This window comes from Platalea leucorodia (assembly GCF_965183815.1).
Source record: "Platalea leucorodia genome assembly, chromosome: 13".
Taxonomy (NCBI): domain Eukaryota; kingdom Metazoa; phylum Chordata; class Aves; order Pelecaniformes; family Threskiornithidae; genus Platalea; species Platalea leucorodia.
The window spans coordinates 15105969-15230161 of NC_138835.1; the positions used below are offsets into that span (position 1 = coordinate 15105969).

Below are 124193 nucleotides of genomic sequence, written 5' to 3' on the forward strand. Positions count from 1 at the left end.
CATCACCCCGGTCCTTCAGGTCGGTGCCAGAGGAGAAGTCCACGCTGTGTCCTTGGAGATGGTGCACATCGCAGAGGATCTTCCCATCACGCTGATGTGTGAACAGCAACAGGGACTGGCACAGGTAACGAATCCCCCTGTACTCCCACTCCACACCAAAACATGGGCTCAGAAACCTGCAGCCTTCGCTAAGTAACTGCTGTCACCCCCATCAGCTCCCCACAACGAAATCTGGGGATCATCCTCCCCTCTTTGCCCTTCTTGCAGCCCCATCCCAAAGGCTGGCCGCTTCCAGACTCATCACTCCTAAGTGCTCAGTGGGCAGGCGCTCGCTGCTGCTGGCCGGGATTGCAAAAAGCATTTAGCAGATATAAGGCAGAAAAATAGTGCCAGACAAGGGGCGATTAGAAATCATTTAGACTAGGCAAAACCAGGCCATCCTAAATTTGCAAGGCAGCTTGACACATGGAAGAAGTGTTTGTGAGCGGAGCTGAAATGAATTATTTGAAGATGCTGCAGTATCTCTACGTAAAACTTCCGAGCTGTGGCTAAGTGATACCACTCAGGGGCAGGAGGGGGTGTCTGGAGGGGGTGTCCGGCTGGGAGCTCGGCCCTGGGCTGTCTTACAGCTCAGGTTTCTCCTTCAGATCAGCAAATCTTTGCACGGGGAGAGGTGAAGGCACAGGCCCAGAGGAGGATGTGGCACAGTGCATCGCCCTGGCCAGAGCCGCTGCTTTGTGCTCCCCTGGCTGCAAGCACACCGCGGGCTCACACCGAAAATGTGGATCATAATGGGGAGATGCAGAGGGAGGTGGTTAAAGGAAATGAGTAAAACCCTCCCAGATCTGGTCCTTGACATGGTACAAAATGGTGGGGGAGGGCCCGGCTTGCTACCCTCCTCCCTGAATTTGTACCTCTCTGGGGTAGGATTTGGCCAGTGGTGGCTGATGCACTTTGTGATGGGGCATGGTGGAAGCAGAATGGAGAGATGAGACCCACCCAGGCATGGGAGGTTCTTCTCTGCCCTGATCAGCCTTTCCTACCCCCTTCTGATCTACCCATCATGTTTCCCAAGGAGATTTACTCTGAGGGTTTTGTGTCACCATCTTGCCCTACAGAAAGCTGGTCCCAAGGACAAAAACCCCAGGGAGAACAAAGCTCCTGCCTGCGGCTCTCCTTAGCCCCGCTGGGCCAGGCACTGCCCAGGCTGGCGGGGGAGCCCCAGCCCCGTTTGCTCAGGCCTGGGTGCTCCATACCGTGCAGATCTGCTCTGGGAAGGAGGCTGAGCCTGGCAACATGGGCTGGGGAGCAGAGCAGCGGTGGTCTATGTCCATGCCAGATGGAGAGCTACCTGCTGGCAGCACAGCTTTGCAAGGTGAAATGTGCTGCGAAACCAAGGAGAAGGTAGGCGGCTGCTGTTGGGATGCAGCTCCCAGGCAAAGATGTTGGTCAGTGATGAACCGACTTTCCGAGGTCACGTAGTCATGGACTTCGTGCTGCATCTGCATCATTCCCTCCTCTGCCATAGACGGTTCAGCACCTCCGTCACCAGCAGGCAATGGGAGGACGCACTTGGGTGACGTTGCCTGGTGATGCTGGTGTTCAGGGGACTGGAAGCGTGCCTTGGCCTCCCTGGCAGCTGGTGGCATCAGCTTCTAAGGGAGCAGGAACGGGATGGAACAGCAGGAGATCTCCACTTGGTCTTCCCCCATAGCGGGGTGTGTTTTCAAACGCTATTGAAATGCTCCAGATGTCATCATGACTTTTAAGTCAACAGGAGACAGGCAGCACCTCACTGCCCACGTGGAGTTAAGGTTCAGCAAAACATACTGGGAGACTGGTGACAGATGAGGGGAGCAACAGGAAAGGCACTGCCTTAACCGGAGAGGCTTTCTCGCATGTCCAAGCTGCCACATAATGCTCCGCACCGGCGTGCCGGCGGCCGGCAGCCTGCCTGGGGATGCGCTGCCTGTGCTGGGTTTCTGCAGGGACGTGCGCAGGCAGACGAGGGGTTGCGGTTGATGCTTTAACTCGCCTCCAAGCGTGGAAGGGCAGCGGGCAGCTCGAATTCACCCAGCTCAGCATCTGCAGCATGGATTCTACTTGCAGTCTTGCAAAAGCCTTATAAATTTTTTAGAGCAGCCCAAAGTGCCTGCTGAGTCAGCCAATCAGCTCTGGTGGATTAAGGAAACTTACTTTAAATTATTAACAGCGCAGAGCCAGACACGAGGCCCGTGGAGTGGAGGTGGGAAAGCAGAAGTTACTCATTCCTCCTTCTCCGATGGGTGCCACGAGAGCAGCCAGCACCGGGCTGGGGCTGGGCAGAGGTGTCCATTCACACCTTGGAGGGTGGTCCTGTTCGTGGGGTCTTCCCTTCCCCATCAGGAAACCCCAACGAGGCATCAGTGCGATGCTGTGCATGGGGCATGCTTGCACCTTGGAGATGACGTCCCTTTTGGAAACTGGATGCTGGTCCACATCCAGCCCCCCCGCACCTCCCTCTCCTTCCTTCTTTTTCCAGATCCATTGGTTTCTCGATCACCCCCTTGAAGAGCTTTGAAGAGCTTTCTCAGTCACCCTCTTGGAGTTCAAGAGCAAGCCAGCCCTGATGCTCTTTCAACTTTCCTGCAACCTCTAGCAATTTTCCCCCCAACGAGCTTTAAATTTCAGGTAATATAATCACATTTGCAAACTCTGGTCTCCAAAGAAACAACAATAAGCACTTTGCAGCTCCCGAGGCTGTACCCTTCGCTTTGCTATGGACGCGCTGCCTGCCAGGGCCAGGCTTTGCAGAGCTGGGACGTGGGGCTGGATTTCCTCTCCTTGGCAGCTGCTCCAGAAGGACTTTGTCCCTCTTTCCACGAGATGGCATCGCTGAGACTGCTACGGAGGGGAAGCCTCCACCGTGGCACCCGCAGGGAGGACAGTGATGAAAAATGTCTCCAAAAACCAGAAAGTTGCTAGGGAAAAATGCCTCTGAGTTCTCAGTTGTGAGGTCCCAGCACACCCAGCCATGGCGGGGAGGAATCAGAGGGTAAGTCAGTGTTTTAAAACTGTTTTCACCAGCACAGCCCTATATGTCACCTGCCATGGGCCACGCAACACCCACCTGCTTTCTCATGGTGTTGATGGCTCTCGAATCAACTTGAGTTTGCTGCAAGGTTTGCTGAAAGCCATCTGTGGCCCAGTTCGGGGTGATGTTGGGTTGCTTATAATTTTGGTAGAACCCCAAAATGCGTCACCAACCCCAAACAGAGCATCATCCCCAGTGTGCCTGCAAGCCCTGCGGGGTCAGGCAATGATTTGCACATGGTGGGTCATTGATCTAGTCCCAAAACCCAGATCCATAATGAGTCTTCAAACCCAAGGTTTGGATGGAGGCAGGTCATGGCTTCATTTGATTTTGATTTGAGATCCCCAGAAATTCAGCATACTTGATTTTCTTTTTTGAACCTCATGCTTTGAAGTGGGTCTAAATTAGAATATTTCTGTTAATTCTGTCTCTCCACAGAGCCTGAGCCAAACCTCCCAAAACAGGGGATGCTGCAGCTGCAGACATCTCACTTCAGGGCCTGCCTCTTCTGTCTGATCCTGCAGATTACCTGGGTACCAACCACACTGAAATGAGGCTGAAAACTGGAACCTGCTTCAAGCTGTGAGCAGGTTTGAGTTAAATCCTCTGGGGGTTATATTTTTCCTTTTCTGCAGCTACACTGTTAATTACTGCACCACTTGTGCATTGCTCCCAGAGCATCTTTCACAGCTCCCCTGGCATATTTCTATGGAAACGTAGCTGTGGGTTTGTTAAACTTGGTTTTGCTTTTAAAATAGCTATAGAGGACCAGGCTCAGACTTTGCATCTGCTCTTCTCTGTCCCTCACCTGACCCCAAGGTTGTCCCCACTCCTGCTGTGCCAGGGACTGGCTTCCACTGGGGACCAGAGAGCTGGAGGTTCCTGCACAGCAAGGGAGGGATGTTCCCACAGGAGTTCCTGTTCCTGCTGCTTTTAAGGATGGAGGAAAAACATGCACATGATGATGTTCTCCTTCCCTGCTTGGAAATACCCAGGGAGGGGCACAAGTCTGCCGTTCTGGCTCAAGGACAACATGCCTCGGGAGCTGGGAAATGCAGGAGGAGCTGGAAGATGAGCTTAAAATATCAGTGGGAAAACAGCCTTCTCCCGCAGTCGTGCTGTGCCTGGAGGGATCCCTAGATCCCCTTCCAATTTGTGGCATGCCAAGGACACGGCGCTTCATAGACCCCAAATTCTGCAAAGACCTTGGGCATCAAATCGATTTCTATGGAGGAAGCTGGTGGCTGCTGGGGATGTGAAGAGGGACGAGGAGCCTCAGTGGCTCAGTTTTGGGGAAGGTGGCTCAGTGACCTGGTGCATGTCTGTCTGCTGTCAGACCGGTGCATGGGATGGGGACGGTGCTGGGGGAGCAGGCGGCAGTGGCTTCATGCAGCGCGCTCTGTAATTCAGCTTGGTGTCAGCTCCTTGAGGCTCTGCCTGGGGGCACTTAGTGCTGCAGAGCCTCAGATGTTAATTAGGATCACTAAGGGCTCCTGCAACACAAACAGTAATGATGCTTGTGCCTCTGGAGCTCTCCTGGGAAGGACCTCGCATGATGCCATCCTTCACAGAGCCCATGCGTGGCGTCCGCTCCTGGCACTGCGGCTCCTCCTAAAAGCCGAGCCATGAGCACAGACAACCTCAGAATGCCGCAGCACGCTGCCAACCCCACCTTCAGCAAGGAAATGTCCCTTGGAAATGTCCCCAGAAGCACCCTCACACCTCCTCCCTCCACCGCCCTGTCCCGCCGTACCACCTCCCACTGCTCCCCGTGCTCGGTGCTCCCACCCTTTCCCCCTCAAAGCACCCGGCTGTTGCATTTTGGTCAGTCCTAAACACTCGGCAAACACAATCCTTTGGATTGAGACAGTTGACACTGGGTGGAGTGGGGAGAGGTGCAGACCTTGCCCCAGGCTGCAAGTTTGCAATGGCAGTCAAGACACCATCCTGGGTGAAGACCATGAGTTTTGGGGCTTCTTGGGAGTCCTGAGTCCCATCTGGGCTCCAGCACATGGCTTCAGTCGGGGAGAAATGTTCCTGTCATGTTGTTTGGAAAGGGCTGGAGGATCTGCCATGTGGGAGGCAAAGAAGTGTGTAGAGGGAAGGCAGCCTCGGCCACTTCTCCCAAAATGATGGGGTATTATAAAGAATAAAAGTGATGCTGCCAGCCTTTCAAGGAGGCATGGGGCATGGTATTTTCTCTCTTTAAATGGCATAACTTTAGGGGGCTAACTTAAACTTATTTTGCATGGAAAAAAATTAGAATAAAGGCACTGATAATTGATATTAGAAGGTTGAGCAGGTTAAGAACAATATCAAAACCTAGGTTGCTGTAAGAGCAGCCCCTGCTTTAGGCTGGGGGAATCAGACCAGACACCTGTACCGGTTGATGGGCGAGAGCTGGGGAAGGGCCGGGCACTGGGTGACACCCTGAATATGGGTGCCAAGCTCTCCTCCTCCCTCCACATTTCCAACCCAGCCCTGCCTGTGCCCGTCCCCAGCATCTGCTCTAAGTGGGACTCCAGGAAACCCATCAAACCCAGCCCCTCTCAATGACAGACGCACACACAGAGCTCCACACCTTTTGGGTTGGTTGGTTTGTTTTGTTTTTTTGGTTTTTTTGTTTGTTTTTTTTTTTTTTTCCACTGTGGATGTTGTACCAGTTTTATTGGTAAAATTAACATGAAGCCTCACAAACGCTGGAACATGCTTTTCCTTTTAAAGAATTTCCACTGGACCTTAATGGTGAGCATCCAGTCGTTGACATATAAACTCTTACAAGCTGATGTGCACACATGCGCCCGGGGGAGACGGTGGCAGCGTCCTGGTGTCAGGGATGGTTTCTGCGCAATGCACTGGGAGCCCACAATTCATTTGCCAGCCTTCTGGGCCTTCTGGGCAGACTTGGTGACTTTACCAGCCCCACCGCTTTTCTTCTCCACGTTCTTGATGACGCCCACGGCCACGGTCTGCCGCATGTCACGGACAGCGAAGCGGCCTGTGGGGTGGAGAGAGGGGGGACGTGAGTGAAACGCGGCCGCCTTGCCCTCCCTAAGGCTGAGGTCTTCTGGGTGGGTGACGGCAGATCTCCACCCACCACTCGTGGTGCCATGCGTTACCCCTGTCCTGGGAGCAGGCTCCTGCAGGAACGAGCCCTGAGCCACTAACGCTTGCTCTGACCACCAAGCTAGCCTGATGCTCCTCTCTGTTTAAATGGCTATTTATTAAACTTAAATCACATCTGCCCTCTGCAAGCTCCCAGCATTGCTAGAGCTTCCAGAGGTGCAACATCATCCAAGGAAAGCACAGCACTTCCCTGCATTAAAAGGTGTCTTCTGCTGAGCAAACTTCCCTGTTTCTTCTCCTGACCAGTTGTGTTTTAGAGCAGAGATGGGGAAACTGAAAAACATTTCTGCATTCAGAACTATCAGGGTTTAGGAACTTTGAAGGAAAGGCCCTGTTGCTCCCAGACAGAAAAAACAGCCCTGCCTTTGGAAACCCAGCTCAGCAGAAAGCCCATCCCACCCCATCGGCCCTAACAAAGTTCACGCATCAGATTTTTCACCCGCAGCACGTGGGGGAGCAACAAAACATGCTCAGCTCCCTCCCCAGTCTAACTGGTGGGGGCTACTGGGAGAGGCTCAGCATGCCTGGTGTGAGCTCTACAATCATAGAGGCTTCATGCTCCTCCACAGGAGACCTCAAAAGAGCCATTCCCTTACCAAGGGGTGGGTACTGGGAGAAGCTCTCCACACACATCGGCTTGCCAGGGATCATCTCGACGATGGCCGCATCACCCGATTTCAGGGACTTGGGGTTGTCCTCTAGCTTCTTGCCAGAGCGCCGGTCAATCTTCTCCTTCAGCTCAGCGAACTTGCAGGCGATGTGTGCAGTGTGGCAGTCGATGACGGGTGAGTAGCCGGCACTGATCTGGCCGGGGTGGTTCAGGATGATCACCTGGGGGACAGAGCGGTGTCAGGGCAAGGCTGAGAGCCGGTGGATGGTGACAAACCATGCGTGGTGGCACCACCAGCTCTGCTGACCTGAGATGTGAACTGCGCTGCCTCCTGCGGTGGGTCCGACTTGCTGTCCCCGCAGACGTTCCCGCGGCGGATGTCCTTGACGGAGACATTCTTCACGTTGAAGCCAACGTTGTCCCCTGGCAGAGCCTCGCTCAGGGCCTCGTGGTGCATCTCCACGGACTTCACCTCAGTGGTGATGTTCACGGGTGCAAAGGTGACCACCATGCCGGGCCGCAGGATGCCGGTCTCTACCCGGCCCACAGGGACTGTGCCAATCCCTGCGGAGACAAGGACAGAGCAGAACAAAATGTAACCTGCTTGGCATATCCCTGGGCCAGAGCCTGGCTGCAGCAAAAGCAAGATATCTCCAGTGGTTTTCACTAAAGACCAGGTTTACTTCTTCCAAAACAAAAAAACCCAGATTTTAGTGCAAGATCAACATTAGGGTCTTCAAAAATACCACAAGTCTGTCCTTACTACCCAATGTTTTGTAAAAACGGAGTAACACCAGAATCAGAAGGCCCTGAGCAACCCACATGCCCTGGAAACTCTTCCTTTGCAGCAGCTGTGGCACCTTCTGCATGCAACAACACGCTCCATATCCCTGATGGCCACACCACTAGCATGGGATGAAGCCCAGCTGTGCCAGGGAATGAGGGTGGCTAATTAAATGAAGGAGACATTTTACACCCTGTGTCATCAGGAGACTTTGGGAAAAGTCACCTTTGGAGCCAGGTTAAGAATCATTAAAAGAAACGAGCTTGAAAAGAGGTTGGGGAGGTTGGCTGGACCCATCCGCTCCTCCATGTCCACCCTGCTGCCTCCACCTCCCCCCGTCCCACCGTGTCTCGGCTCTCTAAGGACCTGACTAATGGTAAAACCATATCTCTTGCCCCCAGCTGAGCTAGGGGAGGACACAGACCTGCTCACCACCTTTCATCTCCTTGCAAACAAAAGACTGCTTTAAAAAGCCTGCTAAAACCCGTGTTCAATCCCTGCCTGGTTTCTGCAGTGCCCACATCCTTGGAAAAGTGTGGAAAAGGTCTGGAAACGGCTGTGCCTGCCTGATCCGACAGCCGGGGAGTCAGGGCTGCCCACTGCTGCCAGCAGGTCAGAGAGCTCATGGGGTATTTATAGCTCAGAAAAGTGTCCCCATCACCGCTCCAGAGGGAAAGGGAGATGTGAGCTGACTGACGCACTCCCTACATGGCTGGCGCCGTGGTCCAGCTCGGCAGACGGAGGTGCCAGTGATGGACACCAGCATTTGGGAAGCACGGGCAGAGCGCGGCCAAGCCACCGTGCACCAGGCTCACCAGTGGCCCTCCCTGCTGGCCTTGTCCCTCATCCAGGCCCCAGCACGTTTTTGCTGCCTCCATCTTGCCCTGCCAGCCGTGACCTCTGGGACACCCAAATTTGCAGCCGTTTTGGCAGCCTGTATTCCCTGAGGATTGCTCACAAACCTGCTGCTCCGCTCCGGTGCCTGGGCACCTTTGGGCATGTCACCCTCCAACCTCAGACAGCTCACTCGTAAATGGGGTCTTTGCCCTGGAGCTAACACCCTTCTCCCTAACCTTATCTCAAGTTTAAGTCCAATCCTTCTAGTTTCCCAATACATGGAAATATCATTCCCAAATTCCCATGGAACGAAGACTCCAGCTAAAGCAGAGGGAAGAGGGACTGTGGCAAGGCTTTTGCTCACCTCCAATCTTGTAGACGTCCTGGAGGGGCAGGCGCAGGGGTTTATCTGTGGGGCGGGTCGGGGGCAGGATGGTGTCCAGGGCCTCCAAGAGGGACACCCCGCTGGCGTTGCCTTCCTTGCGCTCCACCTTCCAGCCTTTGAACCAAGGCATCTGGAAACAGAGCAGCAACAACATGCACTGAGTGTGCCCATCCTCAGCATCCAGAGGTGATCCCAGAGAGATGTCCCACCAGGAAAACCTTCACGGAGTCAGTTCAATCATGTCCTGGCTTTACCTGGGGACTGGGGAGCTCTTCTCACTCCACCAGCCCTGCAGGCTTATCTGCACCCCCTTGCTCAATCTCCCTCTCTCCTGGAAACATGCAAAACATCCATTAACAGGACAAAAAGGATGGAAGTGCTTAAATCCAGCAAACTCACAGTCCCCATTCCCAACACCAACCTGGGGATGTTGCCTTTCCATGCCAGCTGCCTGGATCCTGCCCTCCAGCAACGATGGCACGGGGACCACAGGGTCCCCAGCCAAGACCCAGCTACCAAGTGCCCAGCCTTCACTCCTGGGAACTGAATTTCTTCCAGGCGAGCCCCAGACAGACCCTCCTCTCCGCTCGCTCCTGCTATTACCCCCCCAGCGTTTGGTTTTTAAACCCTGGCTTGGGAGGATGCTGGAAACCTGGTGCTTACACTACGGCTGCCGAGAGGCAGGATCATTTTTCACAGATGCTCTCTGCTCCTGCCCTAAATTGGACCCTTGAAGCTAAAATTGGCCAGAAGAGAGGCAGAGAGGTAGGGAAATATGCTCAGCAGAGACCATGGTTTGATGCAGGGAACCATAGTGCTTTCTTGGGGTGATGCTGCACATCTGGAAGCTGTAGCAATGCCTGGAGCTTGCTAGCAACAAAAATTCAGTCCTGGGTCTGAAACAACCTCGACAGAACAGAGATCAGAGCCTGCAAGGCCATTCCCCCTTCCTCTGCACAGAGAGGTTTAGACAATGTTTTCTCACTCAGGTGGGAAATGCTGCCTGTGTGCCCCAGCTCCATCGCATACGTTACGGATGTGGCTTTTCCCTTAGGCACCAACATCAGTGGCACAGTGCATTGGGTATGGGGCTGGGGCTAGGGGTGAAACGGGACCCCCCAAAGTGCCCCCGGTTTCACAGCCATCCCTGGAGGACATGGCTATGCCAAGGCTGGTTTCCCATCCTGCAGTCTGCACCGTTTTCGGGAAGGAGCGATGGGAAGAGCTGGGTCCAGCTGGGGAATTCAGCCTCCATCGAACGTGTTCAGGTCAGCCTCCCTCAAGGGTCACGTTTGACACCAACAGCCCTCCTTGGTGACACCGGCAGGAGGAGCCTGGGGACACTTTTGCAGAGGGATCCTTCCCAGGGCACTGCAGCTATTGCCATGCAGCCGGCCCCAGTAACCAGGCTAACAGCTCAGCGAAAGGATAAATCCATCCAGCCGGTGACGGAGCCGCATGTGATGCGCAGGATGACTCAGACCTTCCCCCCAGCCTGCTGTCGCACAGCCCGAAACGCCGGGCAGGCGCCCATGCGAGCAGCTGCCCCGGCAGCCGCCTGCCCACGGGCTCTGCTCCGGAGGGTGACGGCCACCCGCGTGCCCGCGGCTCCCGTCCCTCTGCCCCTGCACGGCTTGGGGACATGGAGAAATGGCAGCCTCTGCCCTGTGACCCCTGGCTGTCAGAGCCGTCCTTTTTCCTTTCAATGCTTTACCCAGAAAACTTCGGACATCCCAAGAATCAGATAAAGACACACTTTGACACCTTCTGGGACCAAATTCACTCGGAGAAACCTCAGCATGGCCCCAGGGTGAGATGCATCTGCAAAACCTGGTTTGTGCTGCCTCCTAGAGCCACCCAAGCAAAACCTCTCTTATATTCCCCAAATCTGCTTCCCAAAGAGCAATTCCTATTCTACCACTCCTATGGCAAAAGCAGGATTCTGACCAAACCCCGCAGCCAGACAGGCTAAACTGCAGGCTCAAGCCCCCATAAATAACAGCTGAGCTCCAACTTTTTTGCACCCCAAGTGCATTTTATGGAACAGTCACCTTTCTCTGATTTTACACACCCTGCACTCCCCAACAGTGAGGCTGCAGCCACCAGTCACCACGTTCCCTTGCACCCCAGATTGGGTGTGTTTGGGCTGCAGCATCCCACAGGGTGAAAGTCTCCCAAACCACATCAAATGGCCCCGTTCTGTCGGCTGCAGCAAGAGAAAGCTGGCTTCACATAAAACCCCATTTGCCAAAAGCTCTCAAATGTCAAACTTTGATGCAAGTGCAGTCCTGCCGTCGTTTTTTGCAGTTGGCCGGGGGCTGCTGTGCAACAGGGACATGGGCTGGAGTCTTCCACGCAGAGCTGGCTCCAGCCTGACGTACCACCGCATCTCCCCTCGCCCGGAGGTGACAGGAGCTGCAGGGACATCACGGCTCTAATCCCCACTTTCTGATAAGTCCCCTGACAGACAGACAAGACACTTGACTGCCTTGTGCTTTAGTGAAACCCCTCCAGAAATTGTGAGTGAAAAAAATCCGAGCTTTTTCGGGTGAGGAATGAGAGGAGAGAGATCTACACTGGCTTCCTGCTCAAGCTTTCCTAGATGGGGTGCAATATGGGAAAGACGAGTCTGTCCCAAGCCGGTGTCCTGGCAAAGGCAGGATGGGGACCTCCTGGGGACCACAGCATGGGGAGGACCCTGCACCCTTTCTAGCAAAGCTCATGCTGGTCCAGCCCTCTTGCCAGGCTTTCCTCCCAGTTCCCCAGCTCGGGCAGCTCCTGGGAACCCACCCTGGAGCCAGCTGCCTCCTTACAGCAAAGGGGCGAGTTATTTTGGCCCCTGCCTTCTCTTGGGCAGCGCATCACGTTCAGAACATGCTCTGAGACCCGTCTGGCGGAAGGGGTCATCAAGGCCCGTCCTGCTCCGTGCCTCCCCTCTGCAGCCTATTAATAGGAGAATTGTTCAGGATCATCTTCCCAGCCCAGCAGCTGCTGACATTTGGGGCCTGTCTGATTTGAGGCACCCAGGAACTATGCAGCTGGGTTTGGCATGGCCACGGCTGACCTTTAGCCCAGCTCTGCTCCACAGGGGACAGGAATCTCCCAAGCACCCCCAAAATTCCTTCCTTCCAAGCCAGCCCCAAGTGAGCTGCCTTTCCCGTGCAAGGCTGTGAGCTGCGTTCCATGATGGCGTGAGCTTGCATTGCAGCACTCCTCTCGCTGAGGCTTGCAATCCTTGACCTCCCTCAATTGCTGCTGTACTCGTACGTTGCCTCCCTCGTCATAGAGCCCTGACCCATAATCCACAGGCGAAGTCCTAAAGCCCCCGGAAGCATCAAATTTCCCATTGGTTTCAGAAGGGATGGCTGGGGGTTTCTGGTCTGAGCAACTTGCTCAAGGTCACCCAGAAGCCAGCAGGAGACCTTCCTCTGGCCAGAACTCTCCAGCTGATAATTTCTTTAGAAGTCTAAAGCTGGGGTAGCTTTTTCTCCAAAAAAACCCAGTGTCAGAGTAACAACTGCTACTGGCAGCCTGCCAGCCAAGAAGCCCCCATCCTTCTTCAAGCTCTTCTTTCTCCCTTGCTGTCATATGAAATAATGGCAAGGGCCCACCCAGAACACCCTGCCTTTGCGTCCCCACTATCCCCATCACTGATGCACAGAAGGAGAGATCTTGTAAAAATCAACTGGAGAAAGACCAATCCCAAATGGATGCTCTAGGAAACCATGGTTTCTAGGAAACCTGGTACCTTTCCAAGTAAGCAAAAGCCACCCTAAGAAGTCAGATCCCAGCACTGGAACTGGAGGTGTGGCTGTCACAGTGGCATACGGCACCGATGGGAGACAGCACCCGATACCCAACATGTGGGAGCCCAGCTGCGTGGCGGGAGCCGTTACAAGCCTGCGACCAGATCGTGTTATTTCCCTCAGAAAACAATGCCCTAAAAACACACGACATTCCTGCTGAGAGTGACAATTGCTGCGGATGGCTCTAATGTCACCATGGATCTGACGATGCAAAACCTTCAAATCACATCCCAGGAGCAAAGCTATCATCTCTTGAAGATGCTCATGTTTAGCCGCTGGGGTGTCTGGCCGTGGTACAGCAACGAGCATGCCCATGAACAGTGCACCCATTCATCCCGGCTCGGCGCAATCAGAGCTACGTGACAAACACATCTATGCTGGCAACGCGAGCCATTACGCACAACGGGTGCACGAAACATGCCTGTGGTTTTCAGAGCACGGAGCTCAGCTTCAGACCGGATCAGGATAGTCAGGATGGGGGGAAAAGTCTAACACAAGGCACACACTTACATTGGGAGAGGGCTCCAACATGTTGTCTCCATGCCAGCCCGAGATGGGCACAAAGGGAACTGTGGCCGGGTTGTAGCCGATCTTCTTGATGTAGGCGCTGACCTCCTTGACGATCTCATCGTAGCGTTTCTCACTGTATGGGGGCTCTGTGGAATCCATCTTGTTGATGCCCACGATGAGCTGCTTCACCCCCAGGGTGTAAGCCAGCAGGGCATGCTCACGAGTCTGCCCATTCTTGGAGATACCGGCTTCAAATTCACCGACGCCGGCAGCAACGATCAGGACGGCGCAGTCAGCCTGGGAGGAGAGAGCTAATGAATTGCTTCTGTCCCCAGAGGGCACTGCTCCTGGTGACACCCCTGAGAGCTCTGAGTAAGTCCCAGATGAACGCTACTCATGGTTTGGACAGACTCCCTGCCAGTTGCTACCCATAACCCTGCTGATCTACCTTAAAACTAACCTAACTGTTAGACTTGCCAACTGTGCATGGTTTTGCAACATGGGTTGGAAACCAGGGTGGGTCCTTCCAGGTTGCATGACTCTAACCAGGACCATTCTGATCATCCAGGGATGCACAGCCAAGGCGTTATCTAAACCCCCCTACTGAAGTCTTGCAAATAATCTCCCTGGGTGATGGATGAGACTACAGCCACGCAAACCCTGTTCCCTGGCTTACTTTTGTACCCAGAGCCCACCGCAGAAGCTGCCTGGGTTTGACGGAAAGCCATGCTCGGCCCAACTGGCATCACAATGGGAATCTCACCAGGCATGCAGCGAGGCTCATCCAGCACTTGTCAACCACAGTGAGATGCAGGAATGTCCTGCAGTGTGATGAGGGCAAACCGCCCTACCGTGGAAGGGTAGACCATGGAGTTTGGCAATGTGATGGGACAAGGACAGCAGTTTCGAGAAAAAGGAAGGAGAAAAGACCCATGAAGTCTCCTTTAGCCAATGAAACCTAAGCGATTGTTGGAAGTTTCTTGTATACCTGAGTTGGCTGAGTCTAAAATAATGTGGGAGCCACCCTCACACAAAAGCCTGTAGGTCACAACATCCCACCTCCCAGAGAGGCCGTATTCATCCCCACCTCCTCCAAGTATGGGAAACGGGGTGGAGAAACCACCCCTCTGTGCCCAAGGCGGCCCTTTCTCCCAGATGTCCAGGGAGGTGCAGGACCGTGGTGAGCTGGGTCCCCTGGTGCTACCCAGCCTCTTGCATGGACCCTGCTCAATGCCAGTTGATGTCTGCTGTCTCAGCTACCCACCTCCAAAAGGACTCCAACAGCACCTGCATGACCCTGGGCTTATCAGCAAGCCTCAGCCTCCCACCTTTGGCAGCCTCCCACCCCCTGGCCACCATTTCTCACCTGGGAGGTCCCGGTGATCATGTTCTTGATGAAGTCCCTGTGGCCGGGTGCGTCAATGATGGTGATGTAGTACTTGGTGGTCTCAAACTTCCACAGCGAGATGTCAATGGTGATGCCACGCTCGCGCTCGGCCTTCAGCTTGTCCAGCACCCAGGCGTATTTGAAGGACCCCTTCCCCATCTGGCCAAGACAAAGGCAAGAACCAGTGAGAAACCCAACCCCACAGCACTGGTGCCAGCAACCCACCCTCCAGAGCACAGCCCAAGCTCACATAGGCAGAGGGTCGTGTTGCAAACATTAAAGGCAAAATTCCCTAAACCCAATGGCAATGATCTCTTTACTAATAAATATAGGTGCAAGCAGATATTGCTCTCAACGCATTCCTCAACAGGATGCAGAGAGGCTGGAAGATGAGCTGTGAAGTGAATTTGTGAGTGGATGGGGAGAAGCTGGAGCCAGTGACTCATGAGGTCTCCTCCAAGAAATGCCATGGTCCTGTGCTGCTGCTGGGAAATCTTGGTGCTACAGAATTACAGCAATGGTGGAAAGCTTCTTATTGTTGCATTTTAATCTATTAACCAAAGGAAGGGCATTGCTGTATGAGCGAGCCCATAACTGACAGGAGTGTAGGAGGGGAATGGGTTAAAAGAAAATGAAATGCAAGATGGTTGCTATGAGCAGAATAGAAACATGATTGATTTTTGCCAGAGAGTGTGCGAATTCACACGAAAAGCTACTGTGAGCTGCAGCCAGACCAACTGTTGTTGCCAAATGGCCAAAATCTCAGCCAACATTGTAATGCATAAAATCATGCTAGGTGCGATTAGCTGCGGCAAGTCTCTCTGCCCTGTGATAAAGCACATTCCTTGGTAAAACCACGATGGCACTTCTGAACCATTTTCTCCTTTGGGTTGATGTGCTTTGACATCACGCCATCAGGGAAAGCCGGACTTTCCCCCCAGCACGGAGGCGGTGCTCCCAGTCTGAGCTGGGATCCTGCCAATGGGGAGATGGGGCAGGACAAGACCACCCCTTGCTGACCACACTGTGTGCCGGGGCAGGCTGGGGAGCCCGGCCGAAGCAAAGGGTTAATGGGCATCGATCATCAGCTCTTGGCCTCAGATGCAAGGTTTTGTTTAAGATGGAAGATGGAATTTAGGTAATTTATGGATGATTTAATGGGCTCTGACCACTGTTCAAGGACAGAGCTGTGATACTCCACTCCCATCCATCCATCCCGGTGTTCTCTGCAACTGCGGTTTCTTCTGGAGTATCAATGCGTAAAATTCATTATGGCCAATTATAAATCACTGGTCCAGAGGGAAGCGCTTCCTGATCGCAGGCAGCGAACGCTTCAGTGATGGTCCTCGCCAAGAAGGCTAACGCAGCATCACGTCTGAACCTGCCCTGCCCGCGCCGTGCCCGGGGCTGGTCTGCCCCGGGCTCCCGCACTCCAGCCCCAGGCAGCACAAGGAATTAACGGTGCCGGCCCATTTATGTAACAGCTGAGTGCTGCGATGACTTTGCAGCTTGCTCTGAAGGATTACGGGCAAAATCCTAAAGCCAGGGGCAAGCCTCCCCCTCCTCGGAGGGGACACCGGGTGGAAAGGGTGATGCTGCATCCCCGCCGGGCAGCTGGGAGCTCTCACACCTGCAGGAAGGGCAGGCAGGGGGGTGGAAAAATCCAGAATCAAATCTCTGCTCCTAAGCATCCTCCTGGTATCAGGCTTAGTGAGGGGACAGAGCAGGAGCTCGGAGGTTAACCCTTTGCAGCATGCACATGGAACCCCTCTCTTGCCAGGGGAAAAGGGAGGGGGTTGTTCGAGTGCGCTCATTTACTGCTGTCAACGGCAGCGATACACCCAGGAACAGCGCATTTTGTGCAATGCATTAATAACGGGTAGCTCTCGGGCAGGAGCTCAATCAGCACATCCCACAGCCTTTCACCCATCGGCAGCCTATTCCTTCACTTCTGGATGGGGAAACTGAGGCACGGAGCAGACCCCTGGCTCTCCATTGGGGCAGGGTGGGAACCAGCACCTTCTTGCAGGCACCTGCAACCACGCACACAAGCAGCCGGTCATCTCGTGCGAAACCCCCCCAGAACTTGGCATCGTATGTAACTTGAAGACAAATGAGAGCCTTTATTTAGTGAACAGTTTCCCTCCTTTCACGGGGTATATCCAGTTACCCCGAGCTGTTGTTGAAAGAAAAAAAAAACCAAACAAACAAAAACCCAAAAAAACAGGGTATTATCTAGCTTTGCACAATACCTTCCCTGTTCAGTGCCAGAACCAGCCTGATTTTCCTTGATCGAACCCCAGCAGAGGGACAGTTTTCTATTTGGAGACCACAAATAATGATTTATTTTTTTTTTAAATAGAACAACTTTTCTTTCGGAGATACTGTTACCTTTGCCCCTGAGTCAAAAAAGAAAAAAAATAATCCTTTCTCTTTTCTCTTAAAAAAAAAAATAAAATCAGACCCTAGGTTTTTTGTTGGCTTTTTGGGTGCACGCAGGCCTCCATTTCCTGCGAATGCCACCTAATGGAAGAAAACCCTTCCCCAGCCCTGCATCAGAAAATGGAGTCTGTAAGCTCAGTCAATAGGCTATTAATAGCAGCTTCCAGTCCCCGCGTATTCTGGCAAGTCAGTGAAAGTGTCTGTTCAATTAAAATAGCCGCAATCACATCTACAATAACCTAATCACGCTGTATCCGATCTGTAGGTAAAGGGAGGAAATACATAGAGGGATATCAGCGATCATTTTAAACCAGGGGGGAGAGATGATTTGGTATGAAGGGCTGGGGAAAAGGGCTGAGAGTGAGGCAGGAAAATGGGTGGTTTGCTCGGATGCTATCGGCAAATTCAAATGATTAAGACAGACAGACAGCAAAACATCTAATCAAGAGTGGCAGCTCTGTAAACTTTGTGCTTTTTTTTCTCTTTTTCATTGAAATGTGGGACCTTATCCAGAAAAAAAAAAAAAAAAAAATCGCAGGATATCTGCATTAAAGATTCCTGGAATGATGACGACAAGCCATCTTCTGAGAGGCCAGATCTGCCCTATCAATAACACAGCCAGGCTTTTCCTGGCTCACCCACCTCTCTAGAATTTACCATCATTAATTTCTGAGAGCTTCCAATTCACATTTTTCTCCCCAAGACTATTTCTTCCTCTTTAATCTCTGTGTTTGCCACATTATAGGTATTGGGTGGTGCTTTACTGTGTGACAGCCTGCTAAATGCATACGCTATTATAATGGTGACATTTATAGCAATATAAGAGCTAAACAAAAGGATTTAACTTCAATGCTCATACTTCACGCCAGCTTTTCTATATTAAAGACTACCAACCAAGCTACACATCAGGCCATACGCTTGAGAAAAATGAGAATGGGGTTTTTAACAAACTGGATCAAACGAGTGGTCCAGCTGATGCTGCACCTTGTCCCCAGCGGGCACTGGAAGCAGATGCTTCAGAGTGAAATTCAGCGAGTCCTGCACTAGGCAGTGAGAGATTATCAGGTTTTCCTCCTCATGCACAATATTTAGAAGGAATTTCATGCCCTGAAGCACCACGGCTTGTGGTTCTTCCAGAATCCTGGCGATCACCGCCGGTTCCCTAACCCGTCTTGCAGACCTCACCGTGCCCCTGCCCTCATTAGCAGCCTGCGGCAGGGAGTCCCCCAGCTCCCGAGAAGAGGGTGGCGAGCGCCCAGATGGCCTATTTTCCCAAGGCCAGAGAAGTCGGGAAGACCCAAGGGTGCAGAGGGAAAAAAATAGATGGGAACAAAGGGAGAAAGAGAAGGTACGAGAAGGGCAGCACCAGGAAAAGGGGAATATTGCCCGTGGGACACTTGTGGGGCATCAGTGTGGAACATCCCTGCGGGTGGGAGTGTGGGGTGGGGGGCACGCTGAGGGACGGGCTCCTCACCTCGGCAGCCTCCTTCTCAAATTTCTCAATGGTCCTTTTGTCAATGCCCCCGCATTTGTAGATGAGGTGCCCGGTGGTGGTGGATTTCCCAGAGTCCACATGCCCAATGACGACAATGTTGATATGCGTCTTCTCCTTCCCCATGGTGGTGGGCTACGCGGGGCTGGCCGGGGCGGGCGGCGGCGGGGAGGGCTGTGGGAACGCAGCTGCGTTTTTGGGGAGGCTGCAGGGGAAGAGGCAGGCGTGTCAAAGGACTCCCCGTGACAGCACCCTCCCAGCCCATCGGGGATGGCTCCGCTCTCCTCCCCTCGCCCCACCTTCCCGCTGGACCACGCGTCCCAGCCCAGCCGGGGGTGCCCGGCCTCGTCTGGCAGGTCTGCCCGCGCTGGGACGGAGCCAGCCCGCCCCCGGAGGCGGCCAGCTGGGCTATTTCTGGCCGCCACGTACAGCCTCCAAGTCTCAGCAAGATACCATGTTTTTCGGCGCCTTGCCCTCCACCGCGCTCCTGGAGACCCCCAGTTCCCAGGGCTACGTCATCAGTGCCTCGAAGGTGCCCTTCCTCCCTAGAAAACCTTCCTCGGGCTCCGAGCTGCTACTGCTGCCTTCTCGGTCTTTCCAAACCCGAGGGCATCTCCTCCATGTCATGGGTGCCCTGGGAGGAGCCGTGGGTGCCCGTCCCTGCAGGCTGCCCTCGCCGCTCCCAAGCCGCGCACGGTTCGGGTGACAACATGGTGTCCGCAAAATGGGACGGACAAAAATAGCCCTCGCTGGCTCCCCCGAGCAGGGCTGCAAATAGCGGGGCTGCCGAAAGCTCGGCGGCATGGGCTGAGCCTGCGGTGGGGGGGTTTATTATATTTTGCTGCCATGAATCTGGATGAAACAGAGGGAGGAGGCTAAAAACGCAAATCGATGTATCCGGGGAGCTGTTCTGGCATCTCCCAGCGTTACCATGGCTCTGCAGCTGCTACACAAACCCGGCACAATTAGGAGCTTTAATTTGACGTCTAATAAAATCCAATTTTACGAATCTGCCCATAAAAGTAAAGGGGGTCAGGAGGAGTTTGCTGCGCTAACAGCGATTCAGTCATGCGGGCAATAACATCCCCTGCCAGAAGCCTCCCCGGGCAGCGGGAGCCCTGGCTGCCCTGTCCCTCCCCTGCCCTTGAACAGCTCCAGCCCGGATCTGGCCATTTTGCAGCTCCGCCGCGGTGCCCGGTCCCCGGCAGCGCCCAGCCCTGGGTGCGGGTCCCTCTCCCCCGCACGCACCCCCAGCGCCGGGGTGGGAGACGCGGGGCCGCTCGGGGAACCGGGGATTTATTTTATTATTATTATTATTGTTGTTATTCCCCCCCGGGAGCTAAACGCTGCGGGGGGAGCGGGTTATTTCCCACCTGCGGGAAGAGGCACCTGCGGGATGAAGGAATGGCCCAGCCCCATCCTCTCCCTCCCCACCCGGGGGTACCCCCCACCCCGGGGGCCGGCAGCACCCCACGCACACACAGCACGGGGGGGATGCACTGAGCCCCTGGGGCAGGACCCCCGCCCCGCTCCCCTCCCAAAGCCCGGTCCCCCCCGCTGCGCAGCGGCCCGGTCCCGGCGCGGCCCGGGGGGACGCGGAGCTCTTACCGGAGCGGCGGTCGGGGCGGCAGAGGCTGCCAGCTTGGGCTCCGGCGGCTTTATCTCCCCGGGAGGGGCCCACCTATTGACGGCGGCAGCGCAATGCAGCGACCCCCCCGCACTACGGCAATGCGGTACCGGGCGGGGGAGGAGGAGGAGGCGCGCCGGGGGGAGGAGGAGGAGGAGGAGGAGGAGGAGGAGGAGAAGGAGGAGGAGGAGGAGGAGGAGGAGGAGGAGAAGGGAGCAGGGCGAGGCGGGAGGGGGGGAGAGAGACGGGGGACGGGGGTGGGAGGGAGGGAAGGTGGAAGGATGGGAGAAATGGAGGGGTGGAAGATGGAGGGATGGGAAGGAGGTGGAAGGATGGGGGATAAAGGGATGGGAGGAAGATGGAGGGATGGGAGAAACGGAGGGATGGGAGAAATGGAGAGGTGGGGGAGAGATGGAGGGGTGGAAGATGGAGGGATGGGAAGATGGAAGGATGGAAGGCAGAGGTCGGAGGGAGACAGCAGGATGGAAGATAGAGGGATGGGAGCAAGGTGGAGGGGATAAAAGATGGAGAGACAGAAGAGATGTAGGGATGGAAGACGAAGGCAGAAGAGGGAGAAGGAGGGACTGGGGAGAAGGAGAGACTGGAGATAGAGGGATGGGAGGAAGATGGAGGGATAGAATGAGATGGAAGGAAGGGCTTTTTGGAAGAGAGGGGAAATGATGGAAATCCTGGTCCAGGGGGAGTGGGGTAGATGGAGGCCAAGTGGGGCTTGGACTCCCATGGGTCCCCCTTGGCAGCCTGGGGGTGAAGGGACAGGGCTGGCATGGGACAGGGGCCCAGGGCCACCAAGTACCACAGCCCTTGCTCTGCTCCCAGTGGGGCCAGTGGTGCAGAAGGGCTGGTTTCCCACACGTGCTGGGAGGAGAAGGGTCCCTGCACGGCACACGGAGAAACGCATCCCTGGGCAGAGCCCCGCAGGCACTGACCCACATTTCTGCCTCGGTGGAGATGCATTAGCCCCAGAGCAAACAGCAAAGCAAGGGACAAATAGAGCAAAACAGATTTCTGCACCTCCAACACATATGTTGGCTGCTTAAGAATCTGTGGTTGATTAACATCATCTCATTTAATGGGAGATGGGGTTCAAGTCCTAGGAGGGCAAGGAAACCATAAGTAATCTCCTTCAGTAATACCATGAAACTTTCTTTGCATAAAAAAAATAACATGTAGTGGTCAGAATATTTATACCTGTGTCAGCTGTGCAATTGCAGGGCTAATGCAAAATCTTCTGTGTCCCAAAGCCAAATATAGGCCAAAAGAAAGCTAATTTTGAATTAAGCTATGTAATAGTCCAGGCCAATTCTATGGCCCACACCATCCTTCCAGTGAATTTAACAGCTAAATCAGGTCCTCTTAGGTACTCTTAGGAAGGTACTCTTACCTTCACGGTCTAAGGGTTAAAAACTTAAACATCATGTAGACTAAAATGTCACTAACCTCTCATTAATGCTTAAAGGGAGAATATTTTTTTATGAATGTTATAGTTCACTGGTATTTTCTTAGAAATATGATAGGAAAGATATCTTTCACTTTTATGCAGCATTCCTTGTGCAACACAAAATGCACTGAGTGCCAGGAAAAATAAAAAGAAACTTCCAAGAGGAAGGCTCTAAGACAGCATTTAAAGAGATTGACCCAGCCTTGTTTTGTAGTGTTACCCCAGGTCTGGATGTGCCGGGGACAGACAACAAGTGCGATAACGCGTAGGAGGGATGGGTATATAAATCCCTCATTCTTCCTACCCATATTTTAGTGCTTTGCCAAGAAATAATCTCCCCTTTTTATACAAGGGCTGCAGGCAGCCTGGGAACTGCCCTCAGCAGGGCAGAGGCTGCGTTTGCTAATGAAGACTTCAGCCTTTGCGGAGATGGAGTAAATCCCAGGTCCCTCTGCCGCTCGGGCCAGGCGGGTGTGTGATGGAGCTCTCCTCTCCGTTCCTTCTCCAGGAAAGAGAATTTGAATTTTTACCCCTTTTCCCAGGCAGGGAAAAAAACAAAAACGGGCAGTGCGCTGTGCTTTACTTCTACAATGAAACAGAGGCTGACAGCCCGTGGGACTATAAATAGTACGGGACACGAGTAAGAGAGAGGGCTGTCAGACCTGGCTAATCCCGGCTCGGTTAAGCCACCTTACGCCCGGCCTCCAAGAAGCTTAAAGCCAGAGCGGTGCGCCCAGGTCCGGCCGGTGCCCGGAGAAAAGGATTTCATCAAACACCTGCAGTCCCTGTGGACCATCAAACTCAATTGTCACGCCCCAGTGGAACCATTTTCCCTCCTGGAAAATAGTGGCAATCTGTCCTTAAATGTTCAGCTATGTAAAATAAAAGAGACCTGAGCAGGCAAAATCCGTGGGCGGCTGAAGTTTAGCGCCTCGTCTCCATCCATCTGGCTTCAGATTCAGGTCCCAGCTGAAACAATTCCTGTACATCCTATTTAGGCTTGATTCATCCCCCCTGCAAAAAAACATCACCAAATTATTTGGGATCACTCAAGAAAATGGAGACCCCCCCCAAAGGGAAGGGCAGGCTGCACACACGCATGGCAGGTGCCTATTGCCCCTTTCCTCATCACCTCAACCCCATCCAGCCCCACAGCCCCTGGGTGAGGATCTGATGCTTTAAGCTGTGCTAAAATTCCCATTTGCCCAAACATAATAATTGAGATTTTTTTTTTTCCCCAAGGAGGCCCCGCACGGTGTGACTGGGAGAGTGAATAATCCGCAGTGCCGGTAATTTGTATGTATCTGGGATGCGAACACCCCAGGCTGCCTGCCTGAATTTGCCTTCGCGCTGGGGGTGTTTCTTCCCGTGAGTAACGCGTTCAGCTAACTGAGCGCCTGTGGTTTTGTCTCTATAAAATGCATCAGGTCTCCTTTGAAGGCGGGGGTTTAGGCAGAGCAGACAGCAGCCACGAGGGATGCCTGCCCTGATGTCGCTCCAGACGCCCTGCTCTCGCCGGGGAAAAGTCCGGGCTGGACACAGGAATGGCTATAAATCGCTATTTTCTTTCTTCTTCTCATGCAAAGCAATAGAGGTATTTTCCCTGAAAGGAAGAAATGCAGGGCCTCATGCTGGCTTCATGCAACAGCCATTGGTAAAGCAGATCAGAGCGTGTAGGGCAGTGGTTGTCCTCCAAGGGGCAGCTTTATGGAAGGGGTGAACGCTGTTAGGTTTCCTTCTTCCCATGGTCAGGGTTTCAGCTCCTTCCACACCAGTTTTGGAGACTTTGCAGAGGCTTTGCACCCAGATGTTTCAGCATTTACCATCTGCTGGAAGTGATCAAGCTCAAAACACCAAGACATTGGCCATCCTCGCCTTGTCTATACAACATCCCATGGCAATTCCAAGTGTCAAAGCTGGTGCACATACAACAGGCATTCCCATTTCAGTTAAACCCCATCTTAACTGGGGTTAAGATGGGATGGGATTCCCCGCTTCATCTTCCAGAGGTTTCTAGAGCACGTTTACATGGGGTTGGCTTTGAGGTCACCCTTTCCAGGCCCCCACATTGACATGTCGTGCCTCTCTGTGTGTTTGCCTGGCAGCACTCGCAGCCCAAGGCACCAAACAGGAGAAGATTTCATGAAACATTTCATGTGAGCAGGTTTCTCAGCTCATGCTCATGCTGTAGGCCTGGAGAAGGGAGATGAAGACAGAAATGATGGGACAGAAAGGCATGGGAAGAAGGAGGAGGGGAGTATTTTGAGGTCCTGCACTCAGCGCATGCTGCTGATACCTTTAAATTGGAGCCAGAGGTTTAAAAATAAACTTTGGAAGTGATAACAAGATGCCCAAGCCCTCCAGCCACCCGGCCAGCTGGGGACGGTGTCTGGTGTCACCCCTGATGGGACAGCAGCATGCCTTCTGCAAGGCGGGCTGCACCCGGCTGCACCCAAGGACCCACCATCACGCTCGCACCGCTGGGACCTGCCCCCCGGGGTTTCGGTGTAGCCATAACCATTGGGTGCCCGAGGTGATCCGAGGTAGCAGTGCTGAAGGGACAATGCTTAAAGGCCTTTAAAACGGTCCCCGTCCACCCTGGGTGTGGGCGGCAGCACGTGGCTCCAGGTGTGCCATGGGGATTCTCCTCCAGAAACCCCTTTCCCATCAAACGGCTGAGTTATGGAGTCGAGACGGGGAAATCCCTCCACCCTGCATCAGCCCTGCCCCATCGCCAGGCTTTGTAGGTATTCACACCTAAAACTCAGCTCTGCCGTGGAAAGCCTCCGGAGCCGTGGGTGCCAAGGCAGCTCCCACGTCAGCTCCCGGTGCCCACGCTCCCCTGGGAGCGCAGCAGAACAGCTTCTCATTTTAATCACTTTTTAATAACGGCTGGACATCACGCATTCATGGGGTGAAATCCCTCCTCCGGTGGTAACTCACTGGCCTTAATAACTCTCCATCCTTTATTAAAATACCACATATGAGCAGCAGACGTTGCTAAGGCTCAGCATTTAGACTGGAAAGCAATGCAGAGGTGTCCCCAGGGTGCGAGGCGCCGGGGCCATCGGGGCAGCCCCGGAGGAGCTGGGCCACCCCCGGTGGCATTACCTGACCCCGTCAGTGGCACCTTAAGCTGTGAATCCTGTTGCAATGATGCAGGGAAGCAAAATCTCTGCGTGTGGCATAAATCCCCGATGAGCTGGGAGCCCCACACAACCCAGGGACTCACCCACCACCTTTCGCCCTCCAGCCGGCCTCGGTGGGTGCCGGTACAGAGATCAGCCTGGCAGGCTGGGCTGATTTTTAATCCCTTTCCTTAAGAAACCACAACACGCACATACCCCGTATGCAGCTTGCAGGCTCTTGGCCCAAATTCAGCCAGAGAGGTGGTGGTCTCAGAGATAAAATTATCAGAAACTCATCCCTGCGGGATGCAGCTCCTCCAGCACCCTCCGATGCTGCTCCCTCGTCCCACCTCTCTGACCTCAGCAGAACCCCAGGGGTTATAAGACGCCCTTGGGTGCACATCCCCAGGTCAAACACAGCAGATCCTCCCCTAAACTCGGATTTCCTCTGAAGATTTTCACTCCTGCACTGCCCTTCACCTTCCCCACTGTCATTTTAATATTTCTACTCTATTTCTTCCTGCTCTCCGAGATGCTGCTGGCAGCAAGGAGGCTGTGGAGGATAAAACTGCTCAGACCGAGCCGCTGTCCATCCGGGAAGCAGCCAGAACAGACATTTCCATGCTCTGAAATCCTTTTTAACTCTAGGGGAGGAGAAAAACACCACTTCAAATGCATCTCTTTAGGGACACCCTGACATTTCTGACGTCTGGATGTAACATCTGCGAGGGCTGCAAGAAGATGATCCTGTAAATCTCCGCAGGTGCTGAGGAGGGGACGGGCCCTGATCTAGGTCAAGCCCAAGTGAGATGAGACGCCTCCGCCCTGTGGTTTAATGCTGTTTGCAGGATGCTAGGGAGCTCCTGGACTGCATTGGCTTTACAGCAAGGGAGCCTGGTGCCGTATCAAGCTACAACAGATTGATGTGTTTGTTTTGGCAGCCGTGCACATCTCTGAGTTAGGAAAAGTCTGCATTAATTCTGGGGACGGCTTTTCTTATTAAACCACAGCCACTGAGCGAAAAGAGCCCTGGCTGCTCATAGCTTCTGATTGCTTTAGTCGAAGGGCTGTTAATGGAGATACCTGGCTTAACGGCATAAGATTTGGATGCATCCAGAGGGAGAAATAAGTATCAGGGAACTTAATGAGAAAATTTGTTGGTGAACCAACCCCCACCAAAGCCCAAGGATTTATACTGGTGAGGACTTCGTTTGCATTTGTTTTGAATTCACTGAATGGCAGTGCAATCTCCCTCGATTCCACGAAGGAGATGCTGGTCTCAGAGTTTTCTATAGAGAGATGGATCCTGCTCAGCACCGCTGCTGGGTTCTGCAAGACGATTTTCCAGTTTGCCCAGAGGAATAGATGGGCCAAAAGTCAGGAACTCATGGGACCAAGTTCACCTAAAGCTGCTGGACTACAGCAAGCAGCGGTAGTCTCTCTTCACTGCTTTTTCCAAATTGGAGACACCCCTTTTGCATAGGCAAATGAGGCAGTTTGTGACTTTCTACCTAATTCTCTCCACAATTTGCATTTTTTTAGATCAGACTCAGAATTCTGGGGGGAATTTTTGGGAAATCAGCCCTGGATGCCTGCACCCCTTGGCCCAAACTGCAGGTGAGGAGAGCAGAGCTGCTCCCATCACCCCGGGGACAGCGGGGCATGCCCCGATGTGACTTTGGTTTATTCTCCTACCAAGGTGGCACTTGGGTCACTTTGCTGCAGATATCCCAGAAAGGCAGAGCACAATTTCCAGCCAACAGGTAAAATATGCTGCTCATGTTGTGCTTAAGGAAAATCAACCCTGGCATGTCCAGGACATCCCCTTTTGCAATTTAAACCTGTGCAGGCAGAGGAAGGTGCCCAGGCGTCTGTGTCGGTCATCGACATGGGTTTGGTTTCGCAGCCACTCTTGCTCTGACCCCAGTGTGGGGTCTGCCCTGGGCAGAGAGCTGAGGATGGCCCCAATACAGTGTCTGGGGGGAACATTTTGGCTGTTTTTTATCCATAGGTGGCAGCAGCTGCCTGCGCCGGGCGGACGCGGCCCGAATTCCAAACCTGGCACTGAGCAACGCAGCCGGGAAAATGCAGCGCGGGAGGAGTAGGAGGGCAGAGCCTGAGCACGGGTCGTGCCTGCTCCCTCCTCTGCAGCCAGAGCTCCTCAACAGAGGGGGAATTAAGCAAAACTCCCAGCAGTGCAGGATCAGGCCCTGTAGCACTATAAGAGAACTCAAGTCTGCATTTCTGCTGTGCCGGGATTGAGCGCTGCCTTCTTACCCAGGAGGAAAATTGTCGTGTGCTCTGGTGCAGGATGGTGGGGAAGGGGCTGCTGGGTGACTTTCTCACCATTGACCAAACTCCTGAAGCCACTGGGATGTCACATCCCCAGAGGGAATCTGGCAGCAGCATTAAGCCTCACTGGCTGGGCACTGGGGTGCCCCATCATCCCCAGCATTAGCCAGCACCCATCTGGGACGTCCCGCCAGGGCTGGCGGTGTCCAGAGGCAGAGGCTCCTCCAGCTCCGCAGCCTTTGCTGCCTTCCAGATGTTTCTGTCAAGTACAAAATGTGACATGAAAGGCAATTTCCCAACGGCACACACAACCAGCAGATAACAAAAGCCTGTTGCCAGCTCTAACATGGAGCCCAGGGACACAGATTTAAAAAACAAAAAAGGAAAACACAGAAACCTTGCTCAAAAGTAAACTGTAAGGAGAGTCGCAGTCAACTCAGAGGCTCTAATTAGAGGAAAATCGAAGAGAAAATCTATCCAAATCTTGTCGTCTGCTTGCTTTTAAAACAACTGATTCTTGATCAATACAAATGAAATTTATCTTCCTCTCTTCAACACACCCAGGACAGGCTTCGTCCTGGGAAACCAGACTGGATGCTCCATCAGTCCCCCCGGCTGCTCTGTCCCACCGGCGCTGCTCCCGCTGCATCACTAAGGCGAAGTGGATCTGGCTGTGGGATGAAGAGCAGAGCAAGTCACGGTCTGCTGGAGGCTGCAGTTCCCCCAGGCGGGAGGCTGGTCCCCCCGAACCAGCGAAGCCCCGATTCATCCCCCATTGCTGTGGGTGCAGCTTCGCGCCCTCGCTGCTATCTGCTTAATGAGCTGATCCTCCAAAAAGCAGCCCCAAACGTGGGTGCGAGTGGTGTCGCTGCACAAAGGGCCTAGGAAGCGTTCGTTCATCTCTGCTCTATCATTAATTAAAGCAATTAGCCTGCTCAGGCTCGGTGGGGTACAAAGCCATCCTGTACCTGCTGGGAAGAATATACTCCGTTATAAAATATACTCTCTATATCAATATACTCTTATTGCTCTGTAGATTACTAGAGGGAGTTAGGGTGCAGGGATACATCTCTCAGGAAGGATTTGAGGAGGAACCTGAGAAATTATACCAGCTTCACTAAAACAAAAGTGACTTTTCAGATCTGAAGGACACAATTTTTAGTCTTTCTGTCTTTCCCTTCTGGGCCAGAAAAATTTTCTGAGCCTGTGCCCTAGAGCTCTCCGTGCTTCGCAGCTGGCGTGCCTGGGAGCGAATGCTGGCCTGGGGGTCCCAGGGACCCCGAAATCAAACCACTGATCCAACCTGATCATGAGGCACAACAGCGAAGCCTAATGCTGGGCATGAAAACAGCCACGTGGATGTTTAAACTGCCTGTTGGGATTCATATATTCAAAGTCCATCACAGCCTTTAGCCAACTCCTTCCCTGGAAAGCGCTGAGTCAGCATCATCACTGGGGAAACTGAGGCACAGCTGGAGCAACTTGATCCCGAGCTGGATCACGCATGCTCTTGTGTTGGTCCTTAAACCTCTGGGGCAGACTTTGAAAATAAACAATTTATTTACAGCCTTGTGGTGCCAAGGTTTTCCCTGAAGCTGTCCTGGATGATTTCCTGGGAGCGTGTCCCAGTGGCGATGGCAGCAGTATTGCCTCGGTGCCGCGGGCCAGGCGGGGGGATCTGGGGACACGGGTCACCCGGAGCGTCCCCGTGCCGGGGGGTCTTGCCCTGCTGAGAAACACAGCCCCAGGGGCAGCTCGGCCCTTTTGCAGCCCCATGATCTGTGTGGGGAGATCAACGTCCCCCTGGAGCGACCCAGCGCTGGCTCCCCTGAAGCTGGCTGCTTGCCCCAGTGCTTAACGAATAACTGGCTTAATAACAAAGCCCTCAGGCGGGGGGAAGAATGAACCCCATTGCATGAAGACCTTGTGCAAGAAGCAGCCCAGGTTGGGAAATGGGCTCCCTCCTGTCTCCAAACCCTAAAATGGCTTAGAGCATCACCCCCAAAAACGCCGTTTCCGACAGCTGCACCCAAACTGCAAGATTTTATTGCAAGCCCTCAGCGTGCCCGGGCCGCCGCGCTCTGCTCTGAAGCGTTACTGAATTTGGGAGAGAGAATAAACGAGTAACGCTTTAGCTACAGCAAATATCAAACCGCTTCTGCGGGGATAACGCGGGGCTCTCGCGTCCCTCCAGAGCGCTCTTCGGACACTTAAAAGCCGATTCCCTTTGTGTTTTCAACCGCAGAGAAAGCAATTTTCTGTCGTTTTCCTTAAGTGGACGGGGCACTGCCCTGGCTCGCCGGCACTCGGCCCTGCCATTCCGCGCGTAACGGCACCTGTACAGCGTTATACCGGTACCCAAATCCGGAGGCGTTGTACATCGGCGCGGGTGGGACTTTTTCCTCTAAAATAAAGCCGTTTCCCCCAGATCGATACAGCCCAGGCAGCGCCGACACCCCTCAAGTCCATATTCATTAATTTGTTCATTTATACACTAATTTTAAAGGCCCCCCCCCCGCCGCTGAACCCCGGGGCGAGCGCGGCCGCCCCGCCGGTGCTCGACGCTGCGCACGCCCTGCCCGCGCAGGCCCCGCCCCTCAGCGGGGAAGGGGCGTGTCCTGCCTCGCCCCCCACCCCGATTGGCGGAGCACCCCCTCGGGGCGTGGCCCGAGGGGATATAAGGGCGGGGCGGGGGGCGGGGCCGGCAGCGCCGCGGCTCAGGCCGTGCGGTGCTGAGCGGAGCGGACGCAGCCGCAGCCGCCGCCGCCGAGCGGCCCCCGGGGCCCTAGTGCCCGCCCGCCGGACCCCGCCGCCGCCCAGCCCAGGTGCGCTGCGACCGGGCCTGCAGCCCCGGGTGGGGGGGTGAACGGGGCGGCCCGTAGGAATTTGAGGGAGGGGCGGTGTTGCTTTGGAAAGGGTGAACCACAAGGCTGCAACGAGTCCCTTTGGGGTGAAACTTATGGGAGACGTCTCCGTGCCTCAGTTTCTCCACTGCATTAACGGGGACTTCAGCGCGCAGAGGACATTTTGTAGCAGGACACCCAACACGTGGGTGCATCGTTAGACCAGGGAAAGCCTCATCAAGAGCTGGGGAGGACCTGGATGCCCGGGGGGCGGTGGGGGTCCCAGGGCGCTGGGTGCCTCCCCTGTGCCCGGCTCACAGCGCGGGTCGGTGCATTTGCTGTTCCTCCGCGTGACGGTGGGGCTCGGTGCCCTCCTGCAGGCCCAAGGGGCTGTGGCTTCTGCTGGCAGTTGGCACCTTTGCTTGCTCGAACGAGAAGGGATCAGACCACGGGGCATGGGAAGAGTCAGCATCTGAGCAGGGAGGCGCTTTGTACCAGGAGGAGAAAAACATTTCTCCAGCTCGGAACTGGGCATGTTGTGGGCCAGGGAGAGGAATCTTCTTGGCCCTGCTGGAAGCAGACGTCGCAGGAGGGGGGGCCGCGCTGTGAGTGAGGGTGCAGGGCAGGCAGGTTTGCCCCCGGCTCGGGGGCGGCGGAGGCGCTGCCGGGGACGGGCTGGGGCTGGAACCCCTTGCACGAAAACCCTCGGTATGTGCCCCGAGCAAAACACTCCTTCGCTACTTATGCAATCTCTGCCTGAGATTTCATAACTCCCAACTGTTGATACAGTGAGGGGAACTGGATTTCTGCACGGAAGCAAAACACCCGTCTGGGGTTCGGGTGCAGACTTGCCAGGCCTGTGCTCTGTGCAAGCAGTCGTTTTCAAGGGAATTATTTTGGCTTTGCATGTAGCTCTGAGCCAGAGCTCTACAGCTGCGGATTTAACCCGTGCATGCACTATGGGCACTAGCCTCCGTGCCGCTGTGCAGGTGTGCATGTCAAATCTCTTGAGAAATCACACTGGTACCATTTAACCTCTTGCAGCTTTCTCGTGTGTGGGCGCAGGTCAGGCTCCGGGCGGGTGGGGGCTGCGGGGGCCGTGCCGCGGCCCCTCTGCAGCGACGGCCGTCCCTCTGCTCGCAGGTTTTAGATCTGCACAAGAACCAAGATCGAGAACGATGGCATCCATCCCATCGAGCGGCTCGCTCATGGCGACGCACAACTACTACAGAAGTAAGGGCGCGCGTTCGGGGCTGGGGCGGGCTCGGGGCGGCGGGTGAGCGGGCTGGGTGCTCTGCCAGGCTCGGGGGCTGCGGCTCCAGCAGAGATGAAGCTGGGCTCCGGTGTGTGCTTTCAGGTGAAGCCCCACAAGAGCTGGCCGGCTCCTTGCTGAGAAAGGGGGGCAGCCAGCAGCCGTCCCTCCTGCTGCTCGGACCCTCCTTTGGGCCACCGCAGCCCGTGCCCAGCTGTGGCAGCTGGAGATGGGGCTTGCAATCTCCTTTGCTTGTTATTAAGGTTGTAGGGGAGGGGAGGGGACGGCTTCAAATGCATCTTGTGTCATTGCTGTGGAAACGAGCTGCAAACCCAGTCTGGGCAATGGCAGCTACTGGTACATCTCCAGGGGAGAGACTTTCTGGATTGCCTAAACCAGAGGGAATTAAAGTATTCCCCTTGAGCTGAAACTAGTAACAGGCTTGTAGCAGTTGGACTAAAACTGCATGGATAATGTGCAGGAATCTGCATCTTCTTGGCCTCAAGTCATCTGCAGAGGCCTCCCAAGTGTTGCATACAGATGCAAAGCCCTTAAATAATGGTCTTGGGGTTGCAAGTGTTTTCCTACAGAGGTGCTCAGGTGCTTTTCTGCTACCTGCTCTTGGCTAACTTGTCATCTCACCAGTGTTTCCTTCTTAGTGGTTTTTATTGACTTGGCACTAAAGCTGGGCAAGTTGTGGAGCGAGGTAGTGATGAGACTGAGCCGTGTCACCCCCGGGACGGCCACATCAAGGCTGTGCCCTGCTTTCCAGGGCACAACCGAGGGTCAGTGCTGGCTCTGATGGCCGTGATTTCTCCACAGGGCGCCTGAGCTCCACATCCAGCAACAGCTCCTGCGGCAGCTCGGAGTACTCTGGGGAGGTCATCCCCCACCCCCCGGGTAGGTGCCACCCGTCCCGGCTTGGGGCCGTGGGGGGACTCTGCTCCCGGCCCCTCCACTGCAAATCCTACTGGAGGTGACCCAGCCTCTCCTGTGGGATGCGTCCAGGGTGGTAGCAGGGCTGCCCGGGTTGTACTGACCCGGACTTTCCCTGGCACACGCTGTCCCCCAGGTCTGCCCAAGTCCGACCCCGACCACTGGTGGGCCAGCTTCTTCTTCGGGAAGACGGCTCACCCGGCCATGACGACCGTGTCAGAGTCCCCGGAGAAGTGAGTGCTTTCCTTGGACGAGGTGATGCGGGGGAGTGCCAGTGCAGCACCCAGGGCAGCGGGGGACATCCCTGCTGCGTCCCCCGAGGAGCATCCTGACCCGATGGGCGACGTCTTCATGCCCGGGGCACCGACTCCTTTGCGGCAGAAATAAATGCAGAGCGACAGCGCAAGGCCTTGCTGTCGGCCTGACCCTTTCTCTGCTCTGTCTTGCAGCTTGGGAGCGCTGCAGGTGACGACAGGACCGATGGCGTGTGGCTTGGTGCCGGCCCCAGGAGCAGGACGGAGGCGTCACGCCAGCGAGCCCAGCTTCGGGCCCTCGGCGTGAGTGGGTCAGCGGCTGCTCTCCACGCTGGCGGGCACAGCCCCTTCCCCCCGTAGAGTAGGCAGGCTGCTGCAAGGCAAAGGTGCTGCTTTGTAATAAAAAAACGCAGCAAACCCCTGACAATTCCCACACCAGCTTTTTTACTCTTTCTTAACGCAACTACGCCCTTTCTGCGCAGACTCGGTAACACGTTTTATTTACCTTGTACTCGTACAACGGCAACTAATAAAGTCGAGCAGCCTTTTAAAACCCTGCGGGTTGTTCTACATCCGGGGTGGGAGGGCAGAGCAGCGCGGATGTTGGTGGGGCCAGACCGGGACATGGTGCAGAGCGCGACCGCAGCACTTCCAGCAGGGCCTGGTGACGGCGGATGGCACGGTCATGCCAGTGACTCACCCGTACGCGTGTGTTTTGCCTGTGACCAAGATCAGGCTTGGCTGCAGCGATGCTGCAAATGCTTCCCCCACCCTTTCTTCCTTACTTGGCTGCACAGCCTGTCCCTGCTGGCGCTGAGCTTGTTCTGCTCCCCGAGCATGTTGCTGCCCTGCCCTGCTCTGCTCCGGTGCCTCCTGGGGTAGGAGCAAGTGCCAGGGCCTGAGCCGGGTCTGCTCAGGGCTGGGGGAAGGACTTGGGTGCAGAGCGAGCCCTCTGTACCGAGGGCAGAGAGAAGGCTTGCTCAGGGCTTGCGTTTCATGGGTCTGATGTCAGGCTGGAGCTCATGGTGTGGATGGCAGCTTGGGGGTGCACTGGGCTGGGGAGCCCTGGAGCCCATGTCCTGGGCAGCCCTAAGTGGTGTTTTGGCTGATTTTTGCCTTGAATTAGTCAACTTGGCTGTTTGGCCCATCTGTGATCTGCCTGATAGCTGGGTAGTGCTGCTCGAGAAAGCACTGAGAAAACAAGAGCCTGCAGGTGCCTGCATGCAAGGGGGGCCAGGTCTCTGCTCCTGCTGGAGGCAAACAAAACCCTGGCAGGGGCGGATTTAAAGATGCTGAATCTTCCCGCTCCGGTCTGCTTTCAGCCCCAGCATGGGATATGGGACGGTGCCTGCGTGCACCAGGTGCTGCAGCCCCGATGGCAGCCGGGGGCCGCGGGACCCCTGAGTGGTGACTTTGTACCGCTGGCGTCCCGCGCAGGCAGGGGCGAAGGGCAAAGCTGTGTGCAGGCAGCTCCCCGCTGCCTGGCCCAGGGAGCAGCCGGGCGGGAGGTGGCTGCTCTCGCTTTTTGTCTGCGCTGCAGAGGCATCCAGCGTCGCTTCCAGCTTCGCTCCTTGTTGCTGGCAGGGAAAAATGTTGGGTGAGCTTTGCCCTGACCTCTGCATCTCCAGGCAGTGGTCCTTGTCATCAGGGCAGAGGGTCTGTGTCCCCCCTGTCCCTGGGAGGGGCCGGGACAGGACTGGGACCTCCGCTCCCCCTGTGTAAGTGCGTGCATCCAAAGGGAATGGCTGCAGAGGGTTGCCCCGGGCCAGAAGCCTTGGGCGCACGGTTTGGACCCCCAAGGCTGCCAGCACCCTGCGGGTGACTTCCATGTCCACAGCAGCACATCAGCACCCCACAACGGATCTGACTTGGCTTCCAGCCGGGCAGCAAACTGCTGGTGCTGGGCACTGCTGCGGGGGCTGCACCTACGCGCGTGTGGCTGTGGCTCACAGGAGGCACGCGGCAGCCTGTAAACTTCACAAAACACAGGAAAATCAAGAAAAAAAAAAAAAATATCCTTTGTAAGTAAGACAAGATGAGGTGTGCTGTCTGGCTGGAGGGCTGGGAAGGGTGGCTGTGGCACTGCTTCATACCAGCAAGCTTTGCTTGGGGGTCTTCGCATGCTGCAGCAAACCCCTTTGGCTGCTGCTCGCCCCGGGATGCCTTGGGGGAGCAGTGGGGTCTCATCTGCTGCTGGTTCCTAGCAGAAGCCCCAGATTTTGGAGAGACAAATCTATTTTTCAAGCCTGCAGCCTTAGAAGCTGCAGGTTAAAGTGTGGACACATAAAGGTAAAGTCAATATTGCCGTATTTGCTTGTTGGTCTCATGATCGTGGAGGGTCAAACCCAGCAACTGTCCCCAGGTGAGGCTGTGGCAGAGCAAAGGCACAAATCCTGGCGTCCCTGGTTTTCAGCTGGGCACTTTCTCTGGCCTCACCCAGCTCTGGGTGAGCTGCTCCGGCCGCCTGCTGCGATGCCACCAGCACATCGATGCTCCTCCATCCCACTTTTGGACGCTGCATGGGGGTTAAGCTCGTTCCCACGGTGCTGCAAGGCAGGTTGGATTTACAGCAGGGACCGCAGCATCAGTGAGTGGCTGCCCTGAGGCCAGCGGCTCCTTGTCCAGCAGAGCAAAACTGCCTGAAAAAGCCCTGATGAATTAAAGGGGATTTTTCTGAATGTCTGTAGTGTCTCACAAACTCAGGCTGCTGCTCTGCTGGAGGCCAAAAAAAGGGAAAAAACCAGGGAGAGCCCGGCCCCCCCAGACTGTGCTCCCGGGCAGCTTCGTGGCATGGCCAGGAGCAAAGACCTCGGCAGCACCTCGGTCGCTTTGGGTGCCTGGTGTTTGCGGGGCCTTTCTTGCCCCATTGAGGCACTCAGCCATGTTTAGGAAAAGCATCTGACAGCCAAGCACATTTATTTTTGTGCTCGTTTCATCTCCGCTGCTGTTGCCAGCTGATTGCCTGTGTCTTGGGTCATTGGGCTGCCCGCTGCGATGGGGCAGCAAGGGGTTCGTTGGGCAACAGATGTGAGACAACCAAAGGGGCTCTTTATATACCATACCCCTCCCTAAGCATCCCCCTTTCCATTGGGCTTGCTATCGGAGGGGCAAGCACCCACCTCCGGTGGCACCAGCCCCCCCCGGGGGACGGACGTCCCCTCGTCTGCTGCCCCGCCGCTGCCTCGTGCCGCTGGACGAGGCGCCGCATTTTGACTGTTGATTAACTCACGTATTTGGGCAAAAAAAATAGCCGGTGCTTTCCACTCCCTCTCGGCCCTTGCACTGGCCCTCGTGCCACCCCGCTGCCCTTGGAGGAGATCTCACCGCAGCCCTGGCGTGAGAAATATTTCCTTTCATTGCCTGCTTCTTGCTGCTTGGGGAATTTGTTTTTTTTTTTTTCCTCCAGCAGCTTTGCTTCCCCTTCACCCTCCAAAGGCCAATGTGGAACTTTAAAAATAGAAACAAACTGTGCGACTCAAACACATCGCATGAGCCTGACGCCGTTTTCAAATGCCACTCGGTCAAGTTGAAGCCGCAAATGGGACACATGCCAGGCTGAAACCAGAGCAGGCGAATGTCTTTAACAACAGTATTTGCAATGCCCACCCCAGAGGGGTTTGGACAGGACCGGGGTCCCAGCAGCTCTGCCTTTGTGGGATGGATTTCGGGAAGAGCCCAGTCCCTGTAGCGACCCTGATTTTGGGGGAGCTGCAGTGCCCAGCCCAGGCTGAGATCCTGGGAGAAGGTGAGAAAATCTGGGCTCCCCCCCCCGCCCCCATCCCCAACCCTGTCTACTTTTAGAAAGCAAGTAATGACTCAGAGAAATGCCAAACCCCAGCAGACCGTGCTGGAGAGCAAACCCAAGCAGCAGATCGGCTTTTAATGCAGCTGTGGAGGAGGAAGGCAAAGCTGCTGTGGGCAGCACCACGTCCCCGTGTCCCCCCTCCACACCACCCACCGTGGCATCGCTGCGGCAGAGCGAGCCGCTTTGGGGCCACGCGTGTGACGGGGCTGGTGCAGGCAGGAGGGCTGCCTGCAGCCCTGCCAGCCCCGCCGGCTTCTTGAGGGACCCCGGCCATGCACGGCTGCTCCCCACGCCAGCCCCACCGCCATGGGCACCCCACGCACACCCTTCTCCTCCTGCTTAATTTTTAGCTCCATCTGGTGGCAGCCAGACCGGCAAATTTAATCTCTTTATTGCTGCAACAGCCCTGCCGTGCCCGCACCACGCGTGTCCCAGCCCTTTCTTGGCATGCACGAAATCCATCACCAGCCGGACACGGCTTCGGTCTTTAGTTTCTCATAGGAGGGGACGTGGGCTGTGCATATGTGTGTTCTCCGCTTGGGTGTTTGATCAGGCTGCAAAACGCTTTGCAAGATGAGGGTTTCCTCTTGCAACCATGTCCAAACACCACAGCAAACCCAACCTGTTGCTTTTTCCAGCTGTGAACACTCAAACCCGGAGCTGCCACCTTCCCAGGGCACAGCCGCAGCACCCAAGGGCTCAGCAGCCGCCTCGCCCTTGCTTGAGCTTCAGAGGAAGCGTGGCCTGATCAGAATTTATCACACATCTAAACCACATTCCCACCTCCCCTTTCCAGGCCCCTTGTGCACAGAGACTTGCTCAATTAACAGCCAGACTTGTTTCTGCTATTTTGCACAGCACAGATGCTGCTCCGACAGGGAGAGTATTGCATAAACTTTATTAACTTTATATAGTCCAACCCTGCTGTTGTTTCAGTCCTACCGGTCCCCCCGTCTCCTGCGAACAGGCAAAGTGTGCTTGTCAGGAGGAAACCTAAACCCAGGCAGCCCCAGCTGCCTTTCACCCATGGCACACGCTCCCCACCACCGGTGCCCCGAGCGTGTCAGTGCTCGAGCAGCCCCACTCGGGCCAGCCCGAGGCTGCCTGCACCAGCCCGAGGCCTTGGCACTGCTCCCGGGGCTGCTTTCAGCGAGTCCTTCCCCCGCTGCCAAGGCCAGCCCGGCCTCCGAGAGCGAGCACAGCGGGGGGGAAAGGTGCTTGGCCAGAGCAAACGCTCCCCTCAGCTCGGGGGGGACAAGAGGCTCAAGGTCCTCCTGCCTTGCCGTAGCCCAGGACCGGCGAGAGGGGCTCGGCGAGGAGCTGGGGGCGGTGGGAGCATCTCTTGGCTTTGCACCGTGGCTCTGCTGAAGAGCAAAACAGGGTGAAGCAATGTTTTAGCGAGTGCTGCCTGCACCTGGGCTAAGCAGGCATTAACTATTTGAACCCAGATATACATTTTTCTCAGAATAACCACATGATGGTGAGCAAGAGAAGGAACCAGAGTGGAGCAGCCCAGGCAGGAGCTGCCTGTGGAGGGGCCTCGGGGGGAGCAGGGCTGCTGCCTGGGAAAGGGGTGGCACAGGCACATGGTTTAATGCACACCTGGATGAACAGAGGCCAAAAAGACCCCAAGATGGTTACATCTGTGGTTGTAAGAGTGGGACTGGTTGCAAACCATTGCTTCCCGGGAAGGGAGGGGAGCAGCGTGGAGAGGGCTGAGCATCCAGCGATGCCCTGCAAGGACTCACGTGGATGGATGCACACACATTTATTGATAAATACACCGGACACACACTACAAGAAAAATCAAGCGGAGCCACAACTGAACACAAACTGCAAACCTTCACGTTGGCGTGGGGAGCGGCAGGGACCTCCCACCCTACTGGCTGAATGAAGATGTAAACTCTGGGTGATGCCTTCACTACCACAGGGCTTTTCCAGACCGCTACACAGCCAAGCGCTGGCAATGAGTTCTCCACAATTCATTGCCTTTTCCCTTGGCCACTTCCCTGCATCCTGACCGAGAGGGACCATGGGCTGGTTTTGGGGGAGATGTGCTTTCCTTGGAGCCCTGTCACAGGGCAAACCAGAAGAAAGGAGCTTCTTGGCAAGAGCTGGCCTGGAGGGACTTGTGCGGGAAGGATGGTGGAAGGGGTCCCTCAGGAGAGGGAGCTGAGCAGCCGTCTGTAGATGAAGCCCAGCTTCTCCCGCAGGGCCAGGAAGGTTGGACGCTCCTCCGTGTTGCCGCTCCAGCACTCCAGCATGATGCTGTAGATCTCGGGCGGGCAGGAGCAGGGCCGGGGAAGGCGGTAGCCCCTGGTGATTTGCCTTACGGTTTCTTGGTTTGTCATTCCTGCAAGGAAGGAGAAGATGCCCCTGAATCTAATGTCCCCAAAGGATGCCCTGAAGGTACACCTGCAGTGGGCCAAGATGTCAACTGGCGCTGCTGTGAAACAGTGTCTTTCTGCCACAGAAAGAGGCTGTGGGAGATCATCCAGCCCATACCACCTTCCTGCCCCCAGCTCCTGCACCCACTCTGCAAGCACTGAAAATCCCTCTAAGCAATCCCCAAAGTGGACAATAACTTGCTCATGCTTTAGGAGCTGCTTCCACATCCCTTGTGGAAGGGACAATATAACAATTCATGACATGTTGGCTTCTGGGGACCATGGGCAAGCTGCCCGGCACGTGGTCAGAGCAGCGCTGGAGGGGGCTGGCAGCCCTACCTTCATACGGGATCTGTCCATATGTGAAGACTTCATAGAGCAGAATCCCGTAGGACCAGACATCGGACTTGAGGGAGTAGGTGCGGTAGTTGGCTGCCTCCGGGGCTGTCCACTTCACCGGGATTTTGGTGCTGCTGCTGGTGGAATAAATGTCATCCTGAAAAGCAATGGGAGATGGGTCATGAGGGATGGTATGATGAACCCAGCCGCTGCTTTTGGGGCTTTGCTGGGGCTGTGGGCTGGGAAAGGGGCTGGCAGGGGAACGGCTGCAGCATGGGGCAGCTTGGTGGTCTGGGATGATGGGAGGGACCACAGGATCCCACTGACCAACCTTGAGGAGCCGGGCAAGTCCAAAATCGGCAATTTTGCAGGTGAGTTCCTCTCCCACCAGGATGTTTCTGGCTGCCAGGTCCCGGTGGACAATGTGCTTCTCCTCCAGGTACCTCATCCCATCTGCCACTTGGCAGGCGATGTTGAGCAGGTGGGAGGTGTCCAGGGACTTCCCTTCAGGACCTGTTAACCCAGACGATCCAAGCGTTGGGCGCAGTTTAGCAATATCTATTTTGGGTGTTCTGGTTTGGAAGGAGACCCTGTGCCAGCAACGTGGGACCGGGGGAACATATAAAACCTCAAATTGGAGGTCCTGCCTAACCGTCCTGGTTGTGCCACGTGGGAAGTTCAGCACAGCCATGTGCTCCTCAGGAATGGGACTGGGGTGAGCTCTGAAGAGCACCCTGCACTGCAAGGAGGACACAGATGGCTGTGGCTCATTCAAAGCTAAAGGTGACTTTCTACCATGCAGATCTCCAGCTGAGCCTTTCAATCCATCCTACCTGCAAGCTCCTGCTCCTCTGGCACCAAATGCTGCTGGAGCCCCAACCAAAAATGAGGTCAGTGCAGGAGAGGAGGGGGGTGTACCCAGTAGAAAAACAGGTCTTGGTGGGAGCTGTTTTGTTTCCCTTCAAGACAGATTACTGGGTCAGGAAAAGAAAGGCCAAGAAAAATAAACTGATGGCCAGGTGATGAGTGGACCACAGCCAGTTACCAGCTCTGCAGGTGAACAAAACCATGCTGCTGGGCCCAGGGGGAGGTTTGGCCATCTCATTTTTAACAAAGGCAGAGCTGCCCAAGCACAGCAGAAGGGTTTCTGTCCACTGACGGGAGCTAGCAGCCCACGGTGGGTGAAGAAGGAGGGATGAATGTTCCTACCAGCACAGTTGGGCTCCCAGGGAGTGATAGGGTCCCAACCCACATGGACACAAAAAGGATCACGCCAGACCGTGTCTTTGGATCTTGGGTGACCCCAAGACCACTTCCACCAAGTGACCTTGGATTGTTCTGCATTACCACTGACCTAAGAGGGGTGGAAACCAGGATGACTCTCTCTTAGGGTCCTCACTTGGGTTCATAGGGCCATTCCAGGGCACGAAAAGCACCTGCAGAGCAGCACTGCCCCAGGAGCCCACTCCCCATGGTGCTGGCACCGGTACTCACTGTTGAGGTAGCTGTGGAGGTTGCCTTTCCGCATAAGCTCAGTGATGATGTACACGGGCTCATCCAGCGAGCAGACGGCGTGCAGCTGGATCAGTTTCTCATGCCTCAGGCGCTTCAGGTTCTGAATTTCCTTGGTGAAGTCTTCTGCCTTCATGTCAGCTGGGGGAGAAAGCCAACACGGCCGTCGTGAGCTACTTTCTCACGAGGACATTGGGAGCTCAGCACCTCCAACTGGGACGAGGACCTTTTTCCTCCTCACAGCCCACCCCTGCTCTCAAAGCTCGTGTCTGCACACCCTGTGTCTCAGATCCAAACAGCCACAAGATGTTTTCCATGGGGCTTTGGATCCCATTTTCAGGATCATAGTCCCATCAGGACTTGATTTATCACAAACCCATTGGACTTGACTTGATGTGACTTATCACAAACCTACTGGATGGAGTCATTTTATAAAGGTGAAGCCCAAGCTGGGTACACAGAAGTAGTCCAGTGACTACTTGCCAGGTCTTACTACAGTTTGCATGACAAGACAGACACAGTGACCAAGAGGACTAGGAAACAAAAAGGGGTGAACGATGTGGCAGTGAATGAGAGACCCAGTAGGCCAGCGTTAACACCTGCTCCTCCACCTACCTTTTATGATCTTGATGGCCACCGGCACTGTGTTCCTCCACAGTCCTTCCCACACCTCTCCGAAGTAGCCCTCGCCCAGCTTCCTCCGCAGGGTGAACTCCCAGCGCGGACGTTCCCAGCTGTCCCTCTCAGGGGGTGTCTGTGAAACGGGCATTGATGCTTGGACCAGCCGGATAAGCAGGACCTGCTGGTGGAGCCTGCACCAGCTCTTGGTGCCCACCAAGGCCTGGTGGCCACGGAGGAGTGAGCAAGACATGGTGCTCCACCACCTGCATTGCACTGGTGTTGCAGCCTGTGCCTTGCTTTTCATTGAAATGTTCATTGGGGGGCACAAAGCCCATGGGGATCCTCTGCATCATTACCTCTGCTGGGAGGCAATGTGTGCAAGGGGGGAGATTTTCGGACACTACATGAGATATCAGGAATTCAAGTCATAATTCACTCATCAGACCTCAAAGGTGGCTTTTCTCCATTTCCACCAATAAATAAAAATGAGTAAATGAATATTATTGCATATTATGGCTGATTTAGACTTTCAGCTCATTAAGCATTTCTTTTATCTTACACCTTTCCATTTCACTCCAAATTATTCACATGTTTAATTGTTATTTCTAAGTCATAATCGGTGTATGGAATTCTAATCAGGAAATGAGTTGGAAATTTGGGATGAATACTCTAATGGGATTTATGAGTGCCACACTAATTGGCATGAAAACTGTATAAAAGTAATGTGGTCTTATTATACTTTAGGAAAAAAAAATCAGAAGCGCACATATTTCCAGCTTCAGTATCAAAGGGATCTGTAACAACGCAGTTTCTAGCCTTTGATGTGGAGAAGACATTTCAGAAAAGCCTAGGCATTTTGGCTGGTCAAAAATACATATAAATGCCATGCCCTGGCCTTAACACAGCTGATAAAAAGTGATGCTGGCAGCTATCCTAATGGTGTATTTTAAATTTAGCTTAACAAAGCTCAAATCCCAAATGGATAGACTAATCATTTCTATTTTTCCCTAATTTCTCCTTCCTTTTTCCACCCTGGACATCTTTGGGACCTTGGCCAAGCCGCGCCGTTGGCGTACGCACCGCGGGGCTGCAGGGCTGCAGCAAGGGGCTCTGGATGACCTTCCAGTGCTCGGTGTAGAAGGCGAGGAGCTCCTCCATGTCGGGGAAGGGATGCCCCTTCTGTATGTAGAGGCTGCCCCCAGGGCTCTTGCAGATTCGGAAGTGGCTGACCTTCGTGTGGTTGCGTACTGCGGGGAAGCCCAGGCGGGCGAAAACTCAGCTCGTGCAATCACCGGCTCCTTCCCACCTCGCTGCTGGCTCTCACCCTCTCTCCTTTCCAGGCACTGGGTCTATTAATTCACCCTAAAGCAACCCAACTCACCCCTGGGGTATTACATCCCACTCCCCATCACCCCCTTTGCGCCCACCTCCTGGCCCAGAAAACTCCTGTGAGGGGGCTTGTTTGGACTGGAGAGGTGATGCTTTATTAGCAGGGATAGTCCCCCACGCAAACGAACTGCTCGGAGAGTGACAGAGCTCACGGCTGCTCGAGGTGGATAAACCAGTAGCGGCTGGACCTCTTGCAGGCACGCCGCAGCCCGGGGGGCCGGTGGGCGGGATGCAGGGTTCGCCATGAATGCCTCAAGGTTGGTTTTATGTGGATTGGACCAGATCGTACCAGCGCTGCCTGGTGCGAAACTCCCCGAATTCAGATTTCTGGACATGGGAGCAGCCCAGGCCCTGGTGACCTGGAGTGGCGGTGTATTTTTAGACAACCCTCAGATGATAAAAGCCGCTGGAATGAAATCCTGGGAGTTAGCACTACGAAACCATCATTAAGCCGCTGTGAATTGTTTATGGCTTTCATACCCCAGATGGGAACAACATACTTTCCTTTGCCACAGTAATTCAGCAATCCATACCTGCATCTATTAGCTTTCCCCATTCTTTTAGAAAGCAGTCAATTCACTTTAACAAGATGCTGTAAAGCGCTTTAAACATATTTCCGTGTTTTTCACCCTGTGCTGACCAAGCCAGGAGCTGCGCCTAAGGAACAGCCTGGTTCCTTTCCCTGTGCTCATTTTCTCTGGATAATTGCCACAAAATTACCTGAGAGAGAGTACTCGCCCTTGCTGCTCTCGCTGTCCCGGACGAGGAAGGAGCCGTGCTGGTTGGGAGGCGAGAGGAGGAGCTGCTCGGCTTCGTTTCGGCTGATCTTGCTGAAGTACCAGCTGGGGGGCAGAGCGGAGGGGTCAGTGCGGTGCAAGGCGATGGTGCACGGACGGGGCCGCATCCACCCCAGGGGCTCCTGCACGCCCAGGGTGCAGCTCCCTCCCACCCTTTGCTCACCCCAGCAGCCACCAAGCGAGCGGCACGGCGGCCAGCCCACGGCTCAGAGCCTGTAAACGCGGCTGCCACGCACACCGTTGCCAGCCTGCATCGGGGCTGCTTCACTGGATTGGTTTTGCAGGCACTTGTTGCATTTTATTGTAACTTTGCTGACTGCAAACCATTTCCTCCAGCAGTGTCTTGTCACCACTGTTTCAATCTGGCCAGGTCTCTGCTCTGTCCCAAAATCAGGAGGTTTACGCCCGTGGCTCAGTGCAGTGGGGAGGTGAGTAAAGCACCGGCCACCTGGGGCTGCGTGGAAGATGCTCTGGTGGGGTTGCACCCACACATTTTGCCACGAGAGCAAAACTTTGCACTTCTTGACCTGCAGCTCATGGACACAACCAGCTCTCAGAGCCCATGAGCATCAGAGAAATCATCATCACGTTAATGAAAACATCGCTGGGAATTGCCCTTCGGTGCTTCAGACGTGGCAGTGCTGTTGGGGACCTCAGCAGCAGCACCGAGCCAGGAGGGAGGAACCAGCCAAATCCATCTTCTGTGCTCAAGCAGCGCCGAGATTTGTCACCAAATCTCCAGCAAGAAAAGGCAGGTTGGCTGGCTGGGTCCTGACTCAGTGGGACATATGGGAGCATGGGGAAGAGGCTGCTTCATCCAGCCTAATACAGCCAGGACGTGAGAAGCTGGAGGTTTCATCATTAACTGGGATTGCCAGCGTCTGAGAAGCCGTGCAGGAAATTATACGTGATGGGGTTACACAGCTGAACAAATTACCACCCAGCTCTGACCTGCGGCTCCGCAGAGTCTGCGTGCTCGCGGCTCACTCCGGCTTGCTCCGGCTGCAAAGCCGCGCACGTTCGCTGCCTCCCGCACCGTGGCATCCCCCTCGCCTCCGTCTTGGGGATGGGCTGGGCACGAGCTGCGCACGGGTTGTGCACACACACACATGCACACACACGCACGCTCAGCTGTAGCCTCCCAGCTGTTTTGTGTGCTGGGACTAAAGCAGCGAGCTGGCCCCATGGTCCTCACCGGTGTGGTCCCAGCACACTCCAGACCAGACTGGATTTGCCTTTCTCCAAAGCACAGGCAGGGAGGCGAGTGAGGGAGGAGTCTGCAGGCCTGCAGTCCACTGGCTGCAATCACTGCCCCTGCACTTCGGGGGCCCTTGCCAGGCTCCCCCTGCTCCTCTCCTTTACCCCTGCTCCCAGGCAGCGGAAGGCGAGTGCCGGGGGAGTCTGCAGGACGATTACACCCGCCCCATCTGCGCGCTCGCCATCGCTCGGCATGACTCAGGGCCCGGCACAGAGGGAGCAGCAGTTTCTCGGGGCGCTTTGCCTGGCGTGTTGGGACCAGGCTGCCTTACACAATGATGAGCCTGGGCTTTCCCCAGCTGAGACAGGGCTGAGACATCAACCCGAGCTCCACGTCAGGTGGGAGAGGCACCGACAGGGAGGGAGCCCTCGGCCCCGGATGAGCAGGAGCCAGAGGGCAGCAGCAGTGGCACGGCTTGGCCCTACAGGGCTCGGGGCTTCCCGGCAGGTCCCAACCCAAACTGCTTCTCCCCACGCTCCCAGGCTCTTTGGAGCTGGCAGGGCTCAGGCAGAAGCTTCCCCAGCCCCCTCTCTGCCTGCTGCCTTCTCTTTAATGCAGGGCAAGAGGGAGAGGAGCCAGAACAAGCAGGAGCCCATTTATTCGGCACCGTAGCTGCACCCGTGCACACCACGGCATCGCGTCCCAGCCCAGAGCCACCTCATGCACCCAGGAAGGGGGACCAGCATCTCTGCCCCCCCAGCACATCCCCCAGCAGGGATGCACCGAACACCTCCACACCGCTGCTGCGAGCTGCAGGAGCTTCACGGCAGGGATGGTCGGGGAGGGAAGGTCCCCTCTCAGTCCCACCACCGCTGATGGCAAAAGCAGGGGACGAGGAGCTCGTGCTCCCCGCCGTCGCAGAGGGCGAGCGCTGCCTTTCCCTGGGCAGGGACACGCTACCCTGGTCCAGCCTCCATCCCCCTACGGGCCCAGAGCATGGGATACTTACGGCCGGTGAGCGGAGGTGCCCTGGCTGAGGTTGGCCACGTACGCAGCAGGAACGTACCCCATGGCCGGCTCCCCCAGCAGCCGCCGGGCTAAGACATATTCTCCTTCTTCTCTGAGGACACGCAGTTTGTCCCCTGCGCTTACGCTCAGTTCCTCTGCGCTCCGGGCTGTGAAAGCGTATAAAGCGATAAAGAGAGAGGACTTGGGGATGAAGGAAATGGAGTTCGGCTCCGAGTGCAGCGAAACGGAATCGGAACCAAGATACCCCAGCGAGCAGCTCTCCGGCACGGAGCGGGGACGGAGCTTGTTCCAGAAGGACGTCAGGAAGGACAAACGCTTCCGGACAAACTGCTCCATCCCCAGCAGATGCGGTGCATGCGGTGGTCTATGCCACTGCGCTTCTTGAGGCCGGAGGAAGGGGCGATCCCGGGCTCATGCCGCTGGCCGGGCGGCTCATGCTGCCGTCCCGCGTCCCTCACACGCGTCTGGGCGCTCGCCGGTCCTTCCCGGCGAACTTCCTATTTCTGAAAGTGAAACTGGTTGATCTGGTGGGACGAGTCTGCAGGTGGGATGAGTCTGCAGGCGGGAGTCCCACGCTCAGACCCGCGGGCACATCTGAGAGCCGGGCACAGCTGGAGCCGGGCTCGCCGCTCTTGAAGAAGGAGAACAATTTTTTTTTTAATTATTATTTCAAAGTGTGCTCTCCTGCTTGTTACTAGAGCACCGGTAAACACAGCTCGCTGTTCTTCAAGCAGCTCTTGTGACAAGTGGCTGACTCCAGTTAATAGTTTTGATCTCACTTGTGTGGGAGGGTGCTTTTTTTTTCCATAGGAAAATAATTGCATCCACAAATGTGTGAATTAAGAATTAAGGAAATAACCTTAGAAGAGATCTGAAGTGGTTTGGATATTTGCTGGGTGGATATTGTGGGGTTTATGATACAAGATACTTTTTCCTTTCGGTCTGCAATGACCTCCCGGGGTTACTCCGCTAAAGCATTTGCCTCCTCCCATTAATTCCCCATTGCAGAGGATCTCTAAGGAATCCACTTCCCAGATCCGCCAGGATCCAGTGCTCGCTCAGCCTCCGGCAGGGATGGGTGCCCCTCAGCATCAGGAGATCCTCATCTGGTGCAGGGTCTGGATCAGCCCCAGGTGCCTGCGTGGCATCCGGAGCCGAGCCCCGGCACCCAACCCCCGGCTCCTGCCGCCGGCAGCACACCCACGCTCCTCACAGTCCCGGCCACACTCGGATGCAGACACGCTACAATCCCCCGCCAAACCCCAGCAACCACAGACATCGACCAAAGGATGGAGATGTCCACCTCGCATCTTGCACATACACTTTAAGCCGCCTGAAGATCACTGCTCCGGTGAGAAATCCCAACTCCAGCCCCCCAGCCCCCGCCTGGGTTTTGTCACTTAACTGTTCCATCTAATTAGTGGGAGTTTTGTGCCTGGCAACTCCGCTCCTGGCCTTGAGCCCATTATTTTGATCTTCCTCTGCTTGTAATTGGTGTGGGTAGCTCATTTTGGGTGTACAGTTGGATTTTGAAAGAGGCTGCTTAAAAAAAAGGATAAAGGAAACTTTATTGTAGGGATCTAGGCTACCGACTGCAACCATATGGTGTATGAAGAGCAAACTGGACCCATCTTTGGGTCAACAGCTCTGGGCTTGCCGTGTCCGGCGTCCTGGGTGTCCCGTGACACCCAATCAACCTGCAAAAGCTGGATTTCAGTATCTGGGTTTGGGGGTCAGTTCTTTCCCCACCCTCTCCCAGGCAGAGAAGCCCAGGGCAGAGGGCAGGAGTACGCAACGCTCCATGAGCGTGCTCTGCGCGTTGCTGCACAGATGAGAACTAGAAAAAAAAGGGATTCTTTAATAAAATATTCTGCTCCCTGCTTACCAAAGTAGCACCTGAATATATGGGTAACTCCCCCGAGATCTTCCCCCGCCTGCCCAGCACACAGCCTCGCTCGCGGCGGCAGGCAGGGATGTGTCATTTCGCTGTGTATTTTTCCCACTTCCAGCATGGGGAGGGGAACGGAGGATGGAGCGCAGCAGGGTTTGCAATGCGTGGGGAATGGCCATCCCCTCTGCTGTCCTGCAGCGCTTCTGCAGCCCTTCTGACAAGTCTGCTCCTCACCTCACGCTCCATCAGGAGGAAAATGGGCTGCTTGGTTATGCATTTAGAGATTATCTGATTAGCTCAAGCACCGAACGTTTATGCCTTACTGTTTTGAATGCGGACTTGGTAAACTTGTGGTTTGCAGAAGGAGACTGGAGACTGATTTACCTTTATTGACCTTTGCCAGATTAGATTCTCTAGTGGTACATGCGATAGACAAGTGCAGTTGATTTATAACACACAAGGCTTTGGATCTTGATTTGCACCTAAATGAAAGAGTACTTCAAAATGACAAACATCCCTGAGGACTAAATACTGCCTCTGAGCTGAACTTACCAGACATGCATAGCACACACTCATCACTGCAAACCTGTGTCTGCACAGGACACGCACGCACAGCTCAGAGTCCCACGCCAGGAAATAGCTGATAAATCACAACCTTTTTCTAGTATCTTTTTTATTTTCCTATTAAGTTCCAGGAGCATCCCTGCTGCTGTGAATCCCTTTGGTACTATAAAACATCTAAAAAATAAGGGTGGGGTGGGAGGAGAAGAAAAGAACAAGCACGTTCACAAAAGTTTCTGATCCTTGCACTGTGGGAAGGAAGATGGGAAGCCACAGGAAAAGCGAGAAAGATAAGGAAGGCACAGATACCTAATGGATCAAGTATTTTCTCTTTAGTCCCTGTGACCAGCTTACGAGGATGTACTAAAAACCAATCTGTCCACAGATCTGGGGCTGTGGTGGATACACAGGGACTTTAGTTCTAGCACCACTAAAAAGCACCTCCAAAGAGCAACAAAACCAGAAGACCTGTTCAGTAGAGCTGGTTACATAGTCCTGGTTTAGCCGCAGAGTACCTGGGAGCAATAAACACAAACAGCACTTTGCATTCATCCGTGTGTCAAACACTGCACATCGTGTTCTCCGGTACCAATTGACAGAAACCAGCAGCTCCCCTCCACTAACAAGAGCGCCCATTACATCTAATTATCTGAGGGTCTGTTCCAGATCCTGTTACGTTTACATTCAAAATACATCTTCCAGCAAAGAGCCTTTTGGGGAAAAAAAAAAAAGGAAGAGAAACATAAATCCAATTAATCCCCCAAAGGGGCAGAAAGTTCTAGAATGTGGGTCATGCCAAGGAAAATGTTTTTGAGCACCGGGCATGTAACGGTAGGTCACTCGCAGGGTCACATAACCGAGGATGCGCCACTCATCACCCAATGACCGGCAAAGCCCAGCGGCTGATCTCGGCATGGCGGGCGGCCGTGGTCTGCTGCGTCTGGCATCCCGTCCTGAAGCACCCAAACAGCTGGGAGACTTCCCCGGGCCCTGGGTTCACCTCCTCGCTGCTGGCAGGGACTGCAAGCCCAGCCCAAACAGGGCTTGCCAGGGCCCCGAGGTCCCTCTTGCTCTTTCTGTTGGCATGAGAAGATGGCTGGGGGGTTGTTTGGGGTTTCATGGGGTTTTTTGTTTGCTTGTTTGTTTGTTTTTCAGATTTCTCCAGATGCTTCCTGGCACCACAGTGTGTTTGAGAAAGGTGTAGCCTCTTAATGAATTGTTTCGGTTGGGTGCCCATGGGACATGTCAGACAAGGAGTGGTGGATGGTGGCAGCATTGCATGGGAAGAGGAGAAGAGCAGAACGGTGGCACTAAAGCAGCTTCAATTATTCTCTATTTGCTGGGGAGCAAGGAAGAAAGTGGCATCTCAGCAGACTGCTGGTCTGTCATCATCAAAAAGGGCAGAGCCCGTCCCCAGAGGCAAAGGGTCCGGGGGCCGAGGGGCTCGTAGGCAGTCAGTGCAGAGGGTTCAATACAGGCAGAAGTACAGTCGTCCTGGGACAGGGAGTGGTAGAGGAGGTGTGAGAGGAGGCAGAGCATCGTGGGGTCTCGTGGCTGCTCTTTCTGAGCCCTGTAGGAGTGGGTTGGACTGGCTGGTGGAGAGCAGGAGTGCAGGTCACAGGGCACCTGAAACGGCACAGGAAAGCAGAAAAACTCTATGGGAGGCAGCTGGAGGCAGAGCGAGCTGTTTGCACAGGGCCTGGCAGGTCCGGGGCACGCGTGATTGCAGCATGAAAATAGCAACAGCCCTTTAAAGCCACAGAAATACTTCTCAGGGACCCTGTAAACCCTAGAGTGCTCTTCAAGGATCTGCAAATGATGGCAAGGAAAAGCCAACTCACGTGTCATGCTGCAATCTATGTCAAATTTCTAATGGGGATCGCTGTTTGACTGGAAAATCTGTAAGGACCGACACACCAAATCAGACTGGAAAATAGTGTGGCCAGTCTACAGGCTTCCCCTTCTGCTTTCTGATGAGTTTATCAGCACAGAGCAGCTTTTGCTTACCCTCTCCTGTAATCCGACTTCCAGAGGATGCTCATTCTAGTACAGACTGCCTGGCAGAACAACACTTCTGCATAACTCCTCTGCTCCTGTCCCTGGCGTAATCATTTGCAACACGTAAAAACCATTAAACACCTCCTCCAGACCAGCAGGTGCCAGCGAGTTGTTCATTCTCTCTTTCAAGGCTGCAGGGATCTCCACGGAAAGGGGGCTAAGGGAGCCCAGGCTGTGCTCTCTGTGCCCCTAAACAGAGGGGACCAGAGGCCTTGTGGCTTTCTGCCAGCACCCTGCCACAGCTGAGCGGCAGCAGGAGTCCCCAGGCTGGCAGGCGCTGGCAGTGACTTTGAACATGCACTTGAACATCCTCACTCCCTTGGCTCGAGCTGAGCAAACAGAGGACTGGTGCCTTCAGGAGAGGTGCGCAATGACTCAGATGTTGAGGGGGAAATCTCTGCCAATATGTAAGCAAATGATGGATTGCTCCATCTGCCCAGATGTCCTTGTTACTCCAAGGAGGAACCAGTCCAACTACTCCATCACTGCGCTTTGTGACATCTTTCCCCACAAAGGTCCTTTGGAGGCTGTTGGATTTGGGGTTGGGATATTAAGTGTCGCTAGAAGAAACCTACCCAGAATCCCAGAAGAATAGGCCTGAGAGACCTCACCCAGTCCACTTAGTCCATCCTATACTTATGTCTTTCCCCATCTTTGCCAAACCAGTTCTTAAAAGACCTCCAGGAACGGATACACCACAACGTCCCCAGACAACCCATTCCAGTGAGTCACTAATCATTACTGGTAGAAATGAGTGTCTAACCTGCTGCATTTAAGCTTATTACCTCTTGTCCCATTCATCGCCGGACTGCTCCATTCCTTTCTGCAACAGTCTCTTCTGGATGTGAAGACTGCTCAGGTGTCCCACCGCACGCTCGGCAGCACTGCATTGATCCACCTCTTGGACCCCAGCCCAGAACAACCACACTGACCTTATACGAACAGTCGACATGGTCATCTTTTCCTCCGTTTGTCTCCAGTCTTCTTCCCCTGTCCACGCGTGCTGGCGTTCCTGTGGTGCCACCTCAGCTGTCTCTCTAGTGAATTCACCTGGTGGGGATGAGAAAACAGCAGCTCTAAGACGAGTCTGCACTTTTGCACAGACAATCTTTAACCTGTCCCAAATACAAGAATAAAGTGCTGGCTCAAGTAACCTTCACTGAGGCTCAAGCCCTCCAGTTGTAGAGGTCTGAGCTCACAGAGCTCAGTTTTATCCCTTCTCTCCCTACTCTACCTCTTCTCTACCTGCCTCTAGTTCCCTGTGATCGGATGGTTGCTCTTGGCTCTGGAGGACACAGAAGTCGCAGGGGCTTCCCGTAGCAAATAGCTAAATCCTGCTCCTGGGGTGACTCCATGGAAGACACTGGGGCACAAATTTTTACCTGTTTCCGTAGGGAAGTAACTGTCTTCTCCAGTTCAGCCACAAGGGACTCGAGATTCTCTCTGGAGGAAGGGCTTGGAGAGGCCGCCTCATTTCTGGGGTCGGGGATAAAAAGTGAAAGGGATTATGCAAACGTCAGCTTCCTGGATGAGAGAATCATTCTGCCTTCTCCGACATCAGCCTCCAAGTAAGTATCAAACCAAAGGGCCCAACTCCCAGATTCACCTGCCAAGAGATGCCAACCAAACAGCCACTCAGCCCAGATATCTAAGTATCAGAGTTGGGCTCTGCACTAAAGTGTTGGAGGACTTTGAGCTCAGCTCAAGTATCTACTGAAACACCCCTGACCTCCGGACCTCTGCAGAATGCCAATTTCAAAGGCCTGAATGGACTGAGTTAATCAAACCTTTTCTTATGCTTCATAAAATGGAGGTAAAAGAATTGGTGATACTACACCTGGGGAAGGCAGGCTTATGCTTGGCAGGGTTTTCTTCTGGATAGCTGAAGCCAGGAGACCTCTTGCTTCGGAACCGCTGAGAAAGAGCCCGGAATTGCCCACGTGTCTGGCAGTCTTGGGAAGGAAGGGAAAGTCTGCAGTAAGCACTGGTGTTTAAAACAGAATGATGTGGATTGCAGGCAGCAGAAGGCAGCGCTGCCTGCCTTCACCATCCACCCTTGACACATCTCTTATGCCGGAGGGGAGGAGGCAACAAAGGTGTGTAACAGGGCTCGCATCATGGATGGATTCCCATGTCTTAGCTGGACATCTGTACCCAGAATGTAGCACAAGGGGACCATGGCAGGATCTGTGGTTTAATGGCAGAGTTTTACAGACTCCCAAAAGAATCTGTAAAGTGATATGTGGTGGGGATCACCATGCCTACGTCCTGTTTCAGGCTCTCCCCCAGGCATGAGCTATTGGCTGCTGCCAGAGACAGAAGCCCTCAGCTAGGTGGACCTTCGGCCAGGTTCAATGAAGCTAACAGGCTTCCCAGAGAGGTGGTTGACGCCTCGAGCCTGTTAGTGTTTAAGAGGCATTTGGACAATGGCGCTAATAATTTGCTTTAACTTTTGGTCAGCCCTGAAGCGGTCAGGCAGTTGGACTGCCTGATCATTGTAGGTCCCTTCCAACTGAAATATTGTATTGTATTGTATATTGTATTGTATTGTGTTCTGTTGTGTTCTGTTCTATTCTGTTCTATTCTGTTCTATTCCCCTCTTTGCATCCGTTTGCTGACACATGGTTCTCATGGTGTAGCATGAAATCAGCTCCTGGCGTTTCATATAAGCTGATGGCATGTGACAAATGCCACCCAGAGCCATCCCCAGATCAGTCGGTGCCAGAGCAGCCTCCTTCCTTACCCTCACAACAGTCCTGCCACAAGCGGAGGTCCACCACGGGAATCTCTTCGCAGCCGATCATGCCCTGCGGGTACGATGCCACCCGGAAGACATCTCGCTGGAGCTGCTGGATGTGGTCACTGTTGTCACAGATGACACGAGCAAGGGACGTCTGTCTGATCTGAGTCAGCTGCGCCGGCGTGAAGACTCCAGGATTCTCATACCAAAACCTGCAGTGGGTTGTAATCACAGCATGACTCAGGAGTAGAAGAGGATGGGAAGTGAGGCTGGAAGAGGGAGAAGAGTTCCCCTACATCTGTGTGGCAGCACCCACACCCCTCAAAAGGAGCTTTTATTCTGGTGTCAGGCGGCTGCGAACACAGACTGCCCTTTTCCAAACCCATGAACCCCTGTGAGCTGCTGGCCAGAGCTGCAGGGTGCCACCACCCGCAGGTACAGCCCCTTGCAGGGGAATCCCAAGGCTCAGACCTGCTGTAGCAGGTTGAGACACGGGTGAACAATGCGCCTGCCCTAAGTGTATCACCAGGCAAAGACGTGTCTCATTCACACAAGCGGCAAATAGGAATTAGAAGGAAGCTCCTGCGGACATATTCTAGCATTTTCAGGAGACATTGGGCACATCCTCAAGGGTGCCCAGTGTCCTGCAGTGAAATGAGAATCATTAAATCAGGAAAGGACACATTGACAGTGACTGTGGCAAGTCCTTCTGCAAATGCACTGGACAGAGGAGACTCCTCCTCGTATCGTAAGACAAGAAATAATCAAAAATTACAGGTTCTGTTCCTCCCTGTAGGGCACAAATCCCCCCCAAACAGAATACCAAAGACTTTGGGTTGACTCCGATGATAATACCTATCTCCATCCCTCAGCCTTCTGAACTGCGTCGTTAACAGGCACATCAGCGTCGGTCCAACTCTGGTACCAGGGACAAGATCCTCCACCATCAGTGCTGGAAACAGGTCAATATTTTTGGTAGTTCCATATAAACTGCAGGATAACAGATATTTAAAAAAAGTTAAAAAACTATCAAAGAGTGGAGATAGATAATATAAATCTGATCCCCTCATAGGAATTTTTATGCAAGGAGCTCATCTGGACAATATTTATAATGGTCTTATCTCAAAGACAATGGGATAAAGGCCTGCCTTGGAAAGAGGCAGCCAGTGCAGATAAGATGGAGTTTAGTCTCACTGGAAAATAGCTCCAAGGCTCAACCTGCTCCCAAACTACACCACAGCAGTCCCTGATGACATTCCACTCAGAACCAGACCGATCACTTGGAGAGACCTCATTTGTCTTACCCCGTTCTTAAACCACAGCTATTACCCTATCGTAACATCTGTGGGTAGCAATATCTGGGGAGGTTATTTGATGGGTGTCCTGGGAGGAGCAGAAACTTTTCACTGACTGATCGCCAATGATTTTGACGCTTCCAACTCCAGGCTACAGTACCTCCTGAGCTTTTCCCTGATCTCCAAGTTCTTTATCTCATTTCTGAGGTCCTCAAACTCCTGTGCAGATGAGAGGTTGCAGAAGACCCTGAAGTCGTTGTAAGGTGGGATGCCATGGTCTCGCCCTCTCTGGATGTTGATAGCGGCCAAGTCCAGTGAGACAGAGTGTGCCATGGAGAAGAGTTTCTCCGTCAGCTCCATGTTGAGGAGTTCGGAGGGGATCCGCATTTTCCCAGGAACCCCAAACAGCCCGCGGAGGAGGGGGTCGATCCCACCCTCCTGCGTGATCCTGAAAGGGGAGAAGAAGGCCTTGTGCAGGGGAATGTGGCCTTGGCGGATGGGCTGGAAGGTTTCGTTCAGCCGGTACAGGATGGGGTTGATCAAGGTGTGCCCGAAGCGGAAGGCAGCAGTGGCAAAGGCATTGAGAATCCCCGCATTGATGTTGGGGTTGTAGCCTTTGTACTCACCCAGCATCTTCATCCCAGCTTCCCCAAGGACCTTGGGGAGCCACTGGGCATAGGTGATATGCTGCATCTGGGCACCCACAATCTTCCGTGCCTCGTGATACAGGAGGTCTCCATCCCAGTGGGGATTGAGGGCCGAAAGCTCCGTGGCAATGCGGTTGTGCTCCCTGAACCAAAGCGTGTGCATGGCCGTGAGACCCAGCTGCTCATTGGCACGGTGGTCTCCTGCCAGGAAGCACGGCACAGGGCTCTCATTCTCATCTCTCATGCACTCAGTGGGTGGCCCTACAGCAAAGGGAAGGAGATGCTTCCCTGAGCTGGGCACAACTTGCCCTTGCTTCAGCAGCCCATTTTGGCTGCTCAGATCCCGCAGCTCCTGTGATTCCTGCTCTGTGCTGCCGTAAACATTGGAAGCATCAATGTAAGATGTCAAGTGGTTGATCTGCTCTCTGGCGTAGACAGAGTTCATCAGCAGAGAAGTCATCCCACTGCCACACACAGGGCTGGAGCGGACGAAGAACATGCAGCGCCCGTTCCTCACGCGGGGGTCATTGGCAGGGACCATGACAGAGAAGCAAGGTGGGTCGTTGCTGCACACCTCGCTGCAGGGTGCTCCATCTGAGAAGCGGGACATGCTAATGGCTGCCACCGTCTGGTCCATGTCATGGTCCAGAAACTGCCCCCACTGCATGAGCATGTGCGTGAACTGGTCATCGGGGGTGATGGTCTCAGTCCCGACCATGGCGGTGGAGACAAGGCGCGGTAGAGGAAGGGGCAGGTCCCTGGCATCTCCTGCCAAGGAAAAACCCCGGGGAAGGTTAAATCCATTCTGGTAGGCAGGTTTGAGGAGCCTCTGGAAGGCTGTGAGAGATGCACCCCACATTGGATGCTGGAGGTTGTTGCAAGACCCATCGTGGGTCCTGTACTTCTTGTGGAAGCAGATATCTGAGCAGTTTGGCGTGCGGCGGTGGGCAGAGCAGCCCGACAGGTTGGCAATCATGTTCAGGTAGTGCGGGGACACCAAGTCATTGTACCGATAGCCTGCGAAGGTAAAGGCAAAGCACCGGGTCAGATCACGGCCGTTGTAGCCATCCGGTTCCCACCATCCCGCGTAAGGGCTCTGTGTGAAACCCGCTGCCGGGATTGTCAGGGTGGGCACGGGAAGGCCAGGTCTCTGGTCGTGGTGTTGCTATGTAATTTATGGAAGGTTAAATGAAGCATGGCATCATACCAGGCCCACAGAGAAGAAAAGACAGGGAAAAGAGTTTAGTATAAACTGCGCAGAGGTGGAAACCAGAAATGTTGTGACTGGCAGACCAAACTGTGTGGGTGGTCTTGGTCTCCAGCCTGGGTTTATTTTACATCTCTCTGGGTTATTACTGCAACCTCGAGCACCATCGACCATCCAAACCCTACGTGACGAGCAGCAGGGAAGCTGTGGGTGACTGCCAGGGCGCTACACCATGCAAAAGCGCTGAATAATGCTGCGCTGTGCGGATGCTGACAGGGCAACGAGGAGGAGAGGCTGGCAGTCCGACCAGCCCAGACGAGACCTGCAGCCTGGAGAGAGACTCCTCGCAGCCTGGAATATGTCCAGGCAGGCAAAAATATTTACGGGACCCAAACATACGTGCCTGCTACATGATGACTCACACGTATAGGTAGAAACATGCAGTGTATGGGGATGTCTGTTGTATACAAAGGAAGTCCCAGCTAGCAAGTTTTGGAGTCCAGCTGCTGGATGCCTGGACCTCACTAAGTATTTTTGGTGTCGCGTTGCTTTGTTGCTTGCTATCTTGCCTTGATAAAAGGAACCCGAGTGGCTGGAACCCATCTGAGTTTGTAGCTAAGAGGTCAAAGTAGCAGGGAGACAGAGGAGTGATATCCCCCATCCTCTGTCACAGCACCCAAATACTTCAGAGTTTTCAGTATTTTTCTCGTTGCCTTTGGAGGGCAGGAAACATCTCTGACCATGCTGCTGAGGGACTGAACCTCAGATCCACAAAGATACTCCTTTGTGAGTTAGATGGTTAAATATTTTTAAAGATTAGGGCTTTCATAGCCAGTCAAGAAATCTTCAGCAAAACGGGGAACTGAATGACTTTCCTGAGTACCGGGTTGGTGTGGTAACCACAAGACCAGCCCTCCGGCTGTTATGAAAACCATGAGATGTAAGAAAGCATTGCAACCCAGACAACGCATTTCTTGATATACCCAAATTTGCACTTTTTAAACTTTCTGGATGTCTACACGTTGTTGTTTTAATTTAATCCTATGCACAAAGTTAAGAAGGGAAATAAAATCTCTCCTACCTGTGACATTCATATCCACGATTAGACCTTGTTGCACATGTTCCTGAATCAGCTGCAAGGTCCTTTCAAAGATCTCACCTGCCCTGGCTGTTTCAAGGGTGTAGGGGTCCCGGGGGTAACGGAAGAGAGCCAGCAAGTCATTGGGCGTCTTGGGGCGTCTGTTTCAAGGAATCAGGAGTGATACGGGAACATTAAAATAAATAGACTCTGCTCAGAGCAATGAGACTCTGCAGGCAGCAGGAGTCAGGCTCTAATCCTGGCCTGGTGCTTGACCCCCAGAACTAGTGTATAAGAATGATGCGGCTTGCCTGCATATTGCAGATTAAAGAAAGGATATTTTTCCTCAGGAAAACACACATATTTAATTTCCTCAGCATCTCTGTTTTTTTCTGCTATGGTAATTTATTTTTCACTTTTCAACAGCTGAAACCCAGAGGTTTTGGGCTTAATACAAACTATCTATCTTCTCAGTACAAACATATATTGGGGTGGAAGAGGAGGGAATTACCATTCACTCAGGAAGCCATTTTTCATTGAGGAAATGGTTAGAATTATATTATTTCTGTTCACCCTACACAAAGTCAGCTGCATTTATAAAATGACTATGCTGATTCTTTTCTTTTCTATGCGCTGTCTCTGCAGCCAACTCCAGCTGACAAAATGCACGTTGCAGATATAAGTGATATAAGAGGTGATATTCATGTATCGGATGCTCGTGTATCAGATTTTTCCAGAATCCCAAATGCCTGTTAGGAAGGTCTATCACATCCTTACGTCTACACGGTGCAGCTTCAACCTCCAATACTCGGAACAATGCTGTAGCTTTCAGTTGTGGATTGTCAACAGTAAAATGAGATTTGAGAAAGCTTCATTCAAGTCTCTCTTTCATCTCTTTCCTGCTTCAAGTCTCAGACCGCGGTGCTTCACGCACTTACTTGCTAAACAGCTCAGTGCGTGTTGAATTGATGGCGTGGTCCACGCTGCTGATGGCTTCCCGTATCGACGTGGCTACAAACGTGTCGCCGCTCCGACCGACATCCGTGGCTTTCCAAAGCAGAAAGAAAGAACAAAACATTCTTAATTTACTTTGATATTAATTTGTCTTCCAAACTCAAGAAAAGCTGTGCATCGGTACAAGCTCCATGGTAACTCCACTGCAGGTCAAACTCCGTTTCCATTTGCAACATAAACACCATGAAACTTTTTTTTTTAAAAAAAACAAAACAAAACAAAACAGATATTCTAAAGACGAAATTAACTGCCTGAAAAAGAAGGTGACTTTTGCAGGAGATGACTGTGGAACACCTATTCAGAGTTTGCTCCTGTACAACTTTGCAAATAAATGCCTGTTTTGGTTGGTGGTTAATCTAGGAAAAAAAAAATGTAAAAAATCACAGCAAGTTAACCCAAAATAATGTATTTACTTCCCACAAAGGAAACTTCTAAAATTCATGAAATTCATTTGAATGCATTGCTCATACATTAATTTTCCACTTGTGGAACACTTCTAATTCAGTTCAAATTTAGCATTAACACATCAGATACCCCATTCTAAAACAAAAAAAGAAAGCTGCTGTTTGAATACCTTCTGAAGTAAACACATGAATTCTTAAAAATTACTACAGAATGCATTTTTTAAGCCAGGGCCTTTGTCACAGCTGAACAAACCAGTTCCCATTTGGCTACTGGCCTATGCAATAGCCAGCTGGAAAATGAGGTACCAATCAAGAATAAATCACAGAAATTATCTTATGAATAATTTCAAACAACAAAGAAATTTCAGATGATTCTCGGCTCCTTGCATACAATCCCAGCATAGAAAATGGTACTAAATTCACCTAATAAGCTACTCGCTATTCATGCTGGTTATTCCTACGTGCTTGAGGAATAGCCCTCTACTTATATTTTTAACCTTATTGCTTGCCTTTGATTTTTTTCCCTTGCCAGTTCCTCCTCACCCTCTAAGAAGTACAATTTCTACTCTTGACCTCTGGTTTGACTAGCAGAGGAGTGCTACTCCTCTTTATTCATTACAGCTCCCTTAATGCACGGAGCAGTAGCGTGAAAACGAGCGGCTTATTTCCCATCCCCAAGGGACTGAGCGAACACTCAAAACCCTGTATTTGCAGCGACAATGTTGTTCTCCTTCTCCCTCCCCTGGCGTGCGAGGTTACGGTCAGACGATGACTTGTGAGCGTGTTGGCACATTTTAATAAGTTCCTCCCTCCCAGCAGAGGCAGTAACTACACACGCGCCGACAGCTCGGCTTGCAGGAGGTGGTTTAAGACAACACCTTTGGCTTTGCAGGGAGCAATTGCAGCTCGGCTGAGAAAACAGCGAGGAGCGGCTGAGAGGGGCACGGGCTTTCACAACTGAGCGACCCCGATCATGCCTGCAAGGGACCTGTCTGCAAAGAAGCTAAAGAAATAACAGAGTTATCTGTTCAAAGTGGAGGCGTCAAGGCAGTCTCCTTACACGAGAGCAAGAGAAGACTCCAGAGGACCACAGGAGATACCCTACCAGTGATGGTGAGCTGCATAGCGCTGGAGGTGAAGCCAAAGGGGTTTCTTGCTATGCACTCGTATCTGCCCTGGTCAGCCACGCCGAGGTCCTGAATGGAAAGGGTCCCATCTTGGCTTATGTGGAACTTCCCACTCTCTGTGATCTGGATACCCTCCTGTTGCACCATCAAAAGATAGAAAACGTGTCAGGGTATGGAAAGCTTCCCATCATCCCAGCCTTCAGCCTATTCAGCAAACCCGCAGATGGATGCGATGAACTAATGTGGCCACCAGATGTTAGCATTGCTCTTCTAAAGAAACCAGAAAGCCATCCAAGGACATCTGCTCCTGCCTGGACTCACTGCGAGGAGGTCCTTGCCCAGCTCCTTCACCCTGGTCTACCTCCAGGCACTCACTGCAGGGCATAGACACCCCACGCATTTCTCTGCTCTTCTTACAGGCGGGCTGGCTGGAGCGAGTGCTGTGCCCTGATGCTCTCACAGAAGTTTCATGGCACATAAATAAATCTAAAAGTCTTCAGTTTTGGGACAACCTGAAAGCAATGGATTTTTGCTGGCCTTGAACTGTAGGTACCAGCTTTCACTGGCTCTGGGCAGCATTGCTGAGCAAAGTGCTGCGAGCAGCAGCTCGCTCAAACCCCACCTCTCAACCTAGCCGGTGGCTTCAGGTTTTACTTTTTTATTCTCTTAACATCTTTCTGCTGCCCTGCCCCAATCTAATGCTTACTCTGCTGCCCTCCCAGGCTCTTTTCTTCTGTTCCCACCGTTGGCTGGAGCCCAAGGCAAGCTGCAAGGCCACCTCCCACAAGACCTCTGCAGGGCAACTGAGGCTCAAGCATTTTTCCCTCTAATTTTTTCTGTGCCTGGCTGTGCTCAAAGGCCTGGCAGGTCCCAGCGAAGGTCACAGATGTAGTACTATGGCACAGCAGGAAAAAGTCTGAAGAGTTTCATCTAATGAATTCTTGAAAAGAGCAGCCAGGCTGCAGCGTGATTGTGAGGGGTCGTGGCTTTGCCCCATCAAAGCTGGAGCCAGCCAGCATCATCCAGTTCCACCAGTGGGAATCCTGGAAATAAGGACAAACTACTTAGAAAAAAATCCATTTTCAGTTTTTTCCAGGAACAGTCAATCGAGCATTTCTAACATGCTGGAAGGTCACTGGCTTCAAGTTACTTGCTTGGAAGGAAGAAGAAGAGAAACCAGGAATGTGCATTGCAAGGCTTTGAGCCTGAGAAAGAGCAGCATTCTTTTAGACCATTAAAAACCCCAAATCAGTGGAAATGTTGGTCCTTAAATTTTCATCAAACACAATTTCTTCCATGTGTATTGCACAAACTGATTTAACTAGTTGAGCTGGGAGAGGTGTTTAACGAGAGTGTTGTTTAACGCCCCCACGGAGGAGCCATCCCGCTTCCCGGCGCCTGTTGAGTACACGGCACCATCTCTTACTTTGACCCAGGTGATGGTGGGCCGTGGATCTCCTTGGGCGGTGCAGGTAATGGCAACGTCCTGGCCCGTCTCTGCCACCACATCTTGGGGGGGATGAAGGAACACGGGTATCACTGTGCAACATGAGGAAAAAAGTCACAAGTGCAAGAAATGCATCAAGGAAAATAGAGAAATCTGTGTGCAAAACATCTCAGCATGGGCAAACCAGAGCTGCTGGGCTCCCTCTGCTGTTGCAAGGGCTCTTCAAAGGGGTGGCAGTTTATCTGTGCTCTTTGTCTCTCTACCAAGTCCTCTGTAATTTATGTTCATTATTTTCTGCTCCTGTATGTGTCTACTCGGGGCAATTACACAGGAATGTGCTGGGTTCTCCGTCATTTAAAGTCATTAATTCACAGGCTTTCTAGAAAAGATGCTCTAGCTGAAACAAGGATCGTGAATTGATTCAGGAATTATCGAATGAGGCTCTCTGGCAAGTGTCCGTCAGGTCAGATTAAATAATTACATTGATCTTGCTGGTCTTAAAATATTCTGTGAATTCTGTGCTTGAAGCATCACTAATTTCATGTTTCTAGATAGTTTCCTTCCCTCCAGTCTAGCATTAGTAAAATTCTGCCATGTTTGTCAACAAGCAGGGATATTTGCGTATTTAGAATGATAATTTATATGGGAACAAAAAAGAAAATAAGACCATGAAAGCATTCCTGTGTGACTTGTGTTTTACAGGGGCTTGATTTTAGAATGCCTAAATTTAGGTTGAACCTATGACCTGCTAGCTAATCTTTAAGACAAACGTATCTGGAGTCCAGAGTTCAATCTTCCTGAGAAGGAATCAGGTTTTTTGCAGAATATTTCATTTAAAAGAAGAATCTTGCAATTCATTTTGTAGGAAAGCCAAAATTTAAAAATAGTAAAAAAAAGATTACTAAGAATTTAATTAATATAATTTTTTGTAAATTCTCAGACAAAAATCCTTTGTTTCCTTTCCTTTACCAAAATCATTTTCTTAATAACAACTCCCAAACACGTTAAAGGGCCCCATTTTTCACTCAAACTGGCCAGCTATCAGAGCTCATCTGATGGGCGTTAAGGGTCATTGCTGATCACATAACCCTGCCCTAGTGTTTATTTGTGCAGATGCCAACCGGTACCATCCCGTTCCCTGGCCACACCAGATGAGTTTCATTCCCACGGTTATACTTTTTCTAGACTACCAGATAAATTTTCAAGGAAAACTGAAGCAGCTTCTTCCAATTTACAACTCTTGGCACTCTGGAAACCTCTTTAAAGTTTCCCACCAACTGATGGAGCTCTCAGGACTAGACGGCTGCTCCCAGGCAAAAGCCAAGTCCCATCCCATAGGAACCAGTGCAATTCCCAGCCTTGTCAGACAGTGTCTTATATACTATAATGTTAACTTAATAAACCCATTTGCCAGCCCTTATTTCCCACAGCCTCACCGGCTTACCTCGTGGGGTCACCGACAGCTGTACCGGGAGGGTCCTCACTCCGATGGCACTGATGGCATGGCATTCGTACTGGCCTTGGTCGTGCAAAGCGACCCTCATCACCCGCAGGGTACCCGTGGAGAGGATGCTGTGCCGCCGGTCATTCGGCAGTGGCCCACCTGATCAAACAAGCAGTGCGATTGAATTGTCTGTGAGATTTCTCTTCCCATCACTGGAGGTATCTGTGTGACAGTCAAAAATTTCATTTCCTTCCCAGCATGACATCAGCCACCCTGAAATATCATCTTCATCTTGCTAAGCGAAGAACAGGATAGATGCTGCTCTTCCCACGCCCAGGATCATGACTGAGTTGTCTTGTCTAAGCAACTGGAAAGGAGCTGGTAGCCTTTTTCTTTCCTCATAAGCATTTTCTTAGTGCAAACTGCAGATTTACTGACACCTGATGGATAGCAAATCTGTGTTCAATTATCCAAACTGGCTGTTTAATCAAATAAATGGAAACATTTAGCATTGTCTTGTTTAATTTGGTGTTTCGATTTTCTTTGGTTTGGAAACTGCGTTGTTTCAATATTTCCTCTATTTATGGAGAAAAGTTCAAAATTAAAATGCTTTACCAAACCCAAACAAAATTATTAGCTTTTTTTTTTTAATATTCCATTTTCATCCAAGTAAGGGCTCTATTTATCCCAAACACCAAAAGGAATCTGAATCCTCCCCACACTGTCAAAAGCGGCTTTGAAAATGAGCAATGCTCCATCACTTCTCCTTCTCTTGTCTCATTCTTAGCACGCCTTCTGCAAAAGCACTGTAAAGCCTGGTTGATCTTTGGATTGCTGAGTGACCTAGCAAACCTGATTACAAAGTAAGGTTAACCTTACTTCTTGTCACTGTGCTCCTTTCCACATCTCTAAGAGATAACTCCTGAAATTTGGGCAGTGGAGGAAAACAGGTTAAAGGAGATGGAGGACATGCTGGTGGAGGAGAATTTCAGCTGGTCCTTCTTAACTCTGCGTCAGGGCTATTGCTGTGGAAGCTGGAATACAATAGCCATGAATTCTCCATAGCACGAAACCATTAATTATGGCTTGTGAAGCATAAGGAAAAGTTGGAGGGCCTCTGGGCCAAGCATTATTGGCTTCTGTCCCAGAAAGTGTTGGATGGGATCAGTTCAGTGGAGCCAGCGCTAACAATCGTCCCAGGCTTTAAAAGTTCACCACCACCTGTTGGCCCAAAGTGGTTTTTCCTAAGCTAAAAGAAACCTCAGAGATGTGTCAGCGGTGAACGATGCTCTCCTGCAATGCGCTCCCCAAGAGGAGCAAATCAATGACAGTGATGGAGAGCTGGTACCTGGGGATACCCACCGACTTGGAGCGTCCAGACCCTGCCTTTTCAAAGGAGGTACGAAGCCACCGCAGGAGGAAATTTGAGGCTTTCCATGGGCTTCATGCTGATGAAAAACAGCACACTCCTTCCTTCTGACATGATGACTTAGTGTGTCAAAGACCTAAGAGGCTCCTTCCCCAGTGTTTAACATCATCCTTGGTGATCTACAACATACCTCCTAGTGCGACTAGGTCTGTGCTGATCACCATCTGTCCTGCGTCACCACTGCAAGTCATCGCCCTGGACCAGCAGCTCGGCTGTTCTCACCCGCACCCCATGGATGGTGGCATGGGAGAGAAAGAAATCGCGAGTCAAGTGAGGCAGTACCTGCCCTCGTCCAGGCAATCACGGGTGGAGGGTGACCCTCGGCAGAGCAGGGGAAGTCCACGCTTTGTCCCTCAGTTACTGTCTGATCAGTGGGGATGACGAGAAACCTGGGAGAATCTGGAGGGGAAAGCAATGACTGAGCAGCAGGAAAAACTCAGGGAGCAAGCTCGGGTTAATTCTCAGTTCATGGGAGCAGAACTAGTCACAGGGCTTAAATACACCCCCCTGACCGAGTGCTTTATCCCAGAAATGTCATCAGCCTGGGACTCCTCACCTTGCACTATGATCCTTGCTGTTGCCTGGATGGAGCCCTCGGTGTTGCTGGCATTGCAGTTGTACTGCCCCTGGTCCGAGAAGGTGACGTTCTGAATGAAGAGTCCTCCAGAGCTGGTGATAGCGAAACGGGAATCCTGAGGTAAAGGAGAGCCTGTGCCAAGGGTCCAGCTGATGCGAGGGTGGGGGTGCCCAGAGACCCCACACTCCAAGGTGACGCTTTCCCCAATCAGCACTTCAGTGTTCTGCGGCTGGATCACAAAAGTGGGCTTGGCTGGAAGGAAACGAGTGCTTCAGAAACCAGAAGCTCTGCTGCCTGCGCAGTCACGGGCAGACATTGCTTGGGCTCCTCATGCAGCGCAGCTGGCAGTCACCTGGCTCTTCCCTGACCTCCAAATCCTCGCTGTGAGCAATTCCCCCAGCGCTACTTCTTCCTACCACCTCCCCATCCCAGTCACTTAGTGCTGGAGCCTCCCCACCTCTGTGTCCCCTTCACCCTTGACATCTCTGGGCTGCAGAATTCATCCCAGCCTCCAAACTCCCTCTCCAGCCCCAAATTACCTTCGATCTCTAAACCCCCTATTTCCAGCTCCCATGAAGGAACCCCCTTACAGCTTACCCCTTCCCATGGTACGCCGTTACCCACTCTCTTCCCCAGCTCACCAAGAACATCTTGGCACATACAAAGCCGGGACTGACTCTGACTTAGCTCCACTCCCACCCCCAACCCGAGGTGGTCCTTCAAGGGGTGCACAAGGCTCAATTACCTGGGGTGCCAAAATAGCGCAGAACGACTTCTTGTGTCTTGACCTCCCCAGCTATGTTCTTGGCCATGCACTGGTAGACGCCTTTGTCCGACTCCTTGGTATTCTGGATCATCAAGGTACCATCTTGCAACAGGTTCAGGCGGTTGTCATCTTTCATGTCAATCTCGTTACTGAAAAACAGCCATAAAGAGGCAAAATCCAAAAGGAGCGAAGACTGGTGGGCTTCCCCTGAGCTGCCGGGGGAGTGGTGGGGCTTTGCATGCGTTGCAGTAAATTGGTGTTCCTTGGAGCTATTCTGAGACTTCATGAAATTTACGGCAAGAGTTATGATTTATAGCACTGAACTTCAGCTCCAGCTCTGATTTACTCCCTGGGTGAGGTATTTTTTCTCTCACCACTGATTACATACGACATTTACAGCCCATCAGGAGAGCATACTCTTCCCATGCAATAGCATTGTTGCTATTGTCAGGGCATCTAGGCCCAGAAAGCTTGTTCTCATTATTTACTAAGTGCAAATATAACAATGAATTAATATTGTTACTGTGTGCAGCCATTTCTATTCAAACGGGCTCAAAGGCCTCAGGGGGGCAAAAATCTCTGAGTAAGTCACTGTGGGACCCCAACACAGCTTGGACTCCAACTCAGCCCGAGAGCTGTGAAACATCTTCCTTCTTTCTACAGTGACCTGCGACTCCTGGACCCCAGCCCGTGGCAGAAGGTCCCACTGCTGCATCCCATTTGTCCCAGCGCGAAGGAATCTTGGATGGCTGCAGATGACTGAAAAGGGAGAAGGGACCTCTCTCCCCCTAGGACAAAGGCTGAATCCACTATGCAAACTAATATGCTTGCTGGGCATTTATTTAATTCCCCTGATGTCTCCTCACTCTAGTCATATCTCGTTTGTGGAACATTTATTATCATTACCCCTCTTACAATGCTGTCTTTGGGAGCCTGCCAGCATTTCCCTAACAAAACCGTCCTTCCAGGGGGACTTAACTCAGCCGTAAACTTTTGCTCTGTGCTGAAACTCTGCCTGGTGGGGAGTTAGCTGAAGAAGCGTACATTGATCATTTTTATTAATAACAGAGCCTTATTCAGGCTCCCACAGACAAGAAGCTCGTAAAGCAGCAAAGTAACTTCACTTCCACAGTGGGCAAACTGCTTGAGCACAGAATATTTTATTGTGTAGCATTTCCCAGAAACACTTTGGCATCTAGCATAGCCATCTATTTTTTCAGTGTTGCTGTATAGAATGATAATCTATACACTGCTTTGCAAGGTCTGTCTTTCAGAGGAGATGAGTGATTTTTCCCTTTCAAAAAAAACCATTCTCCCAGCACGCTAGGCCTTCAGTGAGAAAAACCTAGAGTCTAGAAGCATTTCAGCAGTTAATAAATGGCAAGCATGGTGGCTTAGAGCAACGTGAAATACTAATTTTATTTTTTTTCTGATCAAAAGACAATTGCTTTCAGCCTGCAGAGTATGTTTATGAGAAAGTTATAAGCTCTTGGAATTCATTACAAATGCAGATGAAACATTTCAAATGCAGATGAAAACACCACTTGGATTACGTGGTCACCAGAGAATGCTATTACAAGGAAGGTAAATACAACCCACGGAATATCCATTTCTTTTTTTTTTTTTTTAATGTTGCGTGAAACAGCTTTTGTAATTACGGGCAGTCACTGAAGAGCTTGGTGCTGGAAAACCTTTGCTACCCCAGGGCTCATTGTGTGCGACTTACTTGTTGTGCAGCCAAATAATTGCAGGCTTTGGGTTGCCTTCTGCCCTGCAGGTGAAATAAACTGTGTTTCCCAAGAGGACGTCGACATCGTGGGGTTCTGAGGTTATGCGAGGCCTCTCTGCAAAACACCATTTTAACACAACCCAGTCTAGAGCAGCACGAAACCACCTACAGCCCAACCGGAGAGTAGTGGGTAACGCAACACCCGTCCTGCAGCCCCCGAGCCAGCAGGCACCAGCAGAGCCTGAGGCACAGCGGCGTCCACTCAGAGCCACCCCCAGACTTCTCACCAACATCAGCAAAAACGATGTTGGGGAGGGAACAGCATCCTTCATCTGAGCCTGCTAAACGCCCTGCAGAATCGAAGTGGCCGTTCCTATTGCCGGTATGCTGGGCAATCAGCTCCCCGCACAGCCCCAGGCAGCAAGGGGAAAAACCAGACCTGGTTCACTATGGCTGCCCCAAGAGTTGGTCCCTGGCTCCCCCCAGATAAGCGAAGAAGTCAGTGGCATCCTCACTTGGGTTGTTTTTCTGCCCCTGCAGCCTGCTGCTCTCAGCAACTGCCTGCTCCATCTGAACATAGTGCCAGCTCTCTGCAAGTCACACCACTCCCCTTTCGGCAGGGTTTCATTCCTTGTGTCCCTAATTCACCAGCCGACCCCTATTCAACTGAGACCTTTCACTATGCGCTTCACTTTAAGATGTACTCAGGCACTAAACAAGTTAAAGATTTAAAGGATGTGCTAAAATAGGAAGGAATTTACGTACGTGGTCTGGAGCGCTTGATCTTGATTCAGCAGAATACTTACCCATCTAATAATCTGTATGCTCACCAGTAATCCAGTAAAACCGGCTGGATTATTCATAAGATTGAGAACCTGCCACCTTTTCCAGTGGAAGGTCTGTGCCCTTACTCCTTAGACCGCAAGCCAATGGCTTGGCAACCAGCCTCCACGATGCCAGCGCAGGACCAAACCCACCACAGCCTCGTGGTCCAAAAGGCTGATCCAGCGCAGATTTGCTCCGCTGGTTCACATCTGCTAAAAAGCGGTGGGTTAACTTGATGCCAGCGGGCTTCGTACTGACTCAGATATCAGCTGCCTGCATCATTAGAGCTTTACGCTGAATTATGCATCATTTGTCTTCCCCAGCTGGCACAATACCAGTGTGAAAGCCTAATGCCAGCAAAATCTTCCCACCAGGTGCTCTGGCTAATTTGACAGGCATCCCACTGTGCACCCATGCCTAAACCAGAACAAATTTACATTAACGGCTGTACCGGGGCACCGGGTGTGTGTCGGGGACAGCTCGTTGTGCAGCACATCCACTTGCAGCGGGTCCCACTCCGTGTGTCCCCAGCTGCTTTCTCTAGACCCTTCCTGTTCCTCGAGGTTACAGACCCATTTGTGCCAGTTCAACTCTTTGTGTGGCTGTGCCCCAAACTGAGCTGTGAAATGGTCAAGATTTTTTAAAAAATAATAAAATTGTAGGAGAAAACTGAATGCAAGGGAGAGTTCTTCAGAATCCAGCTGATCTCGCACATCTGGCTCACGGCACGGCCACGCGCGCAGCTGGACTGGCATAGCCAGGAGGGATGCTGATAGCTGCCTTGCGCGAGGGGGAACATCTCAAACTCACTCTGCCAGCAGTGAAGTATCAGGGAACCGCAGCCGATGCTTGTGCCATCTTCTGCCAGCGCCTGCACTTAAAATCAGTTTTGTCTTTTTCTATATGAAATGTTTAACTTTGGAATTTTTCAGAACAAAACCTTTCATTTCAAACTGGCATTCTTCAGTGAGAAATCATCTAAATTTAAAGAATAACAGCTTAACAAACACAATACATTACCGCCGTCAAACAAAGCATTCAGCTACGTATCTGCTAAGAGTTTGCTTAGGTTTTCAGTTGTGTTTCCAGCCACTGCAGCTCTCCCAGTGTTCCCCTTCTGTTCAGCCTAATGCGGGACACTTCTTCTGCTTGCTGGTTTAGCCATGACCACAGCAGGTCCTTTACTGGCCCTACTCTATCTAAAAACCAAGACGACACCTGCCAGCCAAAACAGAGCTGCTGTCAACGCCCACGCGACTGTCAGCTTTCTCTGCGTTATCCTGAAAACTTGTGTGACCCCAGTGGGACTTTTCCATTTCAGCAGTAAAAGGAGGGAGAAAGCAGGGTGCCAGGACAGGGAAGAGGGAGGAAAAGGGGTGGAGGAAGCAATTCCTAGATGAAAGCCCAACTCCATGGGCTGGGGGTGGCTGGTGGAGGGGTTTGACCTCGCTCACCGCAGTTAAACTCCTGGGCGGTCAAGGTGACGATGGAGCGCCCGTGCAGCTCCCGAGGAGCCTCGCAGGTGGCGGCGGTCTGGATACTGCCCTGCTCAGCGTATTTCTTCAGCAGCTCCGCCAGCCACATCAAGTCGCAGTCGCAAAGCAAGGCGTTGGAGTCCAGCCGCCTGCAAGACCGAGGACAAGGCAGTTCGTTTCCCAGCCTGTGACTGCTGCCTCCTTCTCCAGGACACAGGAGGGGAACAGTCCTCTGGAGTGAAGGATCACCTGGCTGTTCCTCCCTGCATTTAATTGTATCCCAAATGAAAATTTGAGATATTTCATTCCCACAATGTCTAAATAGGATCCTTAACCAAATCAGAAGGATTTCGTTGAAAAACTAACATTACCCATCAGCCATTCCTGTTTCAAATGAAAATTATTCTGTTAAACTGGAGTATGCATTTTTAGCATAATTTGAGGCAGAGAGAGACACTGAAATATTGGTATTTCCCTCAGGATGGAGATTTCAACCTTTACTGCATTCTAGAAGAGCAGATAACACTGCCTCGTTCGAGCTTGCCATTCTCTTTTACTCCTGGCTCAAAAAACCTCCCCCTTGATCTTAGTGTGCCTCGGATCAATCTCTTTCTGTGACCAGCTGCTAAAGGTTGTAGCATTTCTGCACCACTGTAAGAACTTTTATTACTGCAGCATAGGCCTGAACCGTGCCGAACGGAGCACCGGCAACCGCCCAGCGCACCCAGGCTTTTCCCTCCGCTGCCCTCATTCCTGTGTGCGGTGCTACGCATAAGGATAAATAAAGACCATAGGCGGATTAGTTGATGCCTCCTTCCCCACTGACAGTTTTACAGTAGATGGGTCAGGGCCATTGAAAAAAAAAAACATGGAAGAAAGGTCTAATGTTTCCAGGGACAAACATTTGAGAAAGTGAGATTTTGCACAAGGCCATGATACAGCATTTTATAGACACCCCACCTTTTTCTCTGACACATACAGAAAACATGTCACAAGTTATTCCCTGTTAAAGAAAAGCAAAGCATTTTACCTGCTTGCAGAAACCACAGAGGGCTGCAGTGAGAAGCACGTTATTTTCTTGCAGTTTAAAATCATGGCAGAACACCAAAATTCTTTAGTTCTTGCTTTTTTTCCCCAAAACGCGTAACAGAACTGATTTCCAGAGATCATAAAAGACAAACAAAGCAAAGCTCTTGGTGGTTTAAACAAGCAAAAAGTACGCTTAAGAGACAGCCAGGTTATGTGGGAATAACGCACCAGGGCATTCCCACACGGGACGAGAATCGTGCACCTCGGCACCCCTCTGAGCGTTTTCAATCTCTAGAAAAAAAGCCTTTTCTTTTACGACTGTGATTTTTCCTTCCATGTTAGACACTGATCTGAAGGCACGATCGAGGTCATGTCTGTGACCTGAACTTCCTACATTTTTGAAGGATGTTTTATGGTTCAAACTGTGTAGGACAGCAGAGGGGACTTTCCAGGAATGTTTATTCCTGTGGCATTATTGAGCTGTAAGAAGATTACAGTTAGATTATAATTAGACACTAGCATGAAGAAACCACTGACTGGTTAAATCAGCTCTCCTGTCCAATCAAAACTGTTTTATAAACTTAGCAGTGGCCTTAGAAGTGCAACAATTAAAAGCTTTGCCAACCAGGCACATTTTTTCTCGGGTCCTGGCCATCTGATCAAAGATAAACAATTGCTCTTTGCAGGCAATGTTTTTTACTTACAGCCGTTTGAGGGATTCCAGTTGAGAGAATGTCCCTGGATGAATCCTGGAAATCTTGTTGTTGTGCAAGAATCTGCAACGGGAGAACCCACGCCAAAACATTATTCAGTATTTGCACTACGCAGATGATAGCATCCCAGGTCAAAACTCGGTTTAAATACAACGGCTACTCATCAAAATGGAGCTTAGTTTTTACATTTACTGTGTTTGTCTCCATGAGCTATAGGGATTTCATTCATTTGCAAGTGCGATGCAATGCACCAAAGCAAAGAGCGGGTGTGGACTGGAAATGGTGACTCAAGATGTGATGTAACAGGTTCAAACTGGGACCTTAGAGTTAATCCGCTTCATGCTCTGCAAAGGGAGGAGAAAGGGCACAAAATCCCCACAGACTGGACCCACCCTGTGTTTTCTGTGCCTGGGTTGGCTCCAGTTTAGAAGGGACCTTTTCTTTTCCCCCTGCAGACAATATGGAAATTTTACAAGGGCAGCCATTGAAGTAAGGCTCCAGCAGAAGACGCTAGACAACTCATGTCCTAGACTCAATGTAGTTATTAACCCAAATCCATGAGTACCTCTAATTCAGACAACAACAGCCTAAGCTGGGCTTATCTCTGAGCAAAGCTGAGGCAAATTCTCACTTCCAGAGTCTTAGCACACAGGTAAGACTCCCCAGTTCTTAGGAAAAAACTGATTGTGCTAAGGGACCAGGATGGAATAATTAACTCTCCGTTTCCTTAATGGAGGGGGAAATTTAGTTATGGCGGTTACATCTAAAACTCATAAAAGACCATTGACAAAAGATAGGAAACAATTTTAGTAGACAGTGGAACAGGAAAGAAATACAAAAGCAGTACAGCTTGCATGCAATGTCTGCATACACACGCGTGCACACGAGTTCAGCCCAGTTGCCCAGCTTGGATGCTGACAAACCTTCCTCTAAAATTTAAATCCAGAATTTTTGTTGGATCAAATACAGCGACTGAGATCAGCCATGGTGTACTGATCCAGGTCTGAATTTTCCTAAGGGAAATCCCACGATATAATTTTCCTACCATGTATGGATGTAAGGCACATTTCCACGCAGCATAGAAGGGTCTGTTGGGTTCACCATGGAGCGGGAACCACCATGTGAACTTTTGTCCTAGTGGCTACATTAATACTAGAAGCAATCCTGGGGAGCAGGAGACACAGGACTTCATTTCTTAACTGCTTTCAAGAAGGATGCGTGTTTTTCTTGTTAGACTGTCTTCTGACTTTATTCCTTTTCCACCCCCTTTTTTTGTACACGCTGCCCAACAGTGACTAATATTGACCTTATGGTCAGAGTAAAATTTCAATCGGCTTGGCCAACTCTAGGGCTTTCTGCAGATTTACCCCTGCTTAGGTGGAAACGCGAACGTAACACAACACGGGAAATTCCCTTCATATTCTCAGTAACCCTTCTACTTGGCAAGTATGTAAAATCTCCTTCTTCAAGGAAGCTTCTTTTGCATTTCCCTCCGTTTTGAAGATCACACTTCATGCTACCAAAACGGTTACACAAAAGGAAGGGTTTTTCCCCTCTCCTCACCCCCTTACTCACAAGAAAGGTCCCATCTTTACTTACAGCCTTTCAAGTTTAGGCAGGTCGCTAAAAGTCTCTGTCTCCAGGCTTTCCAGGTTGTTGAAATGCAGGTAGCTGTCACGCAGAAAATCACAAAGGGCAGGGTTACAGATCGCAATTTAAAAGATCTCTCCAGATCAATCCACCAACGCCCATCAATTGATCACTACACATCTCAGGGCAGATGTGGAGAAGCCAGCATTCTCTTCAGTGTCTCCACTTTCCACATGCAAAAGCACTGGCTTTTCCCTATTCTGTCAATTATTTACACTTTTACTCAATAAGAGGAGAACAGATTTGCTCTTCCCTGAAGCCTAAGGCCACCGCTGTCACTGTGAATTGCCTGTGCACTAAGTCAGGATGAAACCGCTGGCCATGGAGAGCCAGCAGCAGCTGCTCCCATCTGCGCACGCTAAGGAAATGTCCCCTGCCTTCCCCCTAGCGCCTCGGCATTCCCCAACACATCCTTGGATCATCAGGGAGGAAGAAATAGCCTTACTCTAAGGCACTTGTTCCCCACCTAGGAATTGCAACATTTCTGAATGGAATCATGATTTTGCTGAGAATTAATTTGCAGGAAAAGGCCCTGAACAACGTGATAAAACTTTGCAATTGGTCCTGCTTGTTGCTGAAGGTGGGACTGGAGACGTCCAAAGGTCTCTTCCAGCCTGAATTTGTCTCTGATTCTAGCGGGGGCTCCCAGCACGTGCATCCACCCAGCGAGAGCAGAAACATCTGGAAACAGCTGCCATTGGGCTATTCTGTTTCTGCAGAGGGAAGCCACAGTCTCCAAAGACAGAGACGGTACAGTCAGCTGGAACACTTGGATCTCAATGGCACATTAATGTGAACAGCCCAGTTCTGGCTAATACAGGTTAACGTTTTTAGTTCCACTAAAATCTCCAGTGCGACCTGCTGTTCCAGAGGCCTGGGAGACCTTCTGCACTGCCCCAGGCCACCCCTTGCCATCAGCAAAGGAAACCTGGGGTCTGCAGAGCAACCTGAGACTCCCCGTTCTCATTAGCTGTGACATTCGCCGGCATAACTGACACGGTCCTGACCTTTAGATGCATTTCGGTACGGTTTCAAAGTTGCTTAAACTCTTCCCCCTTAATTTACACAGGCATAAATTTCACAGCGGACACTGATTAATCACGGATCTACAAATACTCATTCTGCTATTGTAGCTGACTGCGTTGAGAAATAATCGCCTAAGCTGCCACATGGCTGTTTGATTTGTAATGGAAGGATTCATGATAAATGGTCCGCTATCAGAGCTCAAACCGAGAGACCGTGACTCAGATTCTGTAGCGGAGGGCAACGGTGGGGAGAGATGTTCATGTTTTAATGAGCCTCAGATGTCTGCTGTCGTTGCTTTGGACCTTGAGGAAAGCATCTGATACTGTCCATCAATTGGGTTAGCCCGCTTCTTAAAAAGCTGGCTTGTGGGGCACAGGAAAACGGGGTAGGATTTGAGCAAAACTAATTCTTTTGGAACCATGCCTGCCTGAGATTGAAAACAGATGGGCCTTTCAGAGGGTTGTTTGTTGGTTTTGTGGTTTTGTTGGGGTTTTTTTTTCTTTTATTCGTGACATCAAGTCTGGAACGCTCATTGTTAAAATATCACTGTGGCCAGCATCATCTCCTCTCTAAGCAGCTGAGCCGGTATCCGCTTCCTATGTTTTCTCCCAGGCATCCTTGCTGAGCTGGCTGATGAAAAACCATCTTGTACACAAGGTAGCACACCTATTATTAAGCTTGCCTGAAACTTCCCATTCTGCTTTGTCCAATTCTGCTGTCAGCCTGGAGAGCAAGCTACATCCCTTTTACAGCAAAATCCTTAGTTACATTCCAGCCCTAAAAACGCTGTCATTTGGCACAATCCATGAATTCGAACGGTTTCACCTTTGCTCCCAGTTGTCCAATGATGCAAATAATTCCTATACTTCAAACATCCATGCTCACACACGCTCCATGTGTAGACATGTATTTACACACATGCACATAATATATCACAACCCTGGCACGAAAAATCCAATCCCAGTTTAGCAAGATGCGTTAGAAGAGTCAGACCTCAGTCTTCCCATCTCACCTTGAGCATGGAGCACTAAGGGTCAGAAACCAAAACTTCTTTGATTGAATAAACAGCACAGATTTGCAGTACACAGAAAGGGAGCAAATAAGTGTCACTGTGATGGGGTCCAGCTGCCAGGAAAACACAGGAGGCTCCTTTCATCCCAGAGTGCCACGCAGCTTGGAGGGAAGGTCATTACTCTGTTTGTTTGGATCCATCATCTTCCCCCCGTTGCAATTTCCAGATGCTTTACAGCATGCGAGCACCACCATCCTGGTAGCTCCCACGAATACCCCGCTGCCCCAGCTCCCAGCTTGCACTTCATCCATTTGTTTTCGGCAAAGGTTTGGGTAAGAGAGAAACGCAACCAGCACCCCCAATTCAAGCAAAGGGCCAGATCCTACTCTGCTCCAGGAATCCCAGCAGACATAAACACAGCAGGCCAGCCGCCTTCTGCTTTAAGCCATCCGACAGACCCCTGTCTCCTCCTGTCCTGAGGTCCTTGGATGTAAAGGGAATCAGAAGCACAGCTGGGTTCTTCCTATGCTCCAGAGGTTTAGGGTCAGGAGAAGACTTATGGGACGTCGGTAGGAAGAGACCTCAGCATTAACTAACTGAAATCAGTACTGGGACCAGCTGTTTTCAAATGAAGCCAGTGCAGTCTTGCAAAGCTGGATGATAAAACACTAGAAGCCTCATCCTACCTGATGCGTAGGTACCACACCTAAGGGCCTGGCACTCGCCACTGCTGGAAACACAGCACTCGGGTTAGAGGAGCCAATAACTCGGCTCTTACGCACATCACGTTCAGCCACAAACAAGGCTTGTTTGTACTTACAGCTGTTCCAGAGAACGGAGCCCGTGGAAGGCGTGTTGCTGGATGCTCTGAATTTCATTTTTATAAAGGTAGCTTTCAAAAGGAGAGAAAGGAAAAAAAGCATTAGGATAACCGATCAGCTGTTGTGTTTCAAAAAGACACAGAATACAGCTATGAACCTCAATCCAAAGCAGAGCTTTCTGATTGGATTCAAGGGCAATGTTTTATAGCTGTGACATTAAGATCCAGAAATTCCGATCACAGAAAATACGTCCTTGACTGGCAAACATTAGAAGTGGGCCGTTACATTTCAAAGAGGCTAAGAAACTACTGAACTACCAACTCACAGGTATTTCAGGTTCTCCAGATCTTCGAAGGATCTTCTCACAATTTGTTTTATCTGATTATTATTCAGCAGCCTGTTCAAATCAAGAAAGAAAAACACAACTGGTGAATTCAGCACATATGAGACTTGTGGCATTTGTGTTCCTGGATGCCCACTGAAAAATCCCGAACCTGTGTTTTCCAGAGTTTAAGATTTAAAGGGGTTGGAAGATCAAAGCTTGGATACTCACAGCAGCAAGTCAATGAGAAGGTTTCTCACCCAGAGGTGCCAAGTGCTTCCAGAACACACAATATGTTCAAAGACTTGTCTTTACCTTTTGCCACAGTGGTTTTCACCCCAAAGTTACAATTTTGGCCAGGAAAGGGATGAGGGGAAGGGAGACAGGCAGAAGGAAGCGCAGGGGAGAGGAGGGACAAATTAAATCACTGCTGCCACTCTCGCACAACCGCAACGGTTTTCAAAGGTGCATGGTTGTGTTCAACAACGTGAGCAGGGGCGTGCAGAGTTTAAGAGTACAAATGCAGTTTAAAATGCCACTTGACCGTGGAGTTATAGGAGTTATAAATTGGTAATGCTTTGTTCTAATCAATTTGTATACAAATATGTGCAAATGAAAAATAAATACATACAGAGCTGACTCCTGAGGCTATTCAGAGACAGCCTCTTTCGATCTAGAGAGCCTTGTGCCAGATTTTAATATAACACCTATGGACAATGTGACATTGGCAGGCAATCTCCGACTTGTATGTGCAGTTGCCATGACTGTGCACGCAAATGCTGGCCGGTGCCAACGACCAGAAACACAGCTCAACCTTGTAACAACCACGCTGTGTGCAACAGCGGTAACCACGCAGCTGAACACTACAAAAACCTCTTCTGCAACCGCTGCCAAGCCCAACACCAAGAAAATGAAATAAATCACTTGTAAATAGCTCTTTAATATATGATGTTTAACTATTCATCGTGGCTGCCTAACTGCACTCCTGTGGGTCTTTCGCCATGGTATCCCACTGATGTTCTGATCTGGCAAACCTCACTGGGGCCGCAATGCTGGTGGAGCTTACAGCCCAATAGCTCAGAGCAAGGATTTCACCGGCTACATTTATTTTTAAAATTCCTAAATGGAGATGTGGATGGAGAAGAGAGCTGCGACCGTGTTTTTCTAGTGTTGTAGGAAAAACTGCTATTCCCTCTGCAAGCAGCCAGACCTTACAATGCTGGGTCAAATTCAACACGTGCATTGGATGGGAATTTTCTATTTTACAAGCTCCTTTTTGTGATAGCTCTGCTCCTCAGAAATGATCTGCCACCAGGCAGCAGGTGAGAAGACGGTTCAGCACTTTCCCAGCAGTAAAGCTCAATCTTTTGCCTGCCTTTGCTGGAGAAAATAGGGTAGGCAGTGCATCAGCCAGCCTCTGGCACTACAAGCAAAGGTCCCTTCCTGGGAAGAACAGTTTGTGCAAGTAAAGGATGGAGAGAAAAGACAAAAAGGTGGGGAGAAATGGAAGAAAACGTGTGGGGAAAGAAGATAAAGATAAAATCAAATGCCTCAGGGATGCAAAGATAAAAGGGGCCAGAACCACACACGTGTTATGGCAGCTTCACAAGTTACTGCCGGGCACCTGAGCCGCACCAGCTTTCCGCCACCTTGTTCTCAGGTGGAGTATTACATTAAGGGTCCAACAAGCACGTAAGAAACTTGAGCGCAAAGAAACCTTTGGAAGTCAGAACAGTAAGGGTTTGAGAAAAATCTCAATATTCTTCATTTGACTGTCTTCTCTTGATTAGCGACCCTGCTGCCATGGATGTGGGTGCCACTACCAAACTGCACATCGCCAGGGTTGTGGACCAGCAGCCCAGAGACGTTAAGGCAGAAAGTTGCTGGAAAGTTTCTGCACAGCTGGAAGCAATGGCTCAATACACACGGCTGAGGTTAAACAACCCGATTTCACTCATAAGGATGCAAAAATGATGTCAAGTCCTTGGAACACACTATTCTGCTTTGACAGCCAGATACACTGAGTGGAAATACAGCCCCTGAACACTAGCCCAAAGGTTTATTTGATGATTGAACACCCAAGGACTGGAAATAACTGCTCGAGAGCAACGCAGGAGAGGGTTTTTGTCTATTTACCCACAGGACAAAGACAACACAGGCACCAACCGTGCATGCTTCCTTCCCTGCCCTCCATCAGCGCGCTTTCATCTTCAGCCAGAGGAGGAGGAAGGCAGCTTGTTCCCTGTTATCTGATCCTTGGCCCCACTTCTGAGGATGCTAGATGGGCTGATAGATGGGTGCCAGTTCCGACGTCATCCCCATGGACGTGAGCACCTGTCCCCTGCCACGCAACCGGCGTCGGCCGCTCCTTTCACAGGGGACACGAGACAACGACCAGGTCCTGGAGGCAGGGTCACGCCACCAGCCTGAGCAGCCCCATGCACCACGATGGTCTGGGCTCCTTCGCAGACCCTTTATCTTTAATGCAGCAAGTTCAGATGGGGACTGAAATCCAGGGCAGCTTTCAAATTGCAACATGTTGTCTGACTGCATTTTGGTGCTATTTAAAAGCATCAACCTAGTCCGCTTTGTTGTCTTGGCTATTTAGGACAGTTCAAGGGGGTGTAATCAGCAATCCAAGCCAAATAAGACAAATTCTGGAAGTTCGGATGGCATGCAGTACGCAGGCCTCTTATCTCTTGTCTGATACTTAAAAATTTGTTCATTGCCCAATTAAAGGTTAAAAAGCGTATGGAAGAAGCCATCTCTGTTTCCTGTCTCAGGATTCCCCATTGCAATAGAAGGATATGTCCTGGAAAAAACTCAAAAGTGAGATAATTTATGAAGTCCATCATAGTCCACATACTCCAAAATTATTCTTTCAGAGAAATCCATAGACAAGACAGCACAGCTGGTTCCTATGAAGACTTTAGGTGGCTTGAGCACAGCTGTCTGCTCCTCGACTTCTGTGCAATTCACCCAGGCAGAGAAGTGTGCAAAATCCTGGCATGACCTGGATATCGATCCCAGCTGCAATCAATAGCAAAACGCCCAAATTCCTGCTGATGTTAAAGAGGATTGAAAGCTAAGATCTACTGCTAACCAGATCTGTTGGGAATAAATGCTCTGGCAGACAGAAGCTGGAAAGATCATTATCAATGCATGTCTTAAACATACCCTGTAGCAAAACAAGTTAAATTAAAAGTATCAGAAGTGTGTTTCCTGGAGCTTATCAAAAGAGAGCAAAATGATGTGGCGTTCCCCTTCATGCCAGATGGTGAACCGGGCTCCAAACGAGTAGGTGGGCTCAATCATACAGGTTTTATTCCTGAAAAATTCTTCTGGGAGGTTTAAGATATACAAGCACCATGAGATCTGGCCCAGATTCACTAAGAAACCATTTTACATTCAGTTTCCTTTAGGTTTTATGTCCTGACCACCCCTCCCTTCTCCTTCCCCACCCTCTCTCCGGGTTGTCAAGCACAGGCTTAGGTTGCATTAAATGAGTCATTTTCTGTTTTGAAGAATGTATTAAATGATGTGACAGTACAGAGTTCAGACTCAAACCTTGTAGTCTTTCCTCTTTTCGTTTGACAAACCACATGCTACAGTCGTTGTGACATAACAGCTATTTTTTTCCTCCCACCATTAACAGAAATCATCACATAGTGTATTTAAAGGGGGAGAAAAAGTGTGTTTAATGTTCAGCCATGCATTCTCCCTTGTTGACAGAATGATCTGGAATAGCCATTTCCCATATTTGAGGGAGAAACTTTTATTCAGAGATCCAAGCAGGCTCCGACATCCCCTCCTTGCTTGCGGGAACACGCTCCCTCAAGAGCTACTAGAGGGTTCAAGACACAGCCTCCAGGTTACTCCTGTCGTTCACCCTGAAACCCCTTACAAGCAGCATCTAAAGGAGAGCTGCAGAGCTCACCAGAAGCGCCTTTGGCTCTCACCTGAGCAGAACGAGAAACCTGATGTGAGCAAGGACATTGGCAGGGCAAAGGCACAGGCAGAAGCACATACCACGATGTGGTCTCCACAAAGTCCCTGTTCTCTAGGGTGCCCATGCCACAGGCAGAACAAAATACCTACTGGGGAAGTTAAGAAATACTGCTTTGGTCCCAGGGTTGGACATTTCTATAGGTGATGCTGGAAAGACCCCAGCAGCAGCAACCATTTGGCTGTGATGGTCTTGCTTTGAAAATAGAGCAGTTGACCAGTTGGGTCAACATGGCAGGGTGCTGACCTCCTGTGGGAACACGTAAGGGGACAGTCATGCAGGGGTGTCGTCACCCATCCCCACCCAAAGATGACCTAAAGGAGCAAAGACTGGAAAGCAATGAGATGCTATGCCTCACCGTGGGCTCGCAATGTGTTTGCTCTCTTCCACAGCCCACCAGCTGCTGTGAGCTAATGTTGGGTTAAGCGATGCGGCTGGTGTTGGCAAGCTCAAGCAAAACATCTGTTGAGGAGCTGTGGGTATTTTGTGGATGGCATACAAGAGTTTTTTCCCCTCCCTCTCCCTGCTACCCTGTTTTTTTTTTACCAAGGGGACATATTAACAGTTTAAAAATACACAGAGGAGATCCTGACAGCAACATCTGCACAGGAACTGAGAAGAGGCGATAGGAAGGGATGAGGAAACCTTACAACTCTAAGACCTTTGGCCCAGGAGGACTTCTCCGGAGCACAGTATGTTGCTGGCAGCCAACGAGCGAGCTCCCAGTGGTGCAGGATTTAGGATAATTGCTTGTTACCTGTGGTGCTGTACCAGGCGTCCCCAGCCAGAAGCACATAATGACTGTACCTCTTCCACAGACAAACAGGGCTCCTGGTTTTGATTTTAAAGTAGTGCTCTGTAATTTATCAAATCTCTGCACCAGGGAGAGAAAAGAAGAGAGCAGAGCCAGGGGAAGGTTTGAGCTGCTGAAAACCCCACTGGACATTCATGGCAGGCTCCTCCTCTGTCAGTCTCACAGCCCACCTCCCCGCACCCAATGCAGGCTACAAAGGTTTCCTTATCAGGGTAGTTTATAAACTGTCAAACCTGGATATAGTACAGCCATCCTGCCCAAAAGGAGATGCAGAACAGAAGCTTCACCAGAATCTGCCGCCCTTCCTCTACCAGGCCAAAGCATTGTAGGAAAGGCTCTTTTAAAATCATTTATTTGCTTAAGGAACATTTATTTAAGTCCCATGGCAGAAAGCTGCAAGCTCAGAGCTCTGCGTATGGAACCTGAGCTACTTTGTCCTCCAAACCTCTCACTTCGAATATTCTGGCCAAACTTTCCCAGCAGGTCTCTCAGGGATTTTAAAGGATTTATTCCCTTTATCACTTGAAGACCTATAAGAGTCCTCAGGCAAAAGTTTACCATCTAAAAAACATCAGCAAATTCTTCAGATTTTCTCAGTTTTGATGTGGGAATTGGACAAACCAAAGTTCATGGAGAGAAATTTGCTTTAGGAGTATGAGGTCTGACGTTCTCTCATTCAGTTATCAAGCTCCTCATCCGCTGGAGTTAACTACTGCGAGTGTGAGAATAACTGATTTTTCCAGTTTGCTGGCCAAACCAAGAAATACAACCAAGCATACGAAGTACTATCTAAACGGAAAAGTTTCACTTGCAAAAGCAGTTGATTTTCAGAATCCAAATATAAAAATGCCGTATTTTGTCAGAGCAGTGTTTCACCTAGTCTAGTATTCCAGCTCTGACAATGGTCGCGGGACACTACTCGGGGAGAGCCTGCCCACTGTCTGTGCAAAGCTTGTTCCTCTTACTGTCCCAGCATCCACAATCATGAGATCAGGGATGTTAGGGGGTACATTCATGCCTCTTCCCTTTAGTATCTGTTCATGGACTTGCTGTCCTTGATTTCCTTGTCCAGGAGGGTGTGGAGACAGAAAGTAAAAAGAATTGGACAAATTCATGGAGCATAAACAGGTATTACAGAGAGACAGGTCTTTCCATCTCAGCATACCCTTATCTAGCTTTAAGCAGAGTGGCAGGAGTCAGAAAGAAAGAAGCAGAAGTCTTGCGGATGTCAGGGACTGCCCAGACCGAGGCACTGGCAGGGCAGCAACTGGGATCTCTTACAAAGCTCCGCAGGTTGGGTGGAGCGTCTCTCCAAGTGAAGGCCTGCCAGCATCCTTAGTTTCCCCAGGGTTCGGCTGAAACTAGCCTGGCGGTCCTGCCATGCTGCCTGCCAAACATCTGTCTGCATCACACAGAGATGACATAATTTGGAACGGTTCGTTTTCTCGACTCAGGAGAGCTTCAGGGGTGGAAGAGCAGGTCCAGAGATCAAGATGCCTCGGCAGAGCTTTGTGATAAGGTAAAACCCTACGGACTTGGAGCCTCTTTTCTCTCTGGATATTTTAGTCACTTTTCTCACCCTATCTCAAATGACAGAAATCCATCAGTATTAATCTTCAGGATCTTTTCTCTCTCTGAGTTTTGGTAATTAAGTACCATGTGGTGCTGTTTGACACACTAACATGGGCTCTTCTTGCGCTCTGGAGGAACAGCATCATTGGCAATAAAGTCTTCTACCAGTCTACGAGCTGACCACCTCTCCTACGAGCAGGGGCCTGGGCCATGGCCAGGGTAATCTGAAGCATCCTGAAGCCGTGGTTTGGCCAATCAGTCCCACACATACAGCGAAACAATATTTAGGAAATTTTGATTTTTAAAAGACAGCTATTGAACAGGTCTCTATGATAAAGTCCTGCTGTATTCCCACTCTTCCTAAAACTTCTTACCATTGCCTGAATTCCTTATTGCCCAGGTCTTCCTTCTTTCAGCACTGCCATCTTTACAGGATCGGGGACTTCAGATCTCTCAAGGTCAGACAGAAAAAAACAATCTGGACTTTCTCGTGCCATTTGGGAGCATGAATCTACGAACCCAGGAAATCTGAGCACGCCTGTCGTGCAGTGCAGGTTCCCAAGCTAGCTGGTTTGCATCGCAGAGAGATTCGAGCTTGGACCTGGCAATCTTATAGCTGTTAGCGCCATGTTACAGCTCGAATAATCAGATCTGAGTCTCAACAGGCCAATTACGTCCAGCACAGTGCTGTGCTGACACAGCTTCTGTTTCTGATTTGGGAGCTGGTTTGTTTTCAGCTTCTTGGCTACACGGTGCAGATGTGCTCATATCTGTCTTCAAACCCTCAGCCTTACAGTGGCAAGAAGCAGCAAAGGTTCCTGATATTTCCTTTGAGCAGAGTGAGAAACTTGTTAGTACAAGTAGTATATCATACCGACGTGAGCACGCCTGCTCTGGCTGGGACGCAAGACTAAGGGAACTGTCATCTACTATTCCTATCTGTAGTAGGGTAGGTGTAGGCATTTATTCTAGGGCAAGGCATAGGGACAAGACAGCATTTGGAAGGACGCACTCTCATTTCAGTCAAAATCATGTAGAGCAACTAATGTGGTTCATGCATTTGAGGAGGCTGTGGTACGGAAGAAGCTTTTAATGCATCCCTCTGCTACCTTGATCCCAGGCCAGAACTGTTTTTATGGGAGAAAAAAACAAAAAAAAAAGGCATACCTGCTGAAACATCCTCAGGCAGTACAGTATGCATCAGGATTTTTATTTATTTTTTTTTTAAAAAGACAGGTTAAGTGCCAAAATGAAAGGTATTAAATTGCACATTTAATTAAAAAGGGTAAGAAACATGATACAGGGTAGAACAGAGAGAATTTTTAAGCTTTAGCTGAATATGCACAACTTGGCTGAAATAACTAAAAGACCAAGGCCATCTTTAAGCCATTATGGGGGATAGTACTAACATAAGCAATAAATGGATCTCCTCACTGCAGGATCACAAAGTGGAACTTACAGCGTATTGAGGTTCTTCAGCTTCCTGAAGGCTCCAGGTTGTATCTCCTTGATGTGGTTGAAACGTAAATCTCTGAAAGCAGAAAATACGGTCAGTGCACTCAGGATATGAACAAGCCGTTAGCCATCAGCATCATCCACAGGAGGGAGGGAGGAGGGCTGCTGGGAGAGGCTGTCGTACCAGGCCTACATGAAGTGGAGAAATGGAGACAAAGATCAGGGAAGGGAGCGGAGAAGGAGTGGGGACGATGGCTGGGGTCTACTGTTGTCTGCAAAGTCAGCCAACAGCCAGGACAAGCCTACGTTTACAAAATTCATTTCAATTTCCTAGAAAACTAAAGACTGAACGGACTCAAGTGATCATTTCCATGAACACCGGACAAGGTCTGAGGCTCAACACCCCAAGTCCACGTGCAATTACATTTGCGTCTCATACTGATTTGTAGAGGAATGAACATCATCACATGGAGCCATTTTTTAGCTCCCTAGCAAAATTATCTTTGCCCTAAAATGGTTAAATCAGATCAAATAACCTCATATAATAAGCATTTCACATTCTGCTCCGCAATGCTCCCAGACTCAGAACAGCTTATCGCTGCCTGCATTTCAAATTTGTGCCAACTTCAATTAGAATTAGTGGAGTCCAGGGGATTCTGGCAAATTTCAAGGGCTGTCCATGTAACTACAGCGCCTTGGAGCCCTAAAACACGGGGGTTTGATTGCTAATGAGATAATAAAATAAGGGCTAAGTGGTTTAACCTGGTTAACCAAGTAGAAACACTTCTATAGGGAATGTGCATTGATTTGGCACCTTCCATGGTCCAGCGTATTACAACAAATCGCGGAAGACGGACAAATGTTTTTTCTGCTAGTTTCTATCCAAAGCGCAACAATGAAGTTGCTTTTTTTCCTCCTACGCTGCCTGATCTATCACACTTAGAGAATAAGCAGCTATTTCTCAGTTTAAGGCAGCCTTTTAAGGCTATTTGTTTTAAGAGGGAAAAACCGCATGAATATACTGCATTGCCCATCATTCTGGCGGTCAGTTACGGGGCATTTGGAGACATAGTTTAAAACAAGAATTCCACAAATAGCTACAAGTTCAACACTTATTTTTAGAACAGGCATCAACAAGATTCGTGTTCGTACGAAATGAAGATTGGAAAGAGGTGCATTCACTGCAGGTAGCTGTAAACGCAAACTGACAGCGAGTATCCAAGGGGGCTGAGACATCTTTGACCAAGGACTGGAGAAGAGGATACACAGTAAGTAAAGCTGACTTTATTTTAAGATGTAATGTTTCGTTAGCTTAACAGTTTGCAAAACCAGTTACTTTATGTTAAAAAATTCCCACTAAATTGTCTTACTTTTTAGGCAGACAACGCACGGCATTTTGAATTAACTCAAGTTACACCGAACTATTAACTCGCTGCCTTGTTACCCCTCTGTTATCACCAAACGCAACAGAAATCGTGCCAGTGGAAGGTGGCTTTGCTGTTGTGCTCTCTCCGTTCTGTAACTTTCCAACTCTGAACGAAGGAAAGAGAAGACCAAGGTAGGGAGGAGTCTCTCCCCTTTCTTAGAGGTAAGAATTGCACAGAGAAGGGTTAGAGGGCAGGAAGGAACACTATTTCGAACGAGTGTTGGAATTGTAATTTGCAAGCCCCATTCCTCCACTGCAAACCGCAGTCCCGAAGGATCACCCTTTGGAATTGCAGTTTTGAACAGTAACTTTACCTTTGACATTTTCTGGTGCGTTTGGCTTTACTTGCATTGCTTCAAATGCGCGTTTCTTGCTCTTCTTGTGGAAAGGTGCTACACACTCCTCTTCCCTGATGACGTGAATTTGAGGATATCTGTACAGGTTTTTCAAGGCAATGGTTGACACCATAAAGCCAAATACAATTAAACACTGGCAAAGGTGGCAGCACAAGGCGCTGACTATTCTCCACGGCCTCATTAAAGGGAAATGAGGAAAGACTAGACTGTGAAAAAAGGTGAAGAAATGCAAACTTGATTTATACAGTAACGCACAGACACCAACTCTGCCTGCCCTGAGGGCCGTAAAGAGCTGTGTAATTAGCCCAGGCAGCTGGCTACAGGTAACAGGGAACAGAACAAATACATGGAAGAAATACAGAGGGGTCAGGGCTGAAGCTGTTGATGCTCATGGAAGGCAGCGGGAAGCAGGCAGCGAAGTGTAAAATACCACTTTGGGTCACAGGCTGCAGGTGGGGGGGGAAAAAAAAAAATCAGGCTATTTTAATGAAGAAAGACAACTTCAATCCTTCACACCCCAGCGTTCACACATAAGCGCACAGCTTCCACGCCTGAAAAAAAAAAAAAGGCAAAATCCAGAACCACAGGTGACTGAAAACACCTCTGAAAACCCAGAAAAATAAACCACAAGCTCCTCCACTCCCAGGGTTGTTTTCACTATCGGTTGCTTGCCGAAAACAGCTCCTTGGAAATGGTGCTGTGGAAGCTTGCACCTGGTCTCCAGCTCCCTAAGCAAGTCCGACCTCCCAGGCAGCGCGTTTCCTCACCTGCGAGAGCAGCACAGCAAACCTGGGCTGCAGAGCCCGGCAGGGGCGACCCCGGGTCGCTGGCAGAGGTCTCGCGGCCGTCGCTTGCCCGGACCATCTCCCAGGAGCGCTCCTGCTGCTGCCAAGCGCACGGATGGAGCGGTGCCTCCTGATAGTTCCCACTGCTGAGCAAGCAATGGGGGTCTGGTTTCATGCAGGAACTTTTCCCCTATACCATCCCCAAGGAGCATATAATAAAACTTAGCTTATTATTTTAATGAAATATCTTGATTTTTCTTCTGTCTTCTGTTCCAGATAAGACCTTCAAATGAGTCCCTGGACTCCAGCTGTCTTGCAGTCCTTTGGAAAGCTCACTCTCCAGTTTGCTCTCCATCACACAAAGGCAAGAGCTTTCCCCACAGACAAAAACGGGAACTGAAACAGTGCATGTCTACTCTGAGCACTTCATTTCAAGGAATGATGTGAATTAACTGGAGAGAATCCAGGGGAAAGCAATGGAAACGATCTGAAGTCTAGAAAACGTGACAATGAAAAGAACTGAAATGGCTTATTTAGCCATAGATACAATAACTATGTCAGAACATTGCTACAAATAGAAAAGGGCAAATAGTCACTGACTAAAACTGCAGATTCTGGGGGTTTTTTTAAATATCTTAAACCGCAATGCTAATAAACACTCAGATGGACTGCAGGTGAGACAGACATTAGCCACAATATGGTTTAGGTAGCGTGGATCCTGCCCTGGAGGCAGAAGGATGGACTAGACTATTTTGCTCCCTGTATCCAAGCAAGCAGTAAAAAGACACTGGTGTGGATGTCCCTACACAGCAAAGAAAGCCCCTGGAGACACGGAGGAACCCACATCTTCCTCCTTACCCATATGTTAAAAAAACCCAATACTTTGGCTCATCCATAGTGGTTTTTCTCCAGACCTTGCCTTAGCCTGAAACTTAGCTGATAGTGAATGCCACGCAGGGCTGCACGGGGAAATTCCTGGCTTGCGTATCTGATTGAGAACATTCCCTACAGGGTTTGTCCCCTCTTACACAGAAAGGCTTGTTTCTCTCTATTCCCGGGGCACTCACTCTGGAAACTTTACGTTTCTTTTCACGAACAAGTGTGCTTTTCACGGGGACCCACCACACAGCTCCCCCCGTGCCAGCCCGTTCCAGCTGCTGCGCGCACCAGCAGCTGGGCTCCCTCGCTCCCGCCTGCTGCTTCCCACCTTGGTTGGAATTTGCAAAATGGGGGGAGGGGGGGAAATCCCTTGTGATTTAACTCTCCCCCATGTTTTCAAGGCCAACAGTCTGGGATTACAAGATACCTTTTTGCAAGGAACGAAGGGGATATCTGCTGCTAGAGGATCCCAGATCCTTTTCTACCTTCACATACACAGTGCCTGGAGGCCTGGGACAGCAGCTGTCCTGCATCACACAATTCTGATCCCTCCGGACAATACCAGCTTGACTGGCTCAGCAGAGAATCTCACCAAACCCTCGTGCCAAAGCACCACAGCTTTGCCAAGAAACTGGGCTGGAATACGTGGATAAGCTAGGATCTGCTATTGAAATAACTCACCTTAAGGCACTCTTAACCCCATTGGAGAGGCTTACCAAGAATGCCAGAATTTGCAAATGGATGGGGAAGCAGGTCTTTACAGAATGACACTTGAATCTTTATGATCCTCTCAGAACAATTATTCCTGAAAGCACTGTGTTAAATAATTAGCAGTGATTAGCACATAAAGCAATCAATGGCGTTTACAAGAAACTTCCACTTCTGTTTAACCTATTTAGGCTTTTACAGAATCATGCATTACTATGTTAACTAAGCAGATAATTAGCTACAAGAGGTATTTTACTGCAGTTCCATGGAAATCACTGGGTTTGTTTCACTGAAGCATCTTTTGTGTTCAAACCGTTGTGCACAGCAAGGATGGTGGCAGTTCTGGACCATTTCACCCAGAACCAGTTGAGAAAGTGGCAGCCACCCAGTCGTTATCACCAAAGACACAGAGAGTGAAGGTGGTTTTACAAAGAGAGATAAGACACTGAGGTTCCTTCCAGCGTTTCCAGGGGAAGAGAGGGTGCGAAAGACATCCTAACCACAGTTTTTAAGTCAAGTTTCCCATATATAAGAAGAGACAGAGCATTTATCAGAAAGATGCTCATTTCTCTTACTTATCTGCAGAACATCGGAGTCAGCTCTGCAGGTTCCCCTGTCCTGCCAAAAAGCTCCAGTCCTGGCAGGAAGGGAAAACAGCCTTGCTGAGATGGAAATGAAGTCTTCCAGATTCACTGTCATCAGCTCCCCAACTCAGGAATGTCGCTCACACACACGAGTCCCCAAATGGCTTTAATAAATGACAGCCTTCATCTCGGAACCCCTACATGGAGAGCTGAGCGCTGCCATCTCTGCTAGACAGATGAGGAGACCGCAGGGAGGATCGGGGCTGGGGGTTTTTCCAAGTCTTGGCTATTTTGGAGTGTACTGGCTTAAGACATCAAGATTTAACTGTTCAAAGAGCGAAGAGGAAGGAAAATATGTTCAGCATGGAAATACTAGTAAACAAGATTATATGATCATGGATGAAACACTGAAGAGCAAGCAGCTGCAGAGCGCCTCATGCTGCAGAACAGGCTGTTGTTCTCTGTTGCACTGCCACACTGCTTACGTCTTGAAGTTTTAGGGATGAGCACGCTAGATTTTAATGAAGAAATTACCACAGGCATTCCTGAAACCAGCTTTTTAAGATTTCGGCTCCCACAAACAGGGGTCAGATTTTCAAAAGAGATCCCTCTGCGTCAGCTGGGGCAAAACGGTAATTCAGCAGTCAGCGTACCAGGCTGGTTTGTTCCCACCTTTTCCGTGCACCTAAGCTGGCGCGAATGTTGCACTTCACAGCCCGGCCCTGAAGGCAGTGCCGGGGCCGGAGGGGTCTGCTGGTGCCCCATCCCTGATGGAATCGTTTCGTCACCTGCCACAGGGCATCCCTTCAGCTCCGGCCAGAAAAGGCGGGAGCAAGGAATACCTCCAAAACATAGTTTTGGCCCTGGATGCATATTCAAGCAGGGAGATTATAGAGCAAACTGTTGACCTCATGAATCTTAGATAATTTGAGGTACTGTGTATTAACAGCTGGTATGGAGATTAGAGTCTGATCCTAATCAAGGCAGTTAAGTCTATTCTTGGGCATTCATGTCAGCAAGGAGCAGGACTCTCTTAACCTAATGCGTATTTCCTTTGTACCATCTATTCAAGATATTGCCTACATCAAATGAAGGCAACTTTCCCTCCTGCTGAACTGTGTTCTGACCCTGATCTGGAGAGAGTAAAAGAAAATTTCGGAGTGTAAAGAGATATATATATATATCTTTTTCATGGTGTCCAAGAAGCAGTAGCACCATGCCAGCTTAAATGAACTGCTGGGGCATTCTTTAATATCAAGTCTCATGTAGCAGGGGTGTCAGTTTTTTTCATTTTTAAAGAGCATGACCATTTAAGTGTTTACCCTGTACACACACACATTCTTTCACCAAAAAATACTGACTTCTTCTTAAAAAGCACAGGAAAAAATCCTGGTATACCTATGCAGAGAAGGATGTGGTGAGGTCAATGAAAATGCAAATACTCAAGCGGGACCCAGATGATGAAGCACTGTGAAGTTCAGTGAAGGCAGGATTTCTAAACACTTAAGGTAGCTACAGTCGCAAAAGTCAGGATGCTTTCATCAAAAGATGCTGGAATGTTTCTAGAAGGAAAATACGTTAAATACCTTCCCTCCCCATTTTCCTTATGATGAAGGGAGGAAACACTATAAAAAGAACACACAGACGACTTTGGTCACCTCTAAAAGGTTTAATGAGGATTCATTCCTACAGCGAAAGAAGTCAGAAAGAGAAAACACCTGGCACATCCAGAACGCGTGGGTGTGCGTTTAATGGCTGCGTATAGGACTATCACACACAGAGGGAATGAGTAATCCATTCTTTAACCCAAAGCGCACGACAGACACCACAAAGGGAGCAGCATTTCCAAGAACTCATTTGCTCAATAAACCTTTCCCCAACAAATTATACATTATACAAGTTCCTTCTCAAAACTAGACTCCTTAAGACAGACTAAGAGTGCTAGACCCTGTCCTACTACAGCCTTCCCTACTGCCGTGCGACGACCTGCGGGAGGAAGAAGGGAACCGAGCAGCCACCACACAAGCAGCCCAACGACGAAGGGAAACAAAACTTGTCAAGCTGGCCGTGCTTACGCTGCCCAATTAGCAACCAGGTCCCTGAACAACTGGGTCACCTTCAGTTCATGCCAGCGATGCGTTCAGATCCCAGATACTGCGCTGCCTTTGCTTGTGCCCTCAGCTATGTTTCTCTAGAAGTACTCATTCATTATGTGCTCCGCATAATGCAGAAAGGAGAATAACCCACGGATAATTGGATCGCAATCCATTAGCTGCCAGCCAGAGGGGAACTTCTTTCCATGGATTTCTTCTACTCATGCCCACACGTTTCAAAGTTTATTGTTTTAAATGTCACACTGTAGAACAAATGACTTAGAAGGTTAAAGACCTATTGAAATTTTCTGAGTGTATGGTTCACAGCTGTTCCCTTCTTTGGGCTGCTGGCAAAAAGAACTGCTTGAATCCCAGCGGTAACCAGCAGATCACATCTGGATAATCATGTTCCAGTTGAACAGACAGCAGCCAAAATACATTTGCAGTTATACACCATGAATTTTTATAGCTTACTTATCTGTACACGTGTAGTCATTCCTGCCATCCTATTCTCTGCTCAGGATAAAACAAAGAGACTTCATTACCAAAGATAAATAGTCAACTGCTAAAACCAGACATTGGGCCAGATCCTCAGCTGCACCCAGCTGGGATTGGGAAGGGAGGAGGGAAATGGCGACCAAAGAGGAGCCAGTAACAGCTCATCAATCCTGGAACTGGTTCCATGCCAATCCCAGCATCGCTCGGAGAAGGCTATGGGCTGCTCTAAGTTACGCCAGCTGGCTACAGCCCCGAGGGGGCCATCTGCCAACAGGGCTTGTTGAAGCACAGCATGTGCCGGCTAGAAGACTTCCCCACTCTTCAAGGATTGTTAGAGAGAGGGTGGCACGGAGTCACGGAGGTCAGAAAGTCCCAAACTCCCAACTTCAAAGCAAACTCCATCTGGAAACTGCAGCTGTTCTGCGAGGGAACCGAGCTGGGGCCTGGGATCGGTGTTTGTATCTGCAGTCACAGACTTGGTCCTATTCATCACACCAAAGGGCAAATGTGGAAAATATCACAATCCCACATTTTCGGCTCAGAATAACTCCATGATCAAGACTATTCTTGCTATAATTCTGAACGTTCACTCTGACACAACGGTCCTCCCAGGAGAAAGATTAACATACCAAAAAGCTGGAGTAGTCAGGGGCTTGGTTAAGAAGCATTCTTTGATCTTTCACAATTAAAAAAAGTTTAATTATTCAAATGCTATTTATAACAGATACAATGGGATGCTGGCTAGCAAATGCATTTACATACATTAGATCTTCAAGATAGCCAGAAAGTCAGGATTGCTACTTGCCACACACCATACAAAAGCACAGGATCTGCCAAGAGAGAACACTTACCAGGCTCTTAGGTCTTTGTATCTACGGGGATCTCTGCTCACCAGTGTGGGTTTTGCTTATAATTATGCAGACAGTATTAGAAGAGAATAAACCAGATAAATCTCCTTAAAAAATACGGGTCTATGAAGACAGTCCTCTCATTTTGGAATATTACTACTTTTATATCTCACACCTATACCATTTAGTTAATGTTTAAAAACCCAGTTTCCCATTCAAGGCTGTGGCTATCATGTTAAACTAAATAAACCAGCTTTCCAAATGGTTAAACAGGCAAAACATGGACCATTTACAAGCAGTGTCCATGCAAACTAGCTAGAGCAGAGGAAAGGGAATTAGGGTGACTGCATACACCGCACTGGGAAATCTGGTCCCCTTTCTAGGTTGAGTTTTACAGACAACTCAGTGCCACCCACGTTACGGCAAGATACTACCTGGAATTTCCCTGAAGCTGCAAGGACAAGCCATGGACCAGAGTTACGCTTTGCCCCCTACAGCACAGAAAGAACGACGTGTGCTATTGCCAAAGAGCACGTAGAAATCCACCATTCTGGAATGGAAAAAAAGTTGGTGACCACAGTAAATTTCCCTCCCTCTGCACTCGAAGAACCTCTATGGGAAACACACTCGGGCTATCCAGTGTGACAGTGAATGCTGTCTCGTTTTGGAAAGAGAACAGAGATTAAGCTTTACCGAGCTCAGAAATACCTCAGTTTAGTCAACCAAACAAACTTTTCCCCCAATAAAATCTATGTTTAAACATAGACACAAACTATGTGTTTAAAGAGACATAAACTATTTTGCTAAAATCAAATAGCATAAGGGTATTTTAAATATTTTAAAATTTCAAGATGCAGACAAATCCACAAGGGGGGAAAAAAAGGTTTGGTGACAATTTGGAGAGTCAGACTCTGCAAGCTGCTGTAGATCAGATAACCACTCAGTTTGCACCGAGCCGTACGGTACTGACCAGCTCCACACTGTAGAATAACCACTCCATCCCTGGCCTAGAGAGACAGCAAGTCCAGATTCGGACCTGCTCCATCTCAGGGTGACTCCCAAGTAGCCCAGCTGCAATCAGTTTTCCCAACAACGTAGCTTTGGCAGCTGTAGCAAGCGTAGACATTTTCCTGTGTGCCACTAATGCTGGAACCTCTGTGCTTTCCATCCACCAAAGCAGATCTGGATGGCAGCAATTGAAATGCCAGCGTCCTGCCCACATCGTGTGCCTTAGGCTGCCAGTGGAGAAAACGCATTAGCAACATTCGTGAGATGGTCACAGGAGAAATGCTAGTATAGACGTTGTGGCTGAGACCAGATTTGGTTTGTCACAGGCACAGGGGAGGCTTCTCAAACCAGTGTTGAACAAGTTTTACACTCAGCAGCAGTTGAAGAAGGATGAGCAAAAAGATAAATTTTTGACAAGTCTTTCCTACTATTTACAAAAAAAGTCTTCCAAACCAAGGGATCAGCTAAGGGTAGCACAAAGGGAAGTGTTTTGTCACTACATCTTAAAGCCATCTTTAAGCTTAGGATTAACTGCTTCAGAATCCCAGGGAAGTGCTCTTCTGGATCCATCAGAAAGAGCAGGCTGGGAGCCTCCGAGCGCCTCGTGCCCCTTTCCTCCACTTTTTCTGTTCAATGGACTCAGTCAGCAGCTCCCTCGCCAACAGGTACCTTATTTCTCAAGGAATCTGTGAGCTCCCACAATTTTTGCTTTCCAAATAAGCATTAAGCTTGGCTTATATAGTTCAGACAGAAACTGGAAAACCAGTACTTAAAGTCTAGGAAAGAAATAGGGTTGTATTTATTAGAAAAGTGTTTTTTTCAGTAGAGACAAAAGCCTGAACTGCTGTATTTCCTCTCTCTCCCCTACACCCATATACAAAGCCTTCTCAAATGTAAACTGTGCAACTTTCTATAAGCTCAGTTTAACATTTGTGACCTTTGATTCTCCAAAACTGTCTTCCAGTGATCGCCCTGGCATTATTCTTACTAAATTTTTCAGTTCCCTTGATTATCCTGTTAACAATTAACTGATGCTAAAAGAAGCAGTTTCTGTTTCAGTGCTTTAAAAGCATGAAAGAGTTTGTGATGCAGACAATTCTGCAGGAAAAAAAAAGGGGGGGGAGGATAAAAAGCATGCCTTTGGCCTTGGCTTTTTCTTTCTTCTTTCTAAAGACCAAGCAGGTAAGAATGCAGCAAAATAAAACAGTTACTCACAGTATGTTTGTCTGGGGTGGGATATCGGGGACGGTTTCCAACATCAGATGCATGCATCTTACTGTAGTCCTGAAGCACAGGCAGCGACTAGGACAGGAGCAGGAGAAGCTAGGCAAGAGGAGAAAGCACAAAAAGCCTCGAAGAGCTGAAGGTTCGATCAGCATGCTGTTTGCTGGAGTGTATTTGCCTCAATTCTGAACTGCAGGGAGCTGACAAAAAAAAAAAAAAAAGTTTCCCAGCCCTGAGGTCCAGGAGGAGGGGACTCATCAGCATGTGTTTGCAATTAAATTAAGGCAGTTTGACAGTCCAACCGCCCACCCTCTCTGCCATTATGTACATCACTGAAGATCAGACTGTTCCCACCCCTCTTTAATTGTGGTGCTGAAATATAAACTCGTAATTTTGATTTATTTCTGCCTTGTTTCTTATTTTGAACAGCAAGTTAACTCCTCACCTTCCCCTCAGGCGTTTATCTGCAGGCGTGCGGAATGCACCTCTGCGGACAGCGGCCAAGAAACGACCCCGTGCTTCCAGGGCTGAGCTAGGATGCAGATGGCCCAGGGTCAAGATTTTTCTGTCAAAATTCTGCCTTAGCGCACTCCCTGCAACCTAAGGACAGCATCTTTTCTGTAACAGCCTGTCAAACGTATCAGGTAGCACGACTTCTAGGACAGAGGCTCCCTCTCATTACACGTAGCTAAAACATCCAGCAAAAATTCGTCTCCAGCTATCGACGGGAGCGTGGAACACTACAGATAAGCGATTTTAAAAGGGAGATCACTAAGAGAGACAAACAACCTGCAAATAAAGACAAAAAAACCTGATTGTATGCATTCTGCAAAGTTTCTTACGCAGAGTAAAAGCTGATTCATTTCTAGCTTTTAGCTAGTATTTCTTTCTACAAGGATGACATTTGGAAAAAATGTCAGGATTTTGGAGAAATTAAAGGCAACTGAGAGGTGAAGAGGGAAGGAAACAACGAAATCAACTGAGTGTGAACTGCAGGAAATGCAGACCTCGGTTTGTTTCTCCGGTTGGATGATAAAATTGAGATGCAAAAGGGAGGACTTGTTTCCAGTTGAATTAATCACCTTTTACTGTTACAAAGAGGCTTAGAGCAAAAACAACTTGTCTTTAGGTTTTAAGTTATTGCCACACACGATCCTAAATGTGTGGGTTTAGCACGAGCGTGAGGCATTCACGCTCTTCAGGATATAAAGGTACTTGAGGAATTCCAAACGTGGCACCATTCCCCGTTACCTGGCAGATCAAACGAAAGTTTCCCATCAACCCGCCCGTCTGGTTTATACTGTAAAGGACAATATGATCAATGTGACAAAAGAGCACTTAACAAGAGGGACATTTAAACCGCCCCCCTTTTCTTGGCCCTTCAGACTCTTTGGCACTTGAGCATTTGGGGAGAGCGCTGGCTTTTGGGGTTTCACTTACAAATTTCATGTCATAGATGGCAAAAAGCTCTATTTTTTTTTCCAGTTATGAAAGGGCATTACACTGCAGGTTTGCTGCATCTAGTCCTCGGGCAATCTGGTGTTTGCTTGCCCCGATATCACTTTGCCATCTAAGCAAGTTGGCCGGGCTGCTCCCCGCTCCCCCAGCTCATGGTTTTGAGCAGAGTGTCCTCTAGCGGCCACCCAACCCCTCCTCCCAAAACCAGGTTGTAAAAGGCTAAAGTATCTAACAATCGGCAGCTGAGAGCAGATTGCTCCAGGGGAATGACAGCTTTTAACTCCAATTTGAGAAGTTAAGTGCATCAGAAGCGGATCCTCCACGTGCATCAGAAAAGACAACGCAGGTTACGTCGAAGTCTTCAACTCGTAGGTTCTTGCAGCCTGGTTGCTCCCCGTATCGCCTCTTTCCAAACCACACTGCCCTCTGTTAGGACAGGGTAACACAGCTACTTAGGAGCTGCTCTGTAAAGAAGTGTTTCTAGGAAAATAAACAAAAATGCTCTCTTCAAACCATGCTTCAGTATTTAGGAAAGTCATCAACATCTTCCCTGGCACAGCTGGCCACTTCACAAATACAAGGCTTTTGCCTTCTGCCTCCGATTACGTCTTGGTGCATAAACTCTGAGCTCTAAACCAACCATCTGCAAAAAACCAAATCCCTTCCAGGTGTATTTATATTGCTCGCAGGAGGGCTGGGGTAGGCATCAGTCGCGTTTCCGTACGTACGGTCTTTGGAATCTTATTTCAGCGCCCGGCTGTGCAGCGGGTGGCAGCTTCCCGAAGGATTGATGGGTATTTGCCTACTACTGCGTAGGAACGGGACCTTTAGCCAAGTCAGCAGATTTAAGTGGCCACACCACAGGGAATAATTTGAGTGCAAAAAGGCCAGTTCTGCAACCCACACGTTTACTTAGAAGCAGATCTTCACTTGAACTTGAAACACAGCTCTTCTGCCTTGCTTATCTCCCCTTCCTGACAAATGGGATGTTTGTGAGATGTTACCAAACACTAGCAATCACAGATCCCTTAATCTTGCATTCATTTATCTTATTTTCCATCAACATGACAAATTGTTTAAAAAGGAGTGCGCAGCTCTGAACGAGAAGCAAAAGTTAACTCCTAAGCAACAGGAATGAAAGCTCACGCTTGTGTCCCACGCTTAAGCACTTCCAGTCCCTGCTAGACAGACTTTTTTTACACCAGCAGAATGCAAGGAAGTTTGGGTTGTTTTTCAGGTGTGGGTTTTTTTCCCCCCCACCACCCTTTTTCATCTTATTTTTAACTATCACTTCTGCCCCAGTAGAAAGATTTCATTGGAGCAGGTCCCCTGAAGAGCTCATCGCTACTTCCCAGGAAACTGTGATGTTGTACATTTTACGATGAAGTGAACATAAACATTGTCTGACAAATTTAATTTACTCGATACCATTTATATGACACATCCATAGCTTTCCAAAGCAGAAAAGGATTTTTTTCAGCAAGCATCACATGAAGGAAAACATGAACACTGAACTGATCTCATGTTATAGTTGGTAAAAAGGACATCTATCATACACACGGATGACAGGAAGAAACACGGACTACAGGTAATTACCCTGTGGCTAAGACATACATTTAATTAGCAACAGCTGTATTTGCCATTACAATCAGTTCCCTATTACAGCCGAAGCCAAATTATTATTCTCAATACTAGTGAAATGGAAGCCTTGAACACCGGCTCTTAAAAATCTGCATTAATTAAGCACTGAAACAGAGCACAGGAGACGAGGGGAGCTGCAGTTCAGAATGCATTAACCAAGCTCCCAAGACGTTTGCTTTAGGCACTACCCTGAAGTACAGAAACGGACTGAACAACCTCTTGATACCTGTTGTCGACAGGCCTAACAGCCAGGTACCTGAATTCACTCCAGCTCGGATATATTAAATCTAGATCAGTGCTGTGTGTGCTAATTCCAAAATACACCTTGCACAACTCCACTACATAAAGGTTTAGAAATCATCAGCTGGGCAGGTTTCTTTTGAGAGATTATATTCTGAGGAGTTCATCTAAAACTATGCACCTGCACCATATTATTAAGTGCTTTTTCTAGTGTTCTAGTGTCTTAACCTTCCATTATGGAAATAAGTACTTATCTACAAAGTATTCAAATCACAACATGATGCAAAGCCATGTTAAGAAGGCTAAAAAGTCTTTACTGAATTTATTGATACAGAAACACTTATTAATAAAGTTTAAATTGCGTAACACTTTTGCATGCCTCAGGCCAATTTAACCCTAGTTTCTACACATAGATTTTTCAACTTACACACCAATGATTAAAGCAGCTTGAAGTTCATTTCTTTTTGCAAATTTACTGCAGTATCGAAACCTAAAAGGAATCACATACGATTAAAGTGAAGACTACTTAGAAGACAAAAGGAAACAGTCAAAGCAGGTAAAATCGCTAGACAGCTTACAGACTATACAAAAACAGTTATGCTACAATTATTCTATTAGAAATGCATCCAAAACTACAGTGCAAGTGCTTGTGCACAGGGAAAGCGTATTTACAGTTCCCCTTCATTTACAGGCTATAAGCAATACTCTCTCACAATTATATTACACATAAAACTTCTACTATTGGTTTGTTCGGGTCTGTGGGTTTTTGGACAAGGGGACAATTTGACAACCTAGAACATAGATTTCCTGTATATATATTTATTTATTCAACCTTATCCAGGAAAAATAGCAGTATTTTATGCATCTTATAGAAAGCTACAAAAATCTAGCAAATGTAATAAAAAAGGCAAATCTGGTGAAAAATCTGACAAAATATCTTTTACAACTGGGGGTAGGATGGGGGTAAAATCAAACAGGGGTAAATGAAAGATAATTCTCCCTCAACCAGTCAGCTTTAACAGAATCTCAGCACGGTTTACTAATATGAACCTGCAGTTTAATGGCATTTTTAAAGCAACTTCTTTTAAAGAAGTTTTGTAATTAACGAACTGAAGGATGACCTGGTTGCCAAAGTAAGAGGCACCCCGTACCATGCAGGGGTATGGAAATTGTGCCGCAATACAAAAAGGCACGTACCTGGTATGACGGCCATTAAGCAGAAATGCCTAACAAGTACAGAGGTGACAGCCTTTGGGGAAGCACAGAGAAGTCTTACACGTAGATTCTATTAAGCCTCCATTTACCACAATATTCAGGATTTTCATTTGTAGAAAGAAATTCATTGCAGTTGCCAGAATTACAAGATGGGCATTCGTATGTTTACAGGAAACCATCAGCTCAGTGGCCACAGAACTGCCCCATTTAAAATAAAGAAATGAAAATCTGAGGGAGCAAGATAGCTTGGGGTACCATTTAGACAAGAAGTGGAAACTTAGGAGACCAGAGGCAAAACACAGCCTACGACTGTGTTATGTGCCAGTGGCCACGTGCCACCATATTATCAGATAATATTCTCTAAGATGTACAAAAAGCCTATTAAGCAAGGAAGAATTCTCCATCTTGGGCTTAGACGTACAAGAGTTATCAGTTTATTTTCAAAGCCACACAGAACTTTGAGATGCTATTTATCATTACGCAAGTTGTGCAACTCGGTACCACTAATCATCGAATCACAGAATGGTTTGGGTCGGGAGGGACCTTAAAGATCACCTGGTTCCAGCCCCCTGCCATGGCAGGGGCACCCTCCACCAGCCCAGGGTGCCCAAAGCCCCATCCAGCCTGGCCTTGGGCACTTCCAGGGATGGGGCATCCACAGCTTCTCTGGGCAACCTGTGCCAGTGCCTCACCGCCCTCATAGTGAAGAATTTCTTCCTTACATCTAATCTAAATCCACCCTCTTTCAGTTTAAAGCCATTCCCCCTTGTCCTATCACTACATGCCCTTGGAAAAAGTCCCTCTCCAGCTTTCTTGTGGGCCCCCTTCAGGTACTGGAAGGCTGCTATAAGGTCGCCCCGGAGCCTTCTCTTCTCTGAAAACCCAGCGTATTTTTGGCAAGACAGTCTTCATTCATTCATTCCTCCTCAGAAAATGAGGACACAGCGTTAAAAAAAAAAAAAAAAAGTGATACCAACTTAAGTGCTTCTGAAGGGGCAATGCCTTAACACAGCTTCGTTACCTACTGAGAGGGGGTTTTTCACCCCCCCAGCTTTAGGAGTATTTCACATCAGTACAAGCTCAAGGGTTTCTTTCCAGCCTTTTTCAGTTTAGGTAGCTTTTTCAAACAGGCTGAACCAGGTAAACTTCCCCTTCTACACCTATCTTCTTCCATCACCATTACAGGAAGACTTGGGAATAAAAATTAAGAGTTCACATCCACAGAACTGCAGAGTGTAAAGTCCTTCTGTAGGAGCCTCTTAAAACATCCACTTAATTGTTGCAGGAATAAAGTAACCTACCAAGTCAATCAACTTCATTCCACCACACACGTGGACCGTGTGTACACAAGTTGTATTCCAGCCGCCTTGCTACAGCAGGGGCACACACACAGGAACACCCAAGAACTGCATCAATTTGGCTTTCTAGACTGTTTTCAGGGTCTACATACCCTCCACAAAACTACATTGGGCTGAACTACCAGGATACAAGCCACTCCGCTCAGGCTCACGCTCCGCACTTCACTCTGTTCAGCCCAGCAGACGTTATCTCACGCAACAGCAAAATCCGCAGATTCTGCTTTCACAGGCAGCTTTCATAAACTCACTGCTACGCATCTCCTCTCTACCCTCTTCCCCATTCAGAATTACTCTGTAAATATTTCCAGAGACAACAGTCACAACCCCGACTAGCCCAGCATCCTGTCAAAGCTAATCAGCTTTGCAGCTCTTCACTTGCCTCCACCGCTTTAAAAATAAAAAAAATAAAAAAAACCCACTTTGCATCTCTATTAGACTAATTCACTAGAACAGGTGTTTCCCATTAAGAAAACCAATATTCTGTAAAACATTTTTACCTTTTACTGAAAAATTATGTATAGTTTATAAGCAAAACTGAGACCAACCAAAGGGGAGCTGATGCTTTCCTTCTCATTCAAAACCTGGATGCCACAAGGCCAGATGCCAAAAATTCTTTCCTTTCATGTCTGTAAAAGTTGTGCTTTTTCAGATTACTGGAAGAAACAAGATTTGCCAGGTCAGTTTTTACTAATAATCTTCATCTCCATTAAACACACACCACGGTAACCACATGGCAGGTTTAGTGGGAGAGAGCACAGACAGCAAAGGTCTTTGGGGAGCTGCTTAAGAATATTTAAAAACTGCAATTCGGTACAGCAGCCATGAGATTTTTAGAGTATCTCTGTGCAGTTAGTTTCAGGGAACTAAATCCTCCTTTCCATAAGCAGCTGAGCATTTCACCAACTTGCTTCCTAAGGAATCCCTGCTGTAGGATAAAACTATAGCACACAACTGAGAAGAAAAAACTTAAAAAAGCTATAATGTTTAAGTATACAGCAGCCACATTCCCCAGCTAGCCTACTGCCTTGGGTGGTCATATTAGCAGGCAAGCAAGTGGTATACATTTGTCAAGCCCTAAGTAGTACTTTATTTTCTGCCTAATTCCCACATTCTAGAAGGAAATTACTTTTCCCTGTAATAAAGCAGGTAATATTTCAAGGGATCAGGCAAAGGCAGACTCAAGACCTTTTCTCTCAAAAAGTTTACAGGGGGATCTGGCTTTAGTTCAGTGGGTTTAGTTTCTTCCTCTTCTCGTCTCTCATCCTCGATATCCTCACTGTTGTTGTTATCGTCTGACGCGTTGGAGATACGGCTAGCGAAGACCTCTTTGTCCAAGAAAACAATAGTTTCCATGCGACGGCGACGCACGCGTCTTCGTTTAAATCTTGGGGGGTTCTTCAGCCCGTTTCCATTTTTGCTCATTGTTTCTTGATGTATAATTTTTTTAATGGTTCCTCGGATGGCTATGCGAGCCAGATCCTGGAGGCTGCGAACAGCCACTGGGGCTAAAACAAAATGAAAACCATGAACAAATATGAAGAAACTCCCCTCGAGAGTACTCACAGGAAAAGTTGTATTTGCTCAAATTAAATCAGGCCACTTGAATTCCCTGCTGTGATTATAAAAACAATTCTATTCAACTCCTGTCAACTCAGATAAACTGTATTGTAATTTTCCAAACAAAATTTAATTATGCATTTCTCTCATTAACTGAAGAGAAAGAATGGGATGAAAGAAGAGTTTCATATTTTGATGTCAAGTCCTCACAATTATTTTAAGATACACATGTCTTAAGGATTATAAGAATGCAGACTTAGTGACTGAAACTGTGACTGTTTAATAACTTAGAAAAAGATATTTTCCTACTGTAGATAACTAGACCTGAAGTCTACTTAACTCTTCCATAAAATGATTTTTCTATTGTGAAGTTACTTCAGCTTTGCCAAGTTTTTCACTTATAAAACGTGGGTACTATTTATGCTCTTCAAAAACTGCTTCAGACTTAGTGGGTGAAGACTGGCTGGAAACCGTTTGGTAAAAGTAATTATAGAAGCATACAATAAGTTATTGTATTAAAATGCCTCCCACATTAATGGTTTGGAAGACTGTTCGGTCTTCTGCACTTATTTGCTGCCAGCCCATAAGTGCACAACATAACTCATGCAGCATAAAAGAAAAAAAGTATTGATGCACACACATCCACGTATTAAAGCGAATTAAAACTGAAACAAACAAAACACCCCTGTCTTCTACCAACAAGTAAGCATTCCTGTGACCTGAGTACAGGAACCAGGGAAAAAAAACCAAACCCACATGCAATATATGTATGCAAGTCTCACTACAAAGCCACCATATAAAGTCTGCTGAAATATGCACTTAGTGGGCTTTATAGCACTGTACGGACTGCTTACTGAGCTGCTTTTTGTCAACCAAAGACACCTTTCCAGAATAAGAACAAAGCCTGACTAATCTCTTTACGGAAGTATCTCTGTCTTCATGTGTTCTTAAGAGGCCTCTCTACACTGAAGCCTTAATCTAAAGATTGAGGCCACTGCATATGACCCGCATTTCAAACAGCTAACCAAAAATTACACAACTTCTATCCCTCAAGCGTTCCACGCTCGGGATAATTCCAAGTTGTTGGGTGGTGAGAGCCTTTGAGTAGATATGTTTGTTCACAGGTTCTCCCTGTGTATTTTCCGTCCCCATGGCACAGTGCCTGAGAACCACGATAGTACGCAATTCAGGATTGAAACAGATGTCTGCATGTGCAAAAACAATGACGAAACATCCTGCAAAGTTTAGGTACAATTTCACAGGAAATCATTTAGAATCTGTTTTAACCAATTCTGATTCTTGCACCAGGCCTCCGCAGATATCCTCAAAGATCGACTGGGATCCAACACAAAACTTTGACAACTGTTCCAAGAAGGAAGCAGTTGGAGTAATTTCCCTTGAAAGGACGTTACATCTAAGGAAGCAAGGTGCAGCTTACAGCCAAACAGCAGAAGAAACCTCCCCCATACTCAAAAATGTCCGTACTCACGCAAGTGAACAAGCCGTGATTTTCCTGAATCCGCGTGGTTAGGCTGAATCAACGGAGCAAAAGAAACAGCAAGAATCTTCTTGGTCTCCCAAGCAGAAGGACCAGTACGAGTTATCTTAGTCAACTAAACCAAAACAAGGAGATTATTGTCCATTGTACAAATTACAGTAAGATTTTGAACAAAAAATGAACACACAACTTTTCTGCCTAGACAAGTTGTTAAAGTGCTAGAAGCTACAACAGTAAAAGTTAAGTAATAAGGAGAAACGCTGGGGTTTTTCTGAGGAAGTTCACAACTCCTTACAGGATTAGCCCTAAGTAACTCCAACTGTTGCAACAGAGTATGGGCACTGGCAGTTTGGGTCACCCCGCTCTCCCAGTTCTTACGCAATTCTGAGCCAGAACTGCTATGTCTGACCACTGAGAAAACACGTCAGGCACTGATCAACATTCACTCTTGAAGAAAGCCTGCAGATCACGGGATTTCTGTTGCAGCTCAAATCATTGCACAGCATCTCGCTGGGAAGAAACTCTGCGTTCTGCTCATCTCAACCACCCTGACAGAGGTTAAAGGTCAGGTACCTACACCTCAGCCATAAAAGTCTGTTAAAACAACGCACCTTTACACCAAAAAGATAATCTGAATTACAATCTTGAGCTCGCACACAGGGCAGTTACCCGCTTTTTACTAAAAAGAATCCATCAACACTTGTAAATAGGGACAACTTGCACGCTCTTTCATAAGCCAGTTAGGGTGTAAAATTTTGTATTTTACCGTAAGTACAACATTAGATTATGTAACTTGAACAAAGCCTTGCTGATGTTTTTCTGTATCATGAAAGTAAATTTGCAATTAACAACAAAAGATCAGAATATGTGAAAGACCAGTAGATCTATGAATTTTTTAAATATTATCATGAGCGCAGAGTTCAGTTTCCACTCATAGTGAGAACTGGTGCGCTTAATGCTTTCTCCAATCTGCTACAAGAAGGGCAAACTAAAGGAAGAGCTATTGACTAAACAGAGATCAGAATTATAACTGAAAGAGAAACATGAGTAGAAAGGCGCTCAACCTTCTCTTCTAGAGGCATGACAAGAATTCCCCCAACTTTCAACAGGTTCTTCATGTAGTCTTCATGTTCCTTTTGCACTCCAGCACCACAGTAAACACGGTCATACTGAGTACAGTCCGGAGAAATCTCTAAACAATTGCCAGTAACAAAAGACGGCTCACAAAATTCAAATCTGAAAATGAAGAAGATGCATATCAGACAAGAATATTACAATTTCTAAAATGAATTATTTTCATGATTCTGAAAAAATGACACAATGAAAAATACTAGGAAAAAAAAAAAAAACAGTTTCACAGGATTTTTCCTCCGAAGCCCCTATATTCTAGACATGATCGGAACAGACCACAGCTAGAAGTCTCAAAATCACAGAACAATGAGGTGCGAATCCATAGATGAAAATCTCCAAAGGATGAGGATGCATAATTTCATACTTGAGTTGCATATAACTCTTCAGAACAAGCTATTTTTAGTCACCTGATGCCGACTCAGTTATAATACGTGAATATAAATATTAGACCTGCAATTCCAAATGTTGAAGTCTTTTAAGGACCGCACCAGGGGGTTTTTTGGCATTTTTGAAAGCTTTTAAATGGTTTTCAGATGTTGTGGGGAACTATAACCCGATGCTTCACAAATACACTTTGCTGAAGCCGAAGGAAGTTTTGCCATTAGCTTCAGAAGAACTGTGATTTCACCCCTCATAAAAAGAATTTTTGCCTACAGCATTTCTGATTCAGTTTAGAAGAAAAACAAATGATTCTACGATGCTTCTGGTTTTCTTACATGCTCCCAATCTACATAAGCTTTAAGCCCCACATTTAAGGGCTGATTTTGATAGAAGTTGTACACCATATCCATTCTTCTACTGGTATCTTGAGAGGCAGCTCAATATAGCACCTATTTATTCCTAAACACTTTCTGAAGCTTTCTGCTTTTGCAAAGCGTGCCTGACATTCAGAGCAGCCAGCTAACAGTTCCTGCACACGGTGTTCTAACAGCAGAACCCAGCAGCCATTTCTCTCAGCAATGCCAATTTTCCAGTCACGTTGATTTCTGAATTCAGCTCACTCTTGCTCCATAGCTATATTTGTCTGGAGAGAGGAAAAAAGTCTTCCTTAAAACACCTATTCAAACAATAGCAATGTGTCTCTGAAAAAAACCCCGTCATCTATGTGCAAGCACCTTCCATGCTGAAAACTTTGGGTCTGCTGCCAACATTAAGAAAATACAGCCCTCTCAGCAGCAGCTTTCCAGTACAGCAGCAACAGCAAAAGGCTGAGTAGTTTAAATTCTAGCGTGGAATGACTTTAATTTTCTTCCTCCCACGAGAGGAGGACTATCAAGTATCCAGAGATGCTTTACTTCCTTGCTTGAACAAACTGTGAGATGGATCCAAAAATATGACAGCTACACCTTTTATTGCTGAGGTTACTATTGGCAATGGTTATCTTGCTGGAAAGTTATTACGTGTGACAGCAGCAGAATGGAGGTTCTAAGGAAGAACATAAATCAAATCCCAAGCAGTTTTAGTACCAACTTAATCATCCTAAAACTACCTTCATATTTTAAAACACCATTTTTCTTCTTCTCGGATAAAACACATTAGGCCACCACAGAAATCAGTTCATATTCTTCTGATAACCATGCATGCTCTCAGACCACAAACATAACTGTTACCATTATTTGCAAGTTTCAAGTTGTTACCTGCAAGCACATTTTAAAATAAGTAACCTTCTTCCACTTCCTCTAAGCTCTGCAACAGCAGCACTGCTACTAAAAACTGCAGAATTTTCTGAAACTCCCCCACAATACACGTCAGCTTAGAAGGTCACACACTGCAGCTCAGCAAGCCTAAGGAGCCAGAATCCTCAGATTACCCTGAATCCAGAGCTGCCACGAACAAGGACTGCCACGACTAAAGCCAAACGCACAAAATGAATCCAAACGGGCATTCCGCATTCTTACTTGTCAAAGCTGTCGCTTGTTTTAATGAAGAAGTCCAATTTCTGCTTTGCATACTCGATCACATCGGAATGAAGCTCCACGCCATGGTTAACACCAAAAGGACCTGCAAATTTAGAACGCTAGGATAGTGGTAACAGGCAACACAAAATCCAGCAGGATTGAATACAGTTTTGGTTACTTCCTGTAACAGATTGCTCCTTGAGCGTCAGACAGTCAGCACTTGTGTAGGGCCAGCTATCTTACTACTACAGTGGGAACTGCAACCCTATACCTGCAATTTCTGGCAGCAAATGAGGCTGCTTTACACAATTGAGTTTGAATCATTTGCTCTTAACTGTGCAGGAAATCCCTCTGTAGGGGGGTAACACTGATACGGAAGAAATACTATTGCTGTAAAACTGACCAGCTTGAAAAAATTCCAATGCAGAACAATAGCCTGCATGTTTTAATACATCCCTCAAAAAAAGTCTTTGGTGATATGCTAAAAATCTCTTCAAAAGAATCAGGAACAGTCACCACACATTGTACCTCAATTAAGAGCAAAAATAAATTGGAAAACAGAGAAGTTGTTCAGTACTATGCTTTTTATTCAGAGCCGATTTGGTAACTTCTCCAAAAATCCAGAAGAATTCAAGAGCCGTGGAGTTACATATTGGCTGCCTAGGCAATCTCAACACACCTAGCAGAAACCCACAAATGCGATTCCACGAAAAGCCACAGAAGATGGGAGTGAGGCTCCATCCTGACAACAAACATTTCAGAAGTTAAAATTCTTGACACGCCTACAAAAGGAAAAGACATACCCTATAGTCATTTGCTATCTATCCTGGCAGCCAGAAGAAGCACAATTGTTGACTGAAATACTTTAGGGCGAATTGCAATTGTCTAATTGCACTTTGATTTGTGCCTACTGTAGATGTGGTCACAAAGTCAGTTCTGATGCACCAACTGCTTTCCAGAGACTATTCCCACCTGTATGTTGCTAAGACTCAAAACTGGATCTCAAATGTGTTTCAGTTTACAGGACAGTAAAAAAAAAAAAAAAAAAAAAAAAAAAAAAACCAAGGCACAGAGCAGCAACAGTCACAGGTTTCTGCAGACCTGCTCAATCCTAGTTTAACCATGGCACTCCTGCTCCTGAGCTGGTTTCTTGCTTAAGAGGCAACAAACCCAAGTTTGTACCCAGTCCTGCAGGAATCCACTACAGCCACCTGTGCAATTGCACATCCTTGCCCGTTCTGAAGTGCCACAGAAATCTGGGTCCCATCCAGTTCCAGAGAGAAGGCTGCAAGAATCCTCATAAATTAGCCCGTTGGATTCATGCATTCTTTACTTTCCTTGCTACCTTTTAGTTTCATTACTTGAGAAATACTTCCTTCCCCACTTCAAAACTTTTGTTTTAATCTAATGTAAACAGTTAACACGATTGAAAAGGTATTTACCCAAGATGAGTCCAACCATAGAACTCAGATAACCAGTGCCACTGCCAAGATTCAAAAATGAGAGCCCTGGTTGCAGATCCAAAGCTTCCATCACCTCAGAGTAAATGCACGGTGCCGAGAGATGAATATTTCCATGCTTCCACGCCAAGTCCTTGTAGGCATTGTCTTTGAACTCTTCCAGGTAGTAATCTGCTCGATCAATGGCTCGGAACGCCTGTTCTACCAGGTCCGTCCGGATGTACTGGGCCTCCTTCAGGTTATCAATTAATTCATCATTATCTTCTCCTGCACTCACCGCACCTCCCATCTTCAATGGTTTTCTATAAGCACTAAAACTAAAAGAATAATAAAGGAAGGTGAGGTATAGAGCATGCACTTGAACACTAAATTATGCTGCTGTATATGAAGTACTTTGAGAGAGATCTTTAGGTACTTTGAGGAAAACAAGCAGCAGAAAAACATTACCACCACCATCCCCCAATCAAACAATGAAAAACAAAATGCAGCAGATCTGGCTCGTAGTACCTGACACTAGGGGGAAAAAAATCACAATAGACAATTTAAACGTGCAATGCCTGTCTTCAAACGCTACCAATATTTTACTAGCATGTCAGCTTTTTCACTGCATCCTTTTATATAAAGGATTATTCTAGCTCCTATGCTTATAGGTCATTTTTCATTGCAAATCCAACCAACAGTGCAAGTCTGACTTGCCTGTCAGAATTCTTGCCACACACAGACTTTCTATCTCTAATAGTATCAAGGGGAAATTAAGAGACTAAGACACAGGCAGCAAGAACCAGAAAAATCTGAACATATCTTTTCTTTGAGCAGGCATCAGGATGCTGATTTCACAGAGGTTAAAAAAAAACCCTCTGACCTAGAGTACAAGCTCACTGACTTTAGCCAACGCACTTCCACACAGCTCATCTTTAGAGCTTGAGCCACCATCATCAGTAAAGCACTTAACGATACACACAGCAACTGCAGAGAGCATTTCCACTGAAGCCTGTGGAATTTCTTAGGTCCTCTTAAGTCCTAGATGAGCTAACCCCCAATTTGGGAACTCCTCAGTGACACAGATCTATGAATCACCAACACTTCTGACTTCCCTGACGCCATCATCTCCAGCAACCTATTCAGGCTTGTTGGTGTGGGGGAGGGAAAAGCAAGCACCTTCCTTGACTGTGCATTACACTAAGCATGGCTATATGCTTCACGTAGTAAAATTTCTATACGTTCTAAAGGAAAAGGTATAGGGGGAGAAGAACATAGAAGAACTTATCACTCAAAATTAATCTAGCTTTTCTTCCATACCCATACCTTAAAAAAAAAAAAATCCTTTTCAGAAAACAGAACGTGATTTTTTTTTAAATGCACTTATTTACAACGCCTTTCTCTGCTCACAATAATAACCACAGAAGCAGCAGCTTTAGAGTTCATTCCTGGGATCAGAAGATCTTCCTACAGCTAAATTGTTGGGGTTTATTTGTTACATTCAGCAAGAGCAAATTATACACTTTCATTTTCAGAGGAAACAAAGGAAAGCTACAGGAGTCTAAGGAAATTTCACAGTTATTCAAATAACATACCATCCTGATTACCTGTAGAGACACTCAAAATAGGATATACTTAGGCAGGGAACTCGAGCCAGTTTTTAATACATTCATGTCTCAAACACATCAATCCAGTTTCAGACCATTAATAAAACTTAAAAAAATGCCACCCCTCTCCTTTCTATAGTTACTCTTTCATTTTCTCTACAAAAAGCGAATGTGTTTTATTACTTCACAGTGGAAACACACGAAGTTGAAGGCTTAGGCAGGTTCACCAGCCAACTCGATTTTTTTTTTTTTTCCCTCCTCTTACATACACATCAACTCGTTGCATCTGCACATATAGGGTTGTTCATATCTTTCGTCAGTAAGCTTTATATAACATTCTGCATTAAAACACTCTCTTCCCTGAGGGTGTTGATTCCCTTGACCTTCTTTTGTATATTTTCTTCTTAGGCTTGCTTCTTTCTTCCACTTAAACTCTTTTTGCTATTAAAAATCGGCATAAAAAGTTGTGGCTTTAACAGTGTTCCACTTTGGTTCCCCAACAAATTCTTTCCGATGTATGCAAGCCCCACTGGGACAACTGGTCCAATGTGGTTTTAGCTCAGCTACATGATCAACAACTGTTCTTCCATGTTCTACAACGTGGAAGACATTTTTCTAATGGAGACCAAGGAATCTTTGAGTTGTGACAGGCGTCAGTTACTCCTGAAATAATTACTTTTACTGGACACAAGCTTACTTCCAATAAAATGCATGTTTTATATGCAGAACATAGAACCCTGACATTTAAATTCCTCTTTGGATAATTCCACATCTTTTTTTAACCTTGTTTCCCTTCTTCTATTGGAAGTGGGAACCAAGACAATGAGCAGGACTTATTCTTAATGAACTTCTCAAAACAAGATCCTCTCCCTCCACGATCAGCACTGTTGCACTTTTCACACTTTTAGGTAAAGCACAGATTTCCACAAATCTGAGCAGGGACAAAGTTCACATGCAAAAATGATGATCGTTAGCAGATCACAACACTGGTATCAAACCAAGCAGCCTTTTAGTGTTGAAACATCCCTTCAATTGCATGTTGCCATCTTCTCCTTCGAGAAAAACAAAACAGAAAAACAAACAAAGAAACCAGTCTGACATGCAAAGCTGTATTCAGATGCCTGAAACAAAACACTGAAATTAAAGCAATTTCTTCCAAGGCAAACACCAGCAGATGCACAGGGGAAGACTTGAAACAATACACAAGGCACAAAAACGTAATTCTTCACCCCAACACATTTCCAGGGTAATCCCTGCTCTGACATAATACGCTCCAGAAGAAATAACAAAGGTGAGTATGTTTAACGATTAAAAAAAAAGTTACAATTGGCACAGCTTTCAATCTGATCCCCTCTAACCCTCTCAAATAACAAATTAAAGAGCCCCACGCCACATAGCTCAATCGCTACCTGCGTTATCAGGCTGCTGCCGAGGAAAGTGAGGGAGATGAGAGAGCGGGAGGGAGGTCTAGGAAAGCCCGATGTCGATTCCCTCCCCTTTAATTCGCACCTGGGTGGCCCCGGTCTCCACCCAGCATCGCTGCCTCCGGCCGGGCCCCGGGCCCCAGGGCCGCCCTGACGGGGGGGCGGTGCTGGGGCGGGGGGAGGCCACGCAAAGGGCCGTGCCCCCACAGCGGGGCAGCTCAGCAGGAGCCCCAGTGCCGGGGCAAGGCCGCAGGGCAGGGCGGAGGGGGGCAGCGGCCTGAGGAGGCAGCGCGGCTCCGGCCGGGGCTGAGGTGAAGGGGCGGGGGCGGGTGGGGCGGTGCTGCAGCGGCCCGGTGAGGTCGGGTCGAACCGGGACCGGCCGCACCTCAGCGGACAGGGTCTCCTCGGCCCCCGGCCGTACCTGAGCGGCGGGCGGGGTCGGCGCGGCCCAGCCGGGTGCGGCCCGCTCCCCTCCCGGGCCCGGCGGCGCTGCCGTCCCGCCGCGCTCCGCAGCGGTAAACACTGCCCAGCTGAGCGCCGGCCGCGCCACTGCGCAGGCGCGGCGCGCACCACCGCGCGGAGCGGGGGGGGGCAGGGAGCATACCACTGCGGTCCGGCGGGGGGGGAGACGCTGTTGGGCTGTACCATGCAGGCCCGGCGCGGGGGGGGAAGACTGTACCACTGTGGGGCGGGGGGCGGCGCTGGTGCCCTGAGGGGAGACGCGGCAGGGCCCGGCCGGGCCCAGTGCTCCCAGAGTGTGGGAGCTCGCCCTTCCCTGGTGGCTCTGCGGCCTGATCACAGACTGGGCCTATATATGGGACCTACTTATGGGGCCTACTTATGGGGCCTATGTATGAGGCCTACATATGGGGCTTCTATATGGGGCCTACAGACCAGGCCTTAACACAAACCAGGCCAATGCGCTGGGCCTGCAGGTCAGAGCTAAATACAGACCGGCCCAAAGTGCAAACTGGGTTTAAATACAGCCTAGGGCAAGGCTGAGCCCATAGGCAGGGCCTAAGTATGGACCAGAGCTACAGATGGGGGCTAAATGCAGATGGGGCCAACAGACCAGGCTTAAATGTGGCCTAGGCCAGCGGTGCAGGGATGTTGGCCAGGTGTAAGTGCAGGCCAGGTCTAAATGCAGACTGGGCCAACAGCCTGCACTGGCAGATCCAGCCTAAGTACAGACCAGGACTAAATACAGACCAGGACAAAATACAGACCAGGACTCTCTTTTCCTGTTCTTTCCCATTGCGCAGGCGCTGGGAACACCTTCCCATCCCAGCGGGGCTGCCTTCCCCCCGCCCCGTACCCCTACCCTGCCCTAATTTCTGGCTCCCACCACAGGGCTGCATTCCCACACCTCCTTCAGCTCAGCGCCCAGTTCTCCCAGTCCTCATCCCCAGCAGGACACCTCCGCAGCACACCCCGCTGAGACAGCACATTGCCCTGGCTCCGGGTGGGATCGGGGCTTCCCAGGGTGCGGGACCGGATGCACGGAGCAGCCCGGCAGCGGGAGCCAGCGAGGAGCTGGGGAGATGCCAGTCTCCAGCTGGCACACACGGTCCTCGCGCTGTAGCTAAACCTCCCGCGTGAAGCGTGGCCAACACCAGATGTTCTGATATCGTTAGTCAGGCTTGGGAAAAAATCATGGGAACTTAGAAAAGAAAACCCATTACTCCGGGAGCTAATTGATATTCTGTGTTTTGAGCCTATGAACACCCAACTCAAGTCACGTGCTTGGAGGGTTTTTTTTGCTGCAACCATAAATGCCAGAAAGAAATTCACTGAGAAGAAAATAAGTGAGATGCATATTCACCTGACTCCAGGGGCTGGGGCTTGAAGAAAACATTCAGTATTGCGAGACTGCCACGATATCTGACTTACCATTCGTGCAGTGGAGGGATCCCTGTCCCTTGACGTGATCTGGCTGAGGGTTAGGCACTTAATTTAGATTTTACCCACCCACGTAGGCTCCTTCAGCGGTTGTAACCGACGTGGCAGGGCCGACGAGACGTGGGGGAAAGGTGGTTCCTCTCACCCATCTCAGAATGAGAGAAATTATCCTCTAAACGGATAATTTGTGTGTCTGTCTTCATCTGTAGGTGACCTACACGGTGTTGGCTGAGGCTACGCGATCTGTGTGACCTCTAAGGCTGAGGATCAAACAAAATTGTCTGGACTTGACCTTAGATCCAGGACTTGATACTATGTATGGCTACAAAATGAGAAGGAATAACCAGACCGAGACAAGAGGCTTCTTGATTTAAGTCGTCTGGAGATGAATTGTGAAAAAAGAAATAGCTGTCCTTCCAGACACAACAAGCCCGCAGTGGAAAAAAATAAGAATTACCCTGGTAAATGAGACTCAAATAGGAGAAAGTGAATCAGCATCTGAGATGTATTTATGCTTTAAGGTGATTATCTCAGCTCCCTTCATTAACATGATAACAGCAGACTCTGCAAACAGGCACGGGGTAGTACTGTAGATTTCGCAGAAGGCAGCTGCCTGGGAGAATGGGATTATTCGTGGAGAGTGAGCGCTGAAACTCCTCCTTGCTGATTCAACCAAAACAGAACGTGGTGATTGCGCTCGCCTCGTCTTGTCTAATGCAGAAAGCACTCGAGCATAATGGCAAGGCCGTTGAAATCTGCAAACGCGGAACAGACAAACTCCTTACACGTGTGATGCCAGGGCTTCCATTTGGCATCTGCTCCCCTTCCTGCTAGAGCCACTTGAAAAATAGCAGTTTGTTTATTTTTTGCACAAAAATTGTTAAGATAAAAGCTGGGTAAAAAAAAAAAAAAACAACATCCCATTAATGCTAAAGCAGCTGTGCTGTAGGCAGAGAGCTCGGAGCAGCAGGGGCGGAGGGGAGCACCGCCGTGCCTCCCTGCAAAATGTTACTAAGGCAGAGAGGAAGATTCGGTGGCAGCAGCTGCTCTTACAGCAAGTCCCCAAGACGACCAGAAAGAGCTTGAGGAGTGTTTTAGGGATTTCCAAATACCCTGCGCTCTCCCAGGTGTATTCATGATTCCTTCCAGGATTGGTGAGACTTGCGGCTCCTCCGTTTCCAGGATTACGGGAATTAGCCAGGAGAATCACGCAGGGAAGGCACTTGCCCACTGCGAGTCCCCACCTCGTTGCCTGTACCCCCAGCATGTCAGGCGGCAGAGCCATGGGGAGATGGTCACCCCCAAGGGACGGGTTGTTTTCTGCACCTCTAACTCCTACACGTCTCTGCAGTACGCGGCCCAGATCATGCGCTAAGGGGGATGATCACCCGAAGAGTGATGCCAAGCCGTGCCCTGCAGGCATGCTTTCACTGCTGCGTGGCCTCACCCCAGCTTCCCGCTGGCACACGCTGGTTCTGCTCCCCTGGGAGTTTTTTCTCCTCTGGGTTCTTTGAAAATGTACTTATTGCTGAAAACACTTCCACGTAGGTGATAGCACCGGGCTCCAGCTCTGGAGGAAACCCAAGTTGTCTGCTACTATTGCAAAAATACCCACATTTAGAACAACAGAACGGTTGGGCATTTCATGATTTCATGGGTCTGCAATTGCTGATTCTTTGTGCCGCTTCTTTCCCTGCACTTTAAAAAGCCTTTCCCTTCTTCCTTACAACTCACCTGGGGCTTTGTTATCCGTGAGCTATAGTCAGCAACAGATAAGCAAGTCACGTCTGCGTTGTCCGCGAATGCGTGTGGGCAGCTCCCCCCGGCTTGAAGAGCCCCAGCAGTCTCTGAGAGTGGAAAAAGCAAACTGGGATTGGGGAAGCAGGGCCGGGTGGCACTGGTTAAATCCCAGCGTGCTGATATTGCTCAGCCATGTACCACAAGGTGTCTCCAGCAGTACAGGCATTGCTGCGGGGTTTGGAGGTTGCATCTCAGCATCTTCCCCTGGGCTGGGGCACGGCAGGGACCCTCGCAGGCCCAAGCGCAGTCCCTGTCCCTGCTCTCAGCAACCCCCAGCTCTTCAGTCTTACCGGTAAGAATCAGGTCTCCATCCTTCGTTAGCTGAGATACTTAATTGCTGAGAGCATGCAATTTTCACGAGGACAAGCTGAAGCCAAGATTTTTCTTGCTTTGCCTTGTCTTTATTTCCCTGTGTTTTACGGTTTCCCCCCTCCTTTTTTTAAAACTGATTTCTTTTACAAATATTTTTAAAACACCAGTCAGCAGGAATTAACTTCCGAAGTCCATCTTAGCGATGGTCAGTTAAAATGCGATACTGTTATTTATTTGAAAGAGCAAATAGTAAAAATTCCTTTTAGCTCGTGCGCTCGGGCAGCCTGACCTGCAGCCTTGCAATACAGATGGCTGTTAAGTCAACAGGGCAATTTGTGGGTGACAGGATGGCTCACATAAATTAAGAGCTGGAGGAGCATTAAATCATAGAGTTATATTTTCACCATTTCCTTTTTTTGTTTGTTTTGCAAAATATGCTCTGCTGCATTTTCTGGTCAGTTTGGCACTGTACCACTTCCAGGAGGGTATCCTATATATACATACATGCACACATATGCATATATATATAAATACATGCAGGCTCACACATTTATATTAGTATTACTATTAACACACTGATGGCAAATCACCTGAGATCCTCCCCCCGTGCAAAGGGTATATATATATGTGTGTGTGTGTGTGTGTGTGTCTCCTAAAGCTTTCCTCTTGCCTCACTTCATCAAAGGGCTCTGTGAGTAATTGCTGAAGCAAGAGGAAGAACATATGTCTTGATTTCCACTGTATTGCACTGTGCATAACCACTGCCACTTGGAAAAAGGACCCATGAAGACCTGGATTCATCTCACTTAACTGCGTCGTCAAAGGAGGGCAGCCAGGAGATGGTGCAGCCTGGCTGAGAGTGGGAGGAAGCGTCACCAGAGGTCCCTGCCGTTGGGGACATACAGCAGCGAGGTGCTTCATCTCTTCTTGGTACTGCCAGGAGCACCAGTGAGCCCCGTTCAGCGTCCTGTCTCTCTCCTGTCTCGTTATGGCCCATCTGCCATGATTTAGGAGAGGTTTGCCAAATAAAAATCTCAAAAATCAAGCTTTTCATATTTATGGGGGAAGAAAATGATTCCTGGATCAAGTGACTGATGGATTAAATAAAATCAATGAATTTTATGGATTCATAAATAATAAAAATACAACAAGACGGCAGCTAGATCACATTTTCCTGCTCCTGCTTTGGCTTTGGTAGTGCTACCTGTCCTACCTGCAGCCTTGCCTGTCGGGCTGCACTAGCCACAACATTTGTCCACCTGCCTTTAAAAACCACAGGGGCTCAGCTGTCCTGCTCAGAAGGCCTTTCCAAAACCTCCCTTCTCCAGCAATAAGGAAACATCTTCAGATTTCCAATGGAAATTTATTCCTGGCCGAGATGCACCTTATTTGATCTCCTACCCATATTGTCCTCTTACTTAAATCATTCCCCTTCCTCCCACCCTGAATGTATTTATGAAGAGTAATCATATCCCCTCTTAACCTTTGTTTTTCTAGGCTAAACAAGCCAAGCTCTTTTAATCTCCTCTCCTAAGATAGGCTCTCTGGTCTGCTAATCGCCCTGCCAGTCCTTCCCCGCACCTGTTCAAGGGTAAATTCATCTTTTCTTTTTGCAAAGAGAGGTCCCAGAACTACACGAAATATCCCACATGAGGTTGTACCGATGCCGGTACTATTTCTCTGTGTCTACCAAATAAATGCTTTGTTGCATGAGCCTTTTTGCACAACAAATGGATACAAATCCATAAACTAATGACCATAACACAATCTTACTCAAGGAGATCGCTGTTTTACTTGGAAGGGCGTTCTGCTCCTTTGCATTTGTGGGTCCTGGTCCTTAGCAGGCCTTAATCAGTGGTTTTCCATCTTTCATTTACCGTGGATGAGCATCAGGACCTTGTGTTGAAGGAGGCACTGAGGGAAGTCTCGTCTGTGTTTCACTCAGCCTTTGCTCTGGCAAAACCCTCTTTGAAATCGTGGTTGAGGGTTTGAACTACGAAGATGCGGAGTCAAATGATGAAAAGCATTTTGCATTCGTCTCTTCTCTTTTCAAAATTATTTTCCAGTATTACTTGGGGTTTAATTAAATTTCTGTGACCCAGGCAGGGAGTTCAGCCTTTCTTGATTAATGCTCTTTTAGGTGGCTCTGATAAGAATTTAGCATCAACAATTGAGCTAACAAGCCCCAGTGAACAGTTTATAGCAGGAGACTAATTCTATTAACGCTTTGCAGTGTCAGGACTCCACTTCAAGCTTGCAGCCGAGAGGATGGATGGGGGAGAGGGAGCAAATGTAAAATTTGGCAACTAAATCACCAAGATTCAGCTTCTTTGTGGGCAGAGCTCATCTGGAAACTATTTTAGCTGACAACATCAGAATTTCACCTGTTCTTTTTTTTTTTCTCCTGGCTGATGCTCTGCACTTTCTTGGCTCATTGTGATAACAGCTGGGAATAAGGAGTGGAACTGAATGGTTGCGTCGATAAGAGAAATGAAAGGGTAATGCGATGACATGATACAGGGGTAGGGCCTCTGCAGTTAGCCCTGCCCGTGCTGGAAGTGTGCCGGAGAACAGGATGGTCAGGACAAAGATGCTTGTGCTGACAGTTGCAAATTAGGCTGTTGTGAGGGGAAAACTGAGGTTAATGTTCTGCAGAAATGTTTCTGTTACTTTTTAGTGACAACAGAAGTACCTTGCAGGTCTGTCTGTCATGCCATTCAGCACTGAAGGAGCCCATTTCGTTCACAAGCTTTTTTTCTCTCAAGCTTTTTTTCTCTCTTTCCCTCTCCTCCCTGCCCTGTTTAAGGTGCCACTAAAACCTCACTCTGTCTGTGCTAAAACACAGCCTGATGTCACTGAACCGTAGTGCAAAGTCTTGGCCAAGACATCACAACTGAGCCACCTGTACAGAGCTTCTCATCTCCAGTACCTCCAGTACCTCATCTCCAAGCTTCATACTTGTCTGCTTTGAGCTGCCCACAAACCTCACGTGAGCCTCTCCTTTGTGGGAACCTGCAGAAACCAGAATATTATTTCAGGGATGTTGTTTTCCTTTCTCTCCTGGGCAGTTGCCAAGGATAATTTGAGTCAACCAGATTACCTGGAAATTGCCTGAAAACAAGGCTGCCTGGTGCTCTCTGAGTTGGTAGCAGAACCACAGTCACACCAAATGGCGCAAGGTGAAAGTCACCGTCCATCACTGCGTGACCCGCAGGCACTTATCATTGCTCCTCGTGTTAACAGAGAGCACAGCTGCCTTTCTCCATCGCTGGACACCGTGTCTCCTGTCGACCTCTCTTACTTCCTCAAGGCATCTGCTTACGACTCCCACTCATTTCTGCTTTGCATGGTCCATGTGGCTCTGGTGCCCTCTGAGGCTTTAGGAGGACCAGGGATGCCCATGGCCAAAGGGGCTCTTCCAAGGCTGGTGGCTGAGCGAGGAGCATGGGCTCCGCAGGGGAGCTGCGGCTCCGTCGGGACAGAGCTCTCCTGGAGCCATCCAGCGCCCCTCAGAGCTTTCCGAGCTGTTTCTTCTGCCCTCCTCAACAACCGGGACAGGCACTAAGTGCTGCTGGAGCGGGTCCCCCCCAAGGAAGGCTGCAGCTGGGGGCCACCCGGCAGGGCTGGGTGGCTGCACCCATGAATTCATCCGTGCTGTGGTCTGTGTCCCGCGCTCACAGTACGTGCCCGTTTTTATTTTACAAAGCAGGCTAAAGATTCGATTAAATTATTTAGGCAATTCGATTACCTCCGCTGTCAGTGCAGTCGTCAGAGAGGATTAGCAGGGTCTCGGCCCCTCATCAGCAGGAGCTGGTGGGGGGCACGTGTCCCACAGCACAAACTGCCTCCTGCTCAAACCCCGGCCCCTGTGCACTTCGTTTGGATGACAGCTCTCTGCTGTCCCTGGGTGAAACTGCTGACAAAATATGCCAAGGGCACACAGACACCCTCCCTCACTCCCCCTCTACGACTTTTGCTGTAGCATCGCTGCAAATTGTAGTTGTCAGCAGGGGAGCACGCTCATCAGGGGACTCCATCCATAATCACTATAAAGAGGATGCGTATATCTAAGTCCTGGGTGCTCCCCAATATCAGATCACAGCAGGGAATGAACTAATACCCATGTTCCCTCTCCTGAAAATGTGAAGACCCACTGAGAAATCACAGACGAGGGAGGCTCTGACAACGCTCCCGACCTCTCAGGACAAGAGGCAGCCGAAGCATCGGTCCCCCAAGGCGCCTGCCCTCGCGATGCTGCCGGGGCCGGGCTCGCTGTGGGAGCCACGTCGTGAGCAACCGGCGAGCTCCGACAAAGATCCTCCTGCCTTCGTCTCTACAGCTGTTGGCACTGGCCTCGTGCACAAAGGGCAGCGTCCTCATTAAATTTCGCGGAGGGTTGCCATGTGGCCAGCAGAAATTTTGTTTTGTTTTATTTCGGTAAGCGGCACGGTAATATATTCACCGCCTCCGAATGTAATGGGGTGACAGATGGGAGCTGGGCTCTGGCTTTCATGGGAAAGGCTCCTCTCAGCAGGGAGGCAGTAAGTTTCCCACCTAATCTTCTGTAACCTTCAGACTGCTAACAACTGTAAGAAGCAAAGCAATGGGTAGTTATTAAATTAATGACTTCATCCCCAAGCTGGTAATAAATATTTTACAGTTTTATCTCTCCACCCTGTAGACTACTCTAGACAGACTAGACTGTTTATTAATCTAGCTTCTGGATTTATGTTATTTAATTGCTAAACAGCCTCAGCATGGTTGGGCTGGATTAGTAAATGTTGAAGCCCGAGAAGGAGTCCTCTGGCAAATGGCAAAACCTGAGGAGCAGATCCTTGATCTTGGGCTTGATGAGCTTCAGGCCAAAACCAACTCCCCGGTGTGCTAAGGCCAGGTTAGCCCCTCTTTGAGTCCAAATCATTTGGCCATTGCCTCATGTTTAGTTTGGGTGGACTCTGGGGCTCACTGGAAGTAAGGAAGAGGCAAGGAAAAGTTGTGGCACATCCTGGCGTCAATAAAGGCATGCTGGAGTTAACCGTGGCCACGATGCTGCGGGGTCAGACATCATATCTTAGCATGCACCGGTCCTCCCGGGGTGGTCCAGCCCGCCGTGCTAGTCCTGGAGCTGAGGCAGAGCATATGTCCTTGCTCTGTCCCTTCGTGGCTCGCGTTTCTTCAGATCATCGCGGATAGTCACTGACATTCAAACAAGAGAGCGTTGCAGTTATATAAATGAAAGCAGGCTTTAATGGCTGTTATACTTCCTTGTTGACAGGGTCGAAAATGTCTTTAAATCTAATACTACTGCTTTTACAACAATTGGTGATTTATTCATCCCACTGAAAGAAGGGGATGAAGGCATCTGGAATAACGAGAGCTATTTGTCTGAAGAATGCATCATCCGCATGCTTTCCTACAGCCTCAATCCCACGAGCCCTTCTGTACAAAGCGGAAGGTCGTTTCAGGATATATCTTCTCATAAAAGCGTAGGAGAAGTGAGTGTGTTAACAAGTGCGGGCCAGAGCCTTTAATCCAGCCAGACTGTGCTCGGTGCCGGTTGGGAGGAGAGCAGCTTCCCGCCGGGGGCTGCTCCCTTGGCTGCAGTGTCATCTCCACCCCATCCAATTGCTCCTCAGCCTCAGCATCATCTTCCCAGGGCCCAAGAGGGGTGAACTCGAGGCCAAATGGGAGCTCTGAAGAACAAAGTTGCCTTCTCTCCCCAGTAACCTGATGGAGAGCGAAGCAACCCCTCCCTGACCACCCAGCTGTGTGTTTTTCGGGACACCTTGATGGTGGGAGCAGGGTGAGATGGACCGAGGCCTGCGACTTCACCCAGAGGAGCACTGGGGCGGGGGGGGGAAAAATCAGAAAAAATGCATGAGGCTGGGAAAGAAACCCCTTTCTACGCATGCCCGAAAGCCATCGCTGGAGCTCGTGGCTCTCCGGGAGCGGCTGGGCAAATGTTGACAAGTGGAAGGTACCACTTGAGCAGGAGATTGGAGGGATGGGTCATTAGCAGCTTTTAATAATTAACAGTGGCCTCTGTGAGGCCAAATGACACTCTCGTTGGTCAATGATTTATCGACGTGTTTAGAAACAACCATATGCTGACAAGTATCTTTTCCCTTGCATCCTTGAAGCAAAAGACCCGCTCTCCTCTGCTGTTCAGCGCTCACCCTACGTGTGTTGGAGGAGGCTTAAGAGCTCTGCTAAGCACACCTATAAACTGACAGTGTACCATCTTAAACCAATTCAATTCCCTTCCCTGCGATAAAGGACACCAGTTCAGAGAAGATAACATCTCACAGTGATGGCTCCCAAAGCTGCAATTTAACACAAATCTAACCGCTCTATTATGCAGCACAGCCAATTCGTTAAGAAAGGACAAGCGAGCATGTCTATTAGCTCTATCATCATAATCAAATATTGGCACAAGGAACTGCTCGGCGGTGCAAAGTCTAGCGATACCCCCCATAAAACAATTATGTGCCCTTCAGAAAAACAACATGCCAGCCAGTTTAGGTGAACCATTGCATGACTTACCCTGTTTTTCTCCTTTTAAGATGCGCAGCCCTTTGTGGAGGGGACAAAACCCCATCGACTCTTAAGTTGTGTCCAGCAAAGCCTCAAAGAGAGCTTGTCCTTGGGGCTCGTGCTCCACAGCTCCTGGGAGTGAGACGGCTCCTGGGCTTGATCTGCAGCAGTCCTTGTTCCTGAGGGTGTTTCTGCTCAGGCGTTTGGGACCACGTAGCTAGGGGATCCAGCGCAGGTCCTAAATCTGACCACTCAGAGAGAGGAAAGCCAGATGCTGATAGAAGAAGCTGGAGAAGGAGCTCAGCAGAGGCAGGAGGAGCGCTTGCTTTCGGCAGAGCAAGAATGCTGCAGTGAAGTCTCGGGCTTGTCTCAACATGAAGATAAGGCAGGATGGCTTGTGTCCCTGGACATCTCCTGTGCCAGGAGCTGGGGCTGCAGTGGGAGCGGAGGGAAGGTCTCGTACTGCTGCACACACACGGTCAGCACGAAGGCTCTGAACCAAACCATCCCTGGTGTCTCCACGGTGGCTCTGTCGCTTCATGGCTCCTAGTAACTCCTGATTTTGCTGTCAGTCACAACTGGGGGAAACCGTGGGCCCTGAGTTTGATCACGCTTATCAGCCCCTGCCTTGCACTTTTAATTGCACCTGCGATCTCTCTACCATGTCCTGCAAAGGAGGCGGAGAGGGCAGAGCTGGTGGCAGAGCTGGCAGCCCACTTGTTCACCACGCTGGCCCTGGAAACCCACTAGCATGACACGAGAATCCACTGCAGCCCCTGCAGGAGGGATATCCTCTCCTCCACCATCCTCATGAGCCTGTCCTAAGCCTCTGCCAGTTGTCCTGCCCCAGGACAGCTTGCAGACACCCAATGAAGACAGAAAAAACTTCCAGTGAACACCCATGGCCACGTACACACTTGAGGAAAGGTTTTAAGAAATCTTCTTTCTATCCAAAACTTTGCTGCAAATTTTTCTGGCTACCGTTCTTACCCTTTTGGCTCCATTTTACTCTGCCTTTCACCCTTGTGTCTTTGCAGCAGAGCCACCACCTCCTGCCGTAACCCAACAGCTCTTGTGCCTCTGCACAGGGACAGTCAGGAAAGTTCAGCTCAGTTAATCAGAGAATTGAATTTCTTGGTGATGCACCTGCCTGAAATTCCCATTTAACCCAACTCACTCAGCTCCAAATGGCCTTAATATGATTTACCTTATTTCACCTTGGAAGCTACAGCAAAGCAAAACTGAATTTCGGCGAGTTCAGAAATGATGTCTCCAACACCGAGACAGGTGAGAAATTCTCTTCATTGCCACCGCTTCAAAACGTAAACTGTTTTGCCAGTGAGAAAGCTCCATTCTTCCAGGAAGGTAATCTATGAACATCGCATATAAGATATAAGTGAGGAAATCTTGTTGACAAAAACAAACCATCTCCCAGCATTTTAGCTAAGCCTCAGAGATGAATTTGGCGAGGCTTTTTTGTAAATCCGTGAGGGGAAAGTGTCCATCTGTGTGTCCCGTCCCAGGGCTGGCATCTCCTGCACCGCTCCCGACGGCATCTCCTCTGCTCGCACACCGCCTGCGGGAGCACGAAGCTGCGAACTCCCGGGGGTGCTGAGTGCTGGGGGTGCGACCCCTGCCCGGAGGAACGCTGCCTGCAGCCCTCCGGCCTTGGGAACGGGGCGCCAGCAACCAACTAAATACATACATACCTTCGCTTGGCCTTTTGATTCTCCACATCGGGGGACTGGCGGGATTTTAGGCACCCGCTTGGCCAGATGGTGACAGCTCCTTATTCTTCAAAGCCTTCAGAGATACCAAACCTCAATTCTCCCTAAATCCCCCAATTTAGTAGGCGGGGGAGAGCTGGGTTTGGGGGGGACACGCGCTGACCCTCTAAGCCACAGTGCAGGAGGAAGGACGAAGCCCATCAGGGACCCGCTGGGGACGTTGGCAGCAGCTCGAAGAAAGACCATAGGAACTAAAGTCACAAACAGAACTGGGTTTTATTACGAAATAACCCTGCCATTACATAAGGAAGTTCTGTCTGCAAAATACATTTCCTGAGGAAAGTAGATCACAGTATTCGTTTTCACAGAATAACATGTAGCCTGCTATAACTTTCAATGTGACTCTTTATTATTTAAATATTAACAGTATTCCTTCACATAAACAAGTACTCAGTCATCACATAACTGACACACAAACGACAAAATAAATATACAACAAGAGCACAGTTCATTTTTTTCCCGACTTAAATATTAAATAAATAATAAATACAGAATTCTCATCTCCTGTTATCAGTGCCTGAAACAATATGAATGAAAAAGAAAAGAAAAACTGAAAAAGTCTCTCTTCCCCAGGTGCCCCTGCCCCCACAAAAAAACAAACCAAAAAATTATCAAAATGTCTCAGTTATAAAATATCTTTAAAAAAATTCCCATCGTTAAAAGAATAAATAACAAAATATATAAAAAATAACTTGGTTGCATCAAAATTACAAGTAGGAGTTGTAGATAGGGGTTTTTTTTCTTTTTTTTTCTTTTTTTTTGGAATATCGTTTTTTTATGGTCAAAAGTTTTAATTTTTAACTTTTTTTTGCTTCTTTTATCTTCTTTTCTATGGTGCGGTGTCCAGTTTAAAATAAGTATAAAATTAATAAATAAAAAAGTTAAATAAATAGCAAAAAGTTAACATAAGGTGTTGTAAATATAAATTACATACATCTTGCCAAAATTAAATAATTTACAGGATAATTAAACTAACTACTTTTTTTTTTTTTCTCTCTTTCTTCCAGGAAGTGCAATTTCTCTACTTTTAAATACTAACTGAATTGCAGTCACAATCAATTTGGACTCTATTTACATGTTAAGAACATTGTGTTTTTAACACCTCAAATTATTTAGCTTTTTTTTTTTTTCCCTTTCTTTTGTATTTTTGCACTTGGAATGGGTTCTAAAATAAGTGAACTCGTGGAGTCTGATCCTGCAAACACTTAAGCGTGTGAGCAAACCCACCCATGCCGGCAGCCCCGTTGAACTCACCAGGGGAACCAACACGAGTCAAGTCGCTCGTGAGCTTCGAGGCCGGATCCAGTGGCCGCTGCAATCGCTGGGAAGCTTTCTACTGACTTCTCTAAATCGTGGATTATGCCCTAAATATCTGCAGGATTGGGCTCGAAACGACACCACAGTCTTGCCTTTAGCATGGTTCAGCAAAATCCTCCCCAGCTCTGCCCGCCCCGCCGCCGGGAGGGATGCGGGATGTGGGACATGGATGATCCCCGCACTGAGACCCCTCGGGAGGTTTTGCCCCCCTCCGC

General features: G+C 49.6%; 5 protein-coding genes across 6 annotated transcripts; 1 reads left to right on the forward strand and 4 right to left on the reverse strand.

Annotated features, from left to right (window-relative positions):
• Positions 1–5578: 5578 nt before the first annotated feature.
• On the reverse strand, positions 5579–20201 carry EEF1A2 (eukaryotic translation elongation factor 1 alpha 2). Its single transcript, XM_082325590.1, has 8 exons — positions 20061–20201; positions 18435–18657; positions 14498–14677; positions 13132–13428; positions 8795–8945; positions 7117–7373; positions 6796–7030; positions 5579–6071 (listed from the first exon to the last, which is right to left on the reverse strand). The coding sequence occupies exons 2-8, from the start codon at positions 18576–18578 to the stop codon at positions 5944–5946; spliced, it is 1392 nt and encodes a 463-aa protein (XP_082181716.1). The 5' UTR covers positions 18579–18657; positions 20061–20201; the 3' UTR covers positions 5579–5943.
• A 9471-nt stretch (positions 20202–29672) lies between these two features.
• On the forward strand, positions 29673–32796 carry PPDPF (pancreatic progenitor cell differentiation and proliferation factor). The gene is made up of 5 exons (XM_082326161.1): positions 29673–29783; positions 30945–31034; positions 31876–31953; positions 32126–32222; positions 32439–32796. The coding sequence occupies exons 2-5, from the start codon at positions 30980–30982 to the stop codon at positions 32548–32550; spliced, it is 342 nt and encodes a 113-aa protein (XP_082182287.1). The 5' UTR covers positions 29673–29783; positions 30945–30979; the 3' UTR covers positions 32551–32796.
• A 5411-nt stretch (positions 32797–38207) lies between these two features.
• On the reverse strand, positions 38208–45656 carry LOC309597030 (tyrosine-protein kinase Srms-like; the record flags this gene model as incomplete). Its single annotated transcript, XM_082325907.1, has 8 exons — positions 38208–38401; positions 38775–38931; positions 39106–39287; positions 40269–40427; positions 40902–41040; positions 41988–42154; positions 43017–43138; positions 45301–45656. The coding sequence occupies 8 exons, from the start codon at positions 45654–45656 to the stop codon at positions 38208–38210; spliced, it is 1476 nt and encodes a 491-aa protein (XP_082182033.1).
• A 3652-nt stretch (positions 45657–49308) lies between these two features.
• Positions 49309–96540, reverse strand: LOC309597076 (peroxidasin homolog). Its single transcript, XM_082326048.1, has 24 exons — positions 94309–96540; positions 93855–94063; positions 83459–83530; positions 75611–75682; positions 75285–75356; positions 72376–72447; positions 70768–70839; positions 69014–69183; positions 66732–66849; positions 64985–65154; positions 64219–64491; positions 63945–64061; positions 62234–62392; positions 60769–60881; positions 59321–59477; positions 57736–57844; positions 56801–56958; positions 54026–55529; positions 53426–53560; positions 52574–52782; positions 51668–51782; positions 51213–51306; positions 50763–50880; positions 49309–49398 (listed from the first exon to the last, which is right to left on the reverse strand). Exons 2-23 carry the CDS (start codon positions 94016–94018, stop codon positions 50785–50787), a joined length of 4221 nt encoding a protein of 1406 aa, XP_082182174.1. The 5' UTR covers positions 94019–94063; positions 94309–96540; the 3' UTR covers positions 49309–49398; positions 50763–50784.
• A 197-nt stretch (positions 96541–96737) lies between these two features.
• PCMTD2 (protein-L-isoaspartate (D-aspartate) O-methyltransferase domain containing 2) lies at positions 96738–110828 on the reverse strand. Of its 2 annotated transcripts, none has more exons than XM_082325929.1 (6): positions 110751–110828; positions 107302–107636; positions 105860–105962; positions 103895–104066; positions 102822–102945; positions 96738–101280 (listed from the first exon to the last, which is right to left on the reverse strand). In XM_082325929.1, the coding sequence occupies exons 2-6, from the start codon at positions 107606–107608 to the stop codon at positions 100898–100900; spliced, it is 1089 nt and encodes a 362-aa protein (XP_082182055.1). In that variant the 5' UTR covers positions 107609–107636; positions 110751–110828; the 3' UTR covers positions 96738–100897. The 2 variants fall into 2 exon arrangements, with proteins under 2 accessions (XP_082182055.1, XP_082182056.1); XM_082325930.1 differs by lacking the exon at positions 110751–110828 and adding an exon at positions 110315–110702.
• Positions 110829–124193: the final 13365 nt, after the last annotated feature.

Bases quoted from the DNA above. Each gene is read 5' to 3' on its own strand.
- PCMTD2 (XM_082325929.1), bottom strand. From the start codon at position 107,608: ATGGGAGGTGCGGTGAGTGCAGGAGAAGATAATGATGAATTAATTGAT. The intron at 104,067-105,859 runs GTAAGAATGCGG...CTTCATTTTCAG, and splicing joins ACAAGCGACAGCTTTGACAA to ATTTGAATTTTGTGAGCCGT. The intron at 101,281-102,821 runs GTGAGTACGGAC...ATTTTGTTTTAG, and splicing joins ATCACGGCTTGTTCACTTGC to CCCCAGTGGCTGTTCGCAGC.
- LOC309597076 (XM_082326048.1), bottom strand. From the start codon at position 94,018: ATGCTGATCGAACCTTCAGCTCTTCGAGGCTTTTTGTGCTTTCTCCTC. The intron at 72,448-75,284 runs GTAAGTACAAAC...TCTGCGTGACAG, and splicing joins CTCCGTTCTCTGGAACAGCT to CTACCTGCATTTCAACAACC. The intron at 52,783-53,425 runs GTATTATCATCG...AACCCACTGCAG, and splicing joins AGGCTGAGGGATGGAGATAG to GTTTTGGTATGAGAATCCTG.
- EEF1A2 (XM_082325590.1), bottom strand. From the start codon at position 18,578: ATGGGGAAGGAGAAGACGCATATCAACATTGTCGTCATTGGGCATGTG. The intron at 13,429-14,497 runs GTGAGAAATGGT...CTCTCCTCCCAG, and splicing joins TGATCACCGGGACCTCCCAG to GCTGACTGCGCCGTCCTGAT. The intron at 7,031-7,116 runs GTCAGCAGAGCT...TCTGTCCCCCAG, and splicing joins CAGCGCAGTTCACATCTCAG to GTGATCATCCTGAACCACCC.
- PPDPF (XM_082326161.1), top strand. From the start codon at position 30,980: ATGGCATCCATCCCATCGAGCGGCTCGCTCATGGCGACGCACAACTAC. The intron at 31,035-31,875 runs GTAAGGGCGCGC...ATTTCTCCACAG, and splicing joins GACGCACAACTACTACAGAA to GGCGCCTGAGCTCCACATCC. The intron at 32,223-32,438 runs GTGAGTGCTTTC...TCTGTCTTGCAG, and splicing joins GTGTCAGAGTCCCCGGAGAA to CTTGGGAGCGCTGCAGGTGA.